The following is a 144,179-nucleotide window of genomic DNA, read 5'->3' as shown; positions in this document are numbered from 1 at the left end:
GGTATTTACGTAATTACTGTTGCACAATTAAAACATGCCAGATCAATCAGCTGGTGGGTTTTCAAAATAATAAACATTCATGTATTTGTGTGATAAATACGTATTATACTGAGCCTATTTCCCACAATCAATACAAAGTACCGTATTTTCTGGACTATAGAGCGCACCTGTATATAAGCCGCAGCCGCTCTATTTTTAAAAAAATTTTTTAAAAAAGATATACAAGCCGCACCGGGCTATAAGCCGCAGATATCTATGTTGAAAAATTAGATATTTACTGCATGTACAGAACGATTTTGTACTGTAAATGTACATGTATGTACCTGAACAGATTCTTTCCGGACAGTGCCTTTTAACACGGCAGCAACTTTGCTGATTAAAACGGAACAGAACCAAGAGAAAATAACCGGTATTTATTTACCTTCATTTCTCCTGTGTTTGAAACCACAAGTCACTTTAATCATCTTCGCTGGATTTGAAAATAATTACCAGTTAGTAATTTGTCGTGCGTGTTCTATCTGCTAAAGATCTGCTAATTCTTCTTTGCATTGATTTTTCGTCCATCTTATTTTTGATTCTACTTTCGGTTAGAGCGCCCCTAGCGGTGGAAGAAAAATCCACAGAATAGCCGCACCTTTGTATAAGCCGCATGGTTCAAAACCTAGGAAAAAAGTAGCGGCTTATAGTCCAGAAAATACGGTACCTGCATCTTTCAGTTCTTTTAAATCAAGGCCAAATACTTTCTTCTTTGCCACTGCCTTTTATTAAATCAAATTTGAGACTTTTAATTCGATTTCTTTCTGCACGACCACAACGCATGATGGGATATATTGCTTTGGTTAATGACCATCGTTGTATACTACTTTTCGTGATGCACTGTGGGATACTTTGAGTGTACTATATAGGGTGCAAGTAATCCTCACTAAGGTTTCGGACAGCACTACAAAATGGCGTCCAACACAGGGGTTGTCAAAAGACACGCGTGCCCTCTTTCGAATGCTGATGTAATCAAGTCGGAAGTTTTGTTTGTTTTGATAGCAATCAGGAAAGTTTGAAAAAAGAAGGCAATAATTGTCATTTAAACTTGTGCAATATTTCGTTTGGAAATCAGTTCATTTGGTGGAATAAACGTATGTAAACAATTTTCAAAATGGCGACATTTGAAACGTGAAGTGTCAAGTCTCGCGAAGATCGCGCGGATAAATGACGCCTGCCATTGACCAAACAATAGGGTGACCAGACGTCCCGGTTTTACCGGGACAGTCCCGATTTGGGGTTGTGTGTAACGAGTCCCGACAAAAGTCTGTCGGGACACGGATATATCCCGGTTTTCGCCACTCGCGACGTTTGCGACTGAGCAGTGTGGGAATCATTAGCGGAGAAATGTCTGCATTTACCATTTTGATGAATTGACAGGAATCGCAAACTTTCCTGGTTACTGCCCCCTGGCCCTGTGGCATGGGTGTTTATTTAGCCACATTATTCCAGACAACAGAACGTGTTGCCATGCAACAATAAAATAAACATTAACTGGCGCGAATGTTCTTTGTCTAGCAGCTAGCAGCAGTAATGCCGCAGCAATTATGCCGAAAAGAAAATGTACCTTTTCCAAAGATTTACAGGGCACCTACCCCTTCCTCCGAGAGGAGCAGAACAATGCGCACGAAGCCTACTACACACACTGTAAGTGCTTTGTTCTTGTACTGAGTTGGGTAGCCTATGTTGCAAATGCTGTGCGCTCCTGTGGGGGCTTTCCTCGGGCTGTCGCCCCTCTCCTCCTTTATTGCTGTTTTGTTTGAGTGTATATTTACAGAAGCCAAGAGGCGCCCTTCATATAATTTTTTATTCACCTTATCCCGAGATAACGACATAATTAATTCAGGATCTCGAGAAAACAACACAACTAATTTGAGATCTCGAGAAAACAAAACCATTATTCCGAGATCTCGAGAAAACAAAATTATTTCATGATCTCAGCTGGATCACTGTATCTCCGTCGGTAGAGACGAAGCCGGGCCAGTCTTCTGCGGAGGTGCCGCGGACTAATTTTGAAATTATCCCTTATTAAAAGACTTAATGCAATCTCTCCCTGTGTCAACCCCTGATCAAAATATTGCCTTATTAGGTGATCGATTATTCCAGACATTCTAATGACCAAAGTTGTGTCTATACAGAATGAGAAATAGCCCCAAAGTCAGCATATCACAAGTCTCTTGGCGCACCTGAATGAACCATTTCTCAGCTGTTTACTCGAGATCATGAAATAACGGTTTTGTTTTCTCGAGATCTCGAATTAATTGTGTTGTTTTCTCGAGATCCTGAATTAATTATGTCGTTATCTCGGGATAACAAGGTGAATAAAAAAAAGGATTATATGAAGGGCCTCTCTCGGCTTCCGTAGTATATATTCTCAAAATCACTTGTCTCTTTTTTTGTTTCTGTTTAACATACCATTCTGACAGTTTGGCCATATTGCTGTGTTGAACAGCTTATTGCACCTTCCATTAAAGTGTTCACTTTTGTACACATCTTGCTTTATTCATTCAGTTGTGGGGAATGGTTAGTAAGGTTGATTCTGACCTAGGCTATGTTGGTCACATGTCTACTTTTTAAGTTCATGCTATAGTGCATACAATTTTAGAGATATAGCCTACATGTGCATATGCATTCTTCTTGGTGTTCTCACAAACAGGTGAAATAAATCAGTTTAAATTTGGCCTATGGACATAGCCTGGCCTATTCTCAGCCATTACAAAATCTGTTGCCTGACCATAATTTAACTGATCTGTATACCACTATGCTACTAGATAACAAAATGCCTGTTTGTTTTATTTCATGTGAGATGTTGATAAATGTGAGCTTCAACAAAATAAGAGCACCTCTGAGTGTCACGTTTACGTAAAAAAAAAAAAAAAAGAAGGTGTGCGTGCACGAGCATGGTTGCGCGCAAAAGTGTCCCGGTTTCAGACTAGGGAAATCTGGTCACCCTACCAAACGAACTACTAAATTCAACATGGCTAAAAACCGAATAGGCCGATAAGTATAATATTTAATTGCAATTAGTTGCCAATACGAGTCACGATATAAGGTTACTAAAACCGAGAACGTAATTGAATAACACGTTAATTAAGAAATGAAGCAAGTTTAAAAATGACTTCAGTTCTCCTTTAACTACAAAAATCCGAAGACACTAATGACTCGGATTTTCAGTCCACGTTTCTCGGATTTTCAGTCCCTAAGCAAGCATAATAAACCCCTCCCGATATCAAGATTTTTTTTCGATTATTGCGACCATCATCCAGAGTTGTGCTAAGAGACTTTAGAATGTAACTGGATAACGTGGTCAGATGGCTTCACTCATCTCTCCAGCGGGGAATATATGAGCGCTAGAGAGTTTAGCTAGAGCTCAGGGTCTTGAATGCACCACAAGGAGCCCGTCGGCGCTCATAAGCGTTATCGTATAAAGCGATGTAGACGCGCCAACGATTTTTAAGCGTGTGACCGCAGATGAAATTCTGATAGTGCAATAAACTGGTTATTTTAAAAGTTACCTCTAACGTGAGGCATCACTTGTCTAAAATGTTTAGTTACATCAAACGTGTGGCGTTGTGGAAAAAAAAACTGACAATGAATATCGTTCGCCGAGATGTATGATTTTTTTTTTTTTTTTTTTGCCTGCGAACATTAACATTTCCCTGAAAGACAGATATGTTAGGAAGTTAGTATGATATGTAGACCAATGAAATTTTTAGTTATGAACAGAGGAAAATAATTACAAAGTACAAAAATTTACTTACCAAATTGGAAGCTCACGTGATAACTCTGCTAAGTACCCCAGGAAGGACGACGACTTCTTCTTTTGAGTTTAATGGTGGGTGGCAAGCCAGCTTAAAGGTGCATTACCGCCACCTCCTGGATTGGAGTGTGGAACGGAAGCTTCTTCTTCTTTCCGATTTATTGGCGGTTGGCATCCACTATGGTGCATTACCGCCACCAACTGTATTATTGCGACATTGCAATGAGGTGTGGAGCTTCAATGGAGGAGTGACACACAAAAAAAATAGAATTAACTAAATCCTGTCAAAAATGCCAGTATTCTTCAGGAACATAAGAACAAATCTCCAAGCTGACGGTACTGGAAAGGCAAATAATCTCTCAAGAGTGAGACTGGTCCCCCCTAGTTCTCGAATCTCTTCTAGTAGAACGCTTCTCTGTCTACTGTATGCTTGGCATTCTAACAAAACATGTCTAACAGTCTCCATTTCGCTGCAGTTAACACAGTGACCTGTGGCATGCTTGCCAATGATGTAGAGGTTATGATTTAGTCTAGTGTGTCCTATCCTAAGTCTTGTTATAACTTGCTCTTCTTTCTGACTCCAAGTATCCTGTCTTCTAGTGGGAACCTTTTTTTTGTACAGTGCGCAGAAAGCTGCCCTTACTCTCCCTGTCCCACTGCCCCTGCCATAGTCCTAGCATTTTAGTGACTATGATGGTCTTAACTTCTGCTTTACTCAGTGGGATATTAAACTGTGCCTCAAATTTTAAAGCATTTTTGGCAAGCTGGTCTGCAACCTCATTCCCTTCAATACCTGAGTGAGATGGAACCCATAAGAAATTAACCAGAATATCTTGCTGATGCAGTCTGAAGAGACTTTGAAGGACATCGTACAGTAGGTCAGGTCTACACACTGACTTGCCATGTAGAATACTGGTCAGTGCTGACATAGAGTCAGAACATATAACATTATATCTAGTTTTAACCTCTTCAATCCATTCCAGTGCAAGACAGATTGCAAATAATTCTACTGAGTAAACTGCTAGGTGGTCAGACACCCTTTTTGATATTTCTTTGTTATATTTTGGGATAAAGACTGCAGCCGCAGTCTTCCCTGTTTCAGGGTCTTTAGAGCCATCTGTAAAAATCTGAACCCCTTCAGGATATTTGTTTTGTATGTGCACATTAATCAAATAATTCACATCACTGTCCTCCCCAGCATCCTTACGCGTTTTAACTAAGTCAAGATCCACCATAGGCATAATAAACAGCCAAGGTGGAATAACTGGTAGAGGTACCACAGAACTGTGGGTCAACTCAGTTAGGTCAAGTTCCTCAGCCTGACCATTCCCGACCCACCCAAAACTATTAAAATCTGCCTTACCATGTTCCCAACATTGATTTAAAATGTACTTGGTAGGGTGAGCCTCTTTATGACCCTGTAAGTTCGTCCAGTACACCATAGCCAGCTGCTGACGTCTTAAGGACAAAGGCAATTCCCCTGCTTCTACCTGAAGAGCTGGAACTGATGAGGTCTTAAATCCCCCACTGCACACTCGTAATGCCTGTGCTTGAATTACATCAAGCTTCAGTAAATGTGTCTTTGCTGCTGATCTATATGCTATACATGCATAATCTAATGTAGACCTGATAAGTGCAATATATAGTACCTGTTTAAGTGACATCATAGTGGCACCCCAATCACTTCCCACTAGACACCTAAGTATATTTACTACCTTTTTACACTTAATAACTATTCTCTGAATGTGATCCTTGAAAGTCAGTTTGCAATCCATCCAAACCCCTAAAAACCTTACTACCTCCACTTGTTTGAGTGGCTGCCTATACAGGGTAATTTGTACAGGAGGAATGTTTCTTCTCTTGGTAAAGCATATAACCTGTGTCTTCTCTACTGAAAAACAAAAGCCCCATTTAGTGCCCCAATTCTCCACAAGACTGAGGCTACGTTTACATTAGACCGTATCTGTCTCGTTTCCTTCGCGGATGCACTGTCCGTTTACATTAAACCACCTGGAAACGCCGGGAAACGGGAATTCGCCAGCGTCCACGTATTCAATCTAGATCGTATCTGGTCCGGTGCTGTGTAAACATTGAGATACGCGAATACGCTGTGCTGAGCTCTAGCTGGCGTCCTCATTGGACAACGTCACTGTGACATTCACCTTCCTGATTCGCTGGCGTTGGTCATGTGACGCGACTGCTGAAAAATGGCGCGGACTTCCGCCTTGTATCACCTTTCATTAAAGAGTATAAAAGTATGAAAATACTGCAAATATTGATGCAAATACTGCCCATTGTGTAGTTATGATTGTCTTTAGGCTTGCCATCCTTCCACTTGCAAGTGTTAAGTGATATGCGCTGGGATCACACATACAGTGGCTCAGTCCCGAAAACACTGCTAGTGTGCTTCACTCGCGCGCTCTGTGAGCTGTGCAGGGCCGGAGTGCGCACCCTCCAGAGGGCACTCGCTGTTCAGGGCGGAGTGATTTGGAGCGCAGGATGCCTGCGGAGCCGAGCGTATCCGCGTATTGGTATTGTTGTGTGAACGCGAATCGTGTATTGGTGTTGCTGTGTGCACACTAATCGTTTTAAAAACGTTAATCTGATGATCCGCTGATACGGTCTAATGTAAACATGGGCTGACTGCTGCCTGAAGTCTCTTACTAATGTAAGCTGAATTTCTGCCCTTGACCCACAGTGCTCCATCATCTGCATACAAAGATTTTCCAATATTAACGTCTATGTCTAAAAATATGTCATTAATCATTATACTAAACAACAGAGGGCTGCATACACTGCCCTGAGGAACTCCATTATCCACAGGATATGTGTTAGAATGTGACTGTCCAACACGCACCTCAAGGGTTCTATTTAACAGAAAATCCATCACCCAGTTATACAGCCTACCACTTATTCCCATTGCCTCTAATTTAATAAGGAGTCCCTCACGCCATAGCATGTCATACGCCTTTTCTATGTCAAAGAAAACTGCAAGAACTTGCTCTTTGTTTGCTTGAGCCTTCCTTATTGTATCTTCCAGACACAGCACAGGATCCATAGTCATCCTTCCTCTACAAAAACCACTTTGGTAGGAACTGATTAAACCCCTCTTTTCTACAATATAAGACAACCTATCTGTGACCATCTGCTCCATTAACTTACAGAGGTTAGAGGTCAACGCAATCGGCCTGTAGCTTGATGCCTCACTCTTTTCCTTACCTGGTTTCAAAATCAGAATCACAACAGAGTGTTTCCAAGCTAATGGAATAATCCCTGTTTCCCATATCAAATTAAACAACTGCAAAATTACCATTTGTGCTTGAGGACACAATTTATCCACCATTACATAGCAAATTTCATCTTTGCCTGGAGAGGTAGATCTAACTCCATTTAGAGCCCGCTTCAACTCAAACATAGAAAATGGCACATCAAAAGCCTCATCTGCAACAGCCTTTTTCTCTAGAACATTAGGATGCAGCCTTACCAGTTCTTCTCTAGCCACTCTGACCTCAGGAGATAAATTATCCACACTATGGATTCTGACAAACACTTTCGCTAAAGCTTCTGCTTTTTCCTTAGCTGTTCTCATAATTTCACCATTAAGTTGTAAAGCTGGTAAGGAATATTCCCTCCTTATTCCTCCCATTCTTCTTATCATCCCCCATACATCATTAATTGCGGTCTCTCTTCTGATAGAGTCACAGAATTCTCTCCATCGCTCTCTCTTTGCCTTCCTTATCACCCTCCTAACCATAGCTTGAGCTTTTTTATACTCAACTAAATCAGCAAAAGAAAAGGTTGATTTGACCTTTTTAAAAGCTCTATTTTGGCCCTTTTCCACTACCCTTTTTCAGCTCACTTCAGCTCACTTCAGCCCGACACGGCTCGCGTTTCGACTACCAAAAAACAGCACGACTCAGCTCGCTTCAGCCCTGCTTAGCCCCTAAAACTCGCACCGTTTTGGAGTGGGGCTGAAGCGAGCCAAACCGTGCCGAGTGAGGCTGGGGGCGTGAGCAGACACTCCCCTGTGCACTGATTGGTGAGGAGGAGTGTCCTCACATGCCCACACACGCCCCGCGAGCATGCTGGGATCTGTAAACACCGCAAACCCGGAAGAAGAAGAATTACGAATTACGAGAATTTCTGAAGCCTTATGCGCCTCGCCTCATCTATACGCTCTTGCCAGTATCTGTTGGCGTTGTCGGTGACAACAAGCCACAGCACCAAGACCAGCAACACTAACGACTCCATGTCCTCCATGTTTATTGTTTACTATTCGGGTCGTGAGACTACCGCTTAAAAGCTCACTGATGTCACTGTTTGCGCTGCTTAACGACATCACGTGACGTCCACCCACTTTCGCTAACTCCACCCAATGTGTCCACCCACTTCCAGCCAGCACGGTTCAGTGCGGTTGTAGTCGAAATGCAACTCCAACAGCCCCGCTCAGCTCGACTCAGCTCGTCTCAGCACGGCACGGCTCAGCCGCGTTTGTAGTGGAAAAGCAGCATTTCTTACCTGAATTGCTTCCTTACACTCATCCGTCCACCAAGGCACCATTTTACGCTGCCCCCTGCCTGTTGTTTTTCCAATGAATTCTAGAGCAGAGGAGTGCAATGTCTCTGTGATCTTCCTGTTAACAACATCAACATTCTCATGCGGATCTAAATTAAAACTCATCAGTCTCGAGCTACTAAAATCATCCCATTTGGCCTTTTAAAAATCCCACCTAGGGAAGATAACCTCCTCAATCTGGATTGGCCCCACTCCAATTTCACACATGATAGGGTAATGATCACTACCAATACAGTCATCCTGCATAACTTTCCATTTAGAACATCTTGCAAACTGTGCTGATACCAAGGTGAGGTCAATAGCTGTCTCCCGCCCACTTGAAACGTCAATTCTTGTTCCCCTCCCATTATTGAGGCAAATAAGATCCCTTTCCTCTAGCACTTCCTCTATTACATTACCATTGCTATTGGTTTCTGTACTCCCCCATAGGGTGCTATACGCATTAAAATCCCCACACCACACCATTTTGTGAGATTCATCTCCCAGAAACTTATCTAAAACGTCTTTATTTAGTACCTCATAAGGATTGTAGTAGTTAACAATGAAAAAAAATTACATTTGCCTATCCACACCTCAATGATGATCCCCTCTACCTCTCTACTTACTTTAATTGTTCTATAACCCAGTCCCTGCATGACAAATATAGCCACCCCTCCACCAGGACCATTAATCCTATCCCCACGCACAGTCACATATCCTTTTAAAACAAAGTCCAAATGAAGCCTAAGCCATGTCTCTTGTACACATATAACACTAGGTTTAACATCTAAATTTTCAATAAACTTTTTAAATTCCTGCCGGAACAGAAGCTTGGCAGGGGGGAAAAAACAAAACTAAATTTTCTCTATTACACCTGTTTCTTTTAAAATGTTGTTCGTTGGCCATATACACGTATATGTCCTATTGTACATGTATGTCCTAATGCCTTACCTAAGATATTTTCTAGTGTGAAGTTAAGCTTTATTTCTTTAAGTGCTTCACTTGGTTTCTTTTTCTCCTCCTTATAGAGGTCACATTCCATTACCACATGCTGTACTGATTCTGGCTGATTGCAATGTCTGCATAACCCAGTCGGATGTTTTCCTATTGTATGAAGTGTCTTGTTGAGTGTTGTATGGCCTATTCTTAGATGGGTGATGACAGTTTCCTCTCTTCTGTTTCTCCCCACCTTTCTCCCAACACCCACATGTTGTATGGCAGGAGTACTCCCAGTACTCCTGCCATATTTTTTCTGTTTGAGTCTTAATAATGGTTTTAGCCTCAGCTTTGCATAATGGAATTTGCAGATGAATTGTTTGCGATTTCACTGATTGTTTTGCCAATATGTCTATGTCTTCGTTTCCTTCTACTCCTACATAAGCAGAAACCCAAATGAAACATAGACTTAAACCCATTCTGTATATATGAGATATTTCATTTATGATATCTTGCCTGCATAATTTCCCTGACCTGAGACTCATGAGTGCTGATAAACTATCTGTTGCTATTAGTATATTGTTTTGGTTGTTTTCCTCTACCCATAGTAATCCTAGTATTATGGCCACAAGCTGTACTGTGTATACTGAAAGATGGTCTGTTGTTCTCCTTTTTATAGCTGTGCCATATTGTGGGATATATACTGCAGCACCAGTGTGTCCAGATTCAGGGTTCTTTGAACCATCTGTAAATAACACTGTCTTATCTGCAAAGTGTTGTTGTATGTAGCTTTGGACAATGTAACAAGCAGGCACTAGCTTGGACTTTTCTTTCGTTTCTTTTTGTAAATTCAGATCAACAGATGGCATCACAACAGCCAGGGAGGGATAGCTGAAATCGGAACTGTTTTGTTGTACTGGTGACTGTGTAGACCTGCTTCACCTGCCTTGATATTACCAATTAGAGCCCTGCACTCCCGCAGGAGTCCCGCGGGACTTGCGGGACCCGCCGCAAAGCAGTGCGGCACGGGACAAATTTTGAAAGCTCATTGCAGGCGCGGGCGGGACCGGAAGTGCACATATGCGCGCGCGGGCGGGAGCGGGAGTGCACATATGTGGCGCGGGCGGGAGCGGTGATAAGCTGCAGTCTCGCTAACTAAAAACGTGTTTGAAATAAAATTTATAAATTATTAATTTATGTATATCATATATAATTTGTGCTGGATATTTTATTTAGCATTAATAAAAACATTTTAAGATGCCTAAATTTGCAGAGAGAGTCAGATTGCCAGATTGAGTGAGGAATGGCATCTTAAATTTGCCATTGATCACCCTAACGGGAAATCCTTTGATCACTCTAATGACTCGCCGTTCACACCCAGCCTCCAGTGACCCACACTAACATGATGCCTCAATGACACCTTAGATGAGCTGGTCATCAGAATTCTGATTCTGATTCTGATCCAGGAGAGGATAAATATCTCTCGTTTGTTTCTCGATTCTTTTCCTCTTCCGTGTTTGAGATCTCCGATCATGGCAGAAGAGCAGAGCTCCTTTACTGAATCTCACAGTGCTTCAAAAGTAAGTGCTGGTTTAAAAAGAGGTACATTTACCGTTAAAAAGTCATGAGTCCTGAAATCGGACATTTGGAAGTCGTTCTCACTCGTGTACGACGCGGATGGAAATCAGCTGCCCTTTGCTTGCTGTGATAAGTGCCAAAAGGTTATGACATACAACGGCCATAAATCAGGTACATCAGACCTGTCATCGCATCTGCATGTGCGCAACGCCTAGACGCACTGCTGTCACCAAGTCACCTTGTCCCAAATGGAATTGACATGCTGTATAAAGTAGCAACTTTCCTTACTCCAAAGCTGCGTCATCTTAGGATGATCAATGCAAATGAAAGACAATACGTGACGGAAGCTGTGAAAGAGATGACCGAGGAGTTGGGGTTTGATGTCCAAACTGATGAAAGTGCGGAGCCACCTCCACCTAAAAAGGTCACTTTTCGTGAGTTTGAGGAATGGGAGGATGTCGGTGCTATGGGTGCTGAATCGAAGTCTGTAAACTCCTAGATTGATGATTATCTGAAAGTGAAACTCATTGGATCCAAATCACACCAATCTAAAGATATCCTGCTGTGGTGGAAAAATCACTGCTATGACTTTCCCACAGGGCGGCATGGTGGTGTAGTGGTTAGCGCTGTCGCCTCACAGCAAGAAGGTCCTGGGTTCGAGCCCCGGGGCCGGCGAGGGCCGCTCTGTGTGGAGTTTGCATGTTCTCCCCGTGTCCGTGTGGGTTTCCTCCGGGTGCTCCGGTTTCCCCCACAGTCCAAAGACATGCAGGTTAGGTTAACTGGTGACTCTAAATTGACCGTAGGTGTGAATGTGAGTGTGAATGGTTGTGTGTGTCTATGTGTCGGCCCTGTGATGACCTGGCGACTTGTCCAGGGTGTACCCCGCCTTTCGCCCATAGTCAGCTGGGATAGGCTCCAGCTTGCCTGCGACCCTGTAGAAGGATAAAGCGGCTAGAGATAATGAGATGAGAGAGAGATGAGACTTTCCCACACTTGCCAAACTGGCACGGCATGTACTGGCCATTCCAGGTTCCAGCGCACCATCCGAGCGCGCGTTCAGCATATGTGGTCGCATACTGGAGGAAAGGCGCAGTATGTTGAAGCCCTCAACAGTGAACAATTTGCTGTTTCTCCATAGCTGTTCAAAGAACCCGATATCCTAAGCAATAGGCTTAGTTGTTTCGTTTACCTGCGTTTGATTTTCTCGTTTTTCTTATTCATATTCAAACAAGGTCAGCTATGTTATATTGAGTTTAACACTTACACGGAGGCTCAAGCCCAAATAGTTTTAGAAATGTGCAACCATAGCCCTATAATGTCTACAGTAGCCTATACTGTCGATTTTTTGTTGTTGTAGGCTAGGACTGTGTTTTGTTATAACATTTATATATGCTATGCTTATAGGGTATTCTATAGGATATTCTAGTTAGAAATGCTTAACAAATGTAAACTGGGTTAGCCTAATGTTTTGTATGGCTGAACAATAAATATACCAAATTTCCACTTGGAATTACGTGCTCGCCTGTCTTTTATTATTATTATTATTATTATTATTATTATTAGTGCTGTAAAAAATGTCGCGTTATTATCGCATTAACTTGACTCAATTTTAACGCCAATAATTTTTTTTATCGCGAGATTAACGCTCTGTGACATGATGTAGGTTTGTCATAAGCTTTTGAAACTAGTAGAGATGGGATTTATGGCTCTTTGATGGGATCCGCATCTTTGTGATCCGTTCTTTGAAAAGAGCTGTTCAAAAGACTGGCTCATTTGGCTCTTTTTAAATATTTATTCAGTTTTAAGAAGACAGCGTCTGTAAACTCAATGCTATCCCAGAAATCCTTCCTGTAATATGCAAATTTGGCCACCTCTGATTGGACAGCGCGACGCATCAACAGGCAGAAAAAGTGTAAAAGTACGAAATGTGTTAAGTGAGATGAAACAGTAAAGATCAGATTCAATGCAATATTTATCAACGAACAACTTAAAGTTAATATAATAGTGTACTTTATATTATAATAAAGCATGTCAAGCCTACCGTCGCTGTGTAACCTGTCTCTCTGATTAAAGTTGTAGACTAACTCAAGCAGTAAATCACTTCACTGAGTGAAGTGGAAGAAGAGTGAAGTTCACTCCTCTTGCTAGCTCTGCTTTGCAATAAAAAAAAGCACCATTGGTACAAAGCAAGCCCATTCACTTTTTTATGCTGATCAGAGAATTACAATGGTTTCTCATGTGATAAAAATGTGCGATTCGTGATTAAATATTTTAATCGCTTGACAGCACTAATTATTATTATTATTATTATTATTATTCGAGACACTACATGCTGAATTCAGAAACAAGGTAAATAATAACAAACGTGAACGTGAGCTGTATATATTTATGCTCAAATCCACTCAAAGTAGGGGGCAGGGCACCATCACGCTGTGTCAAGACAAGAACTTTCCTGAGAAATAATGCGACCGTCTGCATCATGCGGGATTTGTGGGCGGGAGCGGGACAAAATATGGCAGGCGCGGGCGGGAGTGGGACTGAAAATCATAATTTTTTGTGGGCGCGGGCAGGAGCGGGACTGAAAATCATAATTCTTTGCGGGCGGGAGCGGGACTGCACAATGCGGGCGCAAGCGGGAGCGGGACTGAAAAATCCAACCCGCGCAGACCTCTATTACCAATCCATCCAAAACTGTAAAAGTTTGATTTCCTGTGTTCCCAGCACTCCTGCAGGATGACCTTTGTTGGGTGCAGTTCATTGTGCCCGTATAAGTTAACCCAGTATGCCAACATAAGCTTAACTCTCCTCATATGTAATGGCATTTCTCCCATTTCTACCTGCATGGCAGCTACTGGAGAGGTTTTGAATGCCCCACAGCATATTCTTAGGGCCTGTGCTTGCTCTACATCTAATTTTTTAAGTTTGCTTTTTGCCGCTGACAGGCTACACAACCATAATCTAATGTTGTTCTCATGAGTGCCCAGTAAATGTTTAATAATGATGACCTTGCTACCCCCAGTCCCGTCCTGACAAACAACACAGAAGATTGATTTTCTTACATTTACCTTTTGCTTGCTCTATATATTGTCTCCATGTGAGTTTCTCATCAAAAATAACCCCAAGAAACCTAACCAGTCTGACTTACTCAAGTGTTTGACCATATAGTTTCAGCAAAAGTGATTTTTGCTGCTTAGAAAAACATATTACCTGAGACTTTGATATTGATAGCTTAAACCCCCATTTCTTTGACCATTCCTCTACTGTTTTTATAGCTGTCTGCATTTTCTTCTGAATGTATCCTAAATTTCTACCCCTAATCCAAAGGGCCCCCGTCGTATGCATATCGTGCTTTCCCAATACCATATTCTACCTGCTCGAAAATGTAATTGATCAATATGTTAAATATTGTTAGAATACTCAGCGCCTACTCTTTCTATTTGGCAGAACAATAGAAGTAAGTCTAACACCCAGTTATATAACCTACCACCTATACCTAATTTATTCCATTTAATAAGAAGTCCTTCTTTCCACAACATATCATATGCTTTTTCTGCATCAAACAGGACAGCTACAACTATTTCTTTATTTGTCTGGGCTTTCCTGATTTCTGATTCCGAGCATAAGAGAGTCCAATGTGTTTCTTTCTTTACAGAATCCACTTTGATAAGGTGCAAATAGGTGTTTACTTTCTATGAAATAATTAAGCCTCTCCGTTATCATTCGCGCCATTGTTTTTGTTAGGACTGGGACTGTTTTGGCCTCTAGAGGCCGCTGTTATTTCCTGTTTTTTGTCTATGTTTGTTTTGGCCTCTAGAGGTCGCCACTGTGTCCTGTGTTTTGGGTTGGTGTTGATTGCCTGTTTTCATTAGTGTCACCTGTTTCCAATTTAGTTTGTGTATTTATACCCCTGAGTTCAGTCCTCTTGTCATGGAGTCTTTGTGCTGTTATGTTTAAGCTCCAGTTACCTCTGTTCCGATTTCCTCGTCCATGTCCTTGTGTTCTTTGTATTTTTGCTTTCTTTTGGACTTTGTGGATTTTGTTTTTTGACTTTGTGAATCTTCTGAGTGTTTGGTATTTTTGCCTTTTCTTTTCTAGTTTTTTTGGCTTTTGTATTGACTTTGAACTTTTGGATTTTTTTATTTTTTTCCCTTAAGATCTTCTGAGCGTTTTGGATTATACTTTTTTGGATTTTTTGTATATATTGTAAATAAACCTTTTGACACTTTTTCTACTTCCGCCTCATGCCTCTGTATTTGAGTCATCCCCCTGGTGGTCTAGTGGGGGTTTGCTGGATTATCACACCAGCGAACCAGGTTCGAATCCCAGCAAAACCCTAACAGTTTTACCTAACTGTGATGTTAACGCTGTTGGTCTGTAGTTTGAAGGATCGGAAGGGTCTTTTCCAGGCTTTAAAATTGGCACAATGATAGAATGCTTCTAAGTTGTTGGAATTATTCCTGTTTCCCAAACCATGTTAAATAGTCTCAAAACTACATCAAGTGAATTCCAGGAACGACTTGTGTCCGTTGTGTTCCTATAACTGCTATTTGGTTTTGGCATAGAGCTCCGTGGGTTCAAACACTGAAGTAGTTTTTGACTGTGCCAAACTACCGCATTTAACTTTTGGGTGAAATTCAGTAGACTTCAGACAAAATTGAAGTCTCTTAGTGTAAATAATAATCTGAATGCAATGTCCATAAATGTCATTTAAAAGCCCCAAATAGATGGGTAAGGCTTGAGGAAAATAAATTCAAAATGAACAATGTATACGTGTGTGTGTGTGTAATTATTTTTTAATTACATGTGTGCCTTCTTTTCTTGAGGATTAAAACTAAGGTGGAATATCGCATTTGCACTTAAAGTGGCAAGAGCACTAAAATTCACTCTGGCTGCCTTGTCAGCGACGCTGTCAAAGTTTGTGGATGCTCTGTAACATTAATGAGCTATGCGGTGACAAGTTTGTTCAGGATGTTTCGTCTTGCAAACTTTTTATTTAAAGGGGCCAGAAAGCAAACACATCAACCAGTATCTTTGTGCTAACTGACTACAAGTAGGGAATTTAATGACATTAAACTTATGAAATTTTTTAAAAATGTGAAGCTAAGAAATCGATCCGTGAAGGAAAACAATTAACAATTATGATAAGATGTTTGGTAAGAAAATAAACAAATGACCCCCGTCGGACCATACATTTTTTTCAATAGCTGCATAATAATATTAGAAAAGCGCCCACTGTGACTTTTCTAACATTTTTTTTTTTTTAACTAGATTGTCACCTCAGCCTCATTAGGGTTTCTATAACCTTGTATGGATTTCCTGTGGTTTGGGTGCGAAAACCCAGTTCTGCGCAAGCGCAACACGATCGCACTAGAAAGCATGGTCAAGCTACCAGTGTAGCTGCAGTCTTTTTAGTTGCGAATTATGAGTATTTCTTTTTGTGTTAATTATTCGCCATGTCAAAACAAGCAAAACTTTCCTCCTTCTTTTGACATGAAGAGAGGTAAGCAATTTATTATACATTTTTTCCATCAAAGTTGCATTTTGTGGCTTCAAAGCTAAGTTTTAGTGTGCCGTTTCTAGAAGAAGAAGAAACCTTTGTCATATGCACACTTCAAGCACAGTGAAATTCATCCTCTGCATTTAACCCATTTGAAGCAGTGAACATGCGCGCGCGCACACACACACACACACACACACACACTCAGAGCAGTGGGCAGCCACACCAAAGTGCCCAGGGAGCAGTCAGGAGTCAGGTATCTTGTTTAAGGGCACCTCAGCCCAAGGCCACCCCACATCAACCTAACTGCATGTCTTTGGATTGTGGGGGAAACCGGAGCACCCGGAGGAAACCCACACAGATGAGGGGAGAACATGCAAATTCCACACAGAAAAGCCCTTGCCGGCCGCTGGATTCGAACCCGGAACCTTCTTGCTGTGAGGCGACCGTGCCGCCCACCTACACCACCGCACCGCCCACCTACACCACCGCACCGCCCACACTAGTACTCCGTTCTAATGTACTCAGGCTGCCAGTCAATGTGTGACCCACCCCCCTTTGAAAAATCTTAGCTACGCCCTTGTAAAGTGTCATATCTGATCAAACTTGACCCATGTGGGTGCAATCAGTTAATTATTGAAATTAAGTGATCAGTCTCATTAAATCAGTCTCATTAAATTTGAAGGTTAATAATTAAAATGAATCAATCCCATTGAATCGTTTACTTTGACTCCTTTGAATTGAATCATACCATAGAATCAGTCTAATTTGAAGTGAATCGTTCAATGAATCATTTAGTGAATCATATAGTGAATCGTTCAATGAATGATTTAGTGGATCGTTCAATGAATCATTTAGTGAATCGTTCAATGAATCATTTAGTGAATCATACCATTAATCCTGGTGCTTAATAATAAATTACCAAACAGCTAAATTATGGTATATTTCCAAATTATTACGATCACTTACCATATTACATAACTTATATGCACCTTTTTGAATTCTTCGAGAGATTGGGGACTTCATATATCGTTCACACAAATAAACACAGTTTGTTTAATAAATGAATTTATTATAACAGAGATAAAAATAATAAATCAATATATACAAGCAGTGAGGTGTGTATATACATGTGTGGTGTGGTGTGTGTGTGTGTATGGCCTAGCTTGTTGCTAGGTAAAACAAAAGAATGTTATCTAAATAGAACAAAGGATTAGCTCTGTTGCTAATGTGTGCTTGTGTGTGTATGAAGGACTTGACCATGTGTTCAGCCTCGTGTAGCTAACTACACGTGGTGGAGGCCTAGATTAGCCTTGTGTTGCTAGTATGTGTTTGTGAAAGGCCCTATGGCCTAGCTAAAGTGTGTTTGTTAGGCCTGGTGAGGCCTACTGAGCACGTGTTGCTAAAGACAAAGGGAAGCTGTCTAAAGTGTATCAGGCCTGGTCAGGCCTGTTGAGCACGTGTTTTCTCAGTAACAAAAAGATTCCACACTCATAACATTACCAAACTCACTGAAACCTTGATAAGGTCAAAATGTATGATAAGGAAATTAAAGTGTTAGTCAGAGAGGAGCATGCACAGCCTATCAAACAATTGAGAGAACATAGAACCAAAATAAATCAACACGCTGCGTGTCTAACAGTGTAACAGATAAACCTGGGTTTAAATTCACACTATTTCAAATAAAAGCAAATTCCTAAGACTATCCTAATTATGCCCAAATGCCAAAATCTTACTTAATCCTGCCTTTAGCAAGATATGAAGAACTCTTCGCCAGTGTAGTTTCGGGCCTCGCCGTGGGAGCACATGAGCCGCTCGTGATGGAGGCGTAGAAAACTTTCGGGTCCAGCGGAGCACTTGGGTGGGTCCCGTGGAAAGCAGAGGATTCTTGGTCCGAACCTCAGCATTCGTGAGGAAAAGTCTCTGATCAGAATAAGATGCACAGCGCTTTTGAGTTAAAAAGGATTCAATCGCTTCTTAACTTTTAACTGCCTGGGCTGCAGTCGTGATGTCACTTCTAATACAAGTAAACCAGTTGTAACTCAGGTTGAGTTTAAAGATCGCGCTATTCTGGACTTTTACCTTGGCCAGTGGTTAGGCACAGAACGCGCTGGATGGTGAATCTTGCAAGAAAGAAGTGTTCGGGTTTGAGAGCATCTCTTTTGTGCGTCTAGCTTCCTTGAAAACCGGACGCGAGAGACAAAATGGCGGAGCTTCCGCCTGGACTTATACGTGCATGGCGGACTGACGTAGATGATCCCGCCCACGTGTGACGTAGGTCACACAGAAGTTGCCTGGGAATTGTAGTTCTGACACAAGATGGCGGCATGATACCTACAGTCCCCCTTTTGGTCTCAGGGGTATGACGGAGTCGTAGCACTGAGAGCACCATATCGTATCATCGCCGTGTCCATAGTCCTTGAGGTAGCCTTGCTCTGCACAGTCCATGGTGTCCTGTGAAGACTGTGTAAACTTGTGAGTTCCAGTAAGACAGTTGGAGACAGAGGCATTTGGGGCATACAATCACTATGGGCATTTTGGGCATATAATCACTAACTAACTAACTAGATCAAAACCACATCAAAAAATATTAAACATCGAACATGAAACATGTAGTGTTCAATTTCTTATGCATAAAAAAAGAAAAGAGAAGAAATGAAGGAAGGAAAGAAGTATTAGTGTTTGGGTTGGCAAACCTAATCTTCTAGAAATCTTCTGTGTTTGGTAATAGCAGTGGGTGGTCTGGCCAGAGAGCGTGCGCTACTGCGGCTAAAGCTGTCAGGGACACAGACCATCTTATCTAGCTTGGCGTGTATTATGTATGGGTTGCCTGGGCAGACCCTGTGGATGTCTTTAGTGGGGGTGCATATCTCTAAGTCTTGTGGATTCACAAAAATGAGGACAGCACTGCCAAGACTATATGCCAGGTGTATTTGCGATGAATACACACTAGTAATAATAGCAGATTTTAGTATTTTATCTACCATGTTATACTGAAGGGTTATTACTTCATTGGGTTGGTGAAGTCTGACCGGGAATGTTAGTGTATGCTTATGGTTGAGTGATGCGTACAAGCTAGGTGGACATGATGGGCCTAGCTGTTGTCCACCCCCTTTTGGAGTGAGGACTGTTCAACAAGGTTTGATTCGATTATCATGGAAATCGATATGAAAGCGTTTGATTAGGCCTAGATGTCCTAATGTGATACGCGACGGGGAACGGTTTTCCCACGATCGAAAGATCTCGACCAGGGTGGTAGGAACTTCTCTGAGATTCGGGCGTAGTAGGCTTTGTGTCCTTCTACTCTCGAATCGAGATTCTTTTGGGCACCTGTAAAGGTTGACTGTAGGTGGCGTCGTAGGTCGGCGACATGTTGATGTGCGGTGTATGCAATCGCGACGCTCATGGCCTCTGGTTTGTATAGGAGATGCGGGGGAAGAACCGACTCTCGCCCAGTCATCATCCCAAAGGGTGTGACTTCAGTGGCGCAATGAGGGGTGGACCAAATGGCCCTTAGCACCAAGGGAAGTTTCACGTCCCAAATTTTACCATGGTTTGTGATATACTTTCGCAGCATGCTCACAATGGTTTGAATGGCTCGTTCAGCCTGACCAGAGAATTGAGGGTGGTACGCGATATGGAATTTCGCCTCGACGCCTAACATGTTCCACAGCACAGCCATTACACCAGCAGTGAAATGGGTGTCTGTGTCTGAGTCGATGGATAGAGGGAGGTTTTTCAAAGAATTGTGGCCACTAGGGGGAATCGCGATGTCGGGTGTTTCGACATCGGACTCTGTGTACAAAGACATGAACTGAAGTTCATCGGAAATTTGATCTCGCGTGGCACTCGGTTGATCGGTGTTCGCACTAATCTCGTCGCAACGGTTTTGTGCATATTTTGTGGGATCCAACAACTGTGGGGTTTTGTTTTGTGTGAAGCTGACTAAGTTTATGTCGCAGGGCTTGGTTGGGATTGGGTCGCCTTGTGAGAGATGTGTGTCTGAGAAATGGTGGTGAAGACTTTAGCGCACGTGAGAAGCGCGTTTTGTGTGTTTGCCTTTGCCACCGGGGGGGGGGGCCCTACATCCTGACCCTCGCCTGCTGTTTCAGAGGGATCTCCTCCCCCTTTCACGAGATATACCTGTGGTTCCTGGCCTAGTCATGCCAGCGAATAGCTTTTTGTCATTTTTCCTGGGCTCTTTTGTTTTACCTGTTGAGGGGTCTGACGTCTCCTGTAACAGTTCTTTAATCTCAGCCAACTGGGCTTTTAAAGAGTCCAGCTCTGAGGGGAACTCACCAGGTTGGTCTGAGTCACTGTGTTGGTCGTCTCTACCCTTACGTTTAGAGCTACGGTCGGAACGCTTCTGCCGTTTCTGGTCAGAGCGGGGATGACGGTTTTGCTGCCAGCCGTTTTGTTCCCTACGGCCCTTTTCATGTGATGGGCGATTGCCATAGTCACTGTGGACTCGCCCTCGGTCCCTTCTGGCCTTACCTTGTCGATTTTTCCACTCACCCTTGTGATGGCTAGGCAAGGATCGGGCTGGACCGGAATTCTTCCAGATGGGTCCCTCTTTTGGAGCTTCGCCTCCTTCTAAGGTTAGCGGGGGCCCATTTGCATCCTGGAGCCTAAGGACTCTGGGGTCATCATCGTTTCTGTTTGCGGTTTTGACGATGGTCTCCCAGGTCATTTGGGCTAGTCGCCTAATTTCCCTCATCGAATAGTGACCTTGTCGACACGTCAGTGTGACATGGGTCCACACGCTTGGGTGGAGGTTATGTAAGAAGAGAGATATGAAACCTCTATCTTCTTCCAACCCTGGTGCGCTACTACCTTGGAAATAGGCAGTACGTAGCCGTCTGTAATATTCACGAGGCGCCTCAGACCATTTTTGTTTGATTTGTAATGCACACAATGTCGCGGAGGTTTCGTCCATGTATGGCGCATATTCTTCCTTCATGTAATTGCGAAGTTTCGAATAACTATCGCGAATGTTTGGGGGTAGTGTCTCTAAAAAGGCACGAATGCTACTACTGGAGGTCTTCCAGATTAGTCTAAGTTTTTCACGTGTTGTGGCGTTCGGCAGGTCCATCAGGCATCGGTCAATTCCTCGTAAATAATAATTTATGTTTGTTCTTTTATTATCGGGATCGAATCGCTCGATATCTTGGGCAAGTAGGTCAATTTGCCGTAGGCGGAGGGCTTGGTGCGCGTCCTTATGCGACTTCTTTTGCTCTCCTGAGTACTCACTATCTAAGCTACTCTGGTGTTGTTCCCGTTTCGCACTAGATTCATAGTCTGATTCATCTGAAGATTGATCAGGGGTACTGTAGCACACTGACCTGGGTGTACTAGGGTCCTGGGCTCCGGATGAGCGCAGGATGGCTCCATCTTGGCTAAACGACGGAGTCGAGTAGCGAGTTGATGGAATTTGGCGGGGTGTCTGGTCCTCAACCAGATCATTTACGGTGTCCGGTTCGGACGCCTCTTCTCGCTCTGAGCTTTGGCGCGTTGTTGGGGGTCTTTCACGCCCCTCGCGCTGCTCTTGGGGGGTCTGCTCCTGGGCAGCCCTCTTAGCAACCATTTCGGCTTTCTCTAGCCGTTCGGTGCAATCATCAAGGGAGGTCTTCAAGAGCTCATGCTCCCTATGTAAATCATTATTATCGGCTGTCAGCTCAGCGTTGCTGGTAGTCAGGCTTTCAACCTCTCCGCGGAGGCGCCTGATTTCTGAATCAGCATCTTGGAAGTATGATAGGAATAGCTTACCTAGTGCCGCTTGGACACTAAAAGTTGTTCTTTTTGGATCTCTCATATGTTTGTTTGAGTTATCTAAGTTGTTTTGGCATTCACACTCACTCGTGTACTTAATGTTTGCCTTTTCGGAGGCAGAGCAGTGAATGAGGTCTGCGATGACCTCAAGGAGAGACACGTCTTGAGCATTGTCTTCCATTTTTGAGACATGAGGGGATGCCATTTTACTTAGGTTGGATACTAGATAATTAATCAATGAGTTAATTAAATTAGTAATCATTATTAATTAACATTATGTAATTAATTAATAAGGTTTATTTGGAAATGCTCTCTTATCCTAAGTTAAATAGGTTATGAGTATTTGTGATATGGTTATCACACTACTGTTAACCGTTTTAGCACACCTGCGGATATACCTTAGCAGTTGCTGAATCAAACTGATAGTTTATTTGTTGTTGAACAATATTCCAGAAGTCAACAAACCAATCTTCCTCACACGAGGCACCAGTTTAACTGTGGGTGCAATCAGTTAATTATTGAAATTAAGTGATCAATCTCATTAAATCAGTCTCATTAAATTTGAAGGTTAATAATTAAAATGAATCAATCCCATTGAATCGTTTACTTTGACTCCTTTGAATTGAATCATACCATAGAATCAGTCTCATTTGAAGTGAATCGTTCAATGAATCGTTTAGTGAATCGTTCAATGAATCATTTAGTGAATCATACCATTAATCCTGGTGCTTAATAATAAATTACCAAACAGCTAAATTATGGTATATTTCCAAATTATTACGATCACTTACCATATTACATAACTTATATGCACCTTTTTGAATTCTTCGAGAGATTGGGGACTTCATATATCGTTCACACAAATAAACACAGTTTGTTTAATAAATGAATTTATTATAACAAAGATAAAAATAATAAATCAATATATACAAGCAGTGAGGTGTGTATATACATGTGTGGTGTGTGTGTATGGCCTAGCTTGATGCTAGCTAAAACAAAAGAATGTTATCTAAATAGAACAAAGGATTAGCTCTGTTGCTAATGTGTGCTTGTGTGTGTATGAAGGACTTGACCATGTGTTTAGCCTCGTGTAGCTAACTACACGTGGTGGAGGCCTAGATTAGCCTTGTGTTGCTAGTAAGTGTTTGTGAAAGGCCCTATGGCCTAGCTAAAGTGTGTTTGTTAGGCCTGGTGAGGCCTACTGAGCACGTGTTGCTAAAGACAAAGGGAAGCTGTCTATAAAGTGTATCAGGCCTGGTCAGGCCTGTTGAGCACGTGTTTTCTCAGTAACAAAAAGATTCCACACTCATAACATTACCAAACTCACTGAAACCTTGATAAGGTCAAAATGTATGATAAGGAAATTAAAGTGTTAGTCAGAGAGGAGCATGCGCAGCCTATCAAACAATTGAGAGAACATAGAACCAAAATAAATCAACACACTGCGTGTCTAACAGTGTAACAGATAAACCTGGGTTTAAATTCACACTATTTCAAATAAAAGCAAATTCCTAAGACTATCCTAATTATGCCCAAATGCCAAAATCTTACTTAATCCTGCCTTTAGCAAGATATGAAGAACTCTTCGCCGGTGTAGTTTCGGCCTCGCCGTGGGAGCACGTAAGCCGCTCGTGATGGAGGCGTAGAAAACTTTCGGGTCCAGCGGAGCACTTGGGTGGGTCCCGTGGAAAGCAGAGGATTCTTGGTCCGAACCTCAGCATTCGTGAGGAAAAGTCTCTGATCAGAATAAGATGCACAGCACTTTTGAGTTAAAAAGGATTCAATCGCTTCTTAACTTTTAACTGCCTGGGCTGCAGTCGTGACGTCACTTCTAATACAAGTAAACCAGTTGTAACTCAGGTTGAGTTTAAAGATCGCGCTATTCTGGACTTTTACCTTGGCCAGTGGTTAGGCACAGAACGCGCTGGATGGTGAATCTTGCAAGAAAGAAGTGTTCGGGTTTGAGAGCATCTCTTTTGTGTGTCTAGCTTCCTTGAAAACCGGACGCGAGAGACAAAATGGCGGAGCTTCCGCCTGGACTTATACGCGCATGGCGGACTGACGTAGATGATCCCGCCCACGTGTGACGTAGGTCACACAGAAGTTGCCTGGGAATTGTAGTTCTGACACAAGATGGCGGCATGATACCTACAACCCACAAAAAGTATCTCCTGGCTTTTTTCACTTTCTTTACCTCCTCTTATTTTCTCAATTTTACCCTGCATATCTTTATAGCAGGCTCCTTCACTGTTATTGCGTTTTTTTTCCTTTTCCAGTTCAGTCTCTGAGATATATATCTTTTGGCCATTGCAAAAGTAGGAAAGACTTTCAATACATAAATTGTGCATGAATAATTACTCAAACTTCCACTGGAAAAAAAAGAGTTGATTCCCGATTACTCGGCGTATCAGATCACGTGACACTGTTCCACAATTATCGACACCTTTGTCCACAGTTATCGACACCGTTCCACAATTATCGACGTCCAGATGATTATTTATTTTTAAAAAATCTGTATGTGGTATCAAGTTTACAAAACAGTTTTTATTTAAAATTTGTTTTACATAGACATATTTAGTACAAAATATCTTTTATATAAATATCAGTCAGTGCTTATGGAAATGAAATAATTCTAATGTTTGTAAACAAATAAACTGTTAATGTTTAACCTATGTTAGAAAATCTTTTTGTTCCTCTTTCTACCCACTTTCTAAGTAGTTTCGTAGATCACATTTGTTAATGATTCATTGTGTCATGCTCCGCCACGGACTTCCACTCCGGAGTTTACTTATCTCCCAGGTCAGCGCTAATCCGGATCCGGGACGGGAATTCCATCTAGCCTGCATTTCACTTCCTGGTTCTCTCTGCTGTGTATAAATAAGCCGTTCTCAGACCCTGACTTTGCTAGAACGTCTCGTTTTGCTATTCTGACCGTTTCTGTGCGTTATTGTGTTTCATGGTTTTTGCTCAAGCTATTTTTCTAGTTCATGGTTTTTGCACTAAGGGTTTTTTCTTGTTTTTTTTTTTGCTCTAGCGTTTTTGTTCTTGTCTGTCTCGTGTTTTTGTCAAGTTTTTTGTCTCTTTTTACCTGGACTATTTTTGCCATTTGTTTGTTTACCTCTTTTTGCCACACCCTTTCCCTGGATTAAATCTCATTATTTATTGGATTACTGCCTGTGTGTTCTGCTTCTGGATCCTAATCTCACCACCCCAACACATTGTTTGTATTAATTTCTAATTTTGTAGTTTACCAATAAATGTCAACAGGCAATTGACATTGTAGCCACATGAAAATCCAGGTCAAACATTGCATGTCATTCTTCAAACCAAAATATAAAAATGTCTACTGATATTGTAATATGTGGTAGATATTTACAAGAAACTGCAAAAAAAAATCTGAACGGAATAGAAAAATCTGAATATTTCAAGCATGTAATTTTTTTCTATGCTCGGAATTTAATTATATTTATTGCAATAGGATTCCAAACAATCTATAAGAATTCCATTCTGTTATGAATCAGAAAAAAAGTTATTATAAATCACAGCTTTTTTTTAAAATACTTCATCTACTTCAACAATGTTATACAAAGATCGATACAGAACAATTATAAATGTCACTTAAGTCCACAGGGTGTTGATAATGGTAGATACTGGTGAAAGTGATCACTATTATTGACACCTAACGTGACTTCTCAAACATGCGTTTAGATAAAAAATGGCGACTGTCAAATGAAAGAGTCAGAAACAAAATAGGTTTCGACATGGATATCATGAAATATTGGTGAATTTGATGAGTAAAAACACGTCCATGATCTGTCCACCATGCTTACCTGTGATGATAACGTCCAGGTTTTCCTCAAATTGCTGATCGTGCTAAAAAAAATTTCCATCTCGGGTAACAAGCTGTGTCATCAGACGACAAGATCAAAGGGCGAAGGGGGTCTTCCGGTTGATTAATTAACCAATAATAACTGTTGTAACTGAAACTCACCTTTTGTAAAATAGTTTTTTATTGATAAATCTGAAAAGGTGTCAATAGTTATGGACTGTCTAATTGTAGCTGCCACTCTACTATAATTATTTTTATGGCGATTGTTTCAGTTTTTTCTGATACAGTGTATTTTCAGTGTATTTTCTTTTGTATATTTCTTCTTCTTTTCTATTTATTTAAAAAAAATTAATTATTATACCAACACAAAGGCTGTGCAATACCTCTCTATTTAGGGGAGTTGTTGAAACAGGATTATTTTCTCATGTTATTGTCAGTAATGGCATTGAAAACACAAGCTCAGAACAGCCTCCAAACAGGGCTGCGGCGAACTACAACACCCAAGAGTCACAGAACCCTCTGTCACCTGATTACTAATTGCACCTGTCTCTTGTTCCTCAGTAATCACCTCGCCTACTTAAGTCCAGCTCTCTCTCTCACACACATCGTGAAGTATCATTTAGAGTTTCTGTGCCTAACTTTACAGAGCCATTTACTTTCTGCCTGACTTCCCGTGTTTAAACCGTTATAGTCTTTCAGTCCCTGACCTTGCTCTATTCTTTTTTCTGTGTTACCCTGTTTGCCGATTGACCGACCCCTGCCCATTACTCGGACTACAATTCCTGCTCTTCATTTTGGCCCAGTCTGCAGTTTGCTTCTCTTCGCTGTCCCCTGCAACTGCATCCGTAAGTGCCTGCACCCTGACAGGATACTTTGCCACTGATGGATGCAGCAGAGGAGGTGAAGCAGACCGTACTCAATACTCAGGGCCACTTATTAGGTGAACATCAGCAGATGCTCAGCGACTTCAACACTAGGATGGTGCAGCTCGCTGCTGTTATGTTGCAGGCCCTCCTAATGCACCCCACATCTCCTGCCAGCGCTGCTCAGCTCATTCTGCTACCAGAGAAGTTCTCGGGTGAAGCATCAAACTGCAAGGGATTTCTTCTCCAGTGTTCCCTATATTTATCCTCACTCACTGGAAACTCAGACAAACAGAAGATTGCTAAATTTCTCATGTTACAGGCAAGGCTCTACAGTGAACTAGTGTGGTATGGGAGTGTGATGGTGAACACACCACATCCTACGACCATTTCTTGGATCTGTTTAAGTGAGTGTTTGATCATGAACCCAAAGGAATAGAGGTCGAAGAGAGTCTCTTGTCAATCAAGCAGGGAAATAGAAGAGTCACAGAGTATGCCCTGGACTTCTGGACATTGGCTGCTGGTAGTGGTTGGAATGAGCCTGCACTAAAAGCCACTTTTTGCAAAGGGTTACATCCAGAGGTGCTGAGTGAATTGGCCTGTCATGATGAACATCTATTCCTGGACTCACTCATCAATTTGACCATTTGTCTGGACCACCTCATCACAAATAGACCCTCTCTGCAAACTACCACTACTCTGTCTCCTGCCACAAGCACGCCCACTCCTATGGAGATTTCTCATGCTCAGTTAAAATGAGAGAGAGAGTAGATGGTTTATGCTTTTACTGTGGTGAGTCCAGCCATCTCATTACTAAATGTCCTGTCCGTCCACCTCGGGGTGCTCCGGCTCGTCCAGTTAACAGTCCACCCAGCCCGGTGAGTTCCATATTTAGTCATAAAGCACAATCCTTCAAATTATGTGTACTCTTGAAGTTGCCAGACTTGACCCATATCCACTTTGCATTTATAGACTCAAGAGTAGAGGGGAACTTCATTGACCGTTCAATCGTCCAGAGATTCAGCCTCCCCACGGACACCTTGCAAAGCCCACTTAACATAAGGACCATCAATGGGGGTCCCATTAGGGACGGACTAATCTCTACCCATACAATCCCTCTACAGATTCAGGTGGGAGCTCTCCATTCTGAACTCATTTCTCTATTCGTCACCCAAACTGCTCATTATGACATCATCCTAGGTTACCCCTAGCTTCAACTCCATGACCTGTTAATCTCTTGGCAAAATAAAGATATTCAGTAGTCACCAGCATGTTTTCAAAACTGTCTTCATCATCTTAAACTAACCGTCTTGTCCACTGTGGAGAGCCCACAGCCTGATTCTCTAGACCAGAGATTCTCAAACTGTGGTACGCGTACCACTAGTGGTACGTGGGCTCCATTCTAGTGGTACGCCAAAGAATCACTTAATTAAATATAAATTTTTAAAAAAAGTGAAATACTATCCATAATATCCGAATGGATGAAAATATCTTATCAACCGATGACAAGAAAATGAAAGGAAATACAAATTAAGTTAATAATTTAAAAAAATTTGCAAGTGCTTCTGGGTAGCCATACGTAGCATACGTACGCATTCCCGCCGGTTCCGCTGACAGACGGTTATCCGCCATTGGTAGACTAGGCTGTGATGGGAAAAGGTGGAAAAGGTGGGAAAAGGCTTTGCTAATTATGACAAGTATGACAAAATTACTGTCGTGGCTTAAATCCACGAATGGGAGCGTGGATCAGGAGAGAGGGAGAACTGAAGAGGACGTGCGTGAGCTGAGCGCGGATGCTAACGACAGTGGCAAAACCAGCCCCAGAACTGCTAGCAAACGGCAGAAACCAGTAAGGAGGAAGTATGACGAAAAATACATAAAACTGGGATTCATTTGGAGCGGGACAGAGGAGCTGCCCAGGCCGCAGTGTGTTGTATGCGGCGACGTTCTGAGCAATGAGTCCATGAAACCATCGCATCTCAAACGGCATCTTACAACCAAACACACAGCACTAAAAGACAATCCAATGGATTTTTTTACGAAAACGTGATGAACTGAAGCAGTCCAAGTCCACCATTCTGTCCTATGGTACACCCGTAGCCAAAGCACAGGAAGCTTCATATCGTGCCAGCCTCCTGATCGCCAGAGCCGGTAAGCCACACACAATCGGGGAACTGCTGTGTTTACCATTAGCCAAAGAGATGACACGTATCATGTGTGGAGAGAAAGCTGCCAGAGAGTTAAACTTGGTGCCGCTTTCAAATGACACCGTGTCAAGGAGAATAAACGACATGGCTGACGATGTTAAAAAGAAACTGATTGAGCGCATTAAGAACAGTAGATATTTTGCCATACAGCTTGATTTATTTTAGTACAATGTTTATTTCACTTTTATGTGCAATTAATTTTATTTGATTCATTATTTAAGTACAGTGTTTTATTTTCCTATATTTAAACACAGTGTTACTGTTCAAAGTACTGTGCGTAATGTTACAGTGGCCAACAATATTAAATATACTTGTTAAATAAAACCTCCGCCTTGTTTTTAATGAATACTTAGACCTACTACGCTACTGTATTTTAATGTTGGTCATTATGGTGGTACTTGGAGAGCCAAGTATTTTCTGAGGTGGTACTTGGTGAAAAAAGTTTGAGAACCACTGCTCTAGACAATGTTCCTGCATGCTGTCTGGACTTGAAAGAAGTATTCAGCAGAGGAGAGGCATGTGGCCTGCCCCCTCACCATCCCTATGACTGTGCCATTGCCCTCCTTCCAGGCACTACTCCTCCATGCAATCATATCTATCCATTGTCCTTAACTGAACAATCAGCTCTGGAGGAATATGTGCAAGAAGCCCTGAACCAAGGGTAAATCAGACCATCCACCTCACCAACTTCAGCAGGCTTCTTCTTTGTCAAAAAGAAGGCAGGAGGTCTCCGGCCATGTATAGACTATCAGGGTCTGAACCAAATCACTGTGAAGTACTCCTACCCGCTTCCACTAGTGCCCTCTGTCTTGGAACAACTACGTTCCGCCAGAATCTTTTCTAAATTGAATCTACACAGCGCCTATAACTTGGTCAGAATTCAAGAAGGGGATGACTGGAAGAAGACCTTTAGCACCAGCACTGGACATTTTGAGTACCTGGTGATGCCTTATGGCCTTTCTTCAGCACCAAGCATCTTCTAGTGCCTGATCAATGACGTCTTAAGGGATATGCTGGGGAAATTTGTGATGGCTTACATTGACAATATATTAATCTACTCCTCAGATGAAGACAGTCACCACAAGCATGTCAGTTCTGTACTCTCCCTGCTTACTTGAAAACCATTTCTCTGTCAAGGCAGAGAAATATGAATTTCACATCTGCCAGATCTCATTCCTTGGGTATATTATCATTTCTGAAGGGGTAAGCATGTACCAGTCTAAGGTCTCTGCAGTCACATATTGGGCCACTCCCACATCCATAAAAGAGTTGCTATATTTCCTGGGCTTTGGAAACTTTTACTGGCACTTCATTTGGGGCTTCAGCATCATCACTGCTCCTCTAAACTTGCTGTTAAAGAACTGGCCACATCACTGCCAGTGGAACCCAGCAGCTGAAGAAGCCTTCAACCTGCTCAAGACAGCCTTCACCTCTGCTCCCATACTACAACATCCAGACCCTACTAAACCATTTGTAGTGGGGGTAGAGGCAACTGAAATGGGAGTAGGAGGGGTGCTCTTGCAACGATTCGAGGAGAGGCCCAAGCTGCACCCAGTAGCTTTCTTTTCAAAGACGCTTATACCCACTGAGAGGAACTATGGCATTGGCAATCGAGAACTCTTGGCTATCAAGCTGGCCCTGGAGGAGTGGAGACATTGGCTGGAGGGTGCTGCGCACCCATTTATGATTCTAACAGATCACAAGAACTTCGAATACCTCAAGACCGCTGTGCCAGCAGGGGTGTGGCCAAGCATCAGTTTGTGAATGGAGGGTGGGGACAGGGAAGGTGAGTGGCAAAGTCAATGCACCTGTTGTCAATTAATGTTGTGTGTGTTGCAGTGACTGTGGAGAATAGAAAAGAAGGGGGTGAGAGTAGAGAAAAGGGATCTCCCCAGACCAGAATACAACTCTGTGTGTGTGCATGTGTCAAAAACGGACGTTGAAGCTGAAAAGCAACATGAAAATAAGTGTGTGTGTGTGTGTGTGTGTGTGTGTGTGAGAACATTGTCTCTCGCCTGCCATGCCTCTGTACTCCACCCCCATCAGGGACTTACTACAGTGGTGCTGAAAGCCGAGAGTATGGAAGGGAACCACCACATGGAGCCGTCCTCCATTTAAGGCTCTCATCCATGCCCTCGCTACCACCCAGCAGAACCAGCTTCAAGTGCTGCCCGCCCTCTGGAAGGAGCAAGAGCAATGCTTTGAAGCCTTGATACTGACCCAGCAGGAAGATCGCCAAGCATTTTGGCATCTGCTCGCATTTGCAGGGGCCTCGACCACCAACACAGCGGATCCGCCTCATGTCACCCGCACAAAGATGGGTGCACATGATGATCCGGAAGCCTTTATCGCTCTCCTTAAGCAAGCGATGGAAGCGTGGGGGTGACCGGTCAAGCAGCGCGTGGCATGCCTACTTCCACTCCTGACTAACAAGGCGCAGCTTGCTGCGCAGCAACTCCCCACTGATAGCCGGCTCATATACGCCGACCTGAAGAGAGCCATCCTGCAGTGTTTTGGCCGCTCCCCGGAACAACATCGCCAGTGCTTCCAGATGCTGATATTGGAGGAGGTTGGCTGGCCATTCGCATTTGGCCAACAGCTCCAGGATGCCTACCGGCGGTGGCTGAGGGTGGATGACCGCGATGGGATCATCAATCTGGTGACACTGGAACAGTTCATCTCCCGACTTCTGGAAGGAATGGTGGAGTGGGTCCAGTGTCATTGCCTGGCATCGCTGGTGCACGCCATTGAGTTGGCAGAGGACCATCTGGCAGTGGTTCCGACAGCAGGCAGCTGGGTTGCCTCTTCTCATTTCCTTTTCCCCACCCCGTTCCCCCACTGAGAAGGTGGGTATTGGCTCCTCCCCAGCCAGTCCATCTCACCCATGGTGTCCTCCTGTCTCCCTCTTCCATGTCTGTCTTCTCCCCCTCAAGTGAGAACACAGATGCAGAGGGAAAGCCTGGGCCAGTATGCTGGCGCCTCGGGGAGCCGGGGCATCTCCAGAGTCAGTGCTTCGTGATGGAGGTGGGAGCTGTGGTCCAGATCCCCGATGTGCCAGAGACCACCCCCGATCAGGCTGGAGCATATTGTATACTGGTAAGTGTTCAAGGGGATACATATCACACGTTGGTGGATTCTGGCTGTAATCAGACCTCAATCCACCAAAGCCTGGTGTAAGGTGAGGCATTGGGGAGATCATAAGCGGTGAAGGTTTTGTGTGTGCACAGGGATGTTCACAATTATCCTCTAGCGTCTGCCCATATTCTATTCTGGGGACAAAAGCATAGAATAAAGGTGGTGGTTAATCCTCGTCTCACCCACCTGCTGATTTTGGGGACTAATTGGCCAGGGTTCAGAAACTTAATTAAAAACATAGTAGGGGTGGGTCCTGCAATGAAATGTCACGGGGGGATCCCAGTGTGGCATTGACTGGAGAAGCTGTCACAGAGCCGTCTAAGTCAGCACCATGTCAGGGCAATGTGAGAAGCAGCTCACCCCTCCTCCTTCTCTTGGGGATTCTCTCGAGGATTTCCCATTGGAGCAGTTGCGAGATGAGACTCTGTGTCATGCGTTTGACCAAGTGAGAGTAATCGATGGTCAAACTCTCCAGCCAAATGTGGCACCCACCTTCCCATATTTCCCTATTATTAAGGATAGGCTGTATTGAGTGATGCAGGACACTCAAACCGGTGAGCAGTTAACACAGTTGTTAATCCCTAAGAGCTGTAGGGAACTCGTGTTCCATGTGGCTCACTTTAATCCCATGGCCAGACACTCAGAACAGGATTAAACACTAGCCCAAATAATGGCCCGGTTCTATTGGTCAGGGATTCATGGGGATGTCCGTCGGTGGTGTGCAGCATGCTGCAATTGGCCATTACTAAATCCCATGGCCATTCCAAAGGCGCTTTTGCACCTACTCCCTCTAATTGAGACCCCTTTCGATAGAATTGTTATGGATCTTGTTGGGCCATTAGATCGGTCAGCATGAGGATATCGTTTTTAGTTCTGGTGGACTATGCAATGCAATATCCAGAAGCAGTGCCGCTCCGCAATATCTCCGCACACAGTATTGCGGAAGTGCTCTTCCGTGTTGTCTCTCAGGTTGGGATTCCAAAAGAAATCCTGACTGACCAAGGCATTACTTTTATGTCATGTACACTGTGTGAACTGTATGAGTTATTGGGGATTAAATCTATCCACACCAGTGTCTATCACCCACAAACAGATGGCTTAGTGGAGCAAATTAATCAACCACTTAAAAATTTAATTCGGAAATTTGTAAGTGAAGGTGTACATAATTGGGATAAATGGCTCAAGCCCCTGTTATTTGCAGTACGAGAGGTCCTGCAAGCCTCCATTGGGATTTTCACAGTTTGAATTATTATATGGGTGAAAGCCATATGGCATTTTGGACATGCTGCAGGAAAATTGGGAGGAGGGACCTTCACCTAGTAAGAACGAAATTCAATATGTTCTCGATCTGCATGCAAAGCACCACACCCTCACGCACTTAACCCAGGCAAATTTATGGCAGGCACAAGAACATCAAGCCCGGCTGTACAACAGGGGCGCGTGCCTTAGAGAGTTCACCCCAGGAGACAAAGTACTCATGTTATTGCCCACGTTGAGCTCCAAATTAGTCGCCAAGTGGCAAGGGCCCTTCGAGGTCACACGGTGAACTGGGGACATTGACTATGAGGTGAGGAGAATGTATAGGGGTGGGGCCCTGCAAATATATCACCTCAAACTATTAAAACATTGGAACAAGGGGGTCCCTGTGGCGTTGGTAGTTCTGGAGAAAGTGGAGCTGGGGCCAGAGCTAAAAACAACCAAAGCAACAACTCCAATCACTCCAGTTCCTTGTGGAGACCACCTCTCACCAGCCCAACTCACAGAGGTTGCCAAGTTGCAAGAGGAATTTTCCGACATGTTTTTGCCCTTTCCCAGCTGCACCCACCTCATAGAACACCATACTGAAATACCCCCAGGGGTGGTGGTGCATAGCTGCCCTTACCGCTTACCCGAACACATAAAAAAAGGTGGTACGGGATGAACTCAAGGCCATGCTCGATGTGGGCATAATCAAGGAGTCACACAGTGACTGTAGCAGCCCGGTGATCCTGGTACCGAAGACCAATGGGTCGGTCCAGTTCTGTGTACAATATAGAAAAGTCAACGTGGTGTCTAAATTCAGCGCATACCCGATGCCTCGCATTGATGAGTTGCTTGATCAGTTAGGGGCTGCTCGCTTTTATTCGACACTGGATTTAATGAAGGGATATTGGCAGATCCCCTTGACTCCTCTATTCTGCATGGCAATTGTACTCCAAAAGCCACTGTAGCTAAAATGTTTGTATTAATTGTGCAAAGCCATCTTCTAAGGCTATGTTCAGACTGTCAGTCAAAATCCAATTTATGAACATATCCAATTGGAATTTGATCATAGTTAGCAAGTCTGAACAGCTAAAAATCACATGAAATCCAATTTCCTCGACAAAATCCAATAATGATCCTAAACACACATCTAAGGCCACTGTTGGATTTCTGAAGAAGAACAGGGTGAAAGTGATTCAGTGGCCAAGTATGTCTCCTGATCTGAACCTAATCGAACACCTATGGGGAATTCTGAAGAGACAAGTTGAGCATCACTCTCCATCCAGCATCCAGTCACTAAAAGAGGTCATTGTTGAAGAATAGAAAAAGATTGATGTTGCAAAATGTCGCCAACTTGTTCCTTCCATGCCTAGAAGACTTGGTGCTGTCATTAAAAATCATGAAGGCCATACAAAGTACTAGATATAGTAGTTTTTGTTGTGGGGTGTACTCATTTTTGCACCACCCTAATTTGAGTAAAACTGAAAAAATGTGTAATCTAAGTTATATTATTAACCTTACTTTCATGTTATAAGTTAAACAGATGTTATATTAAACTTTGTCTTGTCAACATTTTGGAAATTGTGTTCATTGAAATATTGTTTAAAATGTTACTTTTCAAGGGCGGCACGGTGGTGTAGTGGTTAGCGCTGTTGCCTCATAGCAAGAAGGTCCTGGGTTCGAGCCCCGGGGCCGGCGAGGGCCTTTCTGTGCAGAGTTTGCATGTTCTCCCCGTGTCCGCGTGGGTTTGCTCCGGTTTCCCCCACAGTCCAAAGACATGCAGGTTAGGTTAACTGGTGACTCTAAATTGACCGTGGGTGTGAATGGTTGTCTGTGTCTATGTGTCAGCCCTGTGATGACCTGGCAACTTGTCCAGGGTGTACCCTGCCTTTCGCCCGTAGTCAGCTGGGATGGGCTCCGGCTTGCCTGCGACCCTGTAGAAGGATAAAGCGGCTAGAGATAATGAGATGAGATGTTACTTTTCAAAGGGGGTGTACTCATTTACGATGAGCACTGTAAGTGACAACAGTACAAAAAATATTTTCAATAGTTTTGCTGACCAACATAATTATATTTTGTAAATATGAACAAAGGTAGAATTTGAAGCCTGCAGCACACTCAAAAAAAAAAAAGTTGGGACAGGCAAAATCAGATTGAAAGGTTTATTGCAAGGGTTCTCAACCTTTTTCTAATTTAAGGCCCACCCATTCATACTTGTAAGAAATCAGGGCCCATTAAAAAAGATCCCCAATTATTTTGTCTCATCTATCCTATAAGAATCTAATAATCTATTGTAAAGTGTATGATGTTGCATCCCATTAACTCCCTGTTACAGATGGGAGCCCATGAATTAAATAAATGCAATGAAAACAAGCCATTTTTAATTGTAGGTGTGGTATATTTCACTAAATAATACACAGTAGACAGTCACTCTGGCGGCACGTTTTGCTCTTTACTCAGCACAAACAGGAACAGACCCGTTTATATCCCACCATTCCTTAATTAGGCTGAGATGACTATGGCACAACCATGGCCTCACCGAATTCCTCCCAGTTCTAAGTTTTTGCCTCCGCAACTGCCCGAGCTGCGGCATGCCTGGCCTGCCGATACCCGTCAGCTGCCTCAGGAGTCCCGGAAGCCAACGTGGCCCGATAGGACTCCTTCAACTTGATGGCATCCCTTACTTCCAGTGTCCACCACCAGGTTCGGGGATTGCCACCACGACAGGCACCGGAGACCTTGTGGCCACAGCTCCGAACAGCTGCGTCAACAATGGAGGCAGAGAACATGGTCCAATTAAAACCAAGAAGTACATTCAAAAGAAGTGGATATAGAAACCACTCAATGGGATAGAGCTTTACACATTAACAAAGAAGGATTTTTTCCTAGGAGGTGGAAAGTTATCCATCCACTGAGTTCCCTGACATCTCAAACTACCTGGTACTGCAGACATCATGCTACACGGACAAACAGATGAAAACCTGGAAGAGCATGGAGGCGTACAACTTTTTATATGTGGCTGGGTTAAAGATCTGGGGATCAAGACACTATAAGATAAATCCTGTATCGTTTATGCCCCGGCAAAGTAGAAATTATTTGGCTTTGTACGCATCTTTGCAATGATTGCTAGGATGCTACAAGTTTTAGTATCAGGTGCAAACTAGGGGTTCTCAAACTATTCTATTTTAAGGCCCACCTATTCATACTTGTAATAAGTCAGGGCCCATTAAAAAAAGATCCCCAGTTACTTTGGCTCCTCTGTTCTATTAGAATTTAATAATCTATTGTCAAGTTTATTAATGGGATGCAACATCACTCCCTGTTACAGATGGGAGCCCAGGAATTAAATAAATGCAATAAAAACAATGTTTTTAATTGTGAGTTTTGTCTTTAAAACTGTATGTGTGTGCCAGAAGCCAACATAAAACCATGCATGCAGGGCATGCTCAGTCAAAAGGGATTAATTATCCAAAAGTGGAGTCTAGTCTATTCACACAACAATTTATTGCCACTTTTGTGTCCAGCAAACAAGCAAGCTAGTAAAACCAAGACGTACACTCAAAAGAAGTGGATATAGAAACCACTCAATGAAATATGCAAATAGGATCACAGGGAATCGGTTCATACATGGTGAGTCAATGAGATACTTGAGCTTGCCTCTCAGACACCAAAAGATCCACTCTGGGTGGGATGGGGGAGACGCCTACTCTGAGGATGGCCTCCAGGGTTGCTGTTAGTCTGTTCTGAGCCTTGGTCTTGGTTGTGGCCACAATTGAGAATCCCAATTTACACAGGTATGTAGTTGTGAATGGGAGAAGAAATTTCACAGCTCTCAGTGCTTGGCAAGGGTACTCATTTGAAACAGCTATCCAGAAAGAGGCCAGGTCTGTGTTGGCCCACTGTAATTTCAAGATGCTGTTTGCCGAAACTTCCAAAAATTGGGATTCCAACTCTGCAGGCAGGGCAAGATCATTTGCCATGGGGTCCATAGAAAATTGATCTGAAATCCACAAATTTCCCTCCCTGGGATACTCAGGGAAGTATTCAGCAAATTTCTCTGCCAGCTTTGAAAGGTGCTGAGACACTATATCAGTGATGTTCATGTGTGGGGAGTTCTCCAGTAGTTCACTCAAGAGTGGAAACATGCCCATCCTCTACTCTTGGGCGCTCTTGTGCCACAGTGCCAGTTTGTGTTTGAAAGCCTCTACTTTGTCAGCAACCACAAACATGGTGCTATTCTTCCCTTGGAGAGTGAGGTTCAGCTGGTTCAGTATTGAAAAGATGTCATAGAGGTATGCCAGCTAAGCCTGAAACTTCAAATCAACACAGTGCTGTGCAAGTGACCAGAGGTTTCAACTGTGGAATGTGGGGTGAATGCGTCGCATGGTGAGTGGTAATGCCAGTTTGACGGAACATGGATTGATTACCTTACTGATGAGGAAGGGTCCTACGTATCTGGGAGCCAGCTTGTGGGAGATGGTTCTGAGAGGCAGATGGCACATGGAGAGCATGACTCGCTGCCCCACCCGGTAGGTGGACGCCTTAGAGCGGCATTTGTCGGCCTGCCTCTTGGATACTAGGGTGGAGCGTAGGAGTCTTCTCTGGGCCAACGCCCACATCCTCCTGCAGTGGTGTATGAAGATCTGGGCTGAGGGTACAGCGACCTCCTCCTTGGGGAAGAGTGGTGGTTGGTAATCTAGGGCGCGCTGGAAGGGTGAGAGACCTGTGGCAGATGAAGGCAGAGTGTTGTGAGCATATTCAACCCAAGGTAGGTACTTACTCCAAGAACCGGCATCCCTGGACGCCATGCACCTGAGTGCCACTTCCCAGTCTTGATTTGCCCATTCTGCCTGGCCATTGGTTTGAGGATGGAATCCTGATGAGAGACTACAGGTGGCCCCAATGAGTTTGCAGAAGGCCCTCCAGAACTATGCAGTGAATTGAGGACCCCGGTCGGAGACGATGTCAGAGGGGAGTCTGTGTATGTGTAAGATATGGAGGAAGAGTAGTTCAGCAGTTTCTTTAGCTGTGGGAAGCTTGGGCAGAGGGATGAAGTGGACTGACTTAGAGAAACGGTCAGTGACTGTGAGAATGCATGTGTTGCCACCTGAGTTGGGGAGTCCTATGACGAAGTCCAGGGCGATGTGTGACCAGGGTCGACGAGGAGTCAGGAGGGGTCTCAGCAAGCCAGCAGGGGATCAATTGGCAATCTTGTTCCGGGCACATGTGTCGCAGGCTGCCACGAACTCCTGGACATCTTCCTTGATCGATGGCCACCAGAAGCATTGTTGAATGAGTGCCAGGGTTTGAGCAGCTCCCGGGTGGCAAGCCAACTTGGAGCCATGACCCCACTCCAGCACCTGGGTGAACAGGTGCACAGAACAGGGAACAAACAGATGGTTACATGGTATATTGCTAGAGTTACCAGCCCCAGGGTCCTGCTCTAGGGCCTTCTGCACTAACGTCTCTACCTCAAGTAGGACGGCCCCCACCAGACAGCACGGAGGGAGGATGGTTTCGGGCAGTCTAGACTCCTCCTGGCAGGAAGAGAATATCTTGGACAGGGCATCCGGTTTGCTGTTCTTGGAGCCTGGGCGGTAGGAGAGCGTGAACTGCCATTGGGAGAAGAGAGACCATCAGGCTTGATGTGAATTAAGGTGTTTGGCGGACTTGAGGTATTCTAGATTTTTGTGGTCGGTCCAGACAATGAAGGGGAGATCCGACCCCTCGAGCCAGTATCTCCACTCCTGTTGACGGCCAACAGCTCTCTGTTGCCGATGTCATAGTTCCGATCAGCAAGGGACAGCCAGCGCGAGAAGAAGGAGCAGGGGTGGACCTTGTTGTCATTGGCCCTCTAGGAGAGAACAGCTCTGACCCCGGACTCGGAAGCGTCGACCTCCACAATGAACTGCTTGGCCGGGTCGGGTATGGTGAGGATGGGTGCTGTGATGAACTTGTGTTTGAGCATGGAGAAAGCTTTCTCTGCTTCCTCCCCCCACTTGAATGGGCTTTTGATCGAGGTCAATGGGGTGGGCCAGTCAGCGACTGCCTCAAGCTTGAGGGGTTCCATCTGGATCCTCACTGGGGAGATGATGAACCCCAGAAACGAGACGGAGCTCTGGTGGAACTCACTTTTTTCCACCTTGACAAACAGCTTATTCTCTAACAGGCACTGGAGGACCTGCTGGACATGACCTTGATGCTCTTCCAGGGAGCAGGAGAAGATCAGGATGTCATCCAGGTACACAAAAATGAAGATGTTGAGATAGTCCCTTAAGACGTCATTCATGAGTGCCTGGAAGACTGCGGGAGCGTTGGTCAGGCCGAAGGGGACTACGAGGTACTCGTAGTGACCCGTGGTGGTGTTAAAGGCTGTCTTCCACTCGTCTCCCTCCCTGATCCTGATGAGATGGTAAGCATTATGTAGATCCAGCTTGGTAAATACCTTGGTTCCCTGGAGTAGTTCAAAGGCTGTGGTCATGAGCGGTAGTGGGTCGTGGTTCTTGACTGTGATGGCGTTGAGACCTCGATAATCAATGCAGGGTGGAGTGACTTGTCCTTTTTCCCCACGAAGAAGAATCCTGCCCCTGCTGGGGAGGAGGAAGGGCGGATGATCCCAGTTGCCAAGGACTCGGAAATGTACTTCTCCATGGCTTGCCTTTCAACGGGAGAGAGAGAGTAGAGTCATTCTTTGGGTGGCACCGTCCCAGGCAGGAGGTCAATTCCACAGTCATAGGGTCTGTGAGGAGGGAGGGAAACTGCTCGGGTCTTACTGAAGATAAGCTTTAGGTCCAGGTATTCCAGAGGCACGTGGGAGAGGTCGGGAAACTTGCTGGCTGAAGGCTGCAGTGGCTTGGCGGGAGGCAGAGCAGAGTTCAGGCAGGAAGCTAGGCAGGACTGGCTCCAGCCTAAGATGGAGTTGTCAGCCCAGTTTAGGTGGGGGTTATGCTGCATTAACCAAGGTAATCCTAGCACGATGGGTACGTGGGGGTCGTTCATGACATGAAGTTGGATGGTTTCAGAATGATTACCGGAAATCCTCAGGGTGAGTGGGGCGGTGAGGTGGGTGATGGTGGTCAAGCCGGTGCCATTGAGTGTCAGGACGGTGAGAGGAACGTCGAGAGCGAGTAGCGAGATTCCCAGATGCTTGGCAGTGGCGGAGCAGATCAGGTTCCTGTCCACCCCTGAGTCGATGAGGGCCTGGAGGTGGTGATGCTGGTTGTCGAGGATGATGATGACAGGGAGTAACGGTCGATCAGCGGGGGGATGGTTTCAAGTGTTGCCCACCAGGGCCCCTTGATTCACTGGTGGCCTCGTCCTTTTAACAGGCAGGCTCAGCAGATGTGTCCCAGCTGACTGCAGTAGAAGCTGGCCCCTGTGCTCCTTGCAGCACTGTCGTTCTTCAGCTGACACCCGAACCCAGTCTACCTGTATGGGTTCGACGGATGAGGCAGGAGAGGAGGTGAAGCTGGGGCGAGTCTTCTCTCTCCTCCGTTGCTGGATATGGCCGTCAATACGGTTGGCAAGGTCCATGAGGCTGGAGAGGTAGGATGGCAGTTCCCGCAATACCAGCTCGTCTTTAATGGTACGCTAGACAAGCCATGCAGGAACGTGTCAACCTGGGCAGTCTCGTTCCAAGTGCAAGATGCCGCCAACGTCCGGAACTTGATGGCGTAGTCTGAGGTAGACCAGAACCCCTGCTGCAACTCCATGAGTTCTCTAGCCACCTCCCAGCTGGATGAAGAGCAGTCAAAAGTTCGCTTCATCTCCTCTGAGAAATCTTTGAAGTTGGAGCAGAAATGTACATCGGCGTCCCAGACCGCTGTTCCCCACTCCCTGGCCTTGCCGGTGAGGCACGTATATGCTACCCGGGAGCATTCTGTGGGGAAGGCCAGAGGTTGCAGCTCTAGGATTAATGAGCATTGAGACAAGAAAGATCTGCAAGTACCTGGTTCTCCATCATAGGGTTGAGGCACTGGGAATCTCGGCTCATGGAGAAAGGCGGTGACAGGAGCTGGAGTCGGAGACGGCTGGGCAGGGGTAGGCATGGCTTTATAATGCTGCATCTGTATAGTGAGGAGGTTGAGTGAGTCAGACAAGGTGGCAAGGTTCTGATTGACTTGTCATAGGTCTTGTTGATGGGTCCCGAGGAGAGTCCCTTGTTGTTGGACGGCCATTCTCAGATGGGCAAGTTCTGCTGGATCCATGCTGGCCAGAACGTACTGTTAGGGTGGCTGGAGGTGTGGTGAATTAGGACCCAAAAGCAGAACATGCACACAGACAGTAATCCAAGAAGCTTAATGGGTTTAATCCAGAATTTTTTTTTCCTCATCTCTCCTCATGTTACTACTGTGTTTCTTTTTCTTTTATCCCTGTCTTCCTGTCCTATTCCCCTCTGTAAGGACAGGTTGATGGTCAATTTCACTGGTACAGTGATAATAAAGGGTTCATTTATTTATTCAAAAGGGCGTGGCAAAAAATGTAAACAAAACTTGATTAAGAAACAATAACAACTAGATAGAACTCGATGCCAATGGCGTCGATGGGGATGCCTCCGCCCAGTAGACTACATGCCTTATTAAGTTGTGATTTGGGGATGGACATTTGACCTCACAGTAATCGACCTGGTGAAAGTACTTGTATCAGCCTTGGAGATATTGTGTTCACAAGGTTTTCGGACAGACATTTGACCTCACAGTGACCTTGACCTTAGACCTTTTGATCTCAAAATCTAATCAGTTTATCTTTGTCCCCAAATGCACAAATGCTGAAAGTTTAGTGAAATTCCTTTCATTCGCCTTGGAGATATTGTGTTCACAAGGTTTTCGGACAGACATTTGACCTCACAGTGACCTTGACCTAAGACCTTTTGATCTCAAAATCTAATCAGTTCATGTTTGTCCCAAAGCGCACAAATGGTGAAAGTTTGGTGAAATTCCTTTCATTAGCCTTTGAGATATCGTGTTCACAAGGTTTCGGGACGGACGCACACACAGACAGATGGACAACCCGAAAACATAATGCCTCCTGCACCTTACGGTGGTGGAGGCATAAAAATAGTCCAAGTATAAAAAGAAAATGTGAGACTTGACTTGAAAAACGAGGTAGGCAAAGACATGAAAAACATTTGAGGGAAAAAACATGAAACTAGATAGAACTCAACGCCAACGACGTCGATGGGGATGCCTCTGCCTGGTAGACTACACGCCTTATTAAGTTGTGATTTGGGGATGGACATTTGACCTCACAGTAATCTTGACCTGGTGAAGTTACTTGTATTAGCCTTGGAGATATTGTATTCACAGGGTTTTCGGACAGACATTTGACCTCACAGTGACCTTGACCTTAGACCTTCTGATCTCAAAATCTAATCAGTTTATCTTTGTCCCCAAATGCACAAATGGTGAAAGTTTGGTGAAATTCCGGTCATCTGCCTTGGAGATATTGTGTTCACAAGGTTTTCGGACAGAAATTTGACCTCACAATGACCTTGACCTTAGACCTTTTGATCTCAAAATCTAATCAGTTCATGTTTGTCCCAAAGTGCACAAATGGTGAAAGTTTGGTGAAATTCCTTTCATTAGCCTTTGAGATATTGCGTTCACAAGGTTTTGGGACACGCGCACGCACGGACAGACGGACAACCCAAAAACATAATGCCTCCTGCACCTTACGGTGGTGGAGGCATAAAAAAAAACCTCTTGAGGCAAAAAAACAGCTAGAGTCTACATATGAGACGTTCTGGCACTGTCTGTGGCTGAGAACAGCATTTAAAAAGGCAGTGGTGATGATCAGGAAGTGAATGCAGGTGAGCACTGGGGAAGCAGGCACGATGGAATTCCTATCCCGGATCCGGATCGGAGCTGACATGGAAGATCCGCAAGCTCAGGAGCAGATGTCTGGGGCGGAGCGTGACAGTAATACTGTTTGATATTATTGTTAATATTCATGAACGTCATTAGGTCCATTTTAGGGTGGCTTAAAAGGATAGTTCGGGATTTTTTACATGAATCTGTATGGCATCCCCATCAATAGTGTCGTGCAAACACACTGACTTACCCCTGACAGCATCCTGTGAGTCCAGTTCTTGTCCAGTTTTGGTCCAGACGAAAGTAGTCCGGCAAGTTTGTTGGGGTCACGAAAGTAAAACGTTTTTCGTCTCAAAACAGTATGTGTTCAAAAGAGTGATATATTTGCATCACAAAACCGTTGCCAAATAAAAAGTCAGACCTCGAAATCACTTGGCACTATTTTCTCTCCCTTCTTATCACTGCGCGCTGCCGCCAGGTGACAGCCATGGCTGTTTCATTCATTGTTTTAGTGATGGGAATTTCGGCTCTTTTTCGGGAGCCGGCTCTTTTGGCTCTTCTTACTATAAGGAGCCGGCTCTTTCGGCTCCCAAGATTTTATTTTTGATTTAAAGGAATACGCCACCCCCAGATGAAATTGAGTCAGTCCCTGCAGTCCCTAGAGTTGGATGAGTGAGCCAAAGCGTTTTGTAGCCGACCCAGCCATTGCCCTGATCTATAAACGCCCAGGTTAGCTTAGTCGCTGTAATCCGGCGTGTCCAGCTAGCATTGTCGTTGCAAAAGTGAATTAAATAACTCAAGATTTTTTATAATTATTTCTCATGACTTGTACATTCACATCGAGTACACATATCAATGCAAATTAACACGAAGGGATTTACTAGACCAATTTATATCTGGAACTATTTTCAGCCACAGCACAGGCAAAGCACCGCTGCAGGCGCAAAGACACCGCGCAGCACCTGAAAACGGGTGCGCAGCGCCTGAAAACGGGTGCGCAGCGCCTGAAAACCCGTTTTCAGGCGCTGCGCGGTGACTTTGCGCCTTCCTTTTCCTACCTATTCCTTTAATTGCTGCAATTAACTAGTTAATTCTGATTCTATTTCTCCTCTCAGTTATAATCTGTCCTGCTTTTGAAAAGATCCTCTCTGGGGGGACAGATGCTGCCACTATACACATCCTCCGTGCCATCACGTGTGTAAGCCGTGGATAGAGTGCAGCCTTGGTCTCCCACCAGCTTAGTGGGTCTGCGTTTCGCTGTCACCTGGCGGCAGCGCGCAGTGATAAGAAGGGAGAGAAAATAGTGCCAAGCGATTTCGAGGTCTGACTTTTTATTTGGCAACGGTTTTGTGATGCAAATATATCACTCTTTTGAACACATACTGTTTTGAGACGAAAAACGTTTTACTTTCGTGACCCCAACAAACTTGCCGGACTACTTTCGTCTGGACCAAAACTGGACAAGAACTGGACTCACAGGATGCTGTCAGGGGTAAGTCAGTGTGTTTGCACGACACTATTGATGGGGATGCCATACAGATTCATGTCAAAAATCCCGAACTATCCCTTTAAGCCCCCTTATAATTTTCAGTTTTATATATCATGGGCGTCACCACATATATCATGGGCGTCGCCACCATTGAATGTGAAGGGGACGTGTCCCCTTCACATTTCATAATTCTTCATTTGGACCCCCCCCATTTAACATAAAATATTAATTCACCCAGCGCAGTTTCTATTGCTTCGTGAAATAATCCAGTCCACTTGATTGATAAGAGAATACTGTACACATACCACTGAAAATCCACTCCGGGTTTTCCAGGCATTCCCTACAACAGCTCACCGCGCACGAGTGAATCTCAGCACGAGCAGAGACATTTTGGTGCAGCTGCTCGAAAGTGGAGGAGGTGACATCATCCCCATTGCCACCTCACAATGACTAGCTTTTGCTAAAACCTTATTCTTTTGTTATATGCCCTCAAAATTAACCTGAGGCCATGTTAAATTAATGTTCAACTAAACAATGAAATAAGCTTAGCCTAATGGGGTATTCTTGGTTGATGATTAATTGTTTGCAGTATTTGCTCCCTCCCCAGACACAATGGACATAAGGACATTCTTTACAAAGAAGCGGAAGTCAAAATTTCCCCACAGGACAGGGTTTTTTTGTCCCAATGGAAATGTTAGTGCAGTTAGCTAGTCAATGTTAGGAGATGTATCATCTAGCTTAATGTTAGCTATCATTTAATTCAAACCCAGTAGGCCTGCCTTACTGTAATGCCGAGAATGAGGTTGTCTGCTCTGATGATATTTATTGATTCCTTGTTTTGTCTGGTCTTTGCCAGTTTTCTGGAAAGTAACATGGGAAATCTGTGTATGGGGAAGGAATAGTAGAAAGGAAAGCAATGGAGAGAGATGGATGTTATTCCAGGTGGATTGTGAAGGAAAGGGGGATAAAAATTATGAAGTGGTAGAAATTGTGGTGGCACCAATGTAAGAAGGAGTTTGTGGCAGCGGGGGCGTGGTCAAGCGACGGTCTGTGACAGGAGGGCGGAGTCAGGGAAAGTAAGTGGCAGAATCACTACACCTAACATCAATTAACCTGTGTTTGTGTGTGTCTTCCCAGTGACCGCGCCCTACTTAAGGAGGGAGAGCGAGAGCAGAGGAGGTCAGCCCGAACTAGACGCCGGTTGCGCGTGTGTGTATGGTTGTCTAGGAAATTGTTCACTGAAAAGTGTGGCAATAAAGCCTATTTTCAAACCTGATCTCTGTCCTGCCGTCCTCTGTGCTCCACCCACTCATATAGAATCGCTACAGTGGTGCCGAAACCTGGGAACATAGTGGAGCACAGCAGCCGATCAGCCCCATGGAGTCCTCCCCGTTCACCGACCTGGTCCAAGCCCTCGCCACAGCCCAGCAAAGCCAGCACCAGGTGCTAGTCACCCGCCGTAAGGAACAAGAATGGCGCTTTGAGGCCCTGGTGCTGGCCCAGCAAGAAGATTGGGAGGCGTTCCGGCACCTCCTTGCGTTGGCGGGGTCCACCAGCGCTCCCACCGCGGGCCCGTCCCCCCTCACTGTAACCAAGATGGGTCCGCAGGATGACCCCAAGGATTTTATCATGCTCTTCGAGCAAGTCGCAGAGGCCTCGGGGTGGCCGATGGAGCAGCTCGTGGCGCGCCTCCTCCCCCTGCTAACGAGAGAGGCGCAGCTGGCCGCGCTACAGCTCCCTGCCAACCGCCGGCTGGCCTACGCGGACCTCCGCCGGGCCGTCCTCCAGCGCGTGGGGTGCACCCTGGAGCAGCAGTGCCAGCGCTTCCGCGCCTTGCGCTTGGAGGAAGTCGGCCGGCCGTTCGCGTTCGGCCAGCAGCTCCGGGACACCTGCTGGCGGTGGTTGAGGGCTGACAACCGCGACGCCGAGAGAATCATCGACCAGGTGGTGCTGGAGCAATTCATCACTCGCTTGCCAGTAGGAACCACGGAGTGGGTCCAGTGCCACCGCCCAGCGTCGCTGGATCAGGCAGTCGAGCTGGCGGAGGACCATTTGGCGGCTGTTCCGGCGGCAGGACAGCAGACAGCGTCTTCTCTTCTCTCCTCTTCTCTCTCTCTCTCTCTCTCCCCCTCCTCCTGTGTCCCGTCCTTGCCCCATTCCCCCACCACGGAGGCGGGGGCCGGCACCACCCCAGCCGGCCTGCCGCACCCACGGTGCCCTCCCGTTTCTCCCTTCTGTGTCTGTCTCCCCCCCCCCTCAGGTGAGTGAGCCCCAGAACACCAGTGCAGAGGGGAAGCCCGGGCCGGTTTGCTGGCGCTGCGGGGAGCTGGGCCACCTTCAACAGCAGTGCATGGCGATGGAGGTGGGCGCGGTGGTTCGGATCCCCGACGCGCCAGAGGCCGCCCTCGATCAGGCCGGAGCGTATCGCATACTGGTGAGTATTCAAGGGGATACATATCAGGCGTTGGTGGATTCTGGTTGTAATCAGACCTCAATTCACCAAAGCCTGGTGCAAAATGAGGCATTGGGGGGAGCACAGGGGGTGAAGGTGTTGTGTGTGCACGGGGACGTTCACAGCTACCCTTTGGTGTCGGTCCACATTTTTTTCCAAGGGGAAAAAGTTATAGTGAAGGTGGCGGTTAATCCTCGCCTTACCCACTCTTTAATTTTGGGGATTGGCCGGGATTTCGGGATTTAATGACGCACTTAGTAAAGAGTGGGTCCTGCCATTTAACAGGGGGAGGTCCCGGTGTCGCTTTGGCGGGAGCAGCTGTCACAGAGCCGTCTACGTCACCTCAGCATCAGAGTGAGGAGCCGCCGGCCCCTCCTCTCTCTGTTGGGGAATCCCTCGCAGATTTCCCATTAGAGCAGTCGCGAGACGAGACTCTGTGGCATGCGTTTGACCAAGTGAGAGTAATCGATGGTCAAACGCTCCAGCCGAACGCCACCCTGTCCTTCCCCTACTTCGTGATTATGAAGGATAGGTTATACCGAGTGACGCAGGACACTCAAACTAAAGAGCGAGTCACGCAACTTTTAATTCCGAAGAGCTGCCGGGAATTGGTATTCCAGGTGGCTCACTTTAATCCCATGGCTGGACCCTTAGGGCAGGATAAAACACTAGCCCGAATAATGGCCCGATTCTATTGGCCAGGGATTCGCGGCGATGTTCGTAGGTGGTGTACGGCGTGCCGCGAATGCCAGTTAGTAAATCCAGCGGCCATTCCAAAAGCGCCTTTGCGCCCCCTACCATTAATCGAGACCCCGTTTGAAAGAATTGGGATGGATCTCGTCGGGCCATTAGATCAGTCAGCACGAGGGTACCGCTTTATATTAGTTCTGGTGGACTATGCAACGCGATACCCGGAAGCAGTGCCTCTGTGCAATATCTCAGCACGCAGTATTGCGGAGGCGCTCTTTCGCGTCATCTCCCGAGTTGGAATCCCGAAAGAGATTCTGACTGATCAAGGGACCACGTTTATGTCACAGACACTACGCGAACTGTATGGGTTATTGGGAATTAAGCCGATCCGCACCAGCGTGTATCATCCACAAATGGACGGTTTAGTGGAACGGTTCACTCGCACCCTCAAGAATTCCTAAGTGAGGACGCACGTAATTGGGATAAGTGGCTCGAGCCCTTGTTGTTTTCAGTGCGAGAGGACCCCCAAGCCTCCACGGGGTTCTCCCCGTTCGAATTATTATATGGGTGTAAGCTGCGCGGCATTCTAGACGTGCTGCGGGAAAATTGGGAGGAGGGACCTTCACAAAGTAAAAGCGAAATTCAATACGTTATGGACCTGCACGCAAAACTCCACATGCTCACCCACCTAACCCAGGATAATTTGCAGCAGGCCCAAGAATGGCAAGCCCGCCTGTACAACAAGGGTGCGCACCTTAGGGAGTTCACACCGGGAGATAAGGTACTCGTACTGTTGCCCACATCAAGCTCCAAATTAATCGGCAAGTGGCAAGGACCCTTTGAGGTCACACGGCGAGTTGAGGACGTCGACAACGAGGTGAGGCGAACGGACAGGGGTGGGGCGCTACAGATTTACCACCTCAATCTGCTTAAACTCTGGAATGAGGAGGTCCCCGTGGCGTTGGTGTCGGTGGTTCCGGAGAAGGCGGAGCTGGGGCCGGAGGTTCAAAAAAAGGCATTGGCATCACGTACCTCTCCGGTCCCCTGTGGAGGCCACCTCTCCCTGACCCAACTCACAGAGGTCGCCCAGTTGCAGACCGAGTTTTCAGACGTGTTCTCGCCCCTGCCCGGTCGCACCGACCTCATAGAGCACCACATTGAGACGCCCCCGGGGTGGTAGTGCGTAGCCGCCCTTACAGGCTACCTGAACACAAAAAAAAAGTGGTTCAGGAAGAACTCGAGGCCATGCTCGAAATGGGCATCGTCGAGGAGTCCCACAGTGACTGGAGCAGCCCGGTGGTCTTGGTACCCAAAGCCGACGGGTCGGTCTGGTTCTGTGTGGACTATAGGAAAGTCAACGCGGTGTCTAAATTCGACACGTACCCAATGCCTCGTATTGATGAGTTGCTCGATCGACTCGGCACTGCTCGCTTTTATTCTACACTGGATTTGACGAAGGGATATTGGCAGATCCCCTTGAGTCCACTATCCCAAGAGAAAACGGCCTTTTCCACACCGTTTGGCAGAGGTGGGACAAAGTCACTAATGTGCAAGTCACAAGTAAGTCTCAAGTCCTACCACTCAAGTCCGAGTCAAGTCACAAGTCAAGGCACTTTTGACCAAGTCAAGTCCAAGTCCAAGTCCTACCCAAGCCAAGTCGAGTCCAAGTCCAAGTCTCATTTTTTTCCAAGTCCCTAACAAGTCACCATTTATTCTACAGGCAATCAACACATTTTTGATCACAAATGTATTACCTCTCCACACTGCAGTGTATGTCCTCCTTTTCCAGTCACCTTGGATAAAAATGTCTGCTAAATGTAATGTAATGATTCATAGAGTCAGCATAAGTAACTACAGTACACCCATTCTTTTCCGTTTTAAAATGTTTTAGAGCTTGCCCCAAGACAATCAAAGAATCTCAGAGGAGACAATGATTAGTTAGTTAACGTTAGTAAAGCATCCTAAATTTTCAGTGAGTTTAGTTTGAGTGAGTCAGTGTACATCTGAGGCTAAGGGTGTGAGAATGAGTGAAAGTATGACCATTTCCTTACATTTTTTATTGGAAAATTAGTGAGAAATTAAAACAAAATTCTAAACAAAACTAGTACTGGTACTGTGTAACAAAAATCATTTTCTTTTCATTTCATTCATGTCATTTTTCACATAAAAATGCTTTTCATGTGCATTTTAAGACATGAAACTCAAAGTCCAAGCTAACAGATGATCTGTGTACTTTTAGAATCAAAGAATGGTTTTCCTTCTGAAGTTAGGCACTGTCCCAACATACAACATGACATGCCTTTAACACAATACAACGTGACTTGAGTACGTTTGTGTGTGTGAGAGAGACCAACTAACTGACAAAAAATTCCGGAAATATCTGTTCTCCACTACTGAGAGAGGGATGTTGCATCCAATGACCAAATCTGTTAGTATTGAATTTGTGATGGCTTTTTGTTGTGGGTGGGTAGCATTGTACTGTCTGTCTTTTGCAGTAAGGAATCCAGAAATGGACGGCTGCTCTGTCTCACTTGGGATGATCTTGTTCTTCAGATATTCTGCAAATCTAAACAAGAAAAAAAAATGTAAAATTAGTAGGCCTACTTGTTTTCTGTTTTTAATCATGTAGACATTAACATGTTTTTATCATTTTCAATATCAAAGTCTGAGTTCATTTAATCTGAACATATTTGTTTATACACAGTATAATGTTTAATACAAGCCAGCCAGGATGTTCCTTTAAACAGTTTAGCTAGACCACAATGCATTCACTCAACACTCGCTAAAATATCGGTAGCCTCAGTAAACACAGAACGTTGTGACGATGTAGCCAGAATCAGAGTCCTCTAGGGCTCTGGCCAGAATGTGAGAATGAAGCCCTGGCAACATTCTAGAGAGCCGTATAATAAAGTAGAATAAACAGTTGTTGTGAATTTCAGAATGTTCAGCGGAATCCTCCAGATCCAATTTGCGTGCTTTTGGCGAATTTGGTTTCTCGCCAGAGACTAATAAATGCACTGGTAAAGCCATGCTATTTAGAGGCATTGTGTGCCCTGTCGTTTGGGTAAGACTGTGGGATAATGCTTCGCGTCGGAGTAGGCTACACTCCAATCTGTCGGGATGTACTGCGCTATAAAACGTCAGCTGAGCTTACATTTTACATAGCCCAAATGGCCCATTATTCACATTGCCTACATGACACCAGAGAGAGGAAGAGAATAGAATTGAATGTCTCTGACACGTAATCCCAGCACTAATAACACACATCGCACAGCGTCCACGACTTGGTGCAGTACGTAGCAAACAGTTAAACGCCTGGTTTAACTTGCATTGCTGGTCATCTCGTCTCAGTGGTTTAAATGCCTTTCATGACAAGCACTGACTTTCCCATTGCAAACAGCGAACTTCTGTTTTACATACCAGCCTGGGTAACTGTTTATTTGATTCACGTTTTATCCTTTGCTGTCCGGTTCTTATCATAAGTCTGTGTCGTTCTGACCAGAGCCTTTATAACAATCTTGTAAACGTTCTCTGCTCTGACCAAATCACCACCTTCTGGCTATGCAATGTGCCCAATGTACCCAATGTGTGTTAACTGGTAGCCTAGCCCACATAATCTAACACTAGACTGAGCACAAAAGCAATCCAATAAAAAAATCTACTTCACTATTTTGCATTCAGCAAAGCAAAACAAATCCTTGACAGCGTTAATACATTAACACATTCCACTTCTAGCCTGTACAGATTCTTGCTAGCTGTAGCCTAGCTTTGTTACTTACTTGTCCTTATGCAGCCTCAGGTGACGAGCGAAGTTTGATGTGGTTGACTGGCTGTCCGAAATTGTGGCTCCACATGTTCTGCACGTAGCAATGCATTTGCCATCTGTATTGGAGTATTCTTTAAATCCAAAGGAAATTACGCGGGGAATCATGTTTTTATCCGTCCGTTCATCATTCAGCGTCCTCGTTGCCCATCACCGTTTGGGTTTTCATTTGAACCAGTTGAAGTGCTTGAGTGACACCTAGTGCTAGTGGATTGAGCTGCCGTAGACTAGGACAAGGAGCTACACCGCATTCAAATAATAACGAGTGTACTTGGATTCAAAATCGAGGGGGGGAAAACAAGAATATTTATACCTGATACGCCAAGTCATTGCAAGCTAAAACTGTCAAGTCCAAGTCAAGTCTCGAGTCAACAGCGTGCAAGTCCGAGTCGAGTTGCAAGTCATTCCTCATCTAGGGATTTCAAGTCTCAAGTCATCAAAATGGTGACTCGAGTCTGACTCGAGTCCAAGTCACATGACTCGAGTCCACATGTCTGCCGTTTGGTTTACACCAATTCGTCACACTTCCATTTGGGCTGTTTGGGGCGCCCGCTACGTTTCAGTGGCTGATGGACAGGGTCCTCCGCCCCCACGCCACCTATGCAGCCGCCTACCTCGACGACATCATCGTCTATAGTAATGACTGGCTGAGGCACCTCGAACACCTAAGGGCCGTCCTTAGGTCGCTGAGGCGAGCGGGTCTCACAGCCAACCCGAAGAAGTGTGCGATTGGGCGGGTGGAAGTACGGTATCTGGGCTTCCACTTGGGCAATGGGCAGGTGCGTCCCCAAATTAACAAGACCGCAGCAATTGTGGCCTGCCCGAGGCCCAAGACCAAAAAGGGGGTGAGACAGTTCCTGGGGCTGGCTGGCTATTATCGTAGGTTTATACCTAATTATTCGGACGTCACCAGCCCGCTGACTGATCTCACTAAAAAGGGGGCACCAGATCCGGTCCAGTGGACGGAGCAATGCCAGCGGGCTTTTTCTGAGGTAAAGGCTGCACTGTGTGGGGGGCCACTTTTACACTCCCCTGACTTTTCTCTCCCCTTTATGTTGCAGACCGATGCGTCGGACAGAGGGCTGGGGCGGTTTTGTCCCAGGAGGTGGAGGGGGAGGACCGCCCCGTCCTGTACATCAGCAGGAAGCTGTCGGTGCGTGAGGGGCGCTACAGCACCATAGAGAGTGTCTGGCCATCAAGTGGGCGGTCCTCGCCCTCCGGTACTACCTGCTGGGGCGCCCTTTCACCCTCTGTTGAGTAGGAGGAGCCTACGCGCGGATCACCCGTTGGTATCTGGCACTCCAACCCTTTAATTTCAAGGTGGTCCACAGGCCGGGGGCGCAGATGGTTGTGGCGGACTTCCTCTCCCATCGGGGGGGGAGTCGGCTGCAGGCTGGACGGCCGCCCAGCCTGAGTCCGGTGGTCAGGGTATGTGGCAGCGGTGGCGTGGTCAAGCGCCAGTCTGTGACAGGAGGGCGGAGTCAGGGAAGGTATGTGGCAGAATCACTACACCTGACATCAATTAACCTGTGTTTGTGTGTGTCTTCCCAGTGACTGCGCCCTACTTAAGGAGGGAGATCGAGAGCAGAGGAGGTCAGCCCGAACTAGACGCCGGTTGCGCGTGTGTGTGTATGGTTGTCTAGGAAATTGTTCACTGAAAAGTGTGGCAATAAAGCCTATTTTCAAACCTGATCTCTGTCCTGCCATCCTCTGTGCTCCACCCACTCATATAGAATCGCTACAGAGTGATATCTATAAATCTATTTGTTGTACTAATCTGTAAATGTTACTGTTGTACCACCATTGCATGTGTACTGTACTTGTTCATTGTGTGAAGTTATCTTTTATGTGTCATTGCTTGACACAGTGTAATTTTGTATTATGAAGACTGCATGATGCCATGTCATTTTTGTTATGAGTATCACTAAATCGGAAAAAAGTAAAATGCACCCACTAAAGTCACTGTTGGTGGTTAACAAAATTGCACCTGTTCATTGTGTGAAGTTATTTTTTATGTGTCACCGTTGCTTGACAGTGTGATTTTGTGTTATGAAGTTTGCATGATGCCATGTCATGCCTGTTCATTGTGTGAAATGAATATTCTTATTTTTAAACATACAGTTGAGTGTCACTATTGCTTGGCACAGTGGCATGTTGTATTACATCTAAAACTAAATAAAAAAGGAAACACAAAGTAAAACGCACCCATAAAGTCATTACTGGTGATAAATTGTGTCACATTCATCTCATTATCTTAGGCAGAGCGGTGGGTTTAAAAACAGGCTGATGAATATATGGACTAGTTGTTGAATGAGGACTTACTGTTGAGTCTGTAAAATAGTCATTGAATTAAGTGACTTTTGTAGGTAAAATTAGGTGTTTAACAACCTGTTAAAAATACACCAGAATGCAGGAAATGGCATCTAATTAATTAAAAATTTTTCCCCCCCACCCTCTAAATAAATGTTTCCCCTCCATCTGTCCAGTTTCACAATAAATGGAGATGTTAGTTATTTGGGTTGTCACTTTCTCCCCAAAAGTCAAGTTTTGACAAGTTCAGACAAACCCATATATCGTTCACATTGGCCACACATGCATAAACAGGAGATGTTGAATTTTCTTTGAAATTTAGCAAAAAAATATAAAATTCTCCAAACATCTGCAAACTTGTGCAGTCAGCAGCAACACTATCTCCAGCCAAAAATCTCACCATATCATTATGACAATGATGCAGCATTTAAAATTGTCAATGTTATTTGGAATATGAACAGGTTTGTTATGAATAATAGGTTGTTGCTTCTCTGTTACAACTCCATTAACAATTCAAGAGAATGTATTTCAAATAAATGTTACAGCTCATAACATGAACAAGACAGCTTTTAACATTAGCCAACTACCTTACCGAGGTTAACCTTCATCCAGTGAGCCGACCTGCTTCCTCTTCACATGCTCTAACACAGAGAATGTGCTTCCATGCCAGCTAAGGTCAGCTTTACAAATTGTGTAATTCACAATGTTTTTTCCAGAGTTCAGTGTGAAATACTCCCACACTTTGGAGGGTTTTGTTTTTGAAGCTGCCATTGCACTTTTGTTAACTTCTCTCCAGTAAATGGTAATGTCAAAGCATTCCTAGTTAGTGTGAAAAACGTGCTGTCACCAACTAATCAACTATTAAATTAATTGACCACTACTTTGGTCATCGATTTTAGTAGACTAAGTCGATTATTCATTGCTCCCCTAATCCCAATAGTCTTAAAGCTGTTAATGCGCAAAAAAGTATCTCTACCAAATGTTCATGTCTAAGGGTTGAATACCGATGCAAGCAGCATTTTTTCAGTTTTTGAATTTCTTTAAATTATATATACATACACACACTGCAACCCCACTATAACAAACTCTTTTACTACAAACTTTCGAATATAATGAACCAAGTTCAAAAAAAAAATTTGTCACGTCCACGCACGTCAGAGCACGCAATGCCATGCTCTGGAGATGTTGAATTTTCTTTGAAATTTAGCAAAAAAATATAAAATTCTCCAAACATCTGCAAACTTGTGCAGTCAGCAGCAACACTATCTCCAGCCAAAAATCTCACCATATCATTGCCAATGCCAATACCTAATTACTACGCACCTGTTCCAGATTAGAGCACAATCACAGCACACGCTTATAAGGAGTCTCTAAACACACAACTTGAAGTATATGCGCTATACCTAGTGTGTCACGTTACCAAGTCTTGTGTCTGTGTACTGCCTTTCTGGTTTTTAGTTTGTTTTGTGCATTTGGACTCTGCTTTCCATCTTTGCCTCCGCCATTCTGTTTGTGCCTTGCTCAACCATTGCTCATTTCATGACCCTGCCTTTGTCTTACATTCTTGAACTGTTTGCCGTTTGTAAAGAAACACTCTTCCTGCAATTGCATCCGTCATTTGCATCCGTCATTTGTCATCATCGCCTCAATTTGTGATCCTTTAACTCAGTGAACTACGATAGTGACTCAGAAGGAGAAATTTGTAATATGGAGAATGTGCATAAAATTTCATATATAAGTGTTTGGTGTGATAAGTGGGTTCATTTCATTATTACAAACTTTTTGGTATAATGAACTATTTGGACATCCCCCAAAGAGTTCATTATAGACCCTTCCCACTGACGTCACCGGAAACCGGAAGTAAACAGACCCTGCGCCATATTGGAAGACCAACAAACTCGTGATCGGGGGAAATAACGGCAGCGCACGGAATTTAAACCCACGAGGCACTTGATTCATCATAAACCTACAATGGTAAACTTTTGTGCTGTGTTAGGGTGTTCCAACAAAGCTGATGGGAAAGGTGAAAAGAAGTCATTCTTCAGAATACCAGCTGTGATTGAGACACAAGGGGAGCAAACTAAGGAGCTTTCTGCCAGGAGACAGAGAATAAGTGCATTACTGAGTGTCTGTGAGCAAAGGAGAGCCTGAACGTTGCAACCTCCCTATTGGCTGTTTGTAAAAATGTATCAATTGTTGCCCTTCATCGCGGACTCGAGAGACGAGACCTGACGAGTTAGTTCGTTGGTAGCAGAACAAAATGCCTGGACACAAATCGGGTTTTCAGAAAAGGAAAGAAAATAAACGCAGGGTCGAAAATACAAAAAAGGAGGCAGAAAATGCAAAACGAGTTTTAAGGTAGGACAAATGGTTACTTTTCTGAGGCAGCCCGCCGTGGCTGCAGGCTTTCAGTTGTGTCATTGAATGGTTACTTTTCTGAGGCAGCCCGCCGCTTATTTATTATAGCCCATTTAGTTAAAATAGTTGATCTAAAATGTTTATAGTTATGTGATGGTTGTCCTCAGTGTTCGAACTATGCCGATATTTTCAGGGGGTCCCTTTTTTCCCTGGGGGGTGCTTGCGCTTGTCTCGGAGCGCGGATCTCAAGCCTATCTTACGCACATATCACGCGGACTCCACACCTCCACAGACACATCGCATCTGAAGTCATAACTCATCAGGGGAAATCGTGTCCGCATTGGCATGTTCAAAAAACAACCTCGCGTCAACAATGATACCACACGCAAGAACAAAAAACAGTCAGGCTACTCAACAACCAACCTGGCAGCAGCAGTCGTTGTCATATCGGTTTATTTTATCTTTGATGTAAACACAACACTTCGGATATGCAAATGCTTCCCGTTACACACGATTGCTATGTCAATAAACATCATTTTGCCAATATTTTAGAGACTCCCCAACATTTCCCAAATCATGTTTTCAAGGGATCTCATGTCTGTTTCAGGGGATCTCGGATCCCCCGAGTACCCCCGTAGTTCAAACACTGGTTGTCCTGATTTAGACTGGTGTGTTTTTTGTTTTTTTTTGGGGGGGTGTTGCGCGATGTTGTACCCGGGTCCAGATTAGGGCAGAACCGGCCCTGGCTACATTTCAGGTGTAGTTTGTTTTATGTATGTATGTACTTGCATAGATGTGTACTTGGTCTTCCAATATGGCGACTACCGAAATCTCGCGGCGCGGTGACGTCATGCGGGATCCCTCTATAGTGAGGTTGCAGTGTGTCTACATACATACACAAGAATGGGCAAACAATGAGAATTTTACTGAAGCTCAAAAGAGCATAAACATATGGTCACTGTGTTGAGTCAGTCAGGTGAAGCCTTGTGGAACAACTTACATTTGCCATACCCAAATCCATGTTAACGTCATAAAAACATCCAAAAGTAGCAAGAAGACGGTGCTTGTGTAGCAGCACACATGGAGTGGCCTCGTTGTGTGAGCCATGACTCTGGAAAGCTTTCTGCTGGATAATTTGGTTAATTGCAAAATAATAAAAATATTGAGAGAATTCTGGGGACAGTTTACAGGTTTGTCTGTCCAGTATGTGAGCTGTAAAGAATGACCAAAATACCAACCTCCCATGTGATTATATCAAGGTGTCAAGCAGCTGGTGACATAGAACACAGAATCCAGACAGCTGGGAAAGAGGCTGAAAAATGTTGCAACTCACCTTGCGTTCACACTAGTGAAAAACAAGTAGCTTCTGTTGCCTGTAGTTTGTTGCTGCTGTGAAAGAAGTGCGACTGTTGTTCTGTATGTGTCTGTGTACTGTCCATCCATTGTTTTTAGTTTCAATGAGAAACAGTAGTAGCCAAAATGTATAGCTTACAGCACACAATTTACTACAGTATATGACTTACTTCTCTTTAAAATATATTTTAAAATATATTCTAATATTTTAATAAAGTTAAAAAAAAGTGTGAAAATTGGATAAGTGACGTACAGTGTCACATGCCAGGCATTGCATCATCTTTGTCAGCAGATTAACACAAACTGGTTACTTTTTAATGTTAACTGGTATATTAACTTTTTTTTCTTTTTTTTGTCTTGGATTGAAACAAATATGTTTAAATATACAGGGTGTTTCAAAAAATTTGATATCATTCTGGGATATTTACGTCTCAAATAATATAACATTTTTTGAAACACCCTGTATTATGAAATATGTAGTAGTCAAACTTCAAGTGTGTTCATATGTACATATCGGTTATTTATTTAACTGCCTGATTGTGTATTAAATCACATCTTGCTTGGCTGGATTAACTACTTGTCCATTCTACCACACCAAATTGGATTCTATAGCAACAAACACTCCAGAGACCCCAGTGATCTCTGCAACTTCCTTCCAAGGTTTATTTTTATTACTAATTTCTCTATACACATGAAATGGCAGTTTGTATATGAGAGGATAAGATGAAAGCAATAGAAAAGTTATAAATTTTTTCAAGAGAATAAGGTTGTGAGTGAGGAGCTGTGAAAATGTAATTCCACACATGCCATAGAACTGGTCTGAGAAATTAAGTATTCGAGCTGATCGTTTGTCACTTTAAAGCATGATACATTCTGTATCTAAACTCTGTCACTGTTGCTTCATCTCTTGCTGCTGGGGCTGAAATCATAGCTCTGTTTTGCACAGGCACATAGAAAATGAAGTTGTTGGTCACTTTGTCATTCAGTAATTTAAATGAAGGGTTATAATTATTTAAAATTTAACCTAAAAACTAGAATTCTGAAAAAAAAATACCTGATGTCACCAAATGTTGATAATTTTTTTCACCCCACAGACTGGTTACTTTTTAATGTTAACTGGTATGTTAACATTTTTTTTTTGTCTTGGATTGAAACAAATATGTTGAAATGTATTATGAAATATGTAATGGTCAAACCTCAAATGTGTTTATATGCATGTATCAGATATTTATTTAACTGTCTGCCTGATTGTGCATTAAATCACATCTTGCTGGGCTGGATTAACTAGTTGTCCATTCTACCAACTCAAGTTGGATTCTATAGTGCATCCACAGATTTCCTTTTAATAGGTTAAGTTTTTCTCCACAATTTACTTTCAACACTGGCCCAAGGAGTTTGATTTTTATTACATAAACAATACAATATTTTCAAATAGGACAGATTTAAATGGGTTTAAGATAAATGAATGTAGTCCAGGCAAATTTTCTGTCAGCATGCTCCATTCGTTTCACTGTACAGCTGGTTGTCCAAATGCATCCATCGTTTCCATTACCAGTGCCAAGTGATCTAAAAATGAGCCTACTGATACACGAAGACTGCGAGCCTCAACAGCATTCCATTTTCTGAAAATACATTAGGAAGCTTCAGGTCACATTCATAATATCCACACAAGACACCAAGTTATCAAATGAGTTATGAGACCAGAAATGTGTTAGGACTGAAACCGTGATCTCCAGAATTATTGGCACCCTTCATTAAAAAATTAGCAAAAATGATTGTAAAAATAAACATTATAAAAAACAATTCAATATTTCCACTCAAAAACATGACAAACTATACATCTTTATCTTAATAAACAATTAGAACTACTACAATGATTCTGTTTTCACTCAAATATTTCATTAATGCTTTGGGGCTATTTTGTGGCTGGTGGTTGTAGAGGTTGAGGGCATCATGAATTTGCCAATACCAGGATACTTGTACCGGTAAATGTGGTTACCGTTGCCATGCTGTTCAGATTTGGCCATAGACAGAGCATTCAAAAAAATTGACAAGTTAACCATATTTCCAGATCATCACAGAAATGGCCAAAGAAGCATGAAAAAATGTTTGCAATAACCATGAATACCAGTTCACCAACTGAAGCAGTGTTTTAATACCTGGATCCATTCAGCAAGACTAGTAATTTTTACTAGTCCAAAAAAGTCGTCAATTAATCATCATTCTTAGTTATACTGCAAAAAACAAACACACAAACAAAATCCTGATGCAGAACATTATTTTAGGCTGCTTTATTTGTGCAGCAAATAACGCATCAAACGGTACAATTAACAGCAATTACTAATTAAATGTCTAGCTTCAATGCTTTTTATGCTAGACAGTTCATTGTAATAAATGTGCAAAATAAATACTAGAGACAATTCCCCTGTGGGAAATTGTGAGAGTGATGCAGTGCGCGTAGCAGTTGCTATTGCAGGAGCTGCACTGAACTGTGTGAATGTGTGACCTGCCATGAAGCTACAAGCATGTGTCTCTCTGATGCCCCTTTTACACCAAAGCAGTTCCAGGGCTGGTTCGGGGCCAGTGCTTAGTTTGGAACCGGGTTTTCTGTTTCCACTGACAAAGAACTGGCTCTGGGGCCAGAAAAACCGGTTCCAGGCTAGCACCAAATCTCTGCTGGGCCAGAGGAAAGAACCGCTTATGTCAGTGGGGGGGCGGAGTTGTTAAGACCAACAACAATAACAAGACTGCGAAAGATCGCCATTTTTAAGCGACGAGAAGCAGCTGCTGTACAAACGCGAAGTCATCCATTATTATTATTATTGTTGTTGTTGTTGCTGCTGCTGCTTCTGTGTTGTTTTTGCTTCGATATTCGCGCCAAGATTTATGCAAACGTAGCGACGTAACTGACGTATACAACGACGTAACTGACGTATACAGCGATGTAATGACGTGTCTCCTCTTAGCACCGCGAGCTATGGAAAAGCAGGGATGTGATTGGCCGAGGACAAAAAAAGCAGGAAAATATATAGACCCATAATGCGACACGGCAGCAGTGTGGTGTGGTATGGCGCGGCAACGACGCGGTGCGGCAACAGTGCAGCCACTACACACAGTAACCTCATTTTGACACTTTTAATGAAAAGTGCAATACGCAAACATTTAGTGCCAATTTTCATCATTGGAAAACAATTATTTTGAGGGCAAACAACCTCAAACATCAAACAATAGATGCAGATATTAGAACAGGTGATGAGCACACACTCAGTGTCGTCATTTTTTTCAAAATATGCACAATAACAATGTCAGTAAGTGTAGTATAAAGTCAGGAAGTGTAACATGGACATCTCATCTCATTATCTCTAGCCGCTTTATCCTTCTACAGGGTCGCAGGCAAGCTGGAGCCTATCCCAGCTGACTACGGGCGAAAGGCAGGGTACACCCTGGACAAGTCGCCAGGTCATCACAGGGCTGACACATAGACAACTATTCACACTCACACCTACGGTCAATTTAGAGTCACCAGTTAACCTAACCTGCATGTCTTTGGACTGTGGGGGAAACCGGAGCACCTGGAGGAAACCCACGCGGACACGGGGAGAACATGCAAACTCCACACAGAAAGGCCCTTGCCGGCCCCGGGGCTCGAACCCAGGACCTTCTTGCTGTGAGGCGACAGCGCTAACCACTACACCACCATGCCGCCTAACATGGACATACAAGTGAAAAAACACTAAACAATATAATAACAGTGTAAAGCTCAGTTTAATTACCACTAAACATTTTACTTAACAAAGTTAAACATCATACACGTTAAAATGACATGGTTCTGAATGCAGCACACAACTGGAACATTCAATTGGTTTATTTTTCATCATTTCTGCACTATATTGTTTCAGTGTCTCTTGGTTTTAACCGTGTGTCGATGATCAGTTCCGTGATATATTGCGATATTCAACACGATATTTCCATTAATATCTGCACAATCTGTTTTTATTCCTTTTGATTTAAAAATCCACATTCACAAAAGGTATAGATAATTTTATTAGGTATAGATATTAGTTCATATGTTTTAACGTCTATTTTTCTGTAAAGCTGCTTTGTGAATATGTCTGTTGTTAAAGCGCTATACAATAAATTGACTTGACGACAATCAAATCAATTTATTAATACCAGTGTATTATTGTAGATACACATACAACCTCATAGATGCATTAAATGCAAGCTTGTGTGTAAAAGTTTTCGCATAACTTAGGATCAAAGCAGATTATTTTTGGGAGAGGAAACAGGGACACATGCAATCAAACTCCAGGTATTGCTCTATAATAGCCACTAGTTAGCATCAAATGCAGGCACTGTGACCTGGTAAAGTGTGGTTTCATGCCATTAACCATGTATAGTGATGTTACAAAGAAAAATAAAACTTGGAAGGAAGGATCAAAGATGGTTGCTGTGTCTAGTGAGTGTGTATACATAGAGAATGATGTGGTACAAAGCCTATGATGTAAATGAATTGCTTAACAGATTAGTTTGTGTTTAACTCAAGCAGCGGCTACAATTATCGACACTTTAATGATCTTTTGGCCATTGCAAAAGTAGAAAAGACTTTCAATACGTAAATTGTGCATGAATAGTGACTCGAACTTACAGTGGGGAAAAAAAAAGAGAGTTGATTCCCAATTACTTAGCGTATCAGATCACGTGACACCATTCCACAAGTATTTGACACCTTTGTCCACGGTTATCAACACCATTCCACAATTATTGACATCCAGACAGGGCTTGACATTAACTTTTAAACCCACTTGCCTTGCCCTTTTTTTTTTTTTAAAAACCTAGAGGTGGATGATATAACAGAAAAAACAAACAAAAAACGATATATAAATATTTTGCACAGGACTGTGTTCCTCTGATAACAGAAACAAAGCTCCAGCTCTCTCTGCTCTTAATCTGTTCTGTTCTTTCAGGATATATTGCGCATGTCACTCTTTTGTTGAGGTTTTTTTTTTTAAATGCCCGAGTTGTTTGAAACCAATCTGGGTTTTCTGTGTCGAAAAAGGAAGCTGCTTCATCTGTAAGAAAAATCAAGCACTTTCATGAAGGAGCTAACTCAAATGTGAGCAGAAAAAAAAAATAAAACGAGATTCTTAAGCAAACTCTTTCATACTCACTTCCGACTTTGTTTTTGTAAAATACATTTTAAATCCAATTGTAAATTTCTCTGAAGTTTTCAGGCTTAGCTCCTCTCGTTGTATTCTTTAACCACTCATTTCCTCGTTGTTCTTGAAGCATTTGCTTCTGTTTGTTAACATTTTTCTTGACAGCGGGGTTTAGATTAAGCCTTGCTTGCATGAAAGATGGTGTCCGTCTATAACCCCAGCTGTAATTATCACATGATGCATGTCGTCATGCACAGGGGTCTATAAATAGTATGCGTACCATACTACAACAGCGGGGGTATATAAAATAACTTGCAAAGCAGTAAATGAAACTGAGACTAAGAAAACAGCCAAGACATAATGGTGGATACGTAGTGAGGGACGCTTTTAGAAGAAGAAGAAATCTTTATTTGTCACATGCACACTTCAAGCACAGTGAAATTCATCCTCTGCATTTAACCCAGGCCTACCTGAATCATCCAAATGTCAATCCTATTGACAACTGAAGACATCGAAGACACTGGTATGCTATGTCACACACGAGAGTAGGGTGACAGCTGCATCCATTCCAACAACAAACTGACTACTAATGCGCATGTGTCTTACATTACTTGACTCTGGTCACATAAAGGTTATTCTCGAGTTATGCATAATGGGCTTTTTAGTGATGCAGTGCTTGTGATGCAGTGCTTGCAAAGCACAGCATCACTATTGTTCTTCTGCGTGTTTCTTCTTAAACTTATTCATCTTCCGTACAAATTTCGATTTCGAATAACTCAATAACCGTACGTCGCACACAGACAGCAATATATCAAAACGTGCGGCTCAATCGGACTCGCTATGCTATTACTTTGTTCGTTATTCTACGATTTTTTCGCGACGCAGTCGCGAAAAAATCGTCCAAAATTTCCCATTCATTTCTATGGAATTAATTCAAACATCCGCTGCTCTGGCATGCTTTCACCTAGAGACATGATTCAAACTTTAAAACATAGAGAAACTTCTCTGTGGATCTGTCATTCAACTTTTTTGCTAGGTTCTATACTTTTGGATCAGTCCCAGCTCAAACACCATGTGGGTTCCTGGAGAAAATTAGGCTTTATAATGGGTGTCTATTGCGTTACACACCAGTGGAGCTCAGGAATTTAGAGTGCAGGCAGCCTGAAAAAAAAAAAGCTCAAACTTTCTCATTTAAACTGTGATTTCAGCCACAATTCTCACTCTACACACATAATTTTCTCAAAAGTAGTAGCCACACTTGTTGGAAAACATAGCACTTTTTCAAACCTCCGCTGCTCTGGCATGCTTTCACCTAGAGACATGATTCAAACTTTAAAACGTAGAGAAACTTCTCCTGTGTGGATCTGCCATTCAACTTTTCTGCTAGGCTCTATACTTTTGGATCAGTCCCAGCTCAAACACCATGTGGGTACCTGGAGAAAATCAGGCTTTATAATGGGTGTCTATTGCGTTACACACCAGTGGAGCTCGTTAAGTTAGAGTGTAGAGAGCTTGAAAAAATAGCTCAAACTTTCTCATTTAAGCTGTGTTTTCAGCCACAATTTTCACTCTACACACATAATTTTCTCAAAAGTAGTAGCCACACTTGTCCTGATTCACACGATGTGTCTACCTGAACGATAGGATTTACAGTTTTTGAATGCGAAGCCTGAAAGTAAGGAGAGGACAGGCGCGCTTCCCCATAGAATCCCATTATAAACGTGGCAGCGCTTGTACTGCAAAATCAGAAAAGTCACTCATTTTTAACTCGCTCTAGCGTCCTCATTTTTTACACTACAGACAAGAAAATTACATCAACGTGTTCAGGAGAGCCTTGTGGCACTCAATGTGAAAGAATTCTGTGAATATCTCCTTCCGTTTTCATGTAAATCCCCGTTGTTTGGAGGGTGCACTCTGAGCAAATACTGCCCTTTCTGTGTGCCTTTCTGTCTCTAAGCGGCGCTTATATTACTGAGTAAGCGCAGCGTGCGGGTGGGGGAGGGGCTGCTCGCTATGGATAATGTGGTCCTACCCCCCCCCCCCAAAAAAAAACGAATTTGCATGATTCATGAGGGTTGCATTTTTATGCCTGAAAATCCAGAATTCCGGAAAAATCTGGAAGAATCACATCCTCGAAAAGCAAACTGGTTCTCAGCTGGCTCGCGAGTTGAACGAGTTGTGAACCAGCACCAGCCCCGAACCAGCCCTGGAACTGATTTGGTAGAAAAGGGGTATGAGAGGGAGCAGCCCCTCCCTCATGTGTGTGTGTGTGAGAGCGAGCAGCCCCTCCCCCATCCGCGCGCTGAGAGCAGAGACAGTGTCACACAGAAAGGGAAGGATTTTCTCAGAGTGCTCCCTCCAAACAACGGGGATTTACACGAAAATGGAAGGAGATATTCACAAAATTCTTTCACATTGAGTGCCACAAGGCTCTCCTGAACACACTGATGTAAATTTTTTGTCTCTAGTCTAAAAAATGAGGACAATAGAGCGAGTTAAAAACAAGTGACTTTTCTGATTTTGCAGTAAAAGCGCTGCCACGTTTATAATGGGAGTCTATGGGGCAGCGCGCCTGTCCTCTCCTTACTTTCAGGCTTCTCATTCAAAAACTGTAAATCCTATCGTTCAGGTAGACACATTGTGTGAATCAGGACAAGTGTGGCTACTACTTTTGAGAAAATTGTGTGTGTAGAGTGAAAATTGTGGCTGAAAACACAGTTTAAATGAGAAAGTTAGAGCTTTTTTTCAAGCTGCCTACACTCTAAATTCCTGAGCCCCACTGGTGTGTAACGCAATAGACACCCATTATAAAGTCTGAATTTCTCCAGATTTGATCATGGTGTTTGATCTGTGACTGATCAAAAAGTATAGAACCTAGCAAAAAAGTTGAATGCCAGATCCACACAGGAGAAGTTTCACTACGTTTTAAAGTTTGAATCATGTCTCTAGGTGAAAGCATGCCAGAGCAGCGGAGGTTTGAAAAACGTTGAAAATGTGCGTAGCCAATTAATTCCATAGAAATTAATGGGAAATTTTGGATGATTTTTTCGCGACTATGTCGCGAAAAAATCGTATTTTGATGAACAAAGTAATAGCACACTGAGTCCGATCGAGCCACACGTTTTGATATATTGCTTGTCTGTGTGCGATGTACGGTTATTGGGTTATTAAGAATCAAAATTTCTAGGGAGCCTAGGTACTCCTTCTCTAATAATAAGAAGAAACACACAGAAGAACAATAGTTATGCGTGCCTAGGCACTGCAACTAATTAGTGATGCATACACTTGTGCAGACTAGCTGGTGCTTTAGCTGAAATTGCTGATTTTTAAACTTAATGAGGATGTGGTTTATGTGTCAGTGAGGTTTTTCTTCCATGCTTAACTCTGCCCTTAGTGTCCAAAAACAAATATTGATCGGTCTCTTTAAACTAGTATGTGGCAATGATAGGACTCTAAACTAAATGAGTGGGACTGGATAGTAACATAGTAACTCTCTGAAACTGCTTTTTCACACAGCACTAGTCACAACGAAATGCTTTACTGTGCAAGTGATTATTACCTCCACCAAGGAGGTTATGTTTTCGGTAGCGTTGGCTTGTTTGTTGGTTGGTTTGTCTGTTAGCAACATTACGGAAAAAGTTATGAACAGATTGCTCTGAAATTTTTTCCAGAGGTGTGACTGGGCACAAGTAACAATCCATTAAATTTTGGTGGTGATCTGGATCACCGTCTGGATCCTGGAATTTTTTAAAGGATTCTTGGCGGAAGTCTGCGCTCTCTGAGTGCTTTTCTAGTTTACATTTTATTTAGCTTTAAAAGACAACAAAAATGTGTCGGAAAAATTCCTAAGTGTGGGCAGGAATGAGATAAAAAAAAAATCTAGCCTGCACTTCTCCACTTTATACAAAGTGATAAATTGTTAATGATTCATTTAGGCAAAATTCCCCAATGTAGACCTGTGCAGTTGACACTAGTTTGTTGTAGTTAGAAATATTTTCAGACAAAGAACATTTAGCTTGCTTTCTTTACCATCTTCCAACCATCTCCTTACTGACCCTTTTTACACTGCCTGTTGGACAGCTGGCACGGTGAAATTGGAGTGTGATGTTTTTGATAATAGTGCTTTTTACACAGATATTCCATAACACGGGTGTAAAGAAGGCACCTCAATATTCCTCAACATTAGTGATTTACATTGAACCAAATAAAGCCGGCAAGAAGCTGCACCAATGTGTGTTTGTTCATTGCGAGCTGGTGTTCTGCAATCAGAGGCCTGATATGCCATAACGAAGTGTAGGCACCTAGGGTGACGTATCAATGCATCAGAAATATGAATACCCTGAGCATAATGGCACTGCTTTCAAAACAATGACAGGTGAACTGAGTGTTGAGGTGCTTTTGTTAGCTGTCCACATTTATACCACCCTTCAAGCACAAGCAAAGTTGCTGAGCATCATATGCAACCTGTAATCACTTCCGTTCAACAATTCATATTTAAGGAAAGTAACAGTCTCAATGTATATAACTTGTATCCTTTAGCTGAGCTGGCTTTTTCTGGGGGGAGGGAAAGGCCATCACAGAAAACTGCACTCACAAACACAGAGAGAGAGAGAGAGAGAGAGAGAGAGAGAGAGAGAGAGAGAGAAAGGTAACGAGGAAAAGAGGAGTGGAGAGCCTTGTAATAGAAACATGTTTGTGGATCAGAAATATGTGGAGGAGAAAGTGAAGAGAAGTAGGAAGCAATTTGAGGCAGAAAGGCATGGAGACGTTTGAATTCATGCTGGTATCAGAAAGAAGAATGTCCATTTCAAAAACATCACACTCCTGTTCCACTGTGCTGGCTGTTCCTTTTATACAGATGTCAATTTTGCCTCTATCACTACTAATCGCCCCAGCTCAAAGGTGGAACGACACAGACCCCCGTTACACATTCAGTTATTTTATACAGAACATGAGGTGGAATAAAGGTGTAAGAATTCTGTCTTGAACAGACAGTGTAAAATAGGTCATTAATGTCTACCTCATTGCATTTTCCACTTCCCCATCTAGTCAACTCCCCACAACAACAACAACTAGTTAATGTATTATTCAAATAGTCTATGCAATCTCTAGCATGTACATGCTGAGACCTGACCAGGATGGCACAATCATGCAGCAAGGAATTATGTGTCAAGGAATTATAGCGGTGCTCCTTGCACACAAACAGAGCCCCATACTTAAGATAAATGCATCGACCCGATTTTTGATGGCTTTGACTGTACAAATGTACACATGAACAACGACCGTGTACCACCCCAGGGAACCTGACCGTAAGTGCAAGGCAACATATCTCAAACACTTGACCACCGGACAACAAAATTTTCATCTTTATTTACAGAAGACAGATGAGTTTTTATCCAGCACTTATTTTTAATTTGCTTTTTAAAAAATAACATGGGATTATTTACTAACATTTTATGGCAAATATTCATGACAGTTTCATATAAAACTAGTTAAAACAGTTAGTCCACTAACTGGTTGGACAATTGACAGTTTCTGTCATGTAAAAGCGATAGACAGGATATCAATGATAATACAATACTCAAAGTCCAAAACCACAAACACGTTCAAAACTAGAAAAGTGATACAAAATGCAAGGCTTTCGCAAAGTATGTGTTACTGAGAGTCCTGATACAGTACTGTGCAAAAGTTTTAGGCACATGTTAAAAAAAAAAATGCTGTAGACCAAAAATGGCTTAAAAATAATGAAATGTTTTTAAAAAAATAAATTAAAAATGCTATAAACAGCAGCAAGCCATAATAAATGAAACCAAGTCAATATTTGGTGCAAGGTGACCCTTTGCTTAAAAAAAAAAAAAGGGGTCTCCGGTACAATTAATGCAGTTTTATAAGGATATTAGTTGTAGGTTTTACTGAGCATCTTGCAGAACCAACCACAGTTCTTCTGGACACTTTGACTGTCACACTTATTTCTTACATTTTGCAGCAAAACCCAGTAGCCTTCATCATGTTTTCTTGTTTAAACTGAAAAACGGTCTCTCACGTAATATGCTGCTCAGATAAAAAATTTTTTCTGTAACATTCAATTTTGTGCTGAAAAACGAACATTTGGAATTCTAAAATGTTTTTGTACTGACTCAATAATGTAGAAGTCATAAAATAGAAATCTATACTAAAATTTGTATGAAAAAATAAGGTGTCTAAGACTTTTGCACAGTACTGTATGTATGTGCTGTGAGCTATAATCAGGAACAGGCGCATGCTAATTAATCCTAATGGCATGCGCATGCTTTACAATCTGTGGCTGTGTGCTCCGAGCTCTAAAAGTGTGTGGACATGAAAGATGTAACCAGACAACTGTTTGACATATCAAGTGTGATATTTGATCGTAACTCTATTGTAATGATGTAACGTAAAAGTGCCGGTTCACTGCTGTCCACCAGGCACCCAGCAGAGTCACACCATAATAAATGCCAGGGTGTTGTTTCTGATGCATGGCATGCATTGACAAAGAAAGGAATAAACGTATTCATAACTGCGATGCTTCCTTATTGGTATCACTGTCACAAGACAATGCAGCAATTTACTGATGCAAAATACACTACACTACAATACACCATTCAATATTCATATGAATAGAATATTATGATTCTATTCAGGTTGATTTTGTGCACTTGCAAATATTTTGCTCATACACTCATCAGGAGCTCTGCTTTTATGCAGTGCCTAAATATCTACATTATATACGCAGGAGAGTGGCTTCTAGGAGAGTTAAGGCTAATCATGTGTGAGTCCATTTAAGTATCTTCCATGTTGAGAAAGACCGCTACCCAATGATGTAGAGAAGACTGTGCCACCCTAGCTTCACACCATAAAACTGTGCATGGGGTCTCATTTATTAGGGAGCTTTTCTTCCAGTTTACTATGAGGGAGAGCACTGCAATGTGTGGTAGTTGGATGAAGGTATTTGCTGGGTGGGCTGCTCCCTAGTGGGGTACACATGAGCCAGTCATCCTGATACAGCAGTATCCTTATGCCTCTTAAGAGACAAAAGGGCCATCTTCATCTATCTTGTGAATGTCATCTGCACGAGAGACAGGCCATAGTGAAGAACTTTGAATTCTTGTCCAAAAAGCAAGTGTGTTCTGGAGTGATGAGGATTTGAAAATATGCAATGCATGAAGACAGTGTCATGAGTTAATCTCTGATGATAATCTCTAATTTAGGGTTGGTTCGATAAAAATTCTGGGTTCGTTACGGTACCTGGCAAGGTAGAATGGTAATGGTACTAGTTTGGTACCAATGCGATAAATAAACAACAATGCTCTGAGAGCAAAATATCCCCTGCTGGCAACTATGCCATAACTCTGGTAAAATGCAACTGAATTGAACATAATTGCAATATGCGTATTACCGATATATAACAAAGAATCCTGCCAAGTTTTGTGAAATTCCTCCAAAAATTGTGAGAAGAGTTGATTTCAGAAGGTGAGGACTGGGTTGACAGACAACACCACAACATAACCCCCCAGGCCTTTTGGCCAGCAGGGGGAAAAATTGTGAGGGAAGTTGATTTCAGAAAGCAAACACACCTGGATGAAATTGCCAAAGTACAAGTTTGTTAATAATCAAGGGCATAACTCTGGTAAAATGTACCCAAATTAAACGAGATTTCAATACGCATATAACTGTCACATGACAAAGCTTTTTGCCAAGTTTGGTGAAATTCCTCCACAAATTGTGAGAGGAGTTGATTTCAGAAGAACGTACACCTTCATGAAACTGTCAAAGTACAAGTTTGTGGCAGTGGGGGCGTGGCTGAGCATCGGTTTGTGAATGGAAAGTGGAGTCAGGGAAGATGAGTGGCCAAATCGCTACACCTGTCATCAATTAATGTGTGTGTGCCTTTTGCAGTGATGACGATGTATAAAAGGAGTAGGAGAGCAGAGGAGTGGTGGTTGGGACCAGAACACGAGTGAGTGAGTGAGTGAGTGAGAGAGAGACTGTTCCTGTCTTGAAAGTACCGTGTCTTGCTGAAAAGCAATAATAAACGTGTGTCTGAGCACTAACAACCGCCTGCCGTACTTCTGTACTCCACCCACATCAGGGCAGCTTCCACAATGGTGCCGAAACCTGGGAGTGCAGAAGGGAACCCATCCATGGAGTCCTTGCCCTTCAAGGACCTTGTTCATGCCCTTGCCATGGCACAGCAGAACCAGCATCAAGCACGTTGCCCTCTGAAAGGAGCAGGAACAACGCTTCGAGGCCTTGATGTTGGCCCAACAAGAAGACCGCCAGGCGTTCCGGCACCTGCTCACGCTGGCAGAGTCCTCGACTGCCACCGCAACGGACCCTCCCCACCTCACCCTAACAAACATGGGTCCACACGACGATCTGGAAGCCTTCCTTCCGCTCTTCGAGCAAGCAGCCGAAGCAAGGGGTTGGCCGGTCGAGCAGCGCGCCTACTTACCCTGCTGACCGGCGAGGCACAGCTCGCCATGCTGCAGCTCTCCGCTGACAGCCGGCTCATATATGCGGACTTAAAGAGAGCCATTCTCCAGCGAGTCGGCCGCTCCCCGGAACAACAGCACCAGCGCTTCCGCACACTGCGCTTGGAGGAGGTCAGCCGGCCGTTCGCATTCGGTCAACAACTCCGGGATGCCTGCTGGCGGTAGCTGAGGGCAGACAACCGCGATGCCAAGGGAATTACTGACCTGGTGACACTGGAGCAGTTCATCACACGACTTCTGGAAGGACCAGTGGAGTGGCTCCAGTGTCATTGCCTGGCGTCGCTGGAACAAGCCATCGAGCATGGCGGTGGTTCCGACAGCAGGAAGACATGCTTCCTCTTCTCCTCTTTCCTCATTCTCTCCCTCTGCTTCCCGTCCTCGCCCTGTTCCCCTGGCTCCCCCCCAGCTGGCCCGACACACCCGTGGTGTCCTCCTGTTTCCCCCTTCTGTGTTTGTGTCTTCTCCCCCCTAGGTGAGTGATGTCCGTAACACCAGTGCAGAGGGAGAGCCTGAGCCGGTGTGCTGGCACTGCGGGCAGCCGGAACATCTCCAAAGTCAGTGCTCCGCGATGGAGGTGGGCGCAGTGGTCCGGGTTCCCGACATGCCAGAAACTGCCCTCGGTCGTGCCGGAGCGTATCATATACCGGTATAAGTGTCCAAGGGGATACAGTACATATCAGGCCTTGGTGGATTCCGGCTGTAACCAGACCTCAATCCACTAAAGCCTGGTGCAAGGTGAGACATTGGGGAGAGCACAAGTGTTGAAGGTATTGTGTACACACAGGAATGTTCACAACTACCCTTTAGTGTATGTCCGCATTCTATTTCGGGGAGGAAAGCATAAAGGCAGTGGTTTATCCTCATCTCACCCACTCGCTGATTTTGGGTACTGATTGGCCAGGGTTTAAAGAATTAATGGAACACATAGTAAGAAGTGGGTTCTGCAAGAATACGTCTCGGGAAGATCCTGGTCAAGTATTGACTGGGGAATCTGTCACAGAGTTGTCTATAATCAGCACCACGTCAGGGCAATACGCGGAGCATCCCGCCCCTCCTCCCTCTCTCGGGGATTCCTTTGAGGATTTCCCGTTAGAGCAGTCGTGAGACGAGACTCCGCGGCATGCATTTGACCAAGTGAGACCAAGTGGTCAAATTCTCCAGCTGAATGCAACACTGGCCTTCCCCTACTTCGCTATTATTAAGGATAGGTTTTGCCGAGTGACGCAGGACACTCAGACTGGCGACCAGATAACGCAGTTATTAGTCCCAAAGAGCCATCAGGAACTCATATTCCATGCGGCTCACTTTAAATCTCATGGCCGGACACTTAGGGCAGGATAAAACACTAGCCCGAATAATGGCCCAGTTCTATTGGCCAGGGATTTGTGGGGATGTCCGTCGGTGGTGTGCGGCGTGCCGCGAATGCCAATTAGTAAATCTTGCAGCCACTCCAAAAGCTCTTTTGCGCCCTCTCCCTCTAATCAAGACCCCTTTTGAAAGAATTGGGATGGATCTTGTCAGGCCATTAGATCGCTCAGCACAGGGATATCACTTTATTCTAGTTCTGGTGGACTATGCAATGCGATATACGGAAGCGGTGCCTCTCCGCAATATCTCAGCACACAGTATTGCGGAAGCGCTCTTCTGTATTATCTCCCGGGTCGAGATTCCGAAAGAAATCCTGACAGACCAAGGCACTACATTTATGTCATGCACACTGCGCGAACTGTATGGGTTATTGGGAATTCAGCCTACCCGCACCAGTGTCTATCACCCACAAATGGATGGCTTAGTGGAACGGTTTAATCAAACACTCAAAACTTAATTTGGAAATTCATGAGTGAGGATGGGCATAATTGGGATAAATGGCTCGAGCCCGTTATTTGCAGTTCAAGAGGTCCCGCAAGCCTCCATGGGTTTCTCACCATTCAAGTTATTATATGGGCATAAGCCGCGTGGCATTTTGGATGTGCTACGTGAAAATTGGGAGGAGGGACCTTCGCTTAGTAAGAACGAAATTCAATACATTCTCAACCTGCATGCAAAACTCCATACCCTCACTCACTTAACCCAGGAGAATTTGTGGCAGGCACAAGAACGTCAAGTCCAACTGTATGACAGGAGCACACACCTTAGAGAGTTCACACTGGGAGACAAAGTACTTGTATTATTGCCCTTGTCGAGCTCCAAATTAAATCAACAAGTGGCAAGGGCCCTTCGAGGTCACATGGTGAGTTGGGGACATCGCCTATGAGGTGAAACAAACGGACAGGGGTGGGGCATTGCAAATTTACCACCTCAATCTGTTAAAACGCTGGAATGAGGTGGTCACCATGACGTTGGTGTCGGTAGTCCCAGAGAAGGTGGAGCTGGGGCCAGAGGTACAAAAAAAAAAAATGATCTCAAGTCACTCTGGTCCCTTGTGGAGACCACCTCTCACTGGCCCAACTCACAGAGGTGGCCCAGTTGCAGAGGAAATTTGCTGACATGTTCTCACCCCTGCCCAGCTGCACCTACCTCATAGAACACCACATTGAGACACCCCCAGGGGCGGTGGTGGGGAGCCGCCCTTACCGCCTGCCCGAACACAAAAAAAGGTGGTCTGGGATGAACTCAAGGCCATGCTCAATATGGGCATAATCAAGGAGTCCCACAGTAACTGGAGCAGCCTGGTGGTCCTGGTTCCCAAGACTGATGGGTTGGTCTGGTTGTGTGGAAAAGGTCAATGCGGTGTCTAAATTCAATGCATACCCAATGCCTCACGCTGACGAGCTGCTCGATCGATTAGGCACTGCTCATTTTAACGAACGAATATTGGCAGATCCCCTTGACTCCTCTATCCCGAGAGAAAACGGCCTTTTCCACACCATTTGGGTTACACCACTTTGTCACACTTCCTTTTGGGTTATTTGGGGCTCCTGCGATGTTCCAGTGGCTCATGGACAGGGTTCTCCGCCCTCATGCCGCCTATGCAGCCGCATACCTCGACGATATCATCTATAGCAATGATTGGCCACGGCACCTACAACACCTTAGGGCTGTCCTAAAGTCGCTGAGACATGTGGGTCTCACAGCTAACCCGAAAAAGTGTGCAATTGGGCAGGTGGAAGTACAGTATCTGGGTTTCCACTTGGGTCATGGGCAGGTGCGTCCCCAAATTAACAAGACTGCAGCGATTGTGGCCTGCCCAAGGCCCAAGACCAAAAAGGGGGTGAGACAGTTCCTGGGGCTGGCTACTACTGTAGGTTCATACCTAATTATTCAGACGTCACCAGGCTGCTGACTGATCTCACTAAAAAGGGAGTACCACATCCGGTCCAGTGGACGTAGTAATGCCAACAGGCTTTCTCTAGGGTAAAGGCTGCACTGTGTGGGGGGCCACTTTTACACTCCCCTGACTTTTCTCTCCCCTTTATTTTACAGACAGACGCATCGGACAGGGGGCTGGGGGCCGTTGTGTCCCAGAAGGTGGAGGATGAGGAACATCCTGTGCTGTACATTAGCCGTAAGCTGTCGATGTGTGAAAGCAAGTACAACACGATAGAGAAGGAGTGCCTGGCTATCAAGTGGATGGTCCTCGCCCTACTACCTGCTGGGACGCCCTTTCAACCTCTGTTCAGACCACGCACCCCTCCAGTGACTCCACTGTATGAAGGATGCCAATGCATGGATCACCCGTTGGTATCTCACCCTCCAGCCATTCAAATTCGAGGTGGTCCACAGGCCAGGGGCGCAGATGGTGGTGGCGGACTTCCTGTCCCGTCAGGTGTGTGTCCACTGCAGCCCGGACGGCTCCCTGGCCTGAGTCGGGCGGTGGGGGTATGTGGCAGCGGTGGCGTGGCCGAGCATTGGTTTGTGAATGGAGGGCGGAGTCAGGGAAGGTGAGTGGCCAAATCACTACACCTGTCATCAATTAATGTGTGTGTGTCTATGTGTGTCTCTTGCAGTGATGACGGTGTATAAAAGGAGTAGGAGAACAGAGGAGTGGTGGTTGGGACCAGAACATGACTGTTTGTGTATGTGTGTGTGACTGTCCCTGTCTTGAAAGTACAGTGTTTTTCTGAAAAGCAATAATAAATGTGTCTCTGAGCACTAACAACCGCCTGCCGTACTTCTGTACTCCACCCACATCAGGGCAGCTTCCACAAAGTTATTTAATCAAGGGTCAAAACGCTGGTAAAATTTTCACAAACGAAATTAAATTGTAATATGCGTATTGCCATCATATAACAAGGCCTTTTGCCAAGCTTCGAGAAATTCGTCCAAAAACTGAGAGGAGCTGATGTCAGAAGGCAAGCACACCTTCATGAAATTGTGAAAGTAAACGTTGTTAATCAAGGGCCACAACTCTGGTAAAATGCGACCGAATTGAACAAAATAACAATATGCATAGTACCGACATATAACAATACCTTCTGCCAAGTTTCGTGAAATTCCTCCACAAATTGTGAGAGAAGTTGATTTCAGAAGGAAAACACATGCTCATGAAACTGTCAAAGTATAATTTTGTTAATCAAGGGCTGTAACTCTGGTAAAATGTCACCGAATTTAACGAAATTACAATATGTGTAGTACCGACATATAAAAAAGAATCCTGCCAAGTCTCGTGAAATTTCTCAAAAAATTGTGAGAGGAGTTGATTTCAGAAGGTGAGCACCCTTCTCGGGACAGACGGACAGTGCCACAACATAATCCCCCTTTGGGTCTTTCGTCCAACAGGGGATAATAACTAAATAAATATCTATACAAACTGGTGAAATTAATAAACATCAAAAGGTGAATATTAAAAAAGATCCAACCCTTGCATGAGATGAGAAGAATAATTGGAATGAGAGCCATTGATGAGGGTGATTTAATTGCAAAATACTACATCATATGGTCACTATGTGACTATGTTAAGGTCTTGGCATATGTATCCACACAGAAGAAGAAATCCAGGTGTTAAACCATGGCTCCTGGTGGTTAGGAAGGGTGAAATTGAACAGCAAACTTGGAAACACAGGGTTCCTACACATGTTTCATTACAAATTTCCATACTTTTTCCATACTCAAATTTCCAGACTTCGCGCTACATTTTTCAGACCATATTTGACACCAGAGAAAAAAATAACTTGATATTTATTATTTAAATAAATGATTTTAAAATCCAATTGTAAATATGTACGTTACATTGTATGTAAGCTCGTATGTTGCCAAATAATTGCCAGAAGCAAGCAAGTAATTGCTGATACTCTATTCTTTCACAGGGCCCAAAGTTTCTAGGGGCACCCCTGTGGCAAGGTGTTGTAGTTCATACAAATCAATTAAAACCAAACCCAGACAAGTTCAATTACAGCATTTTATTCAAGCTGCAATGCTAAAATAATGTTTTATTTTTGCCATGTAAATTTGAAAAGCCGTCGACCTGTACGAGTAACAGGAGGGATGTTGATGTACAACTCATCAAAAGAAAAGGGAACAGAAGTCCACTGACTTTGCTTCATCGAATATTGGAGTAAAACTTTACAGTAAACACTGTTTAACAAAGAACTATAAATAAATCAAATAATAGTTAATCGTACATTAAAAGAATGCATTTTGAAAACTTGACATAGAATTGAGAATAAAATCTAAAATCCTTGGTCACAAAAAAATTTAGAACACTCTCCCACTGTCTTTTTATGTCTCTCCTTTGTCATAAGCACATACTCACCATGAATGAATGAATGTAACCGAAATAAACCAATCTACAATACAAAACTTAAATTTTGTGCACTCAGCTGACAAAGAATTATTACACATGCTTGCACTAAACATTTTCACACAAAAAAATTTAACAAACTCTGTAACCGAAAAAGGAATAGGCTGAAGCCAAGGCTTATTTTTGTCTATCCTGTACAATCCATAAAATAACCCAGAATATCAGTAATACAAGGGAAAAAAAAACATAAAAATTACTCTAAATTATTCTTCTTAATCATTTCACATGTCAATCATTTTACATTGTAATCCTTAATTATTTTACCTTTCAATGTTTTTTTTTAAAACTCAACAGCGATCTACACAATTTCAAATCATCACTAAGTCCATTCCACAATATAACTCCCAAAAATGAAACGCATCTATATTTAACATTAGTTCTCACATTACTTCTTTCAAAGACACCCAACCCTCTTAAATTATAATTTTTCTCTTAATTTAAAGATTTTTTTGAATACAGGTGGGAAGACTTTTATTCTTTACTCGAAATAGTATTTCTAATGTTTTTAAGTATACAATATCTAAGAATTTTAAGGTACAAGACTATAAATAGTTTATTAGTGGTTTCACAATAGGAAGCTTTACTTATTATTCTGATGACTCTTTTCTGGAGTTTAATTATAGGGTCTATATATGTCTCATCTCATCTCATTATCTCTAGCCGCTTTACCCTTCTACAGGGTCGCAGGCAAGCTGGAGCCTATCCCAGCTGACTACGGGCGAAAGGCGGGGTACACCCTGGACAAGTCGCCAGGTCATCACAGGGCTGACACATATGGCCCTTTTCCACTACCCTTTTTCAGCTCACTTCAGCTCGCTTCAGCTCACTTCAGCCCGACACGGCTCGCGTTTCGACTACCAAAAACCAGCACGGCTTGGCTCGCTTCAGCCCTGCTTAGCCCCTAAAACTCGCACCGTTTTGGAGTGGGGCTGAAGCGAGCCAAGCCGTGCCGAGTGAGGCTGGGGGCGTGAGCAGACACTCCCCTGTGCACTGATTGGTGAGGAGGAGTGTCCTCACATGCCCACACACGCCCCGCGAGCGCGCTGGGATCTGTAAACACCGCAAACCCGGAAGAAGAATAATTACGAATTACGAGAATTTCTGAAGCCTTATGCGCCTCGCCTCATCTATACGCTCTTGCCAGTATCTGTCCGCGTTGTCGGTGACAACAAGCCACAGCACCAAGACCAGCAACACTAACGACTCCATGTCCTCCATGTTTATTGTTTACTATCCGGGTCGTGAGACTACCGCTTAAAAGCTCACTGAATCAGTGACATACAGAGCATCGTGGACGAGTTCGCGGAGCGCAAGGCTCGTCGTATGCCCTTCAAATAATGCGCGCAGTAGGCTATTGATGTTTTATTATGAGCCATGTACAGTATGTCGCCTAATGTTTTTTTGTTTCTGAGTTGCATGTTCGTTTGAAGGACTTAATGTACAAAATAACATAGTTGCACCCCGGAGTGTTGAAATTGGTAAACACAGTGCATTCAGTGAGGTTTGCACCGCCCTCCTTTTATTTCTGACTCTTCCTGTCACCGTTGCAACCTCTGAGCGCTCATTCGTATGCCCTTCAAATAATGTGCGCAGTATAGGCTATTGATGTTTTATTATGAGCCATGTACAGTATCCTAATGTTTTTTGTTTCTGAGTTACATGTTCGTTTGAAGGACTTGATGTACTAAATAACATAGTTGCACCCGGTAGTGTTGAAATTGGTAAACACCGCAGTTGCGGACATTTTGTAGCCTAAAATGATGTTATGATAAGCTTTAATAAAGGGCCCGGTCATTTGCCCCGCCCCCGGCCCGGCTCTGACTTGTTCCGCCACTGTCACTGATGTCACTGTTTGCGCTGCTTAACGACATCACATGACGTCCACCCACTTTCGCTAACTCCACCCAATGTGTCCACCCACTTCCAGCCAGCACGGTTCAGCGCGGTTGTAGTCGAAATGCAACTCCAACAGCCCCGCTCAGCCCGACTCGGCACGGCACGGCTCAGCCGCGTTTGTAGTGGAAAAGCGGCATTAGACACAGACAACCATTCACACTCACATTCACACCTACGGTCAATTTAGAGTCACCAGTTAACCTAACCTGCATGTCTTTGGACTGTGGGGGAAACCGGAGCACCCGGAGGAAACCCACGCGGACACGGGGAGAACATGCAAACTCCACACAGAAAGGCCCTCGCCGGCCCCGGGGCTCGAACCCAGGACCTTCTTGCTGTGAGGCGACAGCGCTAACCACTATACCACCGTGCCGCCGTCTATATATGTTCTATATGTATTTCCCCAAACCTCAACACAATATGACATATATGACATTATAAGTGAGAAATACAATATACGCAGACATTTCTTGTTTAAAAAAAAAAAAATCGCTTGTTTTGTAAATAATACCAATAGTTTTAGATAATTTCTGTTTTATATATTCTATATGTGGCTTCCAACTGAATTTATGATCTAAAATTACTCCCAAGAATTTAGTTTCATATACTCTTTCAATTTCAACTCCATTTAGGATTAACTGAATTTCACAATTTGCCCTAACCCCACCAAACACCATACATTTTGTTTTATTTTCATTTAATGCTAACTTATTGATATCAAACCATTCTTTTAACCTGATCAACTCCTTTTCTACTGTTGTCAACAATTCTTTGATATCTGGTCCTAAACAAAATAATGCAAATGCAATAAATTTCAACTTATTAAATACTGTACAAATATCATTCAAATAAAGTACAAATAACTTGGGTCGCAATACTGAACCTTGTGGAACACCACAAGTTACTTTTCTAAGATGTGACACAGTATTATTAATTTTTACATACTGAAACCTGTTATTTAAATAACTTCTTATACAATTTAGTGTAACACCTTATGCCATAACACTCCAATTTCTGCAGAAGTAAGGAATGATTGTGTCAAACGCTTTACGTAAATCAACAAAAACATCTACAGCGTATTGTTTCTACAGTGTATTGTTCACTCACTCTCTCACACACTTGCCAACCCCCAGAGAATTAAAAGCGATAGATCAGATTGTGTGATGCAGTCATGCCCTTCTCGGAGGGTCCAGGGGCATGGTTCCCCGGAAAATTTTGATTTAAAAAAAACAAAACAAACAAACCAAAAAAAAGGTACATTCTCCTGCATTTTGAATGCCATATTTGAAGAAAAGTGATCAGGAAATCAGACCAACATACTTCACAAAATGCATCCTTCTCACCTTATCTCGATGCTTTGATGCTGGATGATCCGATGACCATGTTGCCTTGAACTTGTCATAGCGAATTTATTTATTTTTTATTTTTTTTGGAGAATTCATTATTCATGATCACTAGAGCATTTTATTTTTATTATTATTTTTACAAACACTGGTGTGATTTACTGTAACATATGACCTCATTGCCAACTGGGTAGAACAGTTTAGATTCAACATCATTATCGCACTGTTCCATTGGCTGTCAACTAAACTTAAAATGACTATTTGACACTATATACTTGTATTCCCTATGCCTAAAAGAGCTGAAGCAAGATCAGAAGAGCAAATTCAGCAGTGTTCACTGATTATTTTGTAATGCTGTAGTTTTTAGAACTAAAAGCAGTAGGCTGTATTCACCTGTCAAAATCGGTACATTACCACATGAATTGGTAGAGTTGGCAAGTATGTAAGCAATGAAAACACAGAGGAAACCAGCTGCATCTTGCTGCAAAGACTGCTTGAGTGACAGAGACATCCATACATGCATGTTCAAATATTAAGATATAACATGGTAGTAAGACAGATATCAGGCTAATAGGTCTTGTGCGAGTGCCCCACACACAAATAAGCAAGGACAACTAAAACACATCTGTTCTAACACACACACACACACACACACACACACACACACACACACACACACACGAGCGAGAGAGAGACAGACAGACAGGCAGATACAGAAATACGCAGAGACACACAAACACAATATTTGCCATCATTCACGCCTGGCGCAGCCCCACAACACTGGCAAAACTTGTCAGCTCTCAGAAAACTTGCAATTACCTGTTTTTACACTTGTCGTGTTGCAATGTGTGCTCATGCCGATTTTATTTTATTTAAGTTTTGCAGCGATATGATGGAGCCCAACGTGCTGACATCAGATAGTTCACTGATGGCAGGTGCCACAGAAATCACCTCAGACACATCACGCACATGCCTTTCTTTGCTTAAATTCAACAACATCCAACTCACACTAGCTTGAACATTTTGGATTAACTTTATATTTTAGAAAAGAAAGCAGGAGCAATAGTCTGGAAACAGAAATATTTTCCAAACTCTATATCCCTTTTTCCATACTTATCCAGACCTGAAAATTACTAAAATAAAATTCCCTACTTTTCCAGACTGTGTAGGAACCCTGGAAACAGCAGCAGTGTGGGAAATAAGGCCAGACCGGCGGACATTTACCGGTAATTTTTGCATTTGTCCGTCTGTACTTCAAAAGCATCGGACCGGCTGGCCGATAAAAATTTGATCGTGTCCGTCTGTATTTCAAAAGCATCAAACTGGATGGCCCATGAAAAATTGTAAAGCTATGGATCTAATCTACTTCTAATTTTCTTCCAAATGTTACACTGGGCGAATATATTATGTTGTAACGGCCTGTGAAACGGGTGGGCCTGACTTTAAAAATTCATAACTCTGCCACCGATGGTCCTAGCACTGGCAAAATTTACAGGCATGTCCCTCTCCCTGAGCCCTTTTGAACCAGCCCAGGCGTGGCCTGCTACAACCACAGCTCAGCCTGCTATTTGCTCCGCAGCCCCCGAAAAACTTTGACATGAGCCCGCTTTTTAAAATTCATAACTCGGCCACCCAAAGTCCTAGTCCCACCAGTCTTTACAGGCACATCCCTTTCCCCAAGACCTTTCGAACGAGCGCAGGCTCGGCCCGATCTGAGGTCAGCAGTGAGCATGGCTCATGGAGAACTTCAGCATGAGCCCTTGCTCCAGCTGCTCTCACGTGCGAGGATTTAAAAATTCATAACTTGGCCACCGAAGGTCCTAACCCCACCAAAATTTACAGGCACCTCCCTCTCCCCGGGTGGCACACTAAATAAGACAATAACAATACACTCAGTATTCACTGTTTTTATAGCAAAATGCAGTTGAATTAGTGTTTTCGGGTTGACAATATCCGATTGATCCAGTCAGTTACCTGAGTTCAGTTTACATGAAACTTTGCAGTACAGTATTATGTTAAGTGCCAACCTGCCAATCAATGGCTGTTATTATGTGCATTTTTTTCATTCATAATAAGAACAACAGTCATAGTCATGTGCTTTGTATGATATACATTTATATTTTAATAGTTTTTATTTTCTTCAATTTTCTAAGTTCTAGTCCAGCAGATTTTAGTCTGAATGCCAACTAATATTACCATGTTTAGTTTTGAGTCATTTTAAGTCATTTTGTTACAAATTTACTTGGAATCTCATCCTCAAAATTTTAAGTATATTATGTAAGAATAGTTGTATTGTTAATTCCTAAACTTCTTATAGACTTATTATAAACATAGTACAAAAAATAGTCATTGTTGACAATGTTTCATGAGTGTTATTATAGTACCTACATATGAGTACCAGTAAGTTGTAACCAACTGGAACATCCTTGCCCCCCATACTTTTTTTCTAGACATGGAATTGCCCTGTGTGTACTAATGTTTTCTTGGGTATAACTTTTAGCATGTTTTTCTTGAATCTTCTGACATTTTCTTGCAAATTATATTCAATTTGTAGTATAATCAGCATCTAATGTCTAGTGTAATTTAGCCTTTGATGATCACAAAAATATGCCTGGAAATAGCTGAGAAGCCATCCCCAGGCATGTAAAGCCCTTCAGCTTCCTGGGCACTAAGGTGGGTCCCGAACCCCCAGCCACATTGTTCTGGGCCTTTGGCCTGTCATTCGGACAGGCTGAAATTTGGATGAACAGACATTTCCAACTTTTCTGTCCTGTGACTTTCTGCTTAAAATTCCTTATTTCCCCACACTGCAACAGTCAATTCAAAAAACACAAGAAGACAGAGTCATCTATATCCCCCACTCTATATAGCAACTATATACCAAGTTTCAAGAAATTATTTGTCACATTTTTCAAGTTCTGCTGCAGGAAACCAACCCTACCTCTTTACTCTGACCTCAGCACCCCATGGCATAAGCCTACCGAATCTTTGGTCCAGGTGAGCTAAAAATTTAAATTTCTCACAATTCTTAGTATCAAAAGGCACATATACATTATTTAAATCAACACACACACACCAACTTTCAAGACCATACCACTCATAGTTTTCAAGTTCTGCTCTGGAAACAAAACCTACCCCTAAGGTTAACCTGAGAGACTAAGTCTGAAATTGTTTCAATAGAAACATGAAAAATTTTAATTTCTCAAATTTCTTAGTATGAAAAGACATGTCTACATCGCCTTGTTAACATGTATACCAAGTTTCAAATCTGTATCATGAATAGTTTTGGATATATGCTCTGGAAACAAGCATTGCTCTTAGAAACCAAGTCAAAAAAAAAAAAAAAAAAAAAAAAAAAAATATATATATATATATATATATATATATATATATATATATACACAGTGGGGCAAAAAAGTATTTAGTCAGCCACCAACTGTGCAAGTTCTCCCACTTAAAAGGATGAGAGAGGCCTGTAATTTTCATCATAGGTACACTTCAATTATGAAAGACAGAATGGGGGGAAAGAATCCAGGAAATCACATTGTAGGATTTTTAATGAATTAATTGGTAAATTTCTCGGTAAAATAAGTATTTGGTCACCTACAAACAAGCAAGATTTCTGGCTCTCACAGACCTGTAACTTCTTCTTTAAGAGGCTCCTCTGTCCTCCACTCGTTACCTGTATTAATGGCACCTGTTTGAACTCGTTATCAGGATAAAAGACACCTGTCCACAACCTCAGTCAGTCACACTCCAAACTCCACTATGGCCAAGACCAAAGAGCTGTCAAAGGACACCAGAAACAAAATTGTAGACCTGCACCAGGCTGGGAAGACTGAATCTGCAATAGGTAAGCAGCTTGGTGTGAAGAAATCAACTGTGGGAGCAATTATTAGAAAATGGAAGACATGCAAGACCACTGATAATCTCCCTCGATCTGGGGCTCCATGCAAGATCTCACCCCGTGGAGTCAAAATGATCACAAGAACAGTGAGCAAAAATCCCAGAACCACACGGGGGGACCTAGTGAATGACCTGCAGAGAGCTGGGACCAAAGTAACAAAGGCTACCATCAGTAACACACTACGCCGCCAGGGACTCAAATCCTGCAGTGCCAGACGTGTCCCCCTGCTTAAGCCAGTACATGTCCAGGCCCATCTGAAGTTTGCTAGAGAGCATTTGGATGATCCAGAAGAGGATTGGGAGAATGTCATATGGTCAGATGAAACCAAAATAGAACTTTTTGGTAAAAACTCAACTTGTTGTGTTTGGAGGAGAAAGAATGCTGAGTTGCATCCAAAGAACACCATACCTACTGTGAAGCATGGGGGTGGAAACATCATGCTTTGGGGCTGTTTTTCTGCAAAGGGACCAGGACGACTGATCCGTGTAAAGGAAAGAATGAATGGGGCCATGTATCATGAGATTTTGAGTGAAAATCTCCTTCCGTCAGCAAGGACATTGAAGATGAAATGTGGCTGGGTCTTTCAGCATGACAATGATCCCAAACACAACGCCCGGGCAACGAAGGAGTGGCTTCATAAGAAGTATTTCTAGGTCCTGGAGTGGCCTAGCCAGTCTCCAGATCTCAACCCCATAGAAAATCTTTGGAGGGAGTTGAAAGTCCGTGTTGCCCAGCGACAGCCCCAAAACATCACTGCTCTAGAGGAGATCTGCATGGAGGAATGGGCCAAAATACCAGCAACAGTGTGTGAAAACCTTGTGAAGGCTTACAGAAAACGTTTGACCTCTGTCATTGCCAACAAAGGGTATATAACAAAGTATTGAGATGAACTTTTGTTATTGACCAAATACTTATTTTCCACCATAATTTGCAAATAAATTCTTTAAAAATCAGACAATGTGATTTTCTGGATTTTTTTTTTCTCATTTTGTCTCTCATAGTTGAGGTATACCTATGATGAAAATTACAGGCCTCTCTCATCTTTTTAAGTGGGAGAACTTGCACAATTGGTGACTGACTAAATACTTTTTTGCCCCACTGTGTGTGTGTATATATATATATATATATATATATATATATATATATATATATATATATTTATTTTTTTTTAAGTAAAAATTTGAAAAATACTTTTTCTCAAAAATCCAAAATAGCAAAAGGCACCAGTTCACATGTTGTTGGATATGTATACAAAGATGAATATAATATGTTGGATATGTATACAAAGATGAATATATCTTCAGTAGTTTTAAAGATATGGCCTGGAAACAAAAACGTGACTGGACGGACGGACAGCCGGATGGAACCCGTTTCTATATCCCCTGCCCAAACTTCATTTGGGCGGGGGATAATGAAAGCAAATGTACTTATTGAACATCACATAGTCTTTGCTGATTGCGCCATCTGAAGGATATTTAAAGTTAGAAAAAAAATGAGCTTTCACATTTGGCTTTTGGGGAGGCCTGGCTTTTGGAAGCGGGGGGTTTGGGGCGTGATGTGTTATTGGGTACAAAGAAGTGCTGAAAATGACTTAATTTAAAAGGTGTCATACCCAGGCAACTCGTACCAGAGTGCCACTATGTTCTGTAATAAAAAAATTCTGAAAAAAAAAAAAAATCACCAGATGTACCCATGTTACCTAGGAGAAACACTGTAAATTTATTTGAATGTAAGCTGTATACTTTCCATGTTACAGCCAGTTTTACTGGGGGAGGGGGGTGTCAATTTTGTTCAGACTCTTTTTTTTTTTTGTCAAAGTTCACAAGCCCATAGCTCAAGAACTAAACCATGTAGGAGGCTCAAATTTTGGATGCTGGTACATAAATAGGAATAGTGTGTAGCAAAACTGTCATTTTGAGTCTGGATGATCCTGCATGGTCATAGCACTCCCTCAAAGATGATCAAAATTTTATTGGAGTTTTTGGCTGTGCTCTGTTTTGGCCTTCAGAAGACATATTTTTACCCAACATAAGCTCTTGATTTTTTTCCCTTATTGAGATAAGTAGAAACACTCAAAAAAAGCAATAAACAGAAAGGAAACTCTATCAGTGTTTGAACAGAAGACCTCACAAGTCTGACAAATCATTTTGGATGTCATTTTCAGAGCACCATAACACCTTGTGGGAATATGCACAGATTTTTAAATTTTTTTTTCTTTATTCTCCATGATCCCTTCTTTTTAAAAACACCAATTTGGCTTGTCTTACTCGAATCTTTCTTTTTTATTTTCCATCCTGAACATGGGCAAAATGCACCATTGAGAGCAATGTGTTTTCTATAACATTAATGTAAAGAGTAAATAACCAAAGGCCAGTTTTGCCCTGACATGATCACCTGAGAGTGCCTGTGCAGGGGTGGAGGTATACTCTCAGGTGATCATGTCAGGGCAAAATTGGCCTTTGGTCATTTACTCTTTACATTAAATGTTATAGAAAACATATTGCTCTCAATGGTGCATTTTGCCCATGTTCAGGGTGGAAAATAAAAAAGAAAGATTCGAGTAAGACAAGCCAAATTGGTGTTTTTAAAAAGAAGGGATCATGGAGAATAAAGAAAAAAATATTTTAAAAAATCTGCGCACATTCCCACAAGGTGTTACGGTGCTCTGAAAATGACATCCAGAATGATTTGTCAGACTTGTGAGGTCTTCTGTTCAAACACTGATAGAGTTTCCTTTCTGTTTATTGCTTTTTTTTTGAGTGTTTCTACTTATCTCAATAAGGGAAAAAAATCAAGAGCTTATGTTGGGTAAAAATATGTCTTCTGAAGGCCAAAACAGAGCACAGCCAAAAACTCCAATAAAATTTTGATCATCTTTGAGGGAGTGCTATGACCATGCAGGATCATCCAGACCCAAAATGACAGTTTTGCTACATACTATTCCTATTTATGTACCAGCATCCAAAATTTGAGCCTCCTACATGGTTTAGTTCTTGAGCAATGGGCTTGTGAACTTTGACAAAAAAAAAAAGTGAACAAAATTGACACCCCCCTCCCCGAGTAAAACTGGCTGTAACATGGAAAGTATACAGCTTACATTCAAATAAATTTACAGTGTTTCTCCTAGGTAACATGGGTACATCTGGTGATTTTTTCAGAATTTTTTGAGACCTAAGTGCGCGGGCCCCGGTTGAATTGACGTGGAATGACCCCATAGCAATAAGGCCCTGTCCACATGGCAATGGATTCAGGTGAATCTGATAAAATTGTTTATCGTTTCGGCCTGGCGTCCACACGGCACTGGTGTTTTGGGTGCCCCAAAATGAAATCTTTTGAGAACGGGTTCCAGAGTGAAAAAATCTGGCAACGGCCCTGTTGCGAAGTCGTCTGGATGAGTAGAATGGATTTGTTTATGATAACGTCAACCACATGACTGTCAGTGCTTCACGCTGGGTAGAAGTGTAACGAACTCGATGCGAGTTGTCAACAAATCCTATAACTTGGTTCATGAAACGCGCTTACAAAATATTTTCACTGTGAATATTTATTGTGTAATGGTGCAAAGTGAGAGAGAGAGAGAGAATAGCCCTTAGGGCAGAGTCTTTAGTCCAAACACTGCGGAAGCAGTACCAAACCGCGCACCGTCCGTGCGCTTTCCAAAAACAAAAACAATCCCGCCAGCAAAAATAGGAAAAAAAAAGGAGCAATCTCACCTCTTCAGATGTTGGTTTAAGTCCGACAATACATTCCTCAAAAAGGGTGTAGAAGAACAAAGTAATCCATCAACGTGTAGCATGCAATTTATTCCGGACCATTAAAGAATTCTGGAGGATATCAGAATGTTGGCGTACCGGCTTCCATCTACCCCCATTCATTCCTCTTTCCGCGTCTTTCGTTTTACGCTACTGATTAATAATCAAAACTTTATGTGGCTAATGCTAAATGCTACAGAAGAAGGGGTTTATGCGCATGCGTCTACTTCTATTGTTCTGGTGTCTCCGATGGGACCGTCTTACAGCGCACGTAGTGGTGTGGCATGTGTATTGCATTGTTTTCAGCAAGCGTTGCGTTGCCATATGAACCTGATATTTTACTGATCCGTTGCCCATGTGGACGCGATATTTAAAAAAAAAATCTCGTTGCCGTGTGGATGTAGCCCAAGTATGTATAAATAAAAATGTATCCAATATGTTCATCCTGAACAAATAGCACACTCAGTGATAACGCATTTCCATTTTGTAATAGTCAAGCAGCATTGTTTACATGTCAGTACAGTGAAACAGCGCTTCAGGTTTCTCTAAATGATTATTCCTATATTTATACAAGCTATTTATATGAATTACAGTTCCCTCCAAAAGTAATGGTACAGAAAGTCCAATTCTTTTGCTTTGCTATACACTGAAGACATTTGGGTTTGAGCTCTAAAGATGAATAATAGGTAATAGATCAGAATTTCAGCTTTCATTTCAAATATTTACATCTGGATATGTTAAACAACTTAGAATATGGCACGTTTTTGTTTGAACCAATTTTTCAAGTGATCAAAAATAATGGAAAATGTGGCTGACAGGTGTTTGTGATTGTCCAAGTGTGCCTTTAGATTGATTGATTGAAAAAATTAATAGCTCTGAGTGTCTACTCTTGGTTTGAACCCTGGGTTTCACCTGTAAAGACTGCATTTGTTATTAAAAAGGATAAACCAACAAAGACCAGAGAGCTGTCAATGGAAGTAAACAAGCCATTTGGAGTTGAGAAGAGGGAAACATTGATCAGAGCCACTGCATAAGAATTAGGCATAGACAATATAACAAATTGGACAAAAATACATATCCTGAAAAAGAAAGAAATCACTGGTATATGAACAATGAGACGTTGAACAGATCGACTGATGAAAATTGATGGCAGCAGTTGATAGGAACATTGTGAGAGCTGTTAAGCAAACCCCCCAAAATAACAGTGGCATCACCAACAATCCCAATAGGGCAGGAGTAAAGGTATCACAATCCAGGGTTCCCGCTGGTGTTCATGACACTCGTCATTGACAAACATAATCCATCAGTGACAAAGAGAAAATTACTAGCAGTTGTCACAGTGACTAATGTATCCATCATCTTTATCGTTATCATAAGTCGTCTTTTATAGAAATCCCTCTGTTTGCTGAAACCAAACCCCAGTGAAGAGACAGCAGGAAGCCAGAGTGTAAGCAATGAGCACGTGCTTGTGACCAATAAAAATCGACTACACAATGACCAAATGGGCACCAAGCTTTTGACCAATCACAGTGCATCTTAATTGGCCTGGTGTGGTGGTGTAATTATCTCTGTATGAAATAAACAAAGGTGCAATCTAAGCTGACAAAGTTTTTTGGGCAGGCTTCTTCAAGCACTGAAGATGATTTAAGGGCCGAAACAGCCATGGGGGAGGCATACTCAGAGCCCCTACCGTCCTCTAGCACATCAGACAGTATCAATAATACAGGGGTCAGTAAAAAACGGCAAAGTGCTGTCAGCCGCGGCAAGCGACTGAAGGGAACTACGTTTTAGGTGGCATGGTGTGTCGAGTCGAGTCCCCGTTGGTAACACTGTGGTGTTGTTAGGCTCCATTACATGGGGTATAGCCCCAGGTATTTTCGCCCTCAAAAAAAGTAAGAGAAAACAACTGACTGGGATGTCATCTGGGATTTTGAATGCTGTAATATAATAATTTAGCTTAGAATTTGTCTTTGTGAGTGAGAAATTATATATTTTTTATTAAACTGATCAATTTTACGAGTGATATTTAAGTCAATTGACACATGCCTCAGTTTTCTGAGACATTATGGGTGCTAATAATAAGGAAACAGAAACTGAAGTAAACTACATAAATTTAAAAACAGCAGTGCAAAAATCACTAATAAAGATGTCATAACCTTTGAATGTGTGTGGGGGATAATATTTCTTGCAAAATTAGATATAATCTCCCCAACCTATCGATGCCAAACTCCCTTAAAAAATATAAGCCTCGGGAAAACTTGACTTAGCCCTGGTCTTTTCAATAATGAGAAACGCCCTTGAGCTAATGTATTATGTTACGTATATTGTAAATCGACGGGAAATTCAAATTCAAATTAAATAATCTTATACCGGTAACTTAAATGCATAATACAAGTTACATGTATTAATCTAAATGCAGGTAAACAACAAGTGTTGTTTTTGTTATGTAACCAAATGAGAGTCTTGCGTCTTACCTGTCTGTGTTCTCGCTTTTGAAGGCCGAACTTGTGGCCGCCTGTTTTGAAACAATCTGACTTTCATTTCTTCGTTCATTCGTTTCTTCCACGCAAGGGTGAGATATTGCTGCTGAGGCAAGCATATCCAGTGGGGGGGAGGGAAAAAAAGAAAGAAAAAAAAGAGCATATCCAGCAAAGAAGTCTGATGACTGTTCCACTCATTCACCATACTGAGTACTCTGCCATTACTGCTCGGCTCATGCTCCAGAACTGGTGCAACTAAACTTACTTTCCTTTTCTTGTAGTTTTCTTTTCTTAATTGTTGGTACTGCACCCTCTTTCAATATGGGCCAACGCTCCTCAACAGATCAGAGGTTTCGTACGAGTCCTCAGTACAATGTGCAGAGCAGAGGAGAGACCACTTTGTAGGCGCCCAATCCGGGAATTTCTCACAAAACACGTCCAGATCTTTGCAGTTTGAACATTCTTGGACCATGAATGCAACATAAATCCACCTTCTGTTGTGTTGCTGCACCTGCCAGCAACACATCTGCACGGCATGGCGATAAATTAGCTCAAAATGGAGGCTCGGAGTTGCAGTCAGCTCTGTATTTTAGTATAGCAGAAATGCAATGAGACCAATAAACTTCCTGCTGTGACGTCACGTACGTCAAGGTCATTCACTCAGACTGCTACCTATATGAATCATTTTAATCGTAAAAATTACTATATTAGATTTATTGTTAACGCTTAAAACTATTCCTATGCCATTCTTGAGGTCTCAAGGCATTTATAAACTAAAAGTGAGGCCATGGTTCTGTGTATATGCTTTAAGTAAGCTCAAACATGTCTGTGAAGATTCTCAATCATCCAGGTCATAGTAAACTGTGGGTGGTAGAAATGGGCAACTGGACTTGCTTGAAGATTCTTGAAAACGTTTCACCTCTCGTCCAAAAGGCTTCCTCAGTTCTGTCTGTCTGATACTCCCTATTAGTCAGACAGAACTGAGGAAGCCTTTTGGACGAGAGGTGAAACGTTTTCAAGAATCTTCAAGCAAGTCCAGTTGCCCATTTCTACCACCCACAAGTAAGCTCAAACTAAAGAGGTTTATTTTAGCTTGATGGTGCACAGGGTGCCCAAAAACAAGTCTTTTTTATTAGAGGCTGGAGTGGAGCCCAAATTTTATATGTAATGGAGAGGCCTGTATTTGTACATACATTTGAATTGTGCCAGTTTAGTTGGTATTAAGCCCACTTTGATAAGTCGGTAACTAAGAAAAATACAGACTAAGAAAAAGTGAAGAATATTTGACTTTATTTTTCAAGAAAAAAAGTGGAGATTATTTTTCAGAACCCAGAGGGAACCCCAACAATCCACTATTCAAAGATTATGAGAGAAGAAACAGAGGCTATACCAGAAGATGCAAACAACTCATCAGCAATAAGAATCTCAATGGCAGATTGGAATTTGCAAAGAAATACAAAGATTACCCACAAAAGTTCTGGAACCAAGATTAACCACCACCAGAGTGAATGGAAAGGACAAAGTGTGGAGAGAAAAAGAGGATCTGCTCATGATGCAAAACACACAAGCTCATTGGGCAAACACAATGAAGGTAGTATCATGGCTTGGGTATTCATGACTGTTTCTGCAACAAGCTGACTAATTTTTATTGATGTAACTCATGATGTTAGTAGCAAAATGAATTCAGAAGTCTACAGAAAACTATCAATTTACAGAGAAAGTATTTAAAAATTAAGATTATATGTTCCAATACTTTTGCTCATTTAAAGTTCAGTGGCTTGCCACCAAAGGTGCCACGTTCCATATTAACGCATTTAGATGTAAATATCAGGAAATTAAAGCAGAAATTCTGATTTGTAATTATATTCATCTTTTGATTTCAAACCCAAAGGTCTTCAGTGTACTGGCGGCACAGTGGTGTAGTGGTTAGCACGGTCACCTCACTGGGTTCGAGCCCAGTGGCCGGCGAGGGCCTTTCTGCGTGGAGTTTGCATGTTCTCCCCGTGTCTGCGTGGGTTTCCTCCAGGTGCTCCGGTTTCCCCCACAGTCCAAAGACATGCAGGTTAGGCTAATTGGTGGCTCTAAATTGACCGTAGGTGTGAATGTGAATGGTTGTTTGTCTCTGTGTCAGCCCTGCGATGACCTGGCGACTTGTCCAGGGTGTACCCCGCCTCTCGCCCATAGTCAGTTGGGATAGGCTCCAGCTAGCCTACGACCCTGTAGAACAGGATAAGCAGCTACAGATAATGGATGGATGGATGGAGGTTTTCAGTGTATAGCAAAAACAAAATAATTGGCCTTGCTGTTCCAGTACTTTCAGAGGGGACTACATATATAAAATAAGTAAGCTCTTACCTACATAGTTCTGTATGTATGAAAAGGCATACAGTTTGAACCCTTTCAGCTTGCTAGAAGAGGCTTTACATGTATTCTTACAAATCTGAAGTACATCACTGATCATTGGAAGTGTGTGCAGACACAGACTACTGCCACAGTGAGTGTATCGAAAACTTGTTAATTTTTTTCAATGTTCAGATTTTTGTTCATTTTCATGAAGGATGACAATTCTAGAGGGCGTACTACACTCTGTATTTCATAGATTTATAGGCAGCAGAAGCAGAGTGGGCATGAAAAGAAGAGGCAAATGAAAATCTATCAGATTAGCCAGAGGCATGGGAAGGCGTTTTACACTGAGGATGCTGGCATTTTAAGCAACATACACATGGTGTGAGCTATGATGTCTCACCCAAATGACAGGACAATAATTTTTTCTTTTAACACAGATTGTGTAGTAATTGCACCACAGGACAGTTTAATTCTCAAATCAGAAGGTGTTGCTTAATTTTCTATAGTAGCATGTGCTTGAAATATGTCCTGAAGACTGTAGTCAAGTAAACATTAAGTCACTGAAAAAATGCTGTTGTATAAGAGGAATGCTGTGTCTGACATTCAAACTCAAACTCTACTAAAAATACTCAACTTTAAAAGTTTGGTTATCCTATTTCTTTATTTACCTATACTATTATCAGTTGCAGCTGCACTTGCAGTTAAAGGAATCCCGAAAGTCACGAATGCTGCAGCACCCTCAGCACCCCAACTTCCCACGTCTTTGGACACAGCATTCTGCAATTTTCAGTCTAAAGAGGAGACTTTATAGACAATCTGGCAACCCTCATTCTCTTCAAATGTAAAAAAAAAATAAAAATAATAATAATAATAACAACAACAACATTAACACAAGTTTAAAATCCTTTTTGAATACATGCTTCAAGTCTATGTTCATCTCAGTAAAATAATTAAAAATAAAACCTGAGCTGAGTTACTTCTACTTGAAATGTTTATTAAACACTTACACAGATAGTGCATTGGCTGAAGCACTCAGAGTTTTTATGGTGCCCCCTGTCCCTGGCTCACGATCAGGGGACAAGGACTGAAGTGCAATCGACACCTCCCTCTGTGAAGGAAAGGGAACGTCAATAGTTCTGACACATGGTAAAGGAAAAATAATTCGTAAAATGATTATAGACATCAAGACTATGCTGTAAACATTGTAGCAGATTATAATGAGAGATTATAGACCATAACAATCCCAGTGGGGTGGCACGGTGGTGTAGTGGTTAGCGCTGTTGCCTCACAGCAAGAAGGTCCGGGTTCGAGCCCCGTGGCCGGCAAGGGCCTTTCTGTGTGGAGTTTGCATGTTCTCCCCGTGTCTGCGTGGGTTTCCTCCGGGTGCTCCGATTTCTCCCCACAGTCCAAAGACATGCAGGTTAGGTTAACTGGCGACTCTAAATTGACCGTAGGTGTGAATGTGAATGGTTGTCTGTGTCTATGACCTGGCGACTTGTCCAGGGTGTACCCCGCCTTTTGCCCGTAGTTAGCTGGGATAGGCTCCAGCTTGCCTGCGACCCTGTAGAACAGGATAAAGCGGCTAGAGATAATGAGATGAGACAATCCCAGTCCAGAGAGTTATGGTTACACACACAAGCCACCAACAAAATCCCCAATATATATAAAGGTAGACTTTTTATATCTAATCATGTTATTGACCTGTTGCCAATTAAACTAATTTAGTTTTTTAAGCAACTCTTCCAGTCTTTTGTTTCCCCGTCCCAATTTTTTTTGTGTGACTAACATTAAATTCAAAATAAGCATATTTTTTTCAAAAAACAAATCAGTTTTCTCAGTTCCAGCATTTGATATGTTGTCTTTGTATCATTTTCAATTAAATACAGGGTTTCCATGATTTGTAAACTGCATTTTGTTTTTATTTACAGTTTACACAGCATCCCAACTTTTTTTGGAAATGGGGTTGTACATGATATCAAGATGTTGCTGATGTGAAAATTGCAAAAGGGATTTTGGTATCTTGCAAGGCACTGAAATGGCTACATGATAAATTTATTTGTCCTACTAGGCAAACAGGAAGTGCCTCATAAATTCTCCATGCATTGCTTGATATGGCTCAAATTTCAAAGGTTTCTGGTTATGATGATCCACAAGCCCAGAGTGACACCCTGGTATAGCGTCACCATTTTGGCAACAGAAAGAGTATCTTTTTCACTCATATCTGCTATGCTCCTCCTAGATGATTCAGCAGATTCATGTCAGATTTGGTGTACATGAAATCACGGGTCTCCTGATTTTATACTGTGAAGGGATTTTTGATGTGTTCAACAGTGTAGCCACGGGGACAGGATGAATTTGGGTACCTTTCAACAGATTTTTCAGGTTGTTTCATTAGTTTGATGACTGACAGGATTTCAATAAATCATTGAGTGAGTAGCTTGGGGGTTGGTCTAGATATACTTACATCATGACATCGCCCTACATAATGATGCTATTTATAGCCTGTTAACAGCAAGGTTGCTAATTCACTGGTCTAATTCGCCAGCTAATTAAAAACAAACTGTTTTAACCTGATAAAGTTGTCAGAAGCATTATGATGGCATTTCTTCGTAAAGTCAGAGCTAGCTATCGTCATTAGCTGCCAGGCTGGCTACAGGTGATAGCTGTGGGGCTCACTAACAGCACATGGCAAGCTTAGGAATAATCACGCTCCAATTGGAATTTTAGAGGTCAATGCTATCATATGTGACAGAAAATAAATGACACGCTGAGGCAAAGGGCTTGCTAACAGCACTAGGCACACTTCAGAATCAACCATCCATCCATTATCTGTAGCCGCTTATCCTGTGTAGGATTGCAGACAAGCTGGAGCCTATCCCAGCTGACTATGGGCGAGAGGTGGGTACACCCTGGACAAGTTGCCAGGTCATCGCAGGGCTGACACAGAGACAAACAACCATTCACACTCACATTCACACCTACGGTCGATTTAGAGCCACCAATTAGTCTAACCTGCATGTCTTTGGACTGTGAGGGAAACTGGAGCACCCGGAGGAAACCCACGCAGACATGGGGAGAACATGCAAACTCCACAAAGAAAGGCCCTTGTCGGCTGCTGGGTTCAAACCCAGGACCTTCTTGCTGTGAGGTGACCTTGCTAACCACTACATCACCATGCTGCCTCACTTAAAAAGCATTTCACTCCAATTGGAATTTTAGAGGTCATGCTGTCATATGTGACAGAAAATTGCTGATGACGTGACTATGGTGGACCTCATCAATAACAATGATGAAACAAATCACTGAAGTGAGGTGAACCAACTGGCCATGTGGTGCATGAATAACAATCTCTCCTTAAATGTGGAAAAAACAAAAGTGATTATCTTCTTCCGGAAGGCCCACACCCAGCACCCCACACTGTAACTGCTGTGGCATGGGTGAGCAGCACCAAATTTATGGGGGTGCATATCACAGAGGACCTCTCCTGGAAGAACAACACTGCATCATTGGCCAAGAAAGCCCAGCAGTGCCTCTATTTCCTCTGGAACCTGAAGAGAGCCACAGCCCAGACACCCATCATGCACGCTTTCTACTGTGGCACCACTGAGAGCATTCTGACCAGCTGCATCATTATGTGGTTTGGGAGCTACACAACTGCTAATCGTAAGACCCTGCAGCAAATAGTGAATGCAACTAAGATCATTGGTGCCTCACTTTCCCGACCTCCTGCACATCTACAACACCCGCCTAGCCCGCAAAGCCACCAGCACTGTGGGTGACTCCACCCACCCTTCAAACACCTTCATTCCTTTGCCTTGTTTAAAGGTACCGGAGCCTCTGAGCTAGCTCCACCAGACTGACAAACAGATTTATACACCAGACTGTCAGGATGCTGAACTCCCCCCCCCCCCCCCCCACCTCCAAATAACTCAGAACAGATTAGGGATAAAATTAGCTCATGTTTTAAGTAGTGCTGTCAAGCGATTAAAATATTTAATCGCGATTAATGTCGCGACTGTCATAGTTAACTCGCGATTAATCGCAATTTAATCTCACATTTTTGTCACATGAAAAACCATTGTAATTCTCTTATCAGCATAAAAAAGTGAATGGGCTTGCTTTGTAGCAATGTTTTTTTTTTTTATTGCAGAGCATAACACGTCTTGTCACAGCCACTGACATCCATAACTTCCAGATTAGATGAGAAAACCAAGGGATGAAAAATAAAGTGCATATCACTGTGAAAAAATTTTTTATTTTATTTTACTCTTCATTAGTTTCTTTTGAAGAGAAGTATTTGCCATAAAAGAAGAAAAAAACATAAAAATAAAAACATTCATCATACGTTCAAAAACGTTCATCATAGTGTGGCACTGTATTATCTAATTCTCACTGCTTATAACTCTACACCTACCCAGTGGAGATCAGCTGGGAAACTGAAGACTGAAGGAACAGTATTGAAAAGTATTTTTCCAGTCTCACCTGTGAAAGGTAATCCCATGTGATCTCGTTTGGACGGTAAACCTGTTGGTACAGTTAAACGCAGCACATGAATGAGGCATCTTTATTCTCGGCTACTGTCTAGACGCTATACCAGAGACGGTTGAAGAATCTCCACTTTGCCCCATCCAATATGGCGGTGAGGATGTTTATATGTCTATGCCTTTCTCCATCACTCACACGTACTCTTATTGAAGCAGCGCGTGACAAGCCTCAACAGGAACTACGGGTGACTCGCAGGGCCAAATTAGAATTTGCGTTAACGGCACTATTTTTTTTAATCGCGTTAAATTGAGATTGCGTTAACGCGTTATTATCGCGCTAACTTTGACAGCACTAGTTTTAAGTCATTCAAATTCTGTAAAGCTGCTTTACGACAATGTTTATTGTTAAAAGCGCTATACAAATAAACTTGACTTGACTGTCACTGGAATTCATCTGTAGTCTTGTTAAATAAATCAGGAACTTATCACTTTATCTTTTCCCTCCTCAACATCTGCTCACTACTCAACCTGTAAAAGAAACATTATTTGCACACTGTAGATACTCCCTTATCTGTTAAGTCGTTTGCACTATTTACTCCATTTGCACTATTTCTGCTTGTGTGGTTTTTGTGTGTACCTTTCTTTATTTAACTGTATTTTCTTGCTGATATATACGGACATGAATGTTTTACTGGGAAATATACCACTCGCATTTTTCATGCGAACTACATCCAGGACATCGAGAATGGCAACTGTGACATATTTAAATAATATCGGATGGCTTTTTTCATGGTATATCAGATATATTCCATTCAACTCGCAAGATATTGAACAATGTTTAATATCGTGCTAGCTGAATAGAATATATCTGATATACCATGAAAAATGCCAGCCAATATCATTATTATTGTTCATACACATTCCTTTTGTGTGTTCAACACATCTTTCTCTGTCAAAATTCTCTCAAAATCTTCTGTATTTAACAAAGCAAACCTGGTGGCCATGTTTGTTTACAAATTGTCACAGTCGCTTGCTAGCACGGAAGTTTTACTTCTCCAATGTGTTATGTTGTCTTGACAACCATGCAATATCATAAACCATATTCAACGCTCATTCTCCACTGGGTAGAGTGATGTAATACACGTAGGATAAGCGATATGCTAACAACATTGCATGCTATCAAACCAAATGAATGAAACCTGCTAGAAGGGAATAGAATACGTTTTTATTCCATTGAAAAAGTGTCCTGTATGTATAATAATTCTGCATATCACTCATGAGGATATCGATGAATTGTTTTGATAAATTTAGGTACTTTTTGTTTGTGAATGTGTCCATACAATACAACCCAATTCCAAAAAAGTTGGGACCCTGTGTAAAGCAAACAAAAACAGAATGGAAAGATTTGCAAAATCATGGAAACCCTATATTTCATTGAAAATAGTACAAAGACAACATATCAAATGTTGAAACTGAGAAATTTTTATTGTTTTCTGAAAACAGTTAATTACTGCATCCCTAAATGCAAGATAAACCATATATAAACAATATCCAGAGACACCGCCACTTTCTCTGGGCCTGAGCTCTTTTACGATGGACTGCGGCAAATTGGAAAATTGTCCTGAGGTCTGACAAATCAAAATTAGAATTTTTTTTTTTAGAAATCATAGACACCGTCCTCCAGGCTAAAAGAGGAGGGGACCATCCGGCTAGTTATCAATGCACAATTCAAAAGCCAGCATCTATGATGGTATTAGTGCACATGACATGGGTAGCTTGTACATCTGGGAAGGCATCATTAATGCTGGGTTCTAACTAGACCAAAATATCAGCGTAGTGGCACCAGTCATAATGGCCAGGGGTTCAGGGCTGCCTTAGGCCCCTGAAAGCTCAAGGATTCTAAATGCTCAGAGATGCATTCTAGTGCATTTCCTGGCACTTGCAGGCCTCCCTGAAAGTCATTCTTTTTTGGTAAAATGAGTTGGGGGTTTTTTGCCAAAAGATGCTGTGATTGTTTTTGTTTGAAGACTTATTATAATTAATATTCAACTTTATTCTCTCCACATTCATTGGATATCAGCAACTGCACGCTCTGACTGGCTACTCTACTAATAGAATATCAGCTATTATACTGTGAGTAGAGAAAAACAAAATGGCAGAGCATTTTGCTGAACCAACCGAGGACGAAATAAAAACTCTATTTGAAAACAAAACCCCAAAAAGTGTTATCAAGTATTTAAAAGAAATAGCTAAAAGAACATAGTTCCCCCCAATATCTCCTGTTCCTCACTCCAGCCCAGTCAGTGGCGGTAATGCACCTTTAAGTTGGTTTGCCAGCCACCAAAAAAAACCCTAAAGAAGAACACCCCCCCCCCCCCCCAATAAAAAAAGAATTAAAGTGTTTAATGGTAAGAATGTATCTTTATTTTTAAAGAATTATTATTATAAAATTTTTCACAAATTGCTACTGTTATTTCGCCTGTTTGTTCACATTCTAAGCGGAAATTATTTTGTTGGACGTTTTGTATAAAGTTTTTGTTTATCGAATTTGCAAAAAATAAAACTGCCCTGTTTCTCAAAATCCAATGAATGTGGATAGAATAAAACTTATTCCACTCAATCTCGTCGTACATGGCTTATAGCCAACTTGGTGTTATGCGACTCATTGGCCATCAGTTCATGTATGACCCGATTTCGTGGAATAATGGTTAAATATTGGTGACGTTTATGGAATAAGAATAAAACAACCAGTTGATGTTCAAGTGTCAGCTTTATTTTCAGCTTCAGCTATTCAATTACAGTACATAACTATCTACATCTAACTCGGGGACCCGCACGTATTATGTGCATGGCGCGTAAGCGCCTTTTAACACACATGGCACTTTACCACGAACACAGCATAAGGAAGGAGGTAAACCGGACTAGCATGATCAGTGACAATCTACACATGGAACTACTCTGGCAGCTATGCACTAGGTGCTTATGTGGACGGGGAGTGGTGTATGTCCGAATGTAGAACATTCGCATGGCAGCGTGCCGTCGCCACCGTGTGGGAATAAGAGAAAATTAAACAAAAGACCACATTTTCAAGACTGACAAGTCTTTTTATTCATGTAGCAGCAAGTTTTACAGGCATGTCAGCAATATTGTGGGCGTGGCAGTAGGGAAACATTGCGTATCGCCCAGATATGGGCCATTTTCAAAAAATTGTACCAATTACGGTAAAGAAATGAAAAAAAGTCACTCTTTCTTTCTATAAATGTACAAAAAGATTGCCTATTGATTAAAATCAAGTCCTACTAATCAGCAAAGCTAGATTCCTATTATTTTTATAAAAAAATTAATTTTTCTGAAATTGTGGCTCTCTTTACCGTTACCATACCAAAAAGCTTTTATTATATTTCATCTGGTACACAATGACTTAAAATATTTTAAATTCAATTCTGTTTGCCTATTTGGCCCAGAAATCTAGAGAAAAACAGACATTTATGCATGATTTTCTCTTTACCGTTACCAAAGTTTCTTTACCGTTACTAGGAATAGTAACAGTAAAGAGGTACTCATTCTCTTACAACACAGAATGACAGTTATGCTTTCAAATAATTGCTCATATTTCATCACTCAAACTTAATCAACAACTACAAATAGTTTCTATTTGATCACTGATGACGATATGTGCATCACGGTAAAGAAAGTATATTTGTGTGACATGAGTAATTAATGGGGGTGGCACGGTGGTGTAGTGGTTAGCGCTGTTGCCTCACAGCAAGAAGGTCCAGGTTCGAGCCCCATGGCCGACGAGGGCCTTTCTGTGCAGAGTTTGCATGTTCTCCCCGTGTCCGCGTGGGTTTCCTCCGGGTGCTCCGGTTTCCCCCACAGTCCAAAGACATGCAGGTTAGGTTAACTGGTGACTCTAAATTGACCGTAGGTGTGAATGTGAGTGTGAATGGTTGTCTGTGTCTATGTGTCAGCCCTGTGATGACCTGGCGACTTGTCCAGGGTGTACCCCGCCTTTCGCCCATAGTCAGCTGGGTTAGGCTCCAGCTTGCCTGTGACCCTGTAGAACAGGATAAAGCGGCTACAGATAATGAGATGAGACAACTATATACATAAGCATATACACATGTATGAGAGAAAGAGGATATTACATGGTTGCATGAAGATATGTTGCCTCACAGCTCACACCCTCTGGGGTGTCACCAATCCAGGTGCAAAATATGGAGTATGCCAACTGTGTCGATTTGCAAAGGTGAACAGACAGACAACCTTCCTTTAGTAGTATAGTGTGGCAGTGGGGGAGTGGCCAAGCGTCGGTTTGTGAATGGAGGGCAGGGCCAGGGAAGGTGAGTAGCAAAGTCAGTACACCTGTTGTGTCTTAATGTGGTGTGTGTGCACGTTTTGGAGTGATGACGGAGGATAGAAAAGGAGGGTGAGAGTGAAGGAAGGAGATCTCTCCCGACCAGAGCACACGTGTGAGAGTGAGCGAGTAAACGAATGAATGAGAGTAGTAAGCTGAAATGCAAGCATGATATTCAAAAAATAAAGCCTCTGTTATCAGTCCCCGCCTGCTGTGCTTCAGTATTCTACCCACATCAAGAACATAATACAGTGATGCTGAAAGCCGGGACCACTGAAGGGAACCACCCCATGGAGTCCTCCACACTTAAAGACATAATCTATGCGCTCGCTGCCACTCAACAGAGCCAACACCAAGCACTGATTGCCCTCCAGAAGGAGCAGGAACAACAGTTCTAAGCCTTGCTGCTGGCCCAGCAGGAAGATCGCCAGGCGTTCCGGCACCTGCTCGCATTGGCGGGGTCCTCGACTGCTACCGCAGTGGAGCCAGCACACGTCACGCTAAAAACAACAGGGCCGCATGACTATCCAGAAATGTTCATCACCCTCTTTGAGCAAGCGGCCAAAGTGTGGGGGTGACCAACCGAGCAACGTGCAGCCTGCCCATTACCGCTGCTGACGGGAGAGGTGCAGCTCGCCACGCAACAGCTTCCCGCTGTTGCCAACTTGAAGCAAGCCATCCTGCAGCGTGTTGGCTGCTCCCCAGAACAACACCGCCAGCACTTGCACATGTTGACACTGAAGGAAATTAGCCGGCTGTTCGTGTTTGGCCAACAGCTCTGGGACGTCTGCAGGCAGTGGCTAAGGGCGGACAACCACGACGCTGAGGGGATCATCGATGGTGACAATGGAACAGTTCATCACATGCCTTCCGGAAGGAACAGCGGAGTGGATCCAGTGCCACCACCCGGCGTCGCTCAATTAAAGCATCGAGTTGGCGGAGAACCATTTGGCAGCGGTTCTGGCGGCAAGCAGACATTCTACCTCTTCTCTTTTTCTATCTCCTTCCTCACCTCTTCCCGTCCCCACTCCATTCCCCCACCACGGAGACGGGGGCCACCCCGTTCCCCCACCACGGAGGCTCACTGCACCCATGGTGTCCCCCTCCCATCTTCCCCTTGTGTGCCTGTGTCTTCTCCTCTGCAGGTGAGTGACTCTCATATCGCTGGTGCAGAGGTGAAGCCTGGGGCAGTATGCTGGTGCTGCGGGGAACCCGGGCATCTCCAGGGTCAGTGCTCAGCGATGGAGGCGAGAGCTGTGTTCCGGATCCCCGACGTGGCAGAGACCGCACTTCATTAGGCCTGAGCATATCATATACCGGTGAGTATTCAAGGGGACACGTACCACCCACTGGTGGATTCTGGCTGTAATCAGACCTCAATCCACAAAAGCCTGGTGAAAGGTGTGGCACTGGGGAGAGCACAAGGGGTGAAGGTTTTGTGTGCACACGGGGATGTTCACAAATATCTGCTAGTGTCCATCCACATCCTTTTTCGGGGGAAAAGTATAGTATAAAGACAGCAGTTAACCCACGTCTCACCCACCCACTTATTCTGGGAACTAGTTGGCTGGGGTTTAGTGGCTTAATGGAGCATGTAGTAGTGGGCAGGTCCTGCAGTAACATGTCACGGGGGGAACCTGTCTCAGAGCCGTCTATGTCAGCACCACATCAGGGCAATACGAGGATTGAGGAGCAGCCCACCCTTCCTCCTGTTCTCGAGGATTCCCTCAAGGATTTCCCATTAGAACAGATGTAAGACGAGAGCCTGCGTCATGTGTTTGACAAAGTGAGAGTAATTGATGGTCAACTCCTCCAGCCAAATGTGACACCCTCTTTCCTGTACTTCACAATTATTAAAGATAGGGTGTTCCGAGTGGCGCAGGCCACTCAAACTGGCAAACAGATAACCCAGTTGTTAATCTCAAATAGCCGTAGGGAACTCGTATTCCACATGGCTTACTTTAATCCAGTGGCCGGACATTTAGGCTAGAATAAAACACAAGCCCGAATAATGGCCCGGTTCCACTGACCAGGGATTCATGGGGATGCCCATCAGTGGTGTGCGCTGTGCTGCGAATACCAGCTAGTAAATCCAGCAGCCACCCCAAAAGCACCTTTGCACCCTCTTCCTTTAATTGAAACCCCCTTTGAGAGAACTGGCATGGATCTCATTGGGTTATTAGATCGGTCAGGATGGGGATATCACTTTATATTAGTCCTGGTGGACTATGCAACGCAATATCCAGAAGGGTGCCTCTCTGTAATACGGGCATGCAGTATTGCAAAGGCACTCCTCTATGTTATCTCCTGAGTCGGGATTCCCAAAGAAATCCTCACTGACCAAGGTACTGTGTTTATGTCATGCACACTTCGTGAACTGTATGGGTTATTGGGAATTAAATCCATCCGCACCTGTATCCATCACCCACAAACAGATGGCTTGGTCAAATGGTTCAAACAAACACTCAAATTTAATTCAGAAGTTTGTAGGCAAAGATGCATGTAATTGGGATAAATGGCTCAAGCCCCTCTTATTCACAGTACGAGAGAGTCCACAAGCCTCCGTAGTATTTTCCCCATTTTAATTGTTATATGAGCATAAGCCTCACGGCATTTTAGACATGCTGCAGGAAAATTGGGAGGAGGAACCTTCAGCTAGTAAAAATGAAATTCAGTATGCTCTCGATCTGCACGCAAAGCTCCACACCCTCACGCACTTCACCCAGGAGAATTTACGGCAGGCACAAGAATGTCAAGCCCAGCTGTACAACAGGGGCGCGCACCTTAGAGCGTTCACCCCGGGAGATAAAGTACTCGTGTTATTGCCCACTTTGAGCACCAAATTAATTGCCAAGTGGCAAGGGCCCTTTGAGGTCACACAGCGAATCGGGGACATCAACTATGAGGTGAGGTGAAGAGATAGGGGTAGGGCACTACAAATATACCACCTCACCCTGTTAAAACCTTGGAACAAGGGGGTCCCCATGGTGTTGGCATTGGTAGTTCTCAAGAAAGCGGAACTGGGGCCATAGGTAAAAACAAGAATAACTGCTTGAACTGCTCTGATCCCCTGTGGAGACCACCTCTCACCACCCCAACTCACAGAGGTAGCCAGGTTGGCAAATGGAATTTTCTGATGTGTTCTCACCCCTTCCCGGCTGCACCCACCTCATAGAACACCACACACTGAGATGCTCCCAGGGGTGGTGGTGCATAGCTGCCCATACCGCTTGCCTGAAAACACACACACAAAAGTGGCTCAAGACAAACTCAAGGCCATGCTCGGAATGGGAATAATCAAGGAGTCAAACAGTGACTGGGGCAGTCCTGGTCCCCAAGACTAACAGGTCGGTCCAGTTCTGTGTGGACTATAGAAAAGTCAACGCAGTGGTTAAATTGGACACATACTCAATGCCTCGTACTGATGAGTTGCTCGATCGATTAGGTGCTGCTCGCTTTTATTCAACACTGGACTTGTCAAAGAGATATTGGCAGATCCCCTTGACTCTGCTTTCTTGAGAGAAAATGCTGTTTTCCACACCATTCAGATTACACCAATTTGTGACACTTCCTTTCGAGTTATTTGGGGCTCCCGCTACGTTCCAGCAGCTCATAGACAAGATCTTCTGCCCCCATGCCACCTACGCTGTGGCCTACATAGACATAATCATCATTATATATAGCAATAATTGGCCGTGGCACCTGCAACACCTTAAGGCCATCCTGGAGTGCGGGTCTCACAGCTAATCTGAACAAGAGAGCTTTGAGAGCACAATATCCCCTGCTGGCAACTATGCCATAACTCTGGTAAAATGCGACTGACTTGAACGAAATTGCAATATGCGTATTACCAACATATAACAAAGAATACTGTCAAGTTTTGTGAAATTCCTCCAAAAATTGTGAAAGGAGTTGATTTTAGAAGGTGACTACCCTTCCTGGGACGGATGAACAGATGGATGGATGGATGGATGGATGGATGGATGGACGGACATTGCCAAGGCATAATCCTCCTTCTGGCCTTTTGGCCAGTGGGGGATAACAAAGATTGTGAGGGAAGTTGATTTCAGAAAGCAAGCATACCTTGATGAAATTGCCAAAGTACAAGTTTGTTAATAATCAAGGGCATAACTCTGGTAAAATTTGCCCAAATTAAACGCAATTTCAGTATGCATATAACTGTCCTATAATAAAGCTTTTTGCCAAGTTCGGTGAAATTCCTCCACAAACTGTAAGAAGAGTTTATTTCAGAAGAACGTACACCCTCATGAAACTGTCAAAGTACAAGTTATTTAATCAAGAGCCACAACTCTGGTAAAATGCGACCGAATTGAACAAAATAATATGCATACTACTGACATATAACAATGACTTTTGCCAAGTTTGGTGAAATTCCTCCACAAATTGTGAGACGAGTTGATTTCAGAATGAAAACACACTGTCATGAAATTGTGAAAGTATAATTTTGTTAATCAAGGGCTATAACTCTGGTAAAATGTGACCGAATTTAATGAAATTACAACATCCGTACTACTGACATATAACAATGTCTCGTCAAGTTTCATGAAATTCCGCCACAAGTTGTGAGAGGAGTCGATTTCAGAAAGAAAACACTCATGAAATTGTCAAAGTATAATTTTATTAATCAAGGGCTGTAACCAGTGGCGGAACAACTGCACACAAGGCCCCGGGGCAAAACACCAATCAGGCCCCCACCACCACATGGCGAAATTGCAAACAAACAAATTAGAAGGCCTGCAGCATAAAAGCCTACTCAGGCTATATCTAACAAAAAGCAATTTTTAAGAATGTAGCCTTTGGACCTAGCCATGGCAAAATTGCAAACAAACAGAAGGCCTGCGGCAGATAATCAGGCTATATTAGAACAGAACTTGCTTGAAGGTTTTTTTTTTTAATTATTATTATTATTTTATTTTTTATAGGCCTACATAGCCTGTATTTTCCATTCATTTTTTATTATGTTCCAAATAGACACTAAACGCCAACAACAAAAAAAATCCAGCAATCATGAACAATACACCCTCATTGTGTAAGCACGTCTTCAACTACAAAGCCGACACGGAAACCTGCGTTCGTCATTAAGGCTACAGCCACACGACAGCGGCAACGAGATTTTATTAAAAAAAAAATATCGCGTCCACATGGGCAACGGATCAGTAAAATATCAGGTACATATGGCAACGCAACGCTTGCTGAAAACAATGCAATACACATGCCACACCTCTAGGGGCGCTGTAAGACGGTCCCATCGGAAACACCAGAACAATAGAAGAAGTAGACGCATGCACATAAACCCCTTCTTCTACCCGGTATGAAGCACTGTCAGGAACAAACACACAACAAGAAGATGGCTGCGACTACGCGAGGAAATCGTGCCTTCTGTGTGTACAAATTAGTTTTATTAGTGTGCATAGTTTTATATAACTTAATTTTCTTATTGTGTGTGAACATTTTGAAAAGCATTTTTATATAATTTATATAACTTTTTATATTGTGTGTGAACATTTTGAAAAGCAGTCTTATCCAATAAAAAAAAAGAAATTCAAGAAATGGTTCAGTTACTTGTTTATTTAAAAGAAAAGCTATATACAAAAGTGAATGCAATGCAGTGGTTCATACAAAACAGCAAGAGTGCTGCTTGTTCTAGTCATGTGGTTGTGACGTCATCGTAAACAAATCCGTTCTACTTATCCAGACGACTTCGCAACGGCGCCGTTGCCAGATTTTTCCACTCTGTAACCCGTTCTCAAAAAATATCGTTGTGGGGCACCCAAAACGCCGGTGCCATGTGGACGCCAGGCCAAAACGATAAACAATTTTATCAGATTCACCTGAATCCGTTGCCGTGTGGACAGGGCCTAAAAAGGCATTCGACGCGCCTTGCATTCCGCAAAGTCGTTGACTATTTGAAGGATGTTAAGTGCTCTTGCTAGCTCATTCTCAATTGATAAAATGGCCAATCCACAGAGTCTCTCTTGACCCACTGCGCTCCTGAGATAATTTATCAATTTTAATTTGGAGAAAGAGCGCTCTGCTGTCGCAACTGAGACGGGGAGAGTGAGAAAAAGCAAGAAGGCCGTGCACACCTCACTAAATGTAGAAGTTACTGCTGGATGATCTACTACCAGCAACCTGGCCAGGCTAAGCACAGATGTGTGTCTCGCTATCTGCTCCTTGAAACAAGCCCTAAATGACACTAGTTGACCAGGAAAGCTGGAGTCAATATCCCGAATATAGTGATCACACAGTCGACGGGCCACTTTGTATAGCTCCTCGTCCTTGGCATGCTGAAGCGTATTTGGATGAATAGCCTCAAACAAATGAGCAGTCCAATTTAAACTAACAAACCTTTGTGACAGCTGCTGAATGATTATATCAAGGCATGCATAGAACACATTCACCCGAAAAGAATGTTCTGCATCAGAAAGCCAACTGTCTTCGCCACGGTGATCAAAGTGGTGCTTCACTTTTTTCAACCTGGTGGCTACAAATTGCGTTTGACTGCCCCATTTCACAGCCAGTGCCAGAGTGGAAGCCTTTGCCTCATCAAACTGCTCCCTGTACTCCTGTAGAGTTCATACAGCATTCTGCAATAATGCAGACGCTTTGAGAAGATCAATGGTCTTCTCCTGCAGTAACTGAGATGGCATTAGTGCACTCCAAAATCTTTATCTGAAGGCTGATTAAAAATATGAACTGAAATTTAGTAATGGCCTTTTGAAGCGCATCTGCCTCATCTCATTCATTTTCTCGCTTGCAAGTGAGAGCTTTAATGACGTCTCCATATCTGTACTTTAACGTAACAAGCGCATTGTAGCAGGACGACCAGCGGGTTGGGCAGAGGCGTTTCAAGGTTATGTCCCTGCTCTCTGGGCTCAATAAGTCGCCAAGTAATGCCCATCTCTTAACACTGTTGGCAAAAAAGTTGTACAGTTGTTCAACCACATCATAAAACTGTCTAATCTCTGGGATAGTTTTGACAGAATCATTCAGTACCAAATTCAGACAATAAGCCGCACAGTGCACATACAAAGCAAGGGGCTCCCGCTCCGCTATTCTCGCTTGAACACCAGAATAAATTCCGCTCATGTTCGCTGCGCCGTCATAACCTTGTCCACGGCATCTGGAGAGATCCAAGCCATTCCCTTCAATGCAGCTAATAATTTGGCCCTCCAGTTCAGAAGCGGATGCGTTCACAGTTATCTCGAATCCAAGAAAAGCCTCAACTATCCTGATATCTGTAGCAACACCCATTTCGTCTCGATCAATTAAAACACACCTGAAGACCTGGCTCAGACGATCGCGCTTTGCTACGTCTTGAAACCCACAAAGAATCCTGCCAAGTTTTGTGAAATTTCTCAAAAAATTGAGAGAGGAGTTGATTTCAGAAGGTGAGCATCCTTCCCGGGACGGACGTACAGAAATCACCACAACATAATCCCCCTTTGGGCCTTTCGGCCAGCAGGGGATAAAAAGTGTGTGATTGGGTGGGTGGAAGTACAGTATCTGGGTTTCCACTTGGGTCATGGGCAGGTGCATCCCCAAATTGACAAGACTGCAGCGATTGCAGCCTACCCGAGACCCAAGACCAAAAAGGAGGTGAGACAGTTCCTGGGGCTGGCTTCAATCACAGGTTCATACCTAATTATTCAGACGTCACCAGCCCGTTGACTGAGATCACTAAAAAGGGAGCACCAGATCTGGTCCAATGGACGGAGCAGTACCAACAGGCCTTCACCAAGGTAAAAGCTGCACTGTGTGAGGGGGGCCACTTTTACACTCCCTTGACTTCTCTCTCCCTTTTAGGCCCTGTCCACACGGCAATGGATTCAGGTGACTCCGATACAATTGCTTATCGTTTAGGCCTGGCGTCCACACGGCACCGGCGTTTTGGGTGCCCAAAACGCAATCTTTTTGAGAACGGGTTCTAGAGTGGAAAGATCTGGCAACGTTGCCGTTGTGAAGTCGTCTGGATGAGTAGAACGGATTTGTTTACGATGACGTCACAACCACATGACTGTGAGTGCTTCACGCCGGGTAGAAGTTGTGGGTGCAATCAGTTAATTATTGAAATTAAGTGATCAATCTCATTAAATCAGTCTCATTAAATTTTTGAAGGTCAATAATTAAAATGAATCAATCCCATTGAATCGTTTACTTTGACTCATTTGAATTGAATCATACCATAGAATCAGTCTCATTTGAAGTGAATCATTCAGTGAATCGTTCATTGAATCATTTAGTGAATCGTTTAGTGAATTGTTCAATGAATCATTTAGTGAATCGTTCAATGAATCATTTAGTGAATCATACCATTAATCCTGGTGCTTAATAATAAATTACCAAACAGCTAAATTATGGTATATTTCCAAATTATTACAATCACTTACCACATTACATAACTTTTATATGCACCCTTTTGAATTCGAGGGAGATTGGGGACTTCATATATTGTTCACCAACAAGATGAATACACACAGCTTTGATAAATGAATTTATTATAACAACGATAAAAATAATAAATCAATATATACAAGCAGTGAGGTGTGTATATACATGTGTGGTGTGTGTGCATGTATGGCCTAGCTTGTTGCTAGCTAAAACAAAGGAATGTTATCTAAATAGAACAAAGGATTAGCTCTGTTGCTCATGTGTGCTTGTGTGTGCGCGTGTGTGAGAGAGAGAGAAGGACTTGACCATGTGTTTAGCCTCGTGTAGCTAACTACACGTGGTGGAGGCCTAGATTAGCCTTGTGTTGCTAGTGTGTGTTTGTGAAAGGCCCTATGGCCTAGCTAAAGTGTGTTTGTTAGGCCTGGTGAGGCCTACTGAGCACGTGTTGCTAAAGACAAAGGGAAGCTATCTAAAGTGTATCAGGCCTGTTGAGCACGTGTTTTCTCAGTAACAAAGATTCCACACTCATAACATTACCAAACTCACTGAAACCTTGATAAGGTCAAAATGTATGATAAGGAAATTAAAAGGTGTTAGTCAGAGAGGAGCATGCGCAGCCTATCTATTAAACAATTGAGAGAACATAGAACCAAAATAAATCAACACGCTGCGTGTCTAACAGTGTAACAGATAAACCTGGGTTTAAATTCACACTATTTCAAATAAAAGCAAATTCCTAAGACTATCTTAATTATGCCCAAATGCCAAAATCTTACTTAATCCTGCCTTTAGCAAGAAATGAAGAACTATTCGCCGGTGTAGTTTCGGGCCTCGCCGTGGGAGCACGTGAGCCGCTCGTGATGGAGGCGTAGAAAACTTTCGGGTCCAGCGGAGCACTTGGGTGGTTCCCGTGGAAAGCAGAGGATTCTTGGTCCGAACCTCAGCGTTCGTGAGGAAAAGTCTCTGATCAGAATCAGATGCACAGCGCTTTTGAGTTAAAAAGGATTCAATCGCTTCTTAACTTTTAACTGCCTGAGCTGCAGTCATGACGTCACTTCTAACACAAGTAAACCGGTTGTAACTCAGGTTGAGTTTAAAGATCGCGCGACTCTAGAGTTTACCTTTGCCAAGGGTAAGAAAGAAAATCGCGCTGAGTGATGGATCTTGCAAGAAAGAAGACATCTTTTGGGTGGAGAGGATCCCTTTATGCGTCTAGATTCATCGGAAGCCAGACGCGACAGACAAAATGGCAGAGCTTCTGCCTGGACTTATACGCGCATGGCAGACTGACGTAGATGGTCACGCGGAAGTTGCCTGGGAATTGTAGTTCTGACACAAGATGGCGGCATGATACCTACAAAGTGTAACGAATATCACCAGGATATCACCAGGAAAAAGCCTTACAGAGCACTAGTGAGAGTGAAACATGAGCTTGGATATTATTATTATTATTATGTTCAGTGTTAGTTCACAGTAGTAATGCAAGAAGCAGAATAGTGACAGTAATAGTGAAGCAAAAACATGCAATTGTACAAACACTGCAGCTCTACAGCAAAATATTCATTTATGAAATGGTCCGATTCTTAACACCAGTAGTGCCAATGATCTTCTCATTGCGATGCGATGCGAGTTGTCAACAAATCCTATAACTTGGTTCATGAAACGCGCTTACAAAATATTTTCACTGTGAATATTTATTGTGTAATGGTGCAAAGTGAGAGAGAGAGAGAGACTCTGCCCTTAGGGCAGAGTCAATCCCGCCAGCAAAAATAGGGGGAAAAAGGAGCGATCTCACCTCTTCAGATGTTGGTTTTAGTCCTACAGTACATTCCTCAAAAAGGGCGTAGAGGAGCAAATTAATCCATCAACGTGTAGTATTCAATTTATTCCGGACCATTAAAGACGCCGCCTTCCGCGTAGAATCATACGTCATCCTCGCCGCCATATTGGATAGGTCAAAGCGGAGAATAAAGATTCATGCGCTGCCTTAAACTGTACCAACAGGTTTACCGTCCAAACAAGATCACATGGGATTACCTTTCACAGGTGAGAAACAACAAATTAATCCATCAACGTGTAGTATTCAATTTATTCCGAACCATTAAAGATGCCGCCTTACACGTAGAATCATACGTCATCCTCGCCGCTATATTGGAAAGGTCAAAGCGGAGAATAAAGATTAGCTGCGTTTAACTGTACCAACAGGTTTGCCGTCCAAACGAGATCACATGGGATTACCTTTCACAGGTGAGACTGGAAAAATACTTTTCATTGTATTTGGTCATTATAATGTAATTTTACGAACAGATTTTCCTGACTTTGTGGCTAATATGAAGTCTCGCGCATAATAGTTTATGCGCATGCGTCCTTACTTCTTCTATTGTTCTGGTGTCTCCGAAGGGACCGTCTTACAGCGCCCCTAGAGGTTTGGCATGTGTATTGCATCGTTTTCAGCAAGCGTTGCGTTGCCATATGGACCTGATATTTTACTGATCGTTGCCCATTTGGACGCAATATATTTTTAAATAACATCTCGTTGCCGTTGTCGTGTGGATGTAGCCTGAGGCTTTGTTTACATTAGACCGTATCTGTCTCGTTTTCTTCGCGGATGCACTGTCCGTTTACATTAAACCGCCTGGAAACGCCGGGAAACGGGAATCCGCCAGCGTCCACGTATTCAATCCAGATCGTGTCAGCTCCGGTGCTGTGTAAACATTCAGAATACGCGGATACGCTGTGCTGAGCTCTAGCTGGCGTCTCATTGGACAACGTCACTGTGACATCCACCTTCCTGATTCGCTGGCGTTGGTCATGTGACACGACTGCTGAAAAACGGTGCGGACTTCCGCCTTGTATCACCTTTCATTAAAGAGTATAAAAGTATGAAAATACTGCAAATACTGATGCAAATACTGCCCATTGTGTAGTTATGATTGTCTTTAGGCTTGCCATCCTTCCACTTGCAAGTGGTAAGTGATGTGCGCTGGGATCACACACACACAGCGGCTCAGTCCCGAATCACAGCTTGTTCACTTCACTCGCGTGCTCTGTGAGCTGCGCAAGGCCGGAGTGCGCACCCTCCAGAGGGCACTCGCTGTTCAGGGCGGAGTGATTTGGAGCGCAGGATGCCTGCAGAGCCGAGCGTATCCGTGTATTGGTATTGCTGTGTGCACGCAAATCGTGTATTGGTGTTGCTGTGTGCACACTAATCGTTTTAAAAACATTAATCTGATGATCCGCTGATACGGTCTAATGTAAACATGGGCTAAGTGCAGCACCATTGAGAAGGAGTGCCTGGCCATCCAGTAGGCAGTCAATGACATTAATGACTCACATGATGGCAGAGACAGCCAACGACCCACAGATCACCCTAACGACTCTCTAGGCTGCCAACACCGTTCACACCCGGCCCCCAATGACCTACACCTACAGGATGACTCAATGGCCCATATGACCAATGATTCTCCTTAGGGTTGCTTTTGGTCTACCAGAAGATAAATATCTGGAACTCCCCACTAATCAGACAGAACTGAAAAAGCCTTTTGGATGAGATGTGAAACATCTTCAAGAATTTCAGGCAAGTCCAGTTGCCTTCTTTAGCACCTACAGTCTGGGATGGAGATTGACAAACTGTCCCAAAATGTCCTGAGCTTTACATTTCCACTAATGTTATGACTCCAGGATCATAATGTGTACTATTGTTTGTTTACTTTTTATTGTTGCTGTTTTACCTCCCTGCCTGAGGGGGGGTGCTCTTTATATGTTCCTGTTTTTCAGTTGTAGGTGGCAGCAGCTGATTGGACTATGGTTGACTGCGCCGGCTTTAAAATGCTCTCTGGAGATGGTGGCTGTGCTTCACTTTCTCCTGGTTTCTAAAAGGACTGTGTCTTGTGTTGCTCACTGATTAAAATGCTTAAGTTGTAAATATTGTAACTATTTTCCTAAAGCAATCCAAGTAACTATTTTTCTCCTGCTTATGTTAGGAAGTTAGGCAAGATCCCTGTATTTTCTTTCATTTTTTTCTTTGCTGTCCAGGTAAGTTAGGTCATTAAACATGGATTGTTTTGTTTGTTATTTTTGGCCATGCTCACCCTGACACTAACTTACCTTGGCTGAAATAAACAAGTTGTATTTTGGACTGCAATCGACTGTGGCACTGGTTGTGCTTGAGAGCGGGAAAAGGGGAAGTCAATTTTTTTTTTATTTTTATGCTATGCTCAGGTTTCCCGTAGGCCAGGGTGCAACATAAAATCGGGGGATCATCCACTTTTTTTCATGTTTTGTTGAATAAGTGCAGTAGGTGTTTTGGTCTGTTTTTTTACATATAGTCTGGTTGGCAGTTTTTCTGAAGTAGCACTATGGAGTTTGATTTGGACAGTTTTGCAAGAAATCCCACATTACAACTAAATAAATGTAAGAAAGTAGATTTGATGCTCAATGCTAACCTATATGATGAGCAAGTCCCACTAAATATAAGGAAAGCAGATTTGAGACGACAACTGGTTGGGAAGCTGGGGGAGAGGGGTCTGTTTGCGGGCCAAGCTACATCAGAAGGAGTGGGGAAAGCTGATGTGGAGCTCCAAGATCCTGTGCCATCTGTCATGACTGCTCTCGCAGATCCTCTCATTAAGCAGGTGATGTCGGCTGAGGAGCTCCAGCTGACACTCCACATTAAGGAAATGGAGGTGAGAAATCAGGAATTGGAGGTGGAGGCTATGCACCTTAGGGTGAAAGCCTTAAGCTGGAATGGCAGCCTAGTGTTACTTCTCATTCACCTGTCACGCTGCAAACCCTGCACTTTCCCCAAGAAAGCTTCGATGTGAGCAGGCACATCACACTGGTACCACTGTTCAGGGAGTCTGAGGTGGATTCATACTTTAATGCATTTGAGGCAATTGCAGCCACTTTGAACTGGCCGAAGGATATTTGGACTTTATTGCTTCAGTGTAAATTGGTGGGGAAGGCTCAGGAGGTGTGTGCCGCCCTCACAGTTGAACAGAGTTTGGACTATGATGTTGTTAAGACAACTGTGTTCCATGCCTATGAATTAATGCCTGAAGCATATCAACAGAAATTTAGAAACTGTAGAAAAAATCTCAACCAGACTTATGTGGAATTTGTGCATGAGAAAAGTGCACTTTTTGATAAATACCATCATGCCAGTAAAGTCATGGATTTTGCACAACTGTGAGAGCTTGTATTCTTAGAAGAATTTAAAAAGTGTCTGCCAGAACGTATTGCTGGGTTTTAGTCACGTGACTTTTCTTAACAGTTTTACCGGAAGTGAAATAGCTGGTGGTCTAAAGGCTGCCGTAGTGCAAACAATTAGCAATAACTTGGAGTATACTCATAATCTAGAAGCGACTGCTTACTTTAGATATATTCAGAAGATTGCTATGTGCAATGGAATAGACCCCTACAGCCTGGGAAAGAAGGATTTATCATACGATCTCAAAAACCACCACCCTTCAGATGAGTTGCCCGACATCTTGAACTATCTGGTGTTGCAGACATCCTTCTACACTGCAAAACAGATGAAAGCATGGAAGAGTATGGAGACTTACAACTTTTTTGTATGTGGCTGGGTAAGTATTTTTTAAAGCTTTTCATTCATGTCGTCTTTACAATGAAGCGCTGCAAACTGAAGTGTTAAACAACAGTTCGCTTGATCCTCACTTGTGTTCACTCTTGCCTCTCAGGTAAATCATTTACAGGGTTTCTGCAGGCTTGAACAAGTTCAATTTAAGACTTTTTTTTAAGACCATAACAGGTTAAATTTAAGACTTATGCCGCACAAAAAAAAATAAAGAAAATTGGGAGAGCCTGAATTACTTTCAAAATAACAACATTTATCATTCACCAGTGAACTCATTACATCCCTAGGGTGCGCTCTTGCATTAATGAGGAACAGAAACATAACATGAAGTGGAGCATTAGATCATTGACAAACCGACTAAAATGGGGGTATGGGGTGGGGGGTCAGAGAGGGAGAAAGGGATGTTAGGAAAGGGTTTGAAAAAGTTTGAAAACCACTGCATTACGCTAGATCATTAACAAATTGATTAAATGGAGGGAGAGAGAGAGAGAGAGAGAGAGAGCACTACACTGCCGCAGCAGAACGTTTGGGCAATGTTAGAATCGGGAAACATGGCCTGAAAAAGCTCCCCAATCTTGTCATTGCTTTTATGAGTGATGCATTGTCACTGTGTCTAAAATCCACAACACCTTGGCTTTTAAAGCTGCAGTGGAGCCAAAGACATCCCGCAAAATCACTTGAGGATGAGGCATTCGATTCCGTACGGTTTGTGTGTTGTAACGTGACAGTTCGCACGGAGTTAGCTGATACATCGTCTCGAGATGTGCTTGGACCTGACAACGGTGAACAAAATTGAGTGATTGCATGTGATTGTTGCAGACTTTTATGGGCAGCCTGGTGCTTCTCTGCTTTCGCGTGCGATTCCAGTTAGGGATGTTAACCGATGACCGATGGTTGACCGAATCAACGTCAACCGGTTAATTTTTTTTGGTTGTCGGTTAAAAAAAAAATCAATTGTTTTGAAGCTGCCGATTTTGGAGCGGAGAACCTGGAATTCTGTGTTGTAAACGCTTGGGGCATGCCATGCGGTGTAAGGACGACAGCTGACAAATCAGAAACACCCATTCATTCATGTCCCGCCCTCCCGCCCCAGTTGAAGACAGCTGCCACTCGGCGAAAGAAAAGTCTCAGTGTTGAATTACATTTTACTATGATGTTAACCAGGTACGTAACATCAAGGACATTCTTGACTATCAAAGAAACAAGAACACGGCGCATGAATGAAGTCGATGGTTGATTAGTCTGGTGAATATTAATGTCAACGTAATAATAATACACAAGATCTGAACTAAAACCTGGTTACTCACTGATGTTACTTAGCATCAGACAGTTGCTATATTAGCTTAGCGGCTAATCAGCTCAGCTCCAGTTATCCCATTTCCAATGGCTGTGCACAATTAGCAGCCATGTAACCATAATATCAGTAGCTGGAAAACAATTGCAGTATGAGGTCTCTGTGGCTCACTTCGAAGAAAAGTGTCTAGTCCGTAGCAGTATGCTTCAGAGCAACTTCAATACCATGCAGTAATGGCGTGTTGATATTGGTAACAGTGTTATAACATTTGTAGCTAATTAATTAGATTACCCGGCGTTATAACAGCCTTTATTTTAACGCCGTTATTCCCATCACTGAATGTTATGTACTTCTTCTAGCACTTGACTTTATTTTCAACGCCATCATGGCCAACTGAAACTGTCTCTAAGCTGGAGCCATTTGTCCTCCGCTCCAATACAAACCCCTCGACATCAGTGCCGCGTTTGACTAAATGTTTCGCGCTGTAGAAAAGGTAATGTGAGTGGAGGGCTGCGACTGGGACTGAATGTGCGGATGCTCGCGGTTAGATTTAGAATAGATTCTAATAATTCCAATTCTAGAATTTTAAACTCATAGGTTAACCGACTTTAACCGGCTAATGAGGCTCGGTGGTCGGTCAAGATTTTTTTTAGTTTTCGCCATCCCTAATTCCAGTGCCTGTCCACCCAGGGTGCTGAGTTTGAGTGTTCTTTTGCACAATGTGCAGTACGCCTCAAACGGATTGTTTGGTATACGTTTTAACCAGTCTACGAAATCATTGTGTTCAAGCCAGCAGTCGTTAAACTTGCATTTGCCCATTTTGCTACAAACCGTGACAGTCTCCCTCGCTTCTTTTAGGCTCTACTGTCTAAATGCGTGCGTACCATGCCCTGTGCATCACCATGCCAAGCGGGCTAGACGCCGGATTCCACTGTCTCATTTGTAGTTTGCAGCGTAGCCTACTGATACTAAGTAGGCCTAGCCTATATGACTAATTATGAATATCACCAACGCATTTAACAAAAAAAAGCGAATGGGGTAAATGGATGTAAGGATTTAAGACTTCACAAAATTACACTTAAGACCTACAATGCAAAATATGCTCGTATTTTAGACTTTTTAAGGCCTTAAATTAGGATTATCAAATTTTAGACTTAAGACTCCGCGGAAACCCTGTTTACCAAGGTTCCAGACCTTAATTAGCTTATTGAGCTGTGGCTTGTTCAAATTCTTTGTTAGGAAAGGTCAGATGATGCAGATTTCAAAGCTGCATAAATTCTCCGACTCCTCAAACTTGTCCCTAAAATCAACAGCCTCCTCTAATGGCCCTTTTCCACTACCCTTTTTCAGCTCACTTCAGCTCGCTTCAGCCCGACACGGCTCGCGTTTCGACTACCAAAAACCAGCACGACTCAGCTCGTTTCAGCCCTGCTTAGCCCCTAAAACTTGCACCGTTTTGGAGTGGGGCTGAAGCGAGCCAAACCGTGCCGAGTGAGGCTGGGGGCGTGAGCAGACACTCCCCTGCGCACTGATTGGTGAGGAGGCGTGTCCTCACATGCCCACACACGCCCCGCGAGCGCGCTGGGATCTGTAAACACCGCAAACCCGGAAGAAGAATAATTACGAATTACGAGAATTTCTGAAGCCTTATGCGCCTCGCCTCATCTATACGCTCTTGCCAGCATCTGTTGGCGTTGTCGGTGACAACAAGCCACAGCACCAAGACCAGCAACACTAACGACTCCATGTCCTCCATGTTTATTGTTTACTATTCGGGTCGTGAGACTACCGCTTAAAAGCTCACTGAATCAGTGACAGACAGAGCATCGTGGACGAGTTCGCGGAGCGCAAGGCTCGTCGTATGCCCTTCAAATAATGCACGCAGTAGGCTATTGATGTTTTATTATGAGCCATGTACAGTATGTCGCCTAATGTTTTTTTGTTTCTGAGTTACATGTTCGTTTGAAGGACTTAATGTACAAAATAACATAGTTGCACCCCGTAGTGTTGAAATTGGTAAACACAGTGCATTCAGTGAGGTTTGCACCGCCCTCCTTTTATTTCTGACTCTTCCTGTCACCGTTGCAACCTCTGAGCGCTCATTCGTATGCCCTTCAAATAATGTGCGCAGTATAGGCTATTGATGTTTTATTATGAGCCATGTACAGTATCCTAATGTTTTTTGTTTCTGAGTTACATGTTCGTTTGAAGGACTTGATGTACTAAATAACATAGTTGCACCCGGTAGTGTTGAAATTGGTAAACACCGCAGTTGCGGACATTTTGTAGCCTAAAATGATGTTATGATAAGCTTTAATAAAGGGCCCGGTCATTTGCCCCGCCCCCGGCCCGGCTCTGACTTGTTCCGCCACTGTCACTGATGTCACTGTTTGCGCTGCTTAACGACATCACGTGACGTCCACCCACTTTCGCTAACTCCACCCAATGTGTCCACCCACTTCCAGCCAGCACGGTTCAGCGCGGTTGTAGTCGAAATGCAACTCCAACAGCCCCGCTCAGCTCGACTCAGCTCGACTCAGCACGGCACGGCTCAGCCGCGTTTGTAGTGGAAAAGCGGCATAAGCAACTCCCTCGCATTCTGAATAATAAAATAATTGATGCTCACAAAGCAGGAGAAAGCTACAAGAACATAAAGTGTTTTCAGGTAGCTGTTTCCTCAGACTGTAACGTTATTAAGAAATGGCAGTTAACAGAAACAGTGGAGATCGAGGTGAGGTCTGGAAGATGAAGAAAATTTTCTGAAAGAACTTCTCGTTGGATTACTAGAAAGGCAAATAAAAAAACCCTGTTTGACTGCAAAGGACCTTCAGAAAGATTTAGCAGACCCTGAAGTGGTGGTGCACTGTTCTACTATGCAGCGACACCTGAACAAATATGACCTTCATGGGAGAGTCATCAGAAGAAAACCTTTCCTGCATCCTAGCCACAAAATTCAGCATATGAAGTTTGCAAATGAACATCTAAATAAGCCTGATGCATTTTGGAAACAAGTCCTGTGGACTGATGAAATCAGAATAGAACTTTTTGGCCACAATGTGCAAAGTTATGTTTGGAGAAAAAAGGGTGCCAAATTCCAGGAAAAGAACATCTCTCCAACTCTGAAGCATGGGTGTGGATCGATCATGCTTTGAGGTTGTGTTGCAGCCAGTGGCACAGAGCACATTTCATTGGTCGAGGGAAGCATGGATTCGAATAAATACCAGCAAATTCTGGAAGCAAACATCACACCATCTGTAAAAAAGTTGAAGTTAAAAAGAGGATGGGTCCTACAATAAGACGATGATCCAAAACACACCTCAAAATCTACAATGGAATACCTCAAGAGGCACAAGCTGAAGGTTTTGCCATGGCCCTCACAGTCCCCTGACCTAAACATCATTGAAAATCTTTGGATAGATCTCAAAAGAACAGCACATGCAAGACAGCCCAAGAAACTTGTAGAACTGGAAGCCTTTTGCAAGGACGAATGTGTGAAAATCCCCAAATAAGAACTGAAAGATTATTAGCTGGCTACAAAAAGCGTTTACAAGCTGTGATACTTGCCAAATGGGGTGTTACTAGGTACTAACCATGCAGGGTACCCAAACTTTTGCTTCAGGCCCTTTTCCTTTTTTGCCATTTTGAAAATGTAAAGGAAGAAAATAAATTGTTTTTGCTTAAAACATAAAGGGGATGAATCATCTTTAACTTTATGCTTTTTGGAGATCATTTAATCTTCAACTTGCTTAACTGTTCACAGCAACAGCAATTTTGACCAGGGGTGCCCAAATTTTTGCATACCACTGTATCATCACGCTTCTCACCAGCAAGGCCAGGGAGTGGGGGACAGCGGTCTGGGATGCCGATGTTCCCTTTTGCTCCTGTTTCAAAGATTTCTCCGAAGAGATGAGGCTGTTTTCTGTCTGGCCGGAAGGCGGCTAGGAGCTGCGGGGTCCCGGTCTACCTCGGACTACGCCATCAAGTTCCGGACGATGGCGGTATCGTGTGGTTGGAACGAGAGTGCCTTGGTCGACGCGTTCCTGCATGGCTTGTCCGACACCATTAAGGATGAGCTAGTATCGCGGGAACTGCCGTCGGACCTCTCCAGTTTCATGGACCTCGCCAACCGCATCGACGCCCGGATCCAGCAATGGAGGAGAGAGAAGGCCCGCCCCAGCTTCACCTCCTTGCCACCTCCCGCCCTCGTCCATCAAACCCATGCAGGTAGACCAGGTATGGGTGTCGGCGGAGAAACGACAACACTAGCGGAGCATAGGGGCCTGCTTCTACTGCGGTCAGCGAGGACACATCTGCTGAGCCTGCCCACTAATGCCGCTTTTCCACTACAAACGCGGCTGAGCCGTGCCGTGCTGAGTCGAGCTGAGCGGGGCTATTGAAGTTGCATTTCGACTACAACCGCGCTGAACCGTGCTGGCTGGAAGTGGGTGGACACATTGGGTGGAGTTAGCGAAAGTGGGTGGACGTCACGTGATGTCGTTAAGCAGCGCAAACAGTGACATCAGTGACAGTGGCGGAACAAGTCAGAGCCGGGCCGGGGGCGGGGCAAATGACCGGGCCCTTTATTAAAGCTTATCATAACATCATTTTAGGCTACAAAATGTCCGCAACTGCGGTGTTTACCAATTTCAACACTACCGGGTGCAACTATATGTTATTTAGTACATCAAGTCCTTCAAACGAACATGTAACTCAGAAACAAAAAACATTAGGATACTGTACATGGCTCATAATAAAACATCAATAGCCTATACTGCGCACATTATTTGAAGGGCATACGAATGAGCGCTCAGAGGTTGCAACGGTGACAGGAAGAGTCAGAAATAAAAGGAGGGCGGTGCAAACCTCACTGAATGCACTGTGTTTACCAATTTCAACACTACGGGGTGCAACTATGTTATTTTGTACATTAAGTCCTTCAAACGAACATGTAACTCAGAAACAAAAAAACATTAGGCGACATACTGTACATGGCTCATAATAAAACATCAACAGCCTACTGCGCGCATTATTTGAAGGGCATACGACGAGCCTTGCGCTCCGCGAACTCGTCCACGATGCTCTGTGTCACTGATTCAGTGAGCTTTTAAGCGGTAGTCTCACGACCCGAATAGTAAACAATAAACATGGAGGACATGGAGTCGTTAGTGTTGCTGGTCTTGGTGCTGTGGCTTGTTGTCACCGACAACGCCAACAGATACTGGCAAGAGCGTATAGATGAGGCGAGGCGCATAAGGCTTCAGAAATTCTCGTAATTCGTAATTATTCTTCTTCCGGGTTTGCGGTGTTTACAGATCCCAGCGCGCTCGCGGGGCGTGTGTGGGCGTGTGAGGACACGCCTCCTCACCAATTAGTGCACAGGGGAGTGTCTGCTCACGCCTCCAGCCTCACTCGGCACGGCTTGGCTCGCTTCAGCCCCACTCCAAAACGGTGCGAGTTTTAGGGGCTAAGCAGGGCTGAAACGAGCTGAGTCGTGCTGGTTTTTGGTAGTCGAAACGCGAGCCGTGTCGGGCTGAAGTGAGCTGAAGTGAGCTGAAAAAGGGTAGTGGAAAAGGGCCATAAAAGGACGAGCCCACCAGTGAATCGAGGGGCCTTGGTGGGCAACGCTCTAAGCCAGCCCCCCCTGCTGATCGTCCATTACTCCCGGTCATCATCATCCATGACAACCAACATCACTATCTCCAGGCCCTCGTCAACTCCGGGGCGGACAGGAACCTGATCTGCTCCGCCACCGCCAAGCGTCTGAGAATCCCACTACTTGCCCTCGATGTCCTGACACTCAATGGCACCGGCTTGACCACCATCACCCACCTTACCGCCCCGCTCACCCTGAGGATTTCCGGTAACCACTCAGAAACCATCCGAATCCACATCATGACTGACCCCCAAGTATCCATCATCCTAGGATTACCCTGGTTAACGCAGCACAACCCCCACCTTAACTGGGCCAACAACACCATCCTCGGCTGGAGCCAGTCCTGCCTAGCTTCCTGCCTGAACTCCTCTCTGCCTCCCGCCAAACCACCACAGCCTTCAGCTAGCGAGTTTCCCCAACCTCTCTCATGTGCTTCCGGAATATCTGGACTTAAGACTCGTGTACGTCTGTCTGGAGTCTCATCATATTGCTCCTGTGGAGGACTGCCCCATATGGACAGTTGAAAGTCGCACTTGGAAGATGGCTCTGGACACTTACAGTAGTACATTTTATGTCTGAGGACTACAGTTGATTTTGCTAACTTTAGGACTGCAGTCGCCATGAACGGTTTTGCACTCAAGTTTCCATCAATGAACAGTTTATAACATCAACAAAAGAGACTTCATGTTAAAACTATAATTTTCCTGTTTTCACAGTTATACTTTGTGACTCAAAAGGCCACAGTTGTAGAAGCGAGTTATTTATAATCATGCTCTCTATTAATCACCCAAATGAGGGTGGGTTCCCTTTTGAGTCTGGTTCCTCTCGAGGTTTCTTCCTCATGTCCTCAGTTTTTCCTTGCCACCGTTGCCACAGGCTTGCTCAGTGGGGATAAATTAGGGATAAAATTAGTTCATGTTTAAAGCCTTTAATTTTCTGTAAAGCTGCTTGGCGACAATGTCTATATAGTTAAAAGCGCTATACAAATAAACTTGACCTGACTTTTAACAAACCAGAAAATAAAAAGTAATTATTTAGATTTAGCCTACATTTTCATGTAACAGTTTTACAAAGGTCTTTATTAAAACTGCTAAGAGTGGTTAACAAATATGTTCATTAGTAAAATGATATTGTATTTTCGTATACATCGCATTTTGTCCAACGTAATGAAAGAAAGGATCATGCAATAACAAAATAAGCAATATACTTTATTGGTAATCTTTTTAAATGGAGTAAAATATTCCTTTTTAAATCTGTTTCATTGGTGTTTTTAAAAACTGTTACGTAAATGTGATTTAAAATAAAAATCAATTCCCAAAATATAAAAATGATGAGTTAGGAGTCACTGATTCGTTTTGCTCAAACGATTCAATAGACCCGGACCATAACTAGACTAGTTGTTACCTCACAGAATGAGTTTGCGGCGCCATACTCAATCCCAAAACATAATATTGAAAGGATACAATTCGAAATGGTTGTTGGACATGCTCTCTCTCACGCAAGCCGCAATGATTAAGTATAAAGTCCTCGTTGTCTTCCACAGAAACAGAGGCGTCCTTAAAAAGTAGCGATCACAATCTTCGCAGTTTTCCCACTGACAAAACCGTAACGGCCAACGAGAGGTAGCATGGGTCATGTGAGCCAATGGTATGAGTCCTCCGACGTCATCCAACAATCTAAAGTTTACACACTGAGCTAGAGCTCAGTGAGTTTACGACAGTAAACTTCTGGTATAGCGGAGCAGATAGACACGACATAACTTCAATATATTTTATAGCTAGCTAGCTTATAGGTTGGTTGGTGTCAAAATCGAATTGAAGAACTGGCACTTAATGCAGGATAATGTAAATGTTTATTATGATACTTTTTGTGTATATGGTAGACTACACCGTAGATACCTAGGCCGCGTTCCAATACTCTTTGTTGCTTAGAAAGGTTCCTAACTGAGCGAAATGACCCGGAAGTATTGAAGTGGCAGCCATGATAAGAGCTGTTCAAAGTTGCTAAATGGTAAAGAAAGGGTTCCCTGTGTCCGAAATCGCTCACTCGTTCACTATTCCCTATCTAGGGAATTACTATATAGAGGACTATATAGTGAGCTCATTGCTAAAATGAAAAACGTTTTCGGACACTAGTCCGTCGCGCTAGTATTTACGTCATTACTGTCGCACAATTAAAACGTACCAGATCAACCGGCTGGTGGGTTTTCAAAATAATAAATACATTCGTGTATTTTTGTGATAAATACATATTATACTGAGCGTATTTCCCACATTAATCAACACAAAGTACCTGCATCTTTCATTTTTAAAAATCAAAGCTGAATACTTTCTTCTTTTCCGCTGCCTTTTATTAAATCAAATTTAAGACTTTTAATTTGATTTCTTTCAGCACGACCGCAATGCATGATGGGATATATTGTTTGTTTAGTGACTATCGGTTGTACACTAATTTTCATTATGAGTTTGTCCTTAAAAGCTTGAATTTTATTAATGTTGGTGCACTTAATAATACTTTCAAAATAAATTGGATCAAAAAGTATTTGAAAAACCCCACATCTATTTGGAATTTCATTTCGTATCATGTATTCTCAAATTTAGGCGGCCTTAATTTCCTGCTGCTCTGCAATTGCAGCATTCCAAAAATACCACTGAAACTTTCTCACTTCCATCGACAGGTTCTTCTCGCATGGACATTGATTTACAAACATAGTTTCTCTCCGCAGAGTTGCTTCATTTGGAATAACCGTAATAAAGTTTATAAAAACAAAACACTATTTTTGGATAAATGGTTTAACAACGGAATTGTTATGGTTAGTCAATTGTTCCAAAAAGATGGGTTGCTGTATAATTATTCTGAATTTCTTATGAGAGATACCAATAACACCTAGAGAATTTTCAGTGGTTTTTGATGCTATTCCTTCTGGTCTGTGTATGTTATTCAGGGGCTCTTACAGCTCTCCTCCCCTATCATTCAATCCTCCTGATGCATCAGTCTTCTGCTTCCCATGCAGAGTGTTTGGCAAAAACATCAAGCATGATGGTTTGGTCAGTTGTGGTTTCAGAAATTGGAAAAAAAAAGCTTTGTCTGTCTTTTAATAAGCATGACATGACACAGTCCCATAAGGACAGTGTTGTTGCATGGAAAGGATATCAGGCATGGTGGTGTAGTGGTTAGCACGGTTACCTCACAGCAAGAAGGTTCCGGGTTCGAACCCAGCGGCTGGCGAGGGCCTTTCTGTGTGGAGTTTGCATGTTCTCCCCGTGTCTGTGTTTCCCCCACAATCCAAAGACATGCAGTTAGGTTGACGTGGGGTGGCCTTGGGCTGAGGTGCCCTTGAGCAAGGTACCTGACCCCTGACTGCTCCCCGGGTGCTCTGGTGTGGCTGCCCACTGCTCTGAGTGTGTGCATGTGTTCGCTGCTTCAGATGGGTTAAATGCAGAGGATGAATTTCACTGTGTTTGAAGTGTGCATGTGATGAATAAAGGTTTCTTCTCTTGGTAGGGTTTGTTTTTCATCTGGTAAGCTTTTTAACTCCAAAGTAAGAGCCATGTTTCAGGATGGCCTAGTCTCTGTCCCACCAGCATCATTTTATTGGGCCAATTTTGTGTCTGATACTGAATGGAAAAAAGTTTGGACGTTACCACAAAGATTTTTTTCTATCAAACAAAGTCAAAGATATCTCATTTAAACTGATACACAAATTCTACCCTGCAAAACAATATTTATCAAGATTTAAGAATGATATTGATGTTAACTGTTCTTTCTGCCAAAAGCATCCTGAAACATCTACTCACTTGTTTTGGTCATGTGAATTCACTTATAAATTTTGGAGGGACTTCCACAGCTATGTTGCTGATTCTGTCTTTTCTGATTTTCACCTTTACTATAAGTGTCATTTTTGGTTTTCATAACTTTAATCACAAAGATAAGGTTGCATTCTTTTTTTTTATAAACGTTTTTATTTTTAGCAAAGTTTCACATACAAAAGTGCAAATTCATCAACAGAAAGCCTGAACTCTTTGTACTTAAAAAAAAAAAAACTTGAACAATATATGAGGACAATCTCTTCATCGAAAAATACAAAGTCTTTAAAGACTATCAACATTTGCAAATCGTTAAATTTGTTTACAGGAAATATGCTCTCGCACACTTAATTACTCTCTTGTCTATTCTGTTTTTTTTAAGTCTGTTCTTGGAATGTCTTGTTCATATCTGTATTTTGCTCTTGATTTCGCTCTGTTTAATTGTACTTAATAAGGGGGGTGGGGGGAAGAGTTTGTCCTTAAATGTGATTTTTAAAATAGAAAAACTACCAGTCAAGTTGGCGTCCTTTCACAAGCAGGTTCTGTTTTGCTGGAAACTTATGTACAACCACAACTTTACACTACACCAAACACCGATTTGGAATAATAGGTACGTTCTGTGTAATGGAAAATCTCTCTCTTTGCAACACTGGATGGAAAAAGGTATTTAGTTAATATCTCACCTTATGGATAATCAGGGCAACTGGCTGTTATATGAAAACTTCTGCTCCATTCATAGTATTACCTGCAAAAAAGCTGAATTTAATAAAATATGCAAAGCAATTCCTCAACCAGTCAAACAACTTGTACAAAACATTGATCTGGAGAGTTTGCCTCCTCCTAACCTTCAATACTCTACATCATAGAACAAGACTTTCTTAAAGAGATACCAAACAAAATCCTACATAATCATTTGAATAATAATCTATACCCAATACGTTCAAATAGAAATTCCATCTTTCAGAAGTTCTCTGAAGTAGAGGTTAAAAAATGGAGGACCCAATACCTAAAATTTTCTGTAAGTCCAAAGGTGAAGGAAGTGCATTTTAAGATTTTGAATGAGATTTATCCATCCAGTGAAATGCTAAGAGTGAGGTTCAATATTGACAGTAATGATAACAACTGTATTTTCTGTGAATCAGATATTGAAACTACGGACCATCTTTTCTTTCAATGTATTTACACAAAAACATTTTGGGAGGACTTTTTGGACTGGCTTTCTTCTAAAATCCAGCTACAGGACACACTTACCCTGGACGACATAACATTTGGGACGAATCTGAAGGATTCACAAGCGGTCTATGTTATAAATAATTTACTATTGCTCTCGAAATGTTTCATTCACTGCTCAAAATGGAAAAAGTAAATCCTATTTTCACTGTGTTCAAAAAACATCTTGTAGAAAATTCTCACTGCTTTAAAGTGTATGAAATGCAAAAAAAGCAATGTCACTCTTGAATGCATTTCATTCATCTCTAGCCGCTTTATCCTGTTCTGCAGGCAAGCTGGAGCCTATCCCAGCTGACTACAGGCTAAAGGAGGGGGGGCGGGGTACACCCTGGACAAGTCACTAGGTCATCACAGGGCTGACACATACAACCATTCACACCTACAGTCAATTTAGAGTCACCAGTTAACCTAACCTGCATGGCTTTGGACTGTGGGGGAAACCTACACGGACAACATGCAAACTCCACACAGAAAGGCCTTTGCTGGCCATGGGGCTTGAACCTGGACCTTCTTGCTGTGAGGCAACAGCGCTAACCACTACACCACCGTGCCACCCTGAATGCATTTGAAAATATTTGAAGACCTCTAGTGGTAATTATACAACTGTTTGAATGGGAGTGTTTTGTTTTACCTTGTGCCTTGAACATTTTTGTTCATTCATGCAACATATTTGTATGCCTAAATGTTTGTATACCTGAACATTTGCAATTAAAAAAAAAGCGAACCCCCCCTAATTTTCATGATGCATTGTGGGGATACTTTAAGTGCTCTATATACAGTGTAAATAATCCTCACTAAGGTTTCGGACAAAAAAACCCAAAAAACTAAGTTTTCGGACAGCACTACAAAATGGCGCCCCCACTATATAGTGAGTAGGGAGCGATTTCGGACACAGGGAAGGGTTAGCAGCTATATTTAGGGCCCGAGTACCGAGGTGCAAATCCCTATTGTTTTCTCTTTTATTGTTATTATTAGGGCACGAGAACAGATGTACAGGCGCAAAGCCCTATTGTTTTCAGCCTGTTTTTCTTCTTCTTATTATTATTATTAGTAGGGCCTGAGCACCAAGGTGCAGTCCTATGGCCTGCACCATAGGTACAAAGCCCGATTGTTTTTGGTATGTTTTTTTCTCATTATTATTATTATTATTATTATTATTATTATTATTATTATTATTATGATCAGGGCCCGAGCACCGAGGTAGGTGCAAAGCCCTATTGTTTTCGTCCTGCTTTTTCTTTTTTTTTTTCCTCCATGCGAAAATGCAGTTTTGGGGCACTTGCGATGCTCAAAAACTCAAATTTTGGCATACTAATCAAATGTGCGTAAAATCACAATTACATTGAGCAAGGGACTGGGTGTGGTCCTGGAGCTCTATAGAGCCCCCGAGAACAGGCTATGGTTGAGATGAAGTTGCCTGGATTGGCACAAAATTTGGTGTGATTGATACTCTTGATACAGGACAATTTTCACTTGGTTCAATTTGACTCCACCCAACAGGAAGTCAGCCATGCTGAATGGAATGTGGGATTTTGGCATTTTCCTGTGCTGTTTTGAGGGGCTTACCATGACTATGAACTCATGAAACTTTGCACATACATTTGTCCTATGATACAATTTGAAGTGAGATGGTAAATTAATCTAGTTGGGCTTTGTTAACTCCATAGCGCCACCTTGTTCAAAAAATACAGATTGGACACCCTGTATATATTCGAAAACACACCTCAGTCATGCGCACCACTATGCAGCCTTAGGGGCATGACCCCAGGTGTGTCCGGGGGACTCCATAGTGCCCCCATATGTCATTGAGACTCCTGCCAGGTATATAGTTTCACCTATCCATGTCAAATTTGGTAGGTGTGTGGAGTACCCCACGACGAACAACATTGCCTATACATTGCATCGGCCATACTCAACAGGAAGTGAGATTTCTGATTTTGTGCATTTTGACACGTTTTACGTTTTAATGAACTCCTCTGAGGCGGTCTGTTGGATCGATGCCATATTTGGTATACTTAATGTCAAGATGTTCCTCATGTTAAATTGCGAAGGGATTTGCGATATGTCACAAGATGTTGAAATGGCAAACTAATAAATTTATATGTGACAGCACGCACACAGAAAATAAGTCATAAATTCACCATGCATTGCCTGATACGGCTCAAACTTGACAGTTTATAGTATATCATGGTTCTGAAGATATAGACATGCCCAAAGATACCCTCTGGTATAGCGCCACCATTTGGACATGGACAGAACAAGCTATGGTTGAGATGAAGTTGCTTGGATTAGCACAAGATTTATTGTGTTTGATACTCGTGATACAGGACAAAGCTTGTTTGGTTGTATTTGACTCCAAGCAACAGGAAGTCAGCCATGCTGGATGGAATGTGGGATTTTGAAATTTTCCCGCACTGTTTTGAGGGGCTTACGATGGCTAAAAACTCATGAAAATTGTTAGGACTTGGACTGTTTTGGCCTCTAGAGGCCGCTGTTATTTCCTTTTCGTGTCATATTTATTTTGGCCTCTAGAGGCCGCCACTGTTCCTGTGTTTTGTGTTTTTTTTTTTTTTGTTAATTGCCTGTTAGTCCTAATTATCTTCACCTGTGTCCTTAATTAGTTTGTGTATTTATACCCCTGAGTTCAGTCCTCTTGTCACGGAGTCTTTGTGCTGTTATGTTTATCTCCAGTTTCCTTTGCACTGTGTTTTGTGGATCTTCTGAGCTTTTGCATTTTTGCCTTTTTCTTTTTGAATTATACTCTTTGTTTTTGTTTTTGTTTTTTTTGCCCTGGATTGTATATAGTGTACATAGTATAAATAAACCTTTTGTTACTTTTTCTACTTCCACCTCACGCCTCTGCATTTGAGTCATTCCCCTGGTGGCCTAGTGGGGGTTTGCTGGATCATCACACCAACGAACCAGGTTCAAATCTCAGCAAAACCCTAACAGAAAGACTCCGTCATGACCGACTCAGCAGAGGCTGCTTCAACTGTCTACCCGGCCAACCTTCAGAGAATTATGGCAGCTTTGACACGCTTCGGAGCGACCATGGACGCTCATGGACGTACGCTCACCAGCCAACGTGAGGCCCTTGCTCGCCACGAGGAACTACTTCAGCAAATTGGGAAAACCCTGGCACAGCTGACATCTCTGCCTGCTGCTCCTGATCCAGCTCCCACTCCTGCTCCAGTGCCTCCTGCCATGCTGCCTTCTTCACCTCGCGAACCCAGCCTTCCTGCACCACAGAGGTATGACGGCAAGCACAGTGAGTGCCGAGAGTTCCTTACCCAGTGTCAACTCACCTTTGAGCTTCTGCCTACCACCTACACTACGGATCGCCGCAAGATTGCCTTTGTGATCACCTTATTAGCTGGTAAGGCGCGAGCCTGGGCTACTGCTATCTGGCAAAGACAGGGACCTGAGTGCTTTGATTTCCAGCTGTTTTCTGAAGAGATGCTTCGGGTCTTCGATCAGGCAGACATCAGTACCGACGCAGCCCGAAAGCTCATGTCCATCCGGCAAGGAGGAAGCATCGCAGATTACGCCATCTCGTTCCGAACACTCGCAGCAGTAAGTGGATGGAACGAGACTGCCCTGGTGTCAGCCTTCCACCATGGTCTGTCTGACCCCATCAAGGACGGTCTGGCCTCTATTGGATGCCCAAGTGACCTCGAAACCCTCATCTCACATGCTATTCGTCTGGACAACAGGATGAGAGAACGCCACCAAGCCTTGAGCCCCCCCAGCCTCCCTACCTCTACCTGGAGACCGTCTACCTCCTTCAGTGACTGCCCAGAACCCATGCAAGTGGGTCGTACTCGCCTCTCCGCATCTGAGAGGGAGCGCAGAAGGAGGGACAAGTGCTGCATCTACTGTGGCAAGCCTGGTCACTTCCGAGCATCATGTCCCGAACTCTTGGGAAAAGGACCGCCCCGTCCAGCCGAGGGAGGGTTGTGACGGGGCCTACCCTCTCTCCCGGACTCCCTGGCCAAGGAATCTACATCCCGGTCTCCATCTCCTGGGGTGAGTCTGTCCACTCTTGTCAAGCTTTGATAGACTCAGGGGCGGCTGGGAACTTTATGGATATTCACTTCGCCCAAAGCATCAATATACCTACTGCACCTCTTGAAGTCCCTCTGTCTGTGTCTGCCCTCGATGGCCAAGCGTTAGGTGATGGAAGAGTCACTCAAGTTACTTCTCCAGTCTTCCTCCAGTCTCAAGGTCACAAGGAAGAAATATCCCTGCACCTGATTCCTTCACCTGAGTTCCCAGTTATTCTAGGCCTTCCTTGGCTTACTCGCCACAACCCTCGCATAGACTGGGTAACAAGCCAGGTTGTGGAATGGGGCCCTGCATGCCATGCCTCTTGTCTGCTCTCTAGCTCTCCTGTGTCTCCTGCCGAGCCCCCTGATCTCACCGAGTTATCTCAAGTTCCCACAGAGTACTGGGATCTCAAGGAGGTATTCAGCAAGAGCAGGGCCGCCGTTCTTCCTCTGCACCGGGCCTACGACTGTGCCATCGACTTGCTCCCTGGGACTACCCCTCCTCGTGGCAGACTGTTTTCCCTCTCTCAGCCAGAACGCAAGGCTATGGAGGAATACCTCAAAGACGCCCTGGTCTCTGGGTTCATTCGACCCTCCACCTCACCTGCTGGTGCCGGCTTCTTCTTTGTCGGCAAGAAGGATGGGGGGCTTCGACCATGTATTGACTACAGGGGCCTGAACAAGATCACTGTGCGCAACCGATATCCCCTTCCGCTGATGTCCACTGCTTTCGACCTGCTCCAAGGCGCCACCGTCTTCACCAAGTTGGACCTACGGAACGCATACCACCTCATCCGTATCCGACAGGGAGACGAGTGGAAGACTGCCTTTAACACCCCGTCTGGGCACTACGAATACCAGGTGATGCCCTTCGGACTCACCAACGCACCAGCTGTTTTTCAGGCCCTAATCAACGACGTCTTAAGGGACATGATTAACCTGTACGTCTTTGTCTACCTCGATGACATCCTTATCTTTTCCAAAACCGTGCAGGAGCACCACCACCATGTCCGCCAGGTTCTCCAGAGGCTGCTACAGAACAATCTGTTCGCCAAGGCCCAGAAATGCGAATTTCATGTTCCCGAGGTCTCCTTTCTGGGATTTATTGTACGGACAAGCCAACTCCAAATGGACCCTGCCAAGACCCTGGCCGTCCGGGACTGGCCTACTCCCAAGTCCGTTAAGGAGGTTCAGCGGTTCTTAGGATTCGCTAACTTCTACCGCAAGTTCATCAGGAACTTCAGTTCTGTGGCAGCACCCATGTCAGACCTCACCAAAGGGACAGGTGGATCTTATGGCTGGTCTCCTCAGGCAGAAAAGGCGTTCAAAGACCTCAAGGCCCGCTTCTGCACGGCACCCATTCTGGTCCTCCTGGACACCTCCCAACCATTCATCGTGGAGGTGGACGCCTCGGACAGTGGTGTCGGCGCAGTACTCTCTCAACGTTCGGAAGGAAAGCTGCACCCCTGCGCTTACTTCTCCCACCGCCTGAGTCCTGCGGAGTCCCGGTATGATGTGGGGGATCGAGAACTGCTAGCGGTCAAACTGGCCCTTGAGGAGTGGAGGCACTGGCTGGAGGGAGCGCAACATCCATTCCTGGTTTGGACTGACCACAAGAACCTGGAGTACCTCCAGCAAGCCAAGAGACTGAACCCTCGACAGGCTAGGTGGGCCCTGTTTTTCAGTCAGTTTGACTTCACCCTCTTGTACCGTCCCGGCTCCAAGAACACCAAACCTGACGCACTGTCCAGGCTGTTCTCTGCCACTAACAGGGAGAATGAAGTCGGGCCTATTATCCCGGTGTCCCGGATTGTGGCCCCTGTCCGCTGGGGTATTGAGGAGGCTGTTCGACGAGCCCAATGCCAGGACCCCGGTCCTGGGACGGGGCCACCGGGCCTCTTGTACGTCCCACATCAAGCCCGGGCCAAGGTTCTCCAGTGGGGTCACTCTTCCCCTCTCACTGCCCACCCGGGAGCTCGGAGGACCCTGGACTTCCTGAAAAGATGCTTCTGGTGGCCTAACATGGAGCAGGAAGTAAGGTCATTTGTCCTGTCCTGTGAGGTTTGCACCAGAACCAAGAACCCACGACAGCGTCCCCAGGGTCTCCTGCATCCTCTTACCATTCCCCGGCGTCCCTGGTCCCACGTGGCAGTCGACTTCATCACGGGTCTCCCTGAGTCACAAGGTAACATGGTCATTTTGGTCATTGTTGACAGATTCTCCAAGGCCTGCCGCTTCATACCTCTGTGCAAACTCCCCTCTGCTCTTGAAACAGCGAAACTTATATTTAATCATGTCTTCCGAGTCTTTGGTCTTCCACAGGACATCGTCTCAGACCGAGGGCCCCAGTTCTCCTCCCGAGTGTGGCATGGATTCTGCAAGGTCATCGGAGCCACTGCCAGCCTCTCCTCTGGGTTTCACCCACAGTCCAATGGTCAGACGGAGAGGCTCAACCAGGACCTGGAAACCACCCTGCGAGGCCTGGCTATGGATAACCCGACATCGTGGAGCACCTGGCTGCCATGGGCAGAGTACGCCCACAACACCCTGCAGTCATCGGCCACCAAGCTGTCGCCATTCCAGTGCCAATTCGGGTTCCAGCCACCTCTGTTCCCGGACCAGGAGGAGGACGCGGGGGTGCCCTCGGTCAACCAATATGTGAGACGGTGTCGCAAGACCTGGAGCAAGGTCAGGAAGACCCTCATACAGACCTCCAGAACCAACCAGACTCAGGCCAACCGCCATAGAAGACCTGCACACACTTTCCGCCCTGGGCAGCGGGTTTGGCTGTCCACTAAGGACCTTCCGCTGCGGGTGGAGAACCGCAAGCTTGCTCCTCGCTACATTGGCCCCTTCAAGGTGGTGCGCAGGGTGAACCCTGTCTCCTACCGGCTCCAGTTGCCCCGGACTCTGAGGATCAACCCCACTTTCCATGTTTCCCTGTTGCGGCCTGTACTGACGTCTACGTATGCCCCTGCCCCTAGGAACCCCCCACCCCCCCGCATCTTCCAGGGGCAGACTGTGTTCACTGTGCATCGCCTGCTTGACTCCCGCCGGGTCCGCGGCGGGTTGCAATATCTGGTGGACTGGGAGGGCTATGGTCCTGAGGAGCGCTGCTGGGTTCCTGCTCGGGATGTCCTGGATAAAGAACTGTGTCGGGACTTCCATTCGGCCCATCCGGATCCCCCTGGGAACGTCAGGAGACGCTCCTAGAGGGGGGGGTCCTGTTAGGACTTGGACTGTTTTGGCCTCTAGAGGCCGCTGTTATTTCCTTTTCGTGTCATATTTATTTTGGCCTCTAGAGGCCGCCACTGTTCCTGTGTTTTGTGTTTTTTTTTTTTTGTTAATTGCCTGTTAGTCCTAATTATCTTCACCTGTGTCCTTAATTAGTTTGTGCATTTATACCCCTGAGTTCAGTCCTCTTGTCACGGAGTCTTTGTGCTGTTATGTTTATCTCCAGTTTCCTTTGCACTGTGTTTTGTGGATCTTCTGAGCTTTTGCATTTTTGCCTTTTTCTTTTTGAATTATACTCTTTTTGTTTTGTTTTTTTGCCCTGGATTGTATATAGTGTACATAGTATAAATAAACCTTTTGTTACTTTTTCTACTTCCGCCTCACGCCTCTGCATTTGAGTCATTCCCCTGGTGGCCTAGTGGGGGTTTGCTGGATCATCACACCAACGAACCAGGTTCAAATCCCAGCAAAACCCTAACAAAAATTTGCACACACATATATATATATATATATACATTTATTTATATATATATATATATATATAAAATGTGTGTGTATGTATGTGTGTGTATATATATATATATATATATATATATATAAATAAAATGTATATGTCCTCTGATATAATTTGAGGTGATATGGGAAATCAGTCTAGGTGGGCTTCAATAACTCCATAATGCCATCTAATTCAAAAATACAGATTTGACACCTTGAAAATACTCAAACTCATGAAACCTATCCATGTCAAAATTGGTAGGTGTGTGGAGTGCCCCAAGACAAACAAATTTGCAATATTCATTGCATCAGCCATACTCAACAGGAAGTGAGATTTTTAGTTTTGTGTGTTTTGACGTGTGCTACGTTTTAACAAACTCCTCCTAGGTGGTTTGTTGAATTCATGCCATATTTGGTATACGTCATCGCAAGATGTTGCAGATGTTAAATTGCAAAGAGATTTCCAATATGTCGCAAGATGTTGAAATGCCGAACCAAGAAATTTATGCGTTACGCCACGCAAACAGGAAGTGAGTCATAAATTCACCATGCATTGCCTGATATGGCTCAAACTTCACAGGTTATATGAAATCATAGTTCGTAAAATATCCACATGCCAAAGACACGCTCTGGTATAGTGCCACCATTTGGACATGGACAGTAATGACTCATGTTACATTTTGATGTACTCTTCCTAGGCGGTTTGTTGGATTCATGCCATATTTGGTATACGTCATGCAAAGATGGTGCTGATTTTAAGTTGCAAAAGGATTTGTGATATCTTGCAAGAGGTTGAAATGCCGAATCAATAAATTTGAATGTTTCATCATGCAAACAGTAAGTGTGTCATAAATTTACCATGCATTGCCTGATAGAGCTAAAACCATACAGGTTATAAGACATCAGGGTACTGATATGTGATGTTTTTTCTTATTATTAGGGCCTGAGCACTGGATGTGCAAGGCCTCTGGTGGACACACCATAGGTGCAAAGCCCTATTGTACGTATTCCTAATGATTTTTCTTCTTTTTATTATTTTTTTTCCCACACTTTGCCATTTTAGGGGTGGTTTCCCATGAGCGAAAACTCATGAAATTTGGTCCACACATCAGTCATGCGCACAGCTACTCAGCAATAGGGGCTTGACCCCAGGTGTCTCTGGGGGACTCCATAGCACCCCCAGATGTCATTGAGACACCTCCCTGATATATAGTTTCACCTATCCATGTCAAATTTGGTAGGTGTGTGGAGTTCCCCTAGATGAACAAAATTGCAATATACATTGCATCATTCATACTCAACAGGAAGTGAGATTTTTGTTTTTTTTGCATTTTGACACATTACATTTTAATGTACTCCTCCTAGGCAGTTTGTTGGATTCATGACATATTTGGTGTACATGATCTCAAGACATTGCTAATTTTAAATTGCAAAGATATTTGCGATATCTCACAAATAACTTTGCAATTTAGATGTAAGTAAGATGGCGGCGCGTACACACGCAGCAGCTCTTCTCTGTCCCGACAGAACGGTGTTTTCATGTTTTTTGTGTTTTAAAACAGTGTGTATCTGTTCGTCTTTGTCGCGTCCATCAGTCTCAAGGCGCACATACTCCCGTGAGTTTCTGCTCGACATCTGCAGAACTATATTCACGGATATAAATCCAGCAGATGCGGAAGTGCTACGCGGCTACGGTTTGCTCCGGAGGCCTGCTCAACCGCCGACCCCCACTCCTGCATCCAGCCCACAGTGGAAGCACCACAGGCGGAACATGTGGAAGCAGAAGAGAGCCAAGCACAGTGGTATCCGGGCTAGGCTAGCGGCTAGTCCTCACCGGCCGGCTATCCCTACCATCATTCTGGCCAACGTATGCTCGCTGGACAACAAGCTGGATTATGTCCACCTGCTCCGCTCATCTAAGTCTGTGAGTGAGTGTTGTGTCCTTGTTTTTGTGGAAACATGGCTTAAAGACAGCATCCTGGACTGAGCCATTCAGCTAGCCTGGCTAACATGCTACCGGTCAGACAGAGCGCTAGTTGAGGGGGGGGAAGACTCGCAGCGGAGGACTCTGTGTTTACATCAGTGATGCCTGGTGCCGTGATGCTATCGTGGTCTGCAAACACTGCTCACCACTGGTGGAGTTTATGATTATTAAATGCCAGCCATTCTACCTGCCGAGGGAATTTACAGCCATATTGCTGGTAGCAATATACATCCCTCCCGGCTCCAATAACAACAGGAGCAAAGCACTGAATGAACTCTATCAGCACATCAGTGAGCAGCAGACAGCCCACCCAGATGCTTTCCTCATCCTGGCTGGGGATTTCAACCATGCAAACCCCAAGAGCATGTTTCCAAAACTCTATGGGCATATCAACTTTCCCACACGTGGAAACAATACTCTGGACAATGTTTACACCATGCATAAAGATGCCTACAAAGCCCTCCCCCTCCCCCTCCCCCACCTTGGGGACTCAGATCACTCCACTGTTATACTAATGCCAGCATACAGGCCACTGGGTAAAGTCACCAAACCAGCTAAAAAGCAGATGTGTGTGGCCAGAGGGGTCATCAGAGGCACTCCAGGACTGTTTTTCAACCACTGACTGGAGCATGTTCAGACAGGTGGCCACCTACAAAAACTCCACAGATCTACAAGAGTACACGGAGACTGTCACTGCCTACATGAGGAAGTGCATGGATGATGTTACGGTCACCAGAACCATCTCCATTCGGGCCAATCAGAAACCATGTCTGACAGGGGAAGTCCACAGGCTCCTGAGGGCTTGGAACACCGCCTTCAGAGCTGGGGACGAGGTGGGCCGGAGGACAGCTAGAGCCAACCTGTCTCGAGGCATCAGGGTGGCCAAGAGACAGTATTCAAGGTACATTGCTGACTATTTCAATGACAGCCAAGACACCAGGAACCTGTGGTGGGGGATTCAGACCATCACAGATTACAAGCCCTTGCCACTGACCTGTGACTACTCCACGTCTCTGCTGAATCAGTTGAACGACTTCTTCGCTCGCTTTGAGGCAGACAATAGCACCACAGCACAGAAGACCCCGCCACCTCCTGGCGACCAGGTGTTGATGTTGTCTCCAGACAGTGTGAGGAGAGCTCTCAGGATGACAAATGTATGGAAAGCCCTGGGTCCTGATAACATTCCTGGTCATGTCCTGAGAGACTGTGCCGAGGAGCTCACAGATGTCTTTACAGACATCTTCAACATCTTATTGAGCCAAGCTGTTGTCCCCACATGCCTCAAAGCCACCACCATCATCCCAGTCCCGAAGAAGCCGTCTCCCTCCTGCTTCAATGACTACCGCCCTGTTGCACTCACTCCCATCCTCATGAAGTGCTTCGAACGGCTAGTCATGCAACATATCAAGTCTGCCCTCCCCCTGCCCTGGACCCTTTCCAGTTTGCATATCAGTCCAACTGTTCGACTGATGATGCCATCTCCACTGCCCTCCACTCAGCCCTCACCCACCTGGAGACAAAAGACTCGTATGTCAGAATGCTGTTCATAGACTTCAGCTCAGCATTCAACACAATCATTCCTCAGCAGCTCATCCATAAACTGGACCAGCTGGGACTCAACACCTCCCTGTGCAACTGGCTGCTGGACTTCCTGACGGGGAGACCACAGGCTGTACGGGTCGGCAGCAACTCCTCCAGCATCATGTTGAAAATGGGGGCCCCCCAAGGATGTGTGCTGAGCCCCCTCCTCTTCACTCTGCTGACCCACGACTGCACACCAACATCCAGCTCGAATCTCTTCATTAAGTTTGTGGATGACACGACTGTAGTGGGTCTCAACAATGGCGAAGAGACAATCTACAGGAGTGAGGTGAGCTGCTTGGCCATGTGGTGCAAGGACAACAATCTCCACCTGAATGTGGAGAAGATGAAGGAGATTGTTGTGGACTTCAGGAGAGCACACACCCAGCATGCTCCACTATCTATCGACGGTGCTGCAGTGGAGAGGGTGAGCAGCACCAAGTTTCTGGGTGTGCATATCTCTGAAGACCTGTCCTGGAACAACAACACTGCATCACTGGCCAAAAAAAGCCCAACAGCATCTGTACTTCCTCCGCAAACTGAGGAGAGCAAGAGTCCCAGCCCCCATCATGCACACATTCTACAGAGGCACCATCGAGAACATCCTGACCAGCTGCATCACTGTGTGGTACGGCGCCTGCACCCTGTCCTGCTGCAAGACTCTGCAGCACATCATGAGAGCAGATGAGAGGATCATTGGTGTCTCTCTCCCTACTCTAATCGATATATATAACTCCCACCTCACCCGCAAAGCCATCAGGATTGCAGGTGACCCCACCCACCTATCTCACAGCCTCTTCAGCCTGCTGCCATCGGGGAGGAGACTGCGGAGTCTCCAGGCTAAAACCAGCAGGCTCAAGGACAGTTTCTTTCACCAGGCGGTCAGGAGGCTCAACTCCCTCCCTGTTCTGCCCCTCCTCCCCCCTTCAGCATCGGACATGTCACCCTCACAGTTCCCACCCCCCCAACACACGCACACATGCACACACATACATACTCTCAATGTTCATTAACACACTGAACTCAGGGACTGCACATTTCACTTTACCTTGCTCATTTGCACTATTCCGCACTACCTCACTGTGGCAGCGGGGGCATGGTCAAGCGTCGGTCTGTGACCGGAGGGCGGAGTCAGGGAAGGTAAGTGGCAGAATCACTGCAGATGTTAATGTGTTTGTGTGTCTTCCCCAGTGACCGTGCCCTATTTAAGGAGAGAGAGCGAGAGCAGAGGGAGCTCTCTCCCCAACCAGATGACTTGGGTGTGCGTGTGGCTGGGAGAGTCAAATTTCCACTGAAAAGTGAAAAAAGTTTTGTGAACTCAGTTCTGGCCTGCCGTCCTTCTGTGCTCCACCCACCCATACGAACTGCCACAGTGGTGCTGAAACCCGGGGCTTGGAGCGCAGAAGCAGAACAGCCCCATGGAGTCCTCCCCTTTCGCCGACCTGGTCCACGCCTTCGCCACGGGCCAGCAAAGCCAGCACCAGGCGCTGGTTGCGCTCCAGAAGGAGCAGGAACAATGGTTCGAGGCCCTGGTGTTGGCTCAGCAGGAAGATCAACAGGCGTTCCAGCACCTCCTCGAGTCGGTGGAGTCCACCAACTCCACCACCGCGGGCCCTCCCCCCCCCACCCTAACGAAGATGGGCCCGCAGGACGACCCTGAGTCCTTCCTCACTGTAGCGGTTCAGTGTGGGTGGGTGGAGCACAGAGGACGGCAGGACAGAGATCAGGTTTGACAGGGCGTTTTATTGCCACACTTTTCAGTATAACACTTATGTATGTACTTTTCAGAGACACACACACACACACACACACACACACACACACACACACACAGCATCTGGTTCAGGAAGAGACCCTCTGCTCTCGCTCTCCCTCCTTAAGTAGGGCGCGGTCACTGGGAAGACACACAAACAGGTTAATTGCTCTCAGGTGTAGTGATTCTGCCACTTACCTTCCCTAACTCTGCCCTCCTGTCACAGACCGGTGCTTGACCATGCCCCCGCTGCCACACTCGCGCTCTTTGAGCAGGCAGCAGAGACCTCGGGGTGGCCGGTGGAACAGCGCGCCTCCTCCCCCTGCTAACGGGAGAGGCGCAGCTGGCCGCGCTACAGTTCCCTGCCGACTGGCCTACGCAGACCTTCGCCGGGCCGTCCTCCAGCGTGTGGGGTGCACCCCCGAGCAACAACGTCAGCGCTTCTGCACTTTGCGCTTGGAGGAAGTCGGCCGGCCGTTCGCGTTTGGCCAGCAACTCCGGGACGCCTGCTGGCGGTGGTTGAGGGCCGACAACCACGACGCCGAGGGAATCATCGACCAGGTGGTACTGGAGCAGTTCATCGCACGTTTACCAGCAGGAACCGCAGAGTGGGTCCAGTGCCACCGCCCGGCGTCGCTGGATCAGGCAATCGAGCTGGCGGAGGACCATTTGGAGGCTGTCCCGACAGCAGACAACCTCTTCTCTCTCTCCAGTGTCTCATCCTTGCCCCATTCCCCCACCGCGGGGGCCGGTGCCACCCCAGCTGGCCCACCGCACCCACGGTGCCCTCCCGTTTCTCCCTTCTGTGTCTGTCTCTCCCCCCCTCAGGTGAGTGAGCCCCAGAGCACTAATGCAGAGAGGAAGCCTGGGCCAGTTTGCTGGCGCTGTGGGGAGCCGGGCCACCTCCAACAGCAGTGCTTGGTAATGGAGGTGGGCGCGGTGGTTCGGATCCCCGACGTGCCAGGAGCCGCCCTCGATCGGGCCGGAGCGTATCGCATACCGGTGAGTGTCCAAGGGGATACATATCAGGCGTTGGTGGATTCTGGTTGTAATCAGACCTCAATCCACCAAAGCCTGGTGCAAGACGAGGCATTGGGGGGAGCACAATTGGTAAAGGTGTTGTGTGCATGGGGATGTTCACAACTGCCCTCTAGTGTCGGTCCACATTCTTTTTCGAGGGGAAAAATTTATAGTAAAGGCGGCGGTTAATCCTCGCCTTACCCACTCGATAATTTTGGGGACTGATTGGCCGGGATTTGGGGAATTAATGAGTCATCTAGTGAAGAGTGGGTCCTGCCGTAGTTTAACAGGGGGAGGTCCCGGTGTCGTGTTGGCGGGAGCAGCTGTTACAGAGCCGTCTATGTCATCTCCGCATCAGAGTGAGGAGCCGCCGGTTCCTCCTTTCTCTATTGGGGAATCCCTCACGGATTTTCTATTGCAGCAGTCGCGAGACGAGACTCTGCGGCATGCGTTTGACCAAGTGAGAGTAATCGATGGGCAAACGCTCCAGCCAAACGCCACCCCGTCCTTCCCCTACTTCGCAATTATGAAGGATAGATTATACCGAGTGACGCAGGACACTCAGACTAAAGAGCGAGTCACGCAGCTTTTGATTCCGAAGAGCCGCCGGGAATTGGTATTCAGGCGGCTCACTTTAATCCCATGGCTGGACACTTAGGGCAGGATAAAACACTAGCCCGAATAATGGCCCGGTTCTACTGGCCAGGGATTCGCGGTGACGTCCGTAGGTGGTGTACGGTGTGCCACGAATGCCAGTTAGTAAATCCAGCGGCCATTCCAAAAGCGCCTTTGTGCCCTCTCCCATTAATTGAGACCCCATTCGAAAGAATTGGGATGGATCTCGTCAGGCCATTAGATCAGTCAACACGAGGGTACCGCTTTATATTAGTTCTGGTGGACTATGCAACGCAATACCCAGAAGCAGTGCCTCTTCGCAATATCTCAGCACGCAGTATTGTGGAAGCGCTCTTCCGCGTCATCTCCCGAGTTGGAATCCCGAAAGAGATTCTGACTGACCAAGGCACCTCGTTTATGTCATGTACACTGAATGAACTGTATGGGTTGTTGGGTATTAAGCTGATCCACACCAGCGTGTATCACCCACAAACGGACGGTTTAGTTGAACGGTTCAATCGCACCCTCAAGAATATAATAAAAAAATTCGTAAGTGAGGACGCACATAATTGGGATAAATGGCTCGAACCCTTCTTATCTGCAGTGCGAGAGGTCCCCCAAGCCTCCCCGGGGTTCGCTCCGTTTGAATTGTTATATGGGCGTAAGCCGCGTGGCATTCTAGATGTGCTGCAGTAAAATTGGGAGGAGGGACCTTCACCAAGTAAAAATGAAATCCAATACGTTATTGACCTGTGCGCAAAACTTCACACACCTAACCCAGGAGAATTTGCGGCAGGCCCAAGAACGACAAACCCGCCTGTACGACAAGGGTACGCGCCTTATGGAGTTCGCACCGGGAGATAAAGTACTCGTACTGTTGCCCACATCAAGCTCCAAATTGGTCACCAAGTGGCAAGGACCCTTTGAGGTCACACGACAAGTCGGGGACATTGACTATGAGGTGAGGCGACCGGACAGGGGTGGGGCGCTACAGATTTACCACCTCAATCTGCTCAAACTCTGGAATGAGGAGGGCCCCATGGTGTTGGTGTCGGTGGTTCCGGAGAAGGCGGAGCTGGGGCCGGAGGTTCAAAAGGGAACATTGGCATCACGTTCCTCTCCGGTCCCCTGTGGAGACCACCTCTCCCTGACCCAACTCATGGAGGTTGCCCAGTTGCAGACCGAGTTTTCGGACGTGTTCTCGCCCCTGCCCGGCCACACCAACCTCACAGAGCACCACATTGAGACGCCCCCGGGGGTGGTAGTGTGTAGCTGCCCTTACAGGCGACCCAAACACAAGAAAAAAGTGGTTCGGGAAGAACTCGAGGCCATGCTCAAAATGGGCATCGTCGAGGAGTCCCACAGTGACTGGAGCAGCCCGGTGGTCTTGGTACCCAAGGCCAACGGGTCGGTCCGGTTCTGTGTAGACTATAGAAAAGTCAACGCAGTGTCTAAATTTGACGCGTACCCAATGGCTCGTATTGATGAGTTGCTCGATCGACTAGGCACGGCTCGCTTTTACTCGACACTGGATTTGACAAAGGGTTATTGGCAGATCCCCTTGACTCCATTATCCCGAGAAAAAAACGGCCATTTCCACACCATTCGGCTTACACCAGTTTGTCACACTTCCTTTTGGGCTGTTTGGGGTGCCCGCTACGTTTCAGCGGCTGATGGATAGGGTCCTCTGCCCCCACGCCATCTATGCGGCCGCATACCTCGATGACATCATTATTTATAGTAATGACTGACCGAGGCACCTCCAACATCTGAGGGCCGTCCTTAGGTCACTGAGG

At 44.0% G+C, this 144,179-nt stretch overlaps 2 protein-coding genes across 9 annotated transcripts in view; both read right to left on the bottom strand.

Moving 5' to 3' along the window:
* The window catches only part of zcchc9 (zinc finger, CCHC domain containing 9), a 246,027-nt gene extending 242,125 nt beyond the window's left edge, over positions 1-3,902 (bottom strand). For 2 of the 8 annotated variants that reach the window (XM_060908760.1, XM_060908762.1), the window contains exon 1: positions 3,798-3,870. The gene's annotated coding sequence lies outside the window, so the exon portion shown is untranslated. Of the gene's footprint in view, positions 1-3,797 lie in introns of all 8 variants that reach the window. The other 6 variants (XM_060908763.1, XM_060908767.1, XM_060908766.1 and 3 more) reach the window with 5 other exon arrangements.
* A 55,174-nt stretch (positions 3,903-59,076) lies between these two features.
* Positions 59,077-124,485, bottom strand: LOC132873055 (EKC/KEOPS complex subunit LAGE3). Its single transcript, XM_060908270.1, has 3 exons — positions 124,083-124,485; positions 93,831-93,959; positions 59,077-59,312 (listed from the first exon to the last, which is right to left on the bottom strand). The coding sequence occupies exons 1-3, from the start codon at positions 124,253-124,255 to the stop codon at positions 59,198-59,200; spliced, it is 417 nt and encodes a 138-aa protein (XP_060764253.1). The 5' UTR covers positions 124,256-124,485; the 3' UTR covers positions 59,077-59,197.
* Between the last annotated feature and the right edge of the window lie 19,694 nt (positions 124,486-144,179).

This window comes from Neoarius graeffei, chromosome 25 (genome assembly GCF_027579695.1).
Source record: "Neoarius graeffei isolate fNeoGra1 chromosome 25, fNeoGra1.pri, whole genome shotgun sequence".
NCBI lineage: Eukaryota > Metazoa > Chordata > Actinopteri > Siluriformes > Ariidae > Neoarius > Neoarius graeffei.
The sequence above is the reverse complement of the archived record's forward strand: the minus strand, read 5'-3'. Positions and strand labels throughout refer to the sequence as shown.

Coding starts and splice junctions, on each gene's coding strand:
- LOC132873055 (XM_060908270.1), bottom strand. CDS start 124,255: ATGACCCATGCTACCTCTCGTTGGCCGTTACGGTTTTGTCAGTGGGAA. Junction 93,960..124,082: donor TCCAACAACCATTTCGAATT/GTATCCTTTCAA, acceptor ACCATGTGTCAG/AACTATTGACGTTCCCTTTC. Junction 59,313..93,830: donor TCAGCCAATGCACTATCTGT/GTAAGTGTTTAA, acceptor ATGTATTTTCAG/AAAATGGAATGCTGTTGAGG.